At 43.1% G+C, this 143,131-nt stretch overlaps 9 protein-coding genes across 10 annotated transcripts; 5 read left to right on the forward strand and 4 right to left on the reverse strand.

Moving 5' to 3' along the window:
• Window positions 1–15,406: 15,406 nt before the first annotated feature.
• LOC306794256 (inositol monophosphatase 1-like) lies at window positions 15,407–19,443 on the reverse strand. Its single transcript, XM_079292290.1, has 9 exons — window positions 19,306–19,443; window positions 18,340–18,436; window positions 18,062–18,201; window positions 17,869–17,973; window positions 16,958–17,003; window positions 16,761–16,869; window positions 16,318–16,426; window positions 15,997–16,148; window positions 15,407–15,885 (listed from the first exon to the last, which is right to left on the reverse strand). The coding sequence occupies exons 2-9, from the start codon at window positions 18,400–18,402 to the stop codon at window positions 15,758–15,760; spliced, it is 852 nt and encodes a 283-aa protein (XP_079148416.1). The 5' UTR covers window positions 18,403–18,436; window positions 19,306–19,443; the 3' UTR covers window positions 15,407–15,757.
• A 4,796-nt stretch (window positions 19,444–24,239) lies between these two features.
• On the reverse strand, window positions 24,240–29,547 carry LOC306794257 (inositol monophosphatase 1-like). Its single transcript, XM_079292291.1, has 9 exons — window positions 29,526–29,547; window positions 29,125–29,249; window positions 28,266–28,399; window positions 27,724–27,828; window positions 27,187–27,232; window positions 26,873–26,981; window positions 26,597–26,705; window positions 25,724–25,875; window positions 24,240–24,760 (listed from the first exon to the last, which is right to left on the reverse strand). The coding sequence occupies exons 2-9, from the start codon at window positions 29,185–29,187 to the stop codon at window positions 24,642–24,644; spliced, it is 837 nt and encodes a 278-aa protein (XP_079148417.1). The 5' UTR covers window positions 29,188–29,249; window positions 29,526–29,547; the 3' UTR covers window positions 24,240–24,641.
• A 2,184-nt stretch (window positions 29,548–31,731) lies between these two features.
• On the forward strand, window positions 31,732–35,731 carry LOC306793870 (ADP-ribosyl cyclase/cyclic ADP-ribose hydrolase 1-like). Its single transcript, XM_079291665.1, has 10 exons — window positions 31,732–31,844; window positions 32,159–32,268; window positions 32,377–32,500; window positions 33,399–33,522; window positions 33,633–33,768; window positions 34,663–34,745; window positions 34,886–34,959; window positions 35,045–35,137; window positions 35,343–35,429; window positions 35,593–35,731. Exons 2-10 carry the CDS (start codon window positions 32,217–32,219, stop codon window positions 35,690–35,692), a joined length of 873 nt encoding a protein of 290 aa, XP_079147791.1. The 5' UTR covers window positions 31,732–31,844; window positions 32,159–32,216; the 3' UTR covers window positions 35,693–35,731.
• A 1,272-nt stretch (window positions 35,732–37,003) lies between these two features.
• LOC306793872 (ADP-ribosyl cyclase/cyclic ADP-ribose hydrolase 1-like) lies at window positions 37,004–41,775 on the forward strand. Its single transcript, XM_079291667.1, has 8 exons — window positions 37,004–37,235; window positions 38,286–38,412; window positions 38,519–38,654; window positions 39,653–39,735; window positions 40,508–40,581; window positions 40,729–40,815; window positions 40,990–41,073; window positions 41,159–41,775. Exons 1-8 carry the CDS (start codon window positions 37,057–37,059, stop codon window positions 41,214–41,216), a joined length of 828 nt encoding a protein of 275 aa, XP_079147793.1. The 5' UTR covers window positions 37,004–37,056; the 3' UTR covers window positions 41,217–41,775.
• A 3,668-nt stretch (window positions 41,776–45,443) lies between these two features.
• On the forward strand, window positions 45,444–48,218 carry LOC306794345 (TNFAIP3-interacting protein 3-like; the record flags this gene model as incomplete). Its single annotated transcript, XM_079292378.1, has 9 exons — window positions 45,444–45,529; window positions 45,758–45,839; window positions 46,124–46,198; window positions 46,294–46,359; window positions 46,464–46,562; window positions 46,653–46,766; window positions 46,855–46,932; window positions 47,191–47,316; window positions 47,420–48,218. The coding sequence occupies 9 exons, from the start codon at window positions 45,444–45,446 to the stop codon at window positions 47,564–47,566; spliced, it is 873 nt and encodes a 290-aa protein (XP_079148504.1). The 3' UTR covers window positions 47,567–48,218.
• Window positions 48,219–51,268: 3,050 nt separating this feature from the next.
• Window positions 51,269–70,820, reverse strand: LOC306793861 (F-box/LRR-repeat protein 7-like; the record flags this gene model as incomplete). Its single annotated transcript, XM_079291654.1, has 4 exons — window positions 70,551–70,820; window positions 66,879–66,968; window positions 52,914–53,531; window positions 51,269–52,005 (listed from the first exon to the last, which is right to left on the reverse strand). The coding sequence occupies exons 1-4, from the start codon at window positions 70,585–70,587 to the stop codon at window positions 51,269–51,271; spliced, it is 1,482 nt and encodes a 493-aa protein (XP_079147780.1). The 5' UTR covers window positions 70,588–70,820.
• Window positions 70,821–72,706: 1,886 nt separating this feature from the next.
• Window positions 72,707–77,678, reverse strand: med1l (mediator complex subunit 1-like). Its single transcript, XM_079292379.1, has 16 exons — window positions 77,552–77,678; window positions 77,314–77,399; window positions 76,211–76,286; window positions 76,066–76,120; window positions 75,815–75,941; window positions 75,709–75,737; window positions 75,494–75,565; window positions 74,958–75,028; window positions 74,818–74,880; window positions 74,582–74,702; window positions 74,349–74,467; window positions 73,987–74,108; window positions 73,722–73,920; window positions 73,513–73,608; window positions 73,246–73,348; window positions 72,707–73,045 (listed from the first exon to the last, which is right to left on the reverse strand). Exons 2-16 carry the CDS (start codon window positions 77,395–77,397, stop codon window positions 72,715–72,717), a joined length of 1,668 nt encoding a protein of 555 aa, XP_079148505.1. The 5' UTR covers window positions 77,398–77,399; window positions 77,552–77,678; the 3' UTR covers window positions 72,707–72,714.
• Window positions 77,679–77,866: 188 nt separating this feature from the next.
• On the forward strand, window positions 77,867–83,341 carry ralaa (v-ral simian leukemia viral oncogene homolog Aa (ras related)). Its single transcript, XM_079291658.1, has 5 exons — window positions 77,867–77,982; window positions 79,538–79,749; window positions 79,848–80,056; window positions 80,204–80,378; window positions 80,463–83,341. The coding sequence occupies exons 2-5, from the start codon at window positions 79,636–79,638 to the stop codon at window positions 80,583–80,585; spliced, it is 621 nt and encodes a 206-aa protein (XP_079147784.1). The 5' UTR covers window positions 77,867–77,982; window positions 79,538–79,635; the 3' UTR covers window positions 80,586–83,341.
• Window positions 83,342–84,153: 812 nt separating this feature from the next.
• cdk13 (cyclin dependent kinase 13) lies at window positions 84,154–92,036 on the forward strand. Of its 2 annotated transcripts, none has more exons than XM_079292014.1 (14): window positions 84,154–86,236; window positions 86,466–87,029; window positions 87,131–87,292; window positions 87,399–87,538; window positions 87,648–87,818; window positions 87,899–88,088; window positions 88,176–88,232; window positions 88,322–88,423; window positions 88,510–88,587; window positions 89,054–89,170; window positions 89,251–89,382; window positions 89,464–89,660; window positions 90,062–90,556; window positions 90,667–92,036. In XM_079292014.1, exons 1-14 carry the CDS (start codon window positions 85,092–85,094, stop codon window positions 91,320–91,322), a joined length of 4,206 nt encoding a protein of 1,401 aa, XP_079148140.1. In that variant the 5' UTR covers window positions 84,154–85,091; the 3' UTR covers window positions 91,323–92,036. The 2 variants fall into 2 exon arrangements, with proteins under 2 accessions (XP_079148140.1, XP_079148141.1); XM_079292015.1 differs by having other exon boundaries at window positions 87,134–87,292.
• Window positions 92,037–143,131: the final 51,095 nt, after the last annotated feature.

Consider the following 143,131-nt stretch of genomic DNA (forward strand, 5'->3'; position numbering starts at 1 on the left):
TACTGACATATATAGCCCATTTCTCATCCGCAAATATATAGTATATGTCAACTAAATCCATCAAATTAGCATTTGTCCAGTAGCATTAGGAAGGGGATTTGCAAAAGAAATATTTTGCTGATTTCGTCCTTTTTTTAATGGCAGATGTGCAAAAATTGTAATGAGATGTAATCAGCATGTTGTATAAGTGGATACCGTTTGTTGGATTCGGCCTATATGAACCAAATGGTAACGTATAGCTCGTACATGAGGAAGAAGGAAACTGGAGAATAACAAACACATGGTCCCTTGATTATTGTGAGTGGCAGCAGATTTTTGTTGTAGAGTCGACACACACACACACACCGTGGAATAAATGGACAAAAACAACACAGTGGAAGAAATTATTATATTATTTTTCCTGAGCTCAAACTGTGCAAATGTGTGGTCGAACAAACAAAAGCAAATGTGTTGCAAATACAGCAGGATGTTGTGCAGTAACTGCTTAGAAAACAACAAAAACTAATCAAAACAAATGCCATGCATTAGTTACAAGTGCCTGGGCCTTGGCGGGCACGCAGGATGTTACAGCCCAACGACTTCTTCATTTAAATTATGACCGGGCAGAACAACAACAACCCAAGACGGGACCTCAACCAAGACAAATCAGGCCAAAGTCCAAGGCTAAACAATTCACAGAATTTCACAACACACTGCTTCAGCGCTTCTCTAACTGCGGTCGCCACGTCGCTGCAGACGCGACGGTTTGATTCTGCTAACATTAGCAATGATCACGGAGAGCTCAATGCTTGAGTCCATGAGATGGACTTTTATTGGGAGCAATTATGAATGCTGCATGAAAAGAAGGTGAAAGTGGGACGCAAGAAATAGCCATGAAAAAAAAGGGGAGACTTGAAGTAAAGCAGGAACATTCCGCACAAATCTAAGGGTAAGCGATTTAGTGCCTTTCAGCCCTTCCTGCTTTGATCACTTTAGAAATGAAGCTGATTAACAGTGGTGGTAGGAGGCACGTGGTGCAGCATTTCCCTCTCCCTGCGCAGCCTATTCTTTGATGTTGTTGTTGTACGTTGCACCGCCCCGTCATTTGAATATCACACAGAGAGGGGGCTCCTCCTCGGCCACTCGCTGCGCCCTTGTTGCCGTGATTAAAGCAGGTGTCGCGCGGGGTTGTGTTTGTTAATGACAGTTTGCATTTAAATAGCTGTCACTCGTCTGTCAAGGGGAGGGGGAGGAGGGCAAAATGTTTGTTTCCGGGCCCTCCGACGTGCTCGGAGCGCATCTCGTTTACATACGCTTAACCTAGCTTTTTGCAAATGAGCTGGCAAACTTCTGCAGGAGTGTGTACCTGTGAAGACGCTCCACTGATGCCGGCAAGCGAGAAAAGTCCAAACTTTCAAAAAGGGAGGGAAAGTGAAAGCTAACCCAGTTGAAAGTGTTGACTTGTTTGTATTTGTTTACAGCATGAAGACCTGAATATATTTTATTTAGCGCACGTTTGTGTTGCACAACACAGTGAATACAGCAAATCTAAAACGAGGGGGCAAGAGAAGAGCTTCATATTTGGAAAAGATGGCAAGATTTGGATTTATCCATCAGTAAAAGCTACACGAGGAAGCGATTGCACCAATTAAGAACTTAATCCGAAGTCAAACCGCAGTATTGTCCTGCTAAAGGCTGTATTATTCAGATAGTAAGATGTTCCTACAAATGCAGGTTCACAACAGACATTTAGAGCAACAAACACTTAATTTCCTGCATTCTGGTGAATTTTATGCAGTCCAATATTTACTTTGAGCTCTTTTTTGGTCTCCACCAACTGTTAAATACCTGCTTAATTCTCCATTATGTTCATGTTGCTCGTGTTGTCATGTTATTATTTCAAACAATTTAAAGCTAAGCATATCTGGTTTTGTTCGTCATTAAAGATGTTGTGTAGAGAATCTTTATATTTGCCACTGTCACACATCTCAGGATTTCACAATAAGTTGGGAAGCCCAAAAGTGTGAGATTTAATGTGCTGGGCTATGTGTCATGTTTCCTATAGTTTTCCTGCATTTTAATACACCATCTGAAAACAGAACCGGGCCCACAGAGACTGCATCATGGCACAGCGTAGCATCCTTTCACAGGAAAGTGACAACCAGGAGGCAAACATGACATTTCCTCAACACTAAAACAGGTGATATTCCTGGGTTGTATATAAAGTGTATTTTACAGGACACAGGGAGGCTCAGATTTCTTTTTTTAAAGAATCCAAAATGTCAACAAAAGATTAAAAAAACAATGCCTTGCTGAGGCATGAACTCTAATCAAGGCACGAATGGTGTCAGACCCGCATGTCAAGAGCAATTGTCTCGTCCTTGAAGAGCAAATTCCTCTTTTCAATAATGGCCCCGCAATTTCACTTCTGGCTGTTTAGCTGCCCTTGATGGGTCAGCGACACACAACCAGTCATTCATTCATTCATGAGCCGCTTTCATCACAACAAAGTTGGTAAAGCAAAAAGGGGGTGGGGGAGGGAATTGCCTTCTGGAAGTAATTAGCCATAATCATGCTGTTCCGTAGCTATTGGTGGCATTAGCTTACCTTTCGCTCTCAATCACTGTTTGTTTATAAGCACCCAAGGGTCTTGGAATTTTTAAATACAAGCACAGGACTGAAACTTCAGAGGTGGCTTCATGGATATGTATGCAACATTGTTCAAGCAACAGAACAGAGGGTCCTGGAAGGGCTTTTGTGCACTTTTAACAACATGCTCGCTAAAAACTTTTTTTGTGTTAATGACAATAATAATAACCTTTTCACGTGTGCTTCATAGCATGTCAGTTAAATAAAAAATCCTGGAGAAATCTGCACCTCAAACCTCCATCAATTGCATTACAAATCTGTATCCAGCATAAATCTAATTCCATTTATTAGCACTGAGAGACCAGGTTGCTCATTACACTCACCTATTGATTGCCTCAACCTGAGAGAGGGGAGATTAGCAGTCAACTTTCAACACCCCAATCGATAATCATCTCCCTAATTGGGTATTAGCACGAAGAAAGTGGACTCACTTGTGACACAAACAAGGAAAGAAACAGCGAAAGATTTTGCATTTTGAGGCAGCTGCGGGTTTTGGCTGTTATTCATCCGAAGCTTGCTCTCGTACTTTTCATTTGAAATTAGGGTGCTATTCGTGTCGAGGATGTGCAGTTCTTGCTGTCTGTGAAATATCATAATCCAGGACTTACTGAATAATGGTACAAATCCCACAGGACGGGGGCTCGTGTTCTCATTAATTTGCATACTTTCTTCTCGAGAGAGTTCTGGTCAGGAAATGTTTGGTAGACATTTCCTGGATATACTGGCCAATTCTGGAACAAAAACAGAGATGGAGTTACAAGGCCGTCCATGCCGTGAGCCGGAGCCGATGGAAGGGGAGCCGCAGCACCCCTTCCCCACCCCTTCCCCACCCCTTCCCCTCTATCGGCCCATCCGGTTCCCGGAGGACCGCTGGTAAACACTGCATGTCAACCCGGAGGCCAATTAGCCTGCAAGAGCAGCGTAGTGAGAGGCCTGCTGGAGAGGGGAGGGGGACTTAATTCAAAGTGCAGACTCTGTGAGAGTTCAGCTATCCTAATCGCTAAAAGAGCTCCAGTCCCAGGAGCACCATTCAGGCTTTCAAGAAAAATAAAGGAGTTTATTGTTTGCAAAAAAAACAACAGCCCCAAAACGGGTGAAATAATGCTCCATGGTGATTTTATATAATCATGTGGTGTTCTAAAATAACAAGCAAGAGAGAGGTAGGCAGGTCCACCTACAAACTGATCGTCTGGCCACAAGTTAGCGCACATTGTGGTTTTGCAATTTCGGCCATGTTTTGAGAGATGGAATTTTATCTCCAGTTTGGTTCAGCGTCCATCGCGACAACGGTTGAGGTCCGTTAACTGTAATGGCGTGGAAAGTGTGAGAAGCGGAGGTTAAAGGGAGAGCATGTGCGTTACAAAAACTGTTAATTAGAATCACACAGTATCCAAGCAACAGCACCAGGGCACCAAGTTAAATTAGCTGTTTAGTGGGGCACCATCCTGCTTGTGCTGGCTCTCCAGTTCACCTCTGCCCTGGACACTTACTCCGTACCCATCATGTTTTACTGCCAAATACTGAAAGCGTGAGAGCAAGATGTGTTGCGTGGGCGATGAACGTGGTTGTGTGTGAACAGCTCTGAAAGATATGACAACAGTTTGTTATTTAATTATTTGTTTCTCAATAAGTTTATCCCCCCCCCCCCCCCCCTTATCAGAAGACGTGCGGCTGGAAAAACACATCAGAGCCAAAAATAAAAAAAAAACACAATGTTCAGGAAAATACAGGATTTAAGAGAAAGAATTTGACACATGCAATTATTTGAACTTGCACAGCAGAGATCAGATCAGGAACCAGAATGTAGCTTCGAGCAGATAGCGGATCAGAAATTTCTCAATTCTGTGAGATCCATATCAATTCTTATTCAAGAGCTACTTAAAACCTTACCCAGGGGTGTCAAACATACGGCCCGCGGGCCGGATCCGGCCCGCCACGTCATTTTATGTGGCCCGCGAATCCGCCAGAGAAAAAAAAAAAAAAAAAAAAATTTTTTTTTATTTTTTACAAAAATTTAAAGTTAGATGTGAAAAGTGATGAGATGGCATGTTGTCTGTGTGCCGACATTAAAACTATCACAACAGGTGGACAGGAGATGCAACAGCCCATAAAGAGGATTTCCAACAAGTTTCTCAACATGCGTACTTCTCTGTACTGAAACGTCATCAGTCTCAGCCCAAGTACTGTTCCAATTCAAAGTTCACATCGAGCCAAGCACGGTCCTAATGCCCGGATGTGGCTCGCTCTGCCCATTTTACCCGGGATGCATCGGAGGTGACTTGTCTGTACTTGGGAGAGCCAAATATCCCAGAATGCATTTTGCACCAGCAACAGGAAACAATGGCGGAGGAGAAATCACACAACTGGAAGTACGTGTTGTGGAAGTCACAGATATCCCGGGAAACTAAACTAACTATGTTAGGAGTACCGTAGTTACATTTACAACCGGCCCTTTGAGGGCGACCGTGATGCTGATGTGGCCCCAGAGTGAAAATGAGTTTGACACCCCTGCCTTACACGCATAAAAAACGACCCTACTTAAGACACTTAAAATTGTGAATAAGTAATAATCGTATATATGCTATGTAAGTGCTTTGTTTTATAGTAACTGTGTACATTGTAAGTACACTATATAGTCATATACGTACACAATCACATTTGCATATTTGCACTTTAAGGCATTTTATATTTTACATTTGTATATATTTAAAAATTGCACAGCCCACCATCTGTACACTGGTCCAATGCACACATTTTAATACGTATATTACGTAGATGACATACATTTATTTATTTTATTTGACCATATCTCAGTTAATAAAGTAATCCTCCTTTTTGCCCTTACTCTAAATAGTATTATTTATTGCACACCAACCTCCACCCTGCATTTAACTGCACGTATTGCGCGAGCATGTGACAAATAAAACCTGTGAATCATGAATCATTTGTGCTTCGACAGGAACAGACTCACGAGTTGCAAAGAAGGGAAACCTTAGTGGCACTAGAACACGATATTTAACACAAACGTGTGCTTCCAACTTCGCCGCAACAGTTCGGGAACGGACCTTTCTTGTTGCAACGAGACGGCCGGAATGCACCGACGTGGGCCCATAAAGAAGTTGTTTTCCCCCAATTATGTGTAGCAGAACTCAACTGGCCTGCACAGAGCCCTGACCGCAACCCCATCAAACACGTCTGTGATGAACTGGAACGCGGCACCTTATCGCCCACCTTCAACCTCCGCGGACAACCTCACTAATGCTCTTACCGCTGAATGGGAGTATATCCCTGCAGCCAGGTTACGAAATAGTGATAGTGAAGGCTGTTATAGCAGCAGATTACTGCAAATGGATTTGGAATAAGATGTTCCACAATCGTAAATGGGCGAATGTTGTCCGCATAATGTTGGCCTTAGGACAGGATGAACTGGTGGGGTGCACACGTTATTGACGTATATTGGAACTGTTATTCTGGTCTTTAGTTCATTTGTCGTTTTGCTCCTTTCTAGCCCTGCGTTATATCCTGTAATTATGTCGTTCCCCTCTCTCATTCTATAGCGTGCTCATCCGAATCGAGGATCTAAAGGACAGAAGGCATACGGATTGCAAAGCCCTCTGTGAGCAAGTTTTGAGTCCGAGCTGTAAAAGTAAAGTCAACTGCACTGGAATTGATTTGACGACCCACTGTGTCAAGTGAGAACTCGGAGGCTCCGGCTCTTATTCTCACCTCCAGCACTGTCCTGATGTGTTGCTCGATGTCATTATACCAAAAGTTTCGGGCAGCTCTTCAAACACACTCAAACGCTGCTGAGAGGATCCATCCAGTGTAACATTTTCCTTTTTTGTTATCTCCCGTGTCACGACAGTTGATTGTGGACTTTCTGCTCGACACAGGCCATAAACCTTCACAGACACGGGCAGCCTAACAAGACTCAAGCATGTCTGCTCCGAGACGCCGAAACAGTGGCTCCTCTCTCTCCCTCTCTGTCTGTCTGCTTCAGAAAATGAGAGGAGCTTCTCAAAAGAAATGCGACCATAACAGCAGCCTGGTTGTCCCCAAGGATACTGAGCTAGCACGGCCTGCCAGTCTATCACACAGGAGCACAGCGCTTTTGTGACAAACTGGCAGACTAACATCTTTCATTCCTGTAGCTCCTCTGTGCTCTTCTTTTTCTTCAAAGACAATCCTCACAATAACCTCGGCGGTGAGAGCACCACTGCACAGCGCTCCCCGTTGCTTCTCCGTTGATTCGGTGCAAGCGCGCTGGTGGATATCAGCGCTCGAACACTCCACATTCATTTAGGAAATGAGTGGAGAATACAGCAGAGAGCTGTCAAGGCATCACAAAAGGTCAGAGTACAGATATGTTTTTTTTTTTAATCGTGCATGCGTGCAACACTGAGGAACCACAAATATCCCCTCCGACTCCCACAGCGTTTGCTTGCAGCAGAGAAAAAGTCATGCTTTGTCAAAGTTTTCCAGAGGATGGACTCTCTCACGCAAGCTCCATTTTAACAGGGCCATCCTTAAACCCTTCAGAGGCCGTATCCATTACAGCATCCATGAGGTGGGTAAGAGGCAGAGAGCATGGAGGGGCTGCTTCGCTGCACACCACACACAACCTCTCTTTGCACTCTTAACAGGCAATTGTTAAATTCACACTCGTATCAGTCTTCTTCACAATTTAGAGCCCTGTCAGGTATCTCCTTGTGGACAAAACGTCCCCGCAGTCGCTGATGTCTCGGAATGAAATAGCAAAGTAATTCTGCAGTCTGATGGCGTCGCTTTCCATTTTTCTTGTTCTTTTTACACAGCGGCCTTAAAGATTCATGAGGGGACTTGCGTTCAAACAAGCTTAATATCCATCCTGTTTCATACTAGTAACAACACAGCCTGGCAGAGGGAAGTGAATCATAGTGCCCCAGTGACTTGGAAGTGCCCAGATATGCAAATGCAAGAGTTGGTGCGATAGATTATTCAAATGCTTCGACGCTTTGCCTTTGGGGTAGCCCCCGCTGCCCGGCCGTGGTCACTCCCCGTGCCTAATGACACCCTTCTCTCCGGATTCGGGAGGAGAGTGCTGACTGTTTCCAGTCACACGGGTGACACGGTCTAGCCGGAGGCCTTGCCGGCCACCCACACAAGATCTGAATGGATGAGTGGCTGCTTGACATCCGTTTTTGAGAATTTCACAAGACGTCTAGCTTTTTTGGAGATAAAGAAAATCGAGCTCAAACTCATTTTGGAATTTTATAAGACGCTTCAGGTTTGCCACCAAGTGCTGTGTTGTTTGTCATAAGCCAAACAGAGGATGTGGTTTAAATAATGAAGCTCAAATCCATTTGCAGCCCTTACTAATGCATCATCATGTTTATTACTCCCAGAAACGTCTCGGGATGTTGACGGGAGGTTACAAACTCTTGATTGTATTAAACGTAAGGGTCTAAGCGCTTGACAAGTTGAGAAATTAGCTTATCCGCTTTCTCCACGAGAGTAAGACTGAACCGGCAGCGGGTTAGCCTAGCTTAGCGCAAAGACTGGAAACGGGGAAACAGCTAGCTTTGCTCCGACCGAAAGAAAAAGAAAACTCTTTCCGGTAGCGTTTAAGCTCACAAAGCAATACATGTTATCTCTTTTGTTTAATCAGTACATAAAACTCAGTGTAGAAGCGACAACTCGCCAATTCAGGGTGAAATATGTGCCGGATTATTGCTTGACTGGGACCACAAACCAGCCTCAGGGTCTGTCAATGTCTAGGTGGTTTGCTCAAGTTGCCATTTCCAACTACTCAGAGTCTCACGCTGGACTTTTCAGTCATTTATACATTTATTTTAGCTATTTCAAGAATTTAATCCAAAAGGTTTAGCTTACCGTTTCAGCCGTTTAGTCCTATCCATTATCTTTCTATGCATGTCCACTATCTTTCTATGCATGTCCACTATCTGTACCTCACTTTAATTAACTACAGTAACAGTTAACAGTAGACCTATTTTTCATGCAGTCCTAATGTCATGTCATGTTCAAGCATGACAGCCGACTCAAAATGTGGATATCTTCTTTATCAAATTGTAATTTCTTTTTTTTTTATTAAATAAGATGTATCAGGCTTGGCTACACAGACAAAACTTACAGTTGCAACAATGTCGTTCCATATCGGCAGATGTCTCCTTTAACTCTCCAATTAAGAGTTTGAAACTTTCATGAGATCTACCACTCCTGTCAATTCAAAGTGCCAAAGTGCAAGGTGAGGCTGCTACATGCTGCATGGCTATTTGTCAAATGAGTGACTAACAGGAAAAAACTTCCCCCTCTGCAGTTTGATCCATCTGCCACCGGTCTGAGGCTGTAACTGCTAATTACTAACGCCGACACGAGCACCAGGCGAGGATATTGATTCCTCGTCCTCACGTCGCAAACATGTTGAATGACACCGAGAAACCAGTGGCGATAGACCGTAGCATTGCAGGGCGTCGCGCTGGAGGAGGGTAATCTACTGGGACTGTGTGTATACACATGCACACGCTGCTGCACTCAACACTCCAAAACGACTTAGGACTGTAACACATGAGGACAGGTGGCAAGTGGTTATTGCGAAGGAAATGTGCACACTCAGACGAAAAGTACAGCGTCAGCAGATGTAATTAAATCTCCGGTATTAAAAAAAAAGCAAAGATAAAGTGTGTGTTTAGCAGATCGATAATGATGGACAGAGAAGACAGAGGAGATTAATCGAGAAAATAGAGCACTTAGGCAAACAATTACCATGTGAGGGAAACCTCAAAGCGACAAAGAATCCGTTAAAATAAATGTAAGAAAGGCTCCCAGCGCTATTACTTAGGATTATCACTATTGATTTTGTCTATATCGCTGTGTGAGTGTGCTGTTAATATCTCCATTGATTTCCCACTTTTGAGCAGCTTTTGATCGACACCACTCGCACGCTGCATCTCACAAAACTCTCACTTCAAGATTCCATCACAGTGTCCGGACCGTTCCCTCATTTCCTTCAAGGATTGTTCAGAGCGTCGACGTCGACCCGCTCCAGATGGAAAGCAGAAGTTCAGCAACATGCTTTTGCTGAAATGTGTCTCAACTTGGGTTGTTCTTTTTCTTCCCATGAGCGTGATACAGTAGCGCATCAAAAACAACCGGGACTGGGAGCCCCCGAGTCAATATGGCTGACAGCCAGGACAAGCTAATTCCTTTGGCTTTGGTTCAGATGTTTTGCATGACATGACTTTAACTGACAAAACGCAGTGAGGAAAAGAAAATAGAAGCAGAACAGATAGAAGCAGGAATGGAAGTAGAGCTTATTGTGTGTAATAATCCCTTCAAATCACCAGAAGGGTACTTTGTATTCCTGGCTGCTATTGTATCGTGCACTTACAGCAACCGCAGGCCTCTTATTATCTAATGATGACAGCTAATGCTAACTAGCACAAATGAACAGGTTCCTGCCTTTTTTTCCGTTTTGATTACGGTTATTGTTGTTTACCGTGGTTTTTATTTGCCGGACCCACAGGATTCGCAGACTCCATCTTCGGCAGCCTGCTTTGTGCCTGGCTCTATTGAAGCAGAAACGATGGACTCTTAGTGGATATCTGGAGGGCTCTTGTGCTTCTGATGGCCCCGTGTTCAATTCCATTACACTTACTGACACACTTAGACGTTAACTGTATGAAATCGGGCATTCAGGCGGCAATGCTATCTCGGACCGTTTCTTCGCTCTCTTAAAACTCCCAGCACTATTGATTCCAGAGTATAACATATACTCGAGATATGTCAGAAGTCGAGAGCCTGACATCACTGCTGCACTTACTTTCTGTTCTTGTCGTGCGAATCAGAGCCGGCCTGGAGTCGCCTCCACATTTCAGCTCTCCTAAGTTTTAACAGCAACTTCTTGGTCTTGCTCCACCCACTGTTTCTAAATCCCCCCCCCCCCATCTATAGACACATCTGCACATTTCCCTTTGTGAAGGCACTTAAACGGAAAATGATGGAGGATCTGTCAACCCGGTGCCTCTTCTCTTGTCACGATGATGCATGCAGTGGCAGCACCGGTGCATAAAGAGCAGAGTTGAAACGCTCGGTCGCTCAATCAATTAGTTGATCGGCAAATTACTATTCGTCAGCTACATCAACACAATTGATTTAAGATATATGACGAGCAACAACGCCATACTTTTGATTGACGCCGCCTCTCAAATGTTAGCGTTTGCTACTTACAATCATCTTAAATTATAATAAAATCAATATCTTTGGGTTTTGGACTGTTGGTTAGACAAGACAAGAGGATATAACAAAATACACAAAATATCCAACATGCAACATAATATACTTCTATTGACGACATCGTCACTACAGCTTGTGTTATGGTGCTGGCAACACATGGCGAAGGACCATAGTCTGGTTTTATCTTTAACAAACAGTCTGCACTGATTGGTAACACAATGAGTTTATCAGCAACCAACCAAAACCAATCTTTCCCCAACATTAACCCAAAGGTGTCTGTTGTCTAATTAACTACAGACAGGATATCAAGTGCAGGCCTTATACACCACAACCTCCCCCGTGTAAAGATTCATCAATATTGACGGACATCATCATTTGCAGCCCTAACATAGAGGCACATTCCAGCTTTATCCATAGAAAGCTCCGCTGCTCTGCTCTCCTCACTTTGGCCTCTGCCACAGAAGCGTTCAGGCCGATGCAGCATCCTCAAAAACTCTAGGAACCGAGTCCGCTTAAATGTATTAATATTAGAGTAGTCCCACACCATCACCTCTCCGCACCTCTGTTCCAACTTAAACTGCTACAGCTCTGCAGGCATGTGCAGGATTTTGATTGAATCCGACAGGACCTGAAAATCAGCTGATGACACGAGTCTCGCCGACTAACGGCAGCTTCAGCCGGGCAATCAAAGCACCAATAAATTACCCACTCAGCTTAATTTGGTGGAGATTGTGCCTGTTACAGTATTTGGCCAAGGACAATTGACTATTGATTTTTAGCCGGACTCGGTTGACGACTGAGAGAAAAGTTCCAACGAGTGAGAAAATGATTGGAATAATAAAGCGAACATGACAATGGGAGTTGAACGTAACCGCCATGAAGCGATTTATCGATCGACGTTAACCGTGGTTTATGGTCCCATTTCATTAAGTCTGTCAGTGTCTAGTTTCTATTCGATGTGTTCAGACTTTTTGTGCGTGTGGGCATTTGTAAACATCTTGGATTGGTGTTAGACGGGTGGCTGGGGTCAGGCGCCCATTTACACACTGCTCTTTAGTTGCTTTAACACCTGCTGTTTTTATTTGTGTGCTAAGCAGCTCTCAATTAGCCGTTGGGAACCTGTAGCTCTGCAAACTCACCAGATGTAAATGCTGGTTAGACCATGTTAATGGTCTTGAATAGCCGTTAAAGGGTTCAATGTATCACGCTTCCATATTTAAACTGACTTACTCTGTACATGGTACTAATTTAGGCTGGCTGGCACTTTAACATTCTTTTTCTATTGGTTAGGTGCAAAGACTACAGTTTTACATTATGCAAATGTAGCATTTTACTTCAACCCTTCCATCTATTATTTAGTGTTTAAGACAGTGGAGCAACAACTACTTTGGACATTAGAAAATAACGATTTACAATTTGAAATATTGTGCTATTTCACATAATCAGACATACCTATTCTCCCTAACTTTCTGTCATAACATGACTGCTCAATCCCTCCTCCCCCAATAACACACGCAACAATAAACGTGCTCTCTGACAATCTGACAGTTAACGTCAGCTGTTTTTCTCAGGAGACCCACTCCACGTGAAAGTGCGATTATTGTGACACGCGGTGGCTTTTTATCCAAACGACAGACTTTCAAATGTGCGCTGTAGAAGTTACTCCGCATTGTTTGTTGTCACTTACTGTCCTCTCTTTAAAGAGGTGGTTAACGTCTGTCAGCTGTCGCGCAAACGACGACAACAGCGCTTAACAGCCAATCAAGTTGCAGCTGGGTTTACAGGCAATCTGCGTTTGAGCATGCGCACTGGTGTTTTCCTGACCTTAAATTGTAGATAGTGATGAATAGCAGCAGTAACAGAGGATTTTTATGTCATGCATTAATCCAGAATATTAATTTTTTAATTATTCAGTACCACTTAGCCCACACTTTTTCTGCTTCCACCAGGTGGAGCTGTGTCCACACATAGGCTTTATTAATATATTTGTCAGCGATTGTCACTTCTTCAATGAGGCATCCATAACTGGTGGGAATGAACACTTAATTAATGCTCGATAACAATCATGTTTAATGTTAAACCGATTGTTAAAATGTGTTATACAAGATGTGTTAACTGCGTCTTAATATGTTTAAAAACTCACGAAGAGATGTTGAGCTTGAGGTTTCATTCTTGTCCTCAGAAATTGTAACTAAAATGTGGTGTATTGCAAATCATGTCTTCATTCCACATTGCTTCTAAATATGCAATCGGTTGCAATGATGAACGCAATATCCTACATATGTAAATTACTTCTAAGAGAATATAATTTAGTGGGACAAATAAAACCATCGGATTCATTTGAAGAAGCCATTTGGTGTTGTGAAATTACAAGTCTCATCTAATTTCCCTTTGCATGCCATACTCCTAGAAAGACTAAAAATCTGGGTGGGACTCTCTGGCACAGCACTTAACTGGTTTGAATCCTACTTGAAGGGCCGAGAATACTTTGTGTCTGTGGCTCATTACACATCGGAGCTGACTAAAATGACATGTGGTGTTCCCCAAGGTTCAATACTGGGGCCTCTTCTGTTCAACATCTACATGCTTCCACTAGCTCAGATTATGGAAAACAACAAAGTGTGTTATCATAATTATGCAGACGACACACAAATCTATATAACTATGTCACCAGGGGACTATAATCCCATACAAGGGCTGGGTAACTGCATTCAACAAATCAACAACTGGATGTGCCAGAAAAGCAGCGTTCAGTTTTTCTGCTCCACATATCTGGAACAAAGTCCCAGAAAGCTGCAGGTCTGCTGAGACCCTCAGCTCATTTAAATCAAGATTGAAGACTTTTCTGTTTTCTGCTGCCTTTAATTGAACCACATTCAATTAATATATTCATCAATTTCCTGCATTTCTGCATTTTACTACTGCATTTTATTTCTTGCACTGTTTTTTAATGTTTTAATGAATGTTCTTAATTGTTTTTAAATCTCCTTTTCTGTTGCCTTATGTTTTGATGCTTTTAATGGTTTTATGTGAAGCACTTTGAATTACCTTGTTGTTGAAATGTGCTATACAAATAAACTTGCCTTGCCTTGCCTTGCCTTGCATCCCTTCACAATAAAATGATTCAGAGGTTGTAAGATACTTGAATTACTCTAATTGTTACACGTTATATTACTTATTTAACGAGTAAACAAATTCACTTCATGAGATTGCATCCATTTAGCCGACACAATGCATCAAATATTAGTCAACTCAACTCCGCTATTTAATCATCAATCGTTCAAATGTGCTTGGATTGAAAAAAATGTCCAGGATGAGGAAAACACTGTTAGTTTCGAGTTAATGTGCTGAATGGACTTTTATGGCCGTGTGTGTGTGTGTGTGGTCCTCTGACCTCCGTGGCATTTACTGCTGTATTGTCCTACAAGGCAAATTCCAGCCATTTGGTACCCAAGTTCAGGCAAATGTTAAGATGTACTGTATTTGCAACTATAGTATCTGGCCCCCGCTCTACTGCAACACATCATTTCACCCCATTCCCCTTACATGACAGTAAAAAAAAAGAGCTCCATATTTCACATCTGATGCTCAAAGTACTGCGGAATTATATGTTTTGCCGTTTGAAAGGCAGACAAACAACATCACTATTAGAACATCACACACATCACGCACCAGATGTATAGTAGCATAATTATACAAAGAAATTGTCGTTATTTATGTTTCAAAGGCCCCAGTTCAAACACTCCTCACCCCCCCCCCCCCCCCCCCCCCCCCAACCTCCTGCTGTTATTGCTGCTGCTGTTGTTGTTCCTGCTGTTTGTGTTGCTGCTGCTGCAGCTCCATTCGCCTTCACTGTTAGTTTTTCGCTCTCTGCTTGCTCATCCACCTTTGCATTCTCCATGTACGACCGATCTCATGGCCATCTGTTCATTTGCAGATCGGGGGAAAAAAACAAGAGCAGAAAAGAGAAAAGGGGCCTCATCTCTTGGGTGGGGTCGTCTTTTTTCCTCACTGTTTGGCTCGAAGAGGTGTTAATGAAGCACGAGGGGACTTCAGAGCAGGCTGTCGTACAGTCCACAACATATACTGATAATAATTCAAATAAATATTAAGTCCCACCACCAATGTGAAATGACAGCATCTAAGGATCCCATCTAATTGCTGATGCATTACTGGCCTCTAGTGGTGATGGGTAATATGAGTGTAATAAATAGAGTAAACAGAAATAATGCTATAGTAGAGGCTTTCGGGCAATACGGAGATGTGCACTGTGAGTTATTTATATGACACTTGACAGGTCCAGTGTTTATAAAGTCACTTCAGCATTGACTTAACTCAGCGCTAAAGACTGTTGCCTCTAATGAGAGTAATCACCCCGGCAGAAATCATCTCATTCCCATCAGATAATTACACATTGGCGTCACCGCAGACTGAGGGAGGAAAGATGCATTCAGTGATTGGAAACCCGGTCAAAATAACCATCAGACTCAGAGCAGCTCCTCCTGCAATCTATCCAGTTCCAAATTGGGCAAAAATGAAAACAATGCAGGTCTGCAAACATGCACAGTTTATTTCTGATGTATTTCAAATGCGCATATACTTGGGAAGCTGCAGACAAGAGCTATTTGTGCAAATTACAATGAGCTGGTGTACAAGTGACAGCTGTTTCACTTCAATATGTTTGATCACAGAACATAAGAAATCACATGTAACCTTGAGGTCACTTGACTTGCTGACTGAATTGAAATGATTTCCTTTCGTGTAAAAAAAAAAAAACAGTGCAGCCAATGAAACACACCCAGTATGCAAATAAAAAAAAAATCCCTTTATTCAGGACGTACATCGATAGACTGTGCTTGTTCCTCTTGCACTCATTTTAAAAAGCATTTGGATATTCTCATTTCTTCTGCCCCGGAGCGTCGTCCCTCTCCACCGGGAATATTTCAATTTCCTTGATGATCCTCTGAGCGATAACGTCGTTGTTTGCTGACATCATCCTACGAGACATCAAATCGAAGGGTCCCCCTGAACAGTCAAACAAAGTCTTTATTAAGAGGGCTTTCACCGAAAAGCAAATCCTGCTTTTCGTACTTAAGTTTGTAGTTTATTGTGGTCACATTTGAAAGCATTACGCACCATCAACATCCATCACTATTCCTCCGGCTTCCCTGACGATAACCACTCCAGCAGCAATGTCCCAGAGGTGGATCCCGATCTCAAAGAAGGCCTCCACCGCCCCCGAAGCCACCAGACACATGTTAGTAGCAGCTGTCCCGGACCCCCGGAGCCTGTCAGGACAACACCAGTTTGAGTTGAGTGAGTAAGTAAGCTACACTGCCCTATAAGGCGGCGAACAGTATGCTAAATGGGGGGGAAAACTGTGTAACACAAAGAGAAGTTTGCAGTTCCATTCCAATATAATGATGGAGAAACAAAAGGCATGTGAAGACCACTCACCCATGCACGGGGATGCAGAGGATCTTCTGCATGGTGGAGAAGATCTTGGTTACTTTTTCTACCCTCCTGTCAGTTCCGTGCTCCGAGATGATGATGGACTTGTGGATATCTGCAACGACAGCACGGCGAAGCAGTTATTGTTATGTATAATTACAGGTCTGACAGTGACTGTAAAGGTGCACACACACACACAAACCAGTCTAAAGTCCTCCAGATTGAATGTGTATAACCTTTTTTTTAATGATTCCTTTTGAATATTTTACGATGTTCTGATGGTCCTTGATGTGAAAGTGCTGATTGTGTATGGGGACGTTTCCAGATGGTTCATTTTAAAAGCACAGCAAAGGATGGCACACGTTTATCTTCGATGCAGAGCTCCATTTGTGTTGTTTCCGACTTTCTGTCATTCTCAAATATGCGAGACAGAAATACGAGAGTGGTACCTTTGACATCGGACACCTGAATCTGCTCATCGTCGCAGAAAGCTCCCTTCCCCTTTCTTGCTTTGTACATTTTGTCTTCCAAGCAGCTGTACACCACACCAAACTCCAGCTGAAAACAAAGGGTCATTCTTTCAGCTTTTCACAGACCAAGTATGGACAAAATACTTTCATGATGACCGTTGCTAGATGGGACTTACCTCCTTATTGACAGCAAACGCAATAGACACAGCCACGAACGGGAATCTGTAGAGAAGTATGTGCATCAGATCAGAGAGTGCGATTGCACAACAGGAAAACGCTTCTTGTGTCTATTAATAGGGATTCTAATAGGAGGAGGTTTTGGGAAATAAGGCTATTCGTTTCCTTTCAGAGATGAGAACATCGATCCTAGCCTACTGTTAAAGAATTCATTTCTGTTCTAGAAAGATGAAAGTGGAGCAAGTTAGCCTGGCTAGCAGTCTCCCCCCTACTCCCGTCTTTATGTTTGTTTGTTTGCTTGTTTGCCAGCAGGATGACGGAAGAAGAACTGGCCCGATTCTCATGAAACTTGGTGGAAGGGTGTAGCATTTTCACTTTCATTAACGTTGCCCGACAGGGCTTGGCAGAGGTCTGCGCTCTCAGACTGCCCCTCTGATTAAACACTGTGAATATTTGCTGCTATGTAATAAACCTTATAGGTGATTTCAGGACCAACTACACTTCTAATGCTTCTTGTAATCGTACAGCGGTTGAGCTCAAACTGCTCCCATACTGGCGCTTTGTCTGAACCCTTGGTGTCAGCTTAGCAAACATGTGGTTAACGTTGAGGATTCAAACCAAACACACTTTAGGGCAACAAAACCACTTGGTTGGTTTCGGAAAAACATTATGGTTGAGCTAAAAACAACTAAAACATAAACAACATAACATAACGCTCTGATTTTGGCGGTGAAGATGAGCCGCTCCACAGTCAGACATAAAGGGCTCATTCTAAGCTCATGAAAACACAACAACTCTTAGTGGTCATAAGTATATAAGTAGAAGTGGTACAGGTGGTCATACGCTTTTGAAAACGTAGTTATGAATATTTACAAATTGTCAACACGCACACACACATCTGGCGTCTTACCCATGAACAAAGTTGGTGGTGCCGTCGACCGGGTCTATGATCCACGTAGGTTTATCGGTTAAGATCACCGGCTCCCCCGTTGAGACGGACTCTTCTCCAATGAAACTGCAGCACAGACAAATATCAAGATGTGGAACAAACGGTGCAAAGATTAATTTACAGGTGTGTGTGTGTGTGTGGGTGTATGACTCACCAGTGTGTGACATCTCCAAATCCTTCTTTCAGAGAGCCGATGATGATTTTCTCCACCCTCTCGTCAGTCTTGGTGACCAGGTCTACAGTGGAGCTCTTTGTCTGGACCTTTATTTCTTCCTCCCCGGCTTTCCTAATTACCTAAACAAAGGGCCAATCATTGGCACAATTTAGGGATCATGTGGATCCAGTAGGGCGTAGTTCAATATCTTCCTAAATATTCAAGCCAATGTTGCAAACAGCAGAGAAGAACTACAGTCACAGATGGCTCGTACGTACCGCTCCAGCCGCTCTCGCAACTTGAACAGCGAAGTCATATTCGTTCTGCCACGGGTCCGCCATTGAGAGTGTACGGGGGTGCTTTAGTGAGGAGAGCCTGTAAAGTGAACACAGCTTGTAAAAGTGCAGCTATGACTCATAAATGCATAGAAGTGTCATTTATCCTTCATTAGAAACTCAATCAACTTGAATAAATACAAAGGTGTTAGAGGCTGTAAAAAAAAGAAAGAAGTTATTAGCAAGTTGTAAAATGTGTCAACGCCCGTCTCTGAGGACCCACAATGCAATACTTCTCATCCTGCATGCTTAGCACACAACTCTTACAATAGAGTGAGTTATGCAACACTTCTTAGTATCTTACAGTCCTGCATTGTATTAAATCACCACCAGGGGGCGCATGTTTTAGATTTTAAAATGTAAAGAAGCGTTGGTTCGGTTTAAAAGAAATGGGGTGGGACGAAAAAGGTTCTCCGGTGAACGAACAGAAAGGAAACGCATGTGAATGCCGAGTCCTGCATTATATATTTAAAAGGCAATGCTTTATTTAGAAATTTGCCATGTCATGCGTTAAAGATTAGTGGCAGTCTCAATGGTGGAAGTAAAAGTCCTAACACTGCTAAGTATAAAGTATAAAGTAGTCATTGTGCAGTAAAATGTTCCCTGTCAGTGTTTTATATATGATGTTTCAGACAAGTAGAAAGTTAGATATTGGTCCTTAAGATGTAGTGGGGTAGAAGTGTAGAGTTGCATAAAATGAGAAATATTTTACTTAAGAACAAATCTGAGATACTTGTACTTTAGAGTACTTGAGTATTTCCCATCTACGCATCTTTTTACTGCTACTCCACTGCATCTCAGAGGCAAATATTGTACTTTTTACTGCACTACATTTCAGATTACACACACACACACACACACACACACACACAGATATCATCCATTCACTGTTACAAAAGGACAGCTTACCTTGTGAAAACAGATGGACAAGCTGCCAGAGGAAGCTCCAGGATGCTAGTGCACCTTCTTTTGAGAAACTTAGCCTCAAGTTCCTTTTTTTGGAGCGATTAAGCAACTTTTTTTAACTGGCATGACAGTATGGGAAAAGTACTAGCACCGCCCTCCTGTGTTTCTTCATAGCAACCCAAAGGAAGAAGCAGACAATGAATGCAGACCTGCAACAACATGAGGGCATCAATGTAAGCAAGCGGAACATTTTGTCTTGGGAATTTCAGGACGGCACACCCTGCTGTGTGCTTTTGTGTGTCACATACACTGTTAGCCCGAACTAGTTGACTTTACTAGAAAACCGCGTGGAAGCCCGTTGCCTCAAACCATTTCAGTTTTTACAAATGGAGGAATTAAACAGATCTAGTTGTGTTAACATAGAACCTTAATGAATGCAGCAGACAAATTTAAGTCCACATTAGTAATCTTTACTAAAAATCATTCGTTCACTTGAATTATTTCTTTTCTTTAGTGTAAGTTTAATGAAATAACAATTTTAAGTTCAACATACATAAGCATATATAAACAAATCACTAATATAACATTATTTATTGCTACTTAAGACCATTAGTTTATTTAAGTAATGTCTTTACTTTTAATTGTTTCAATTGTTAACAATCATTCCACATGATTCAGCTTTTTGATATCTTTTAAACTTTTTGAACTGCAGCAATTTAACTTTTATGATTTTTCAGCCCTTTTCTGACTTTATAATGGGTGTGTATTGCACAGCTTAGAGTGCGTGATGTCACCGCTAGAGTGAAGAGCAGCTTGAGATTCCTGTGGAAAAAACATTTGTGTTTTGCCACTGTGTCCACAATCTTCACTCTTCATGCATAATTTCTGGATGTAGAAGTAGCTAATATTGTCCTTGTCGTAGAAAAATTACTGTGGAATCCCACATATTTCCACATTTGACACAGAAGCCGTTAATTGAGAGGAAAACCAACTTTCTGCTCCATAGAGACCAATGTTAAATTTTGCTTCAAAAACATCTTCCACAGAACACGGTACCCCATTTCTAGACCCTTTCAAAAGAAAAGCCCCATGGATTAACTGTTTAAACAAACTCAAAATTAGGCTTTTTTGTTAAAAAAATGAATGCTCTTACTAATACTGTGACAACTACTACTGCTGCTGCTAATATAGTATTACTACTACTGCTACTACTACTACTGCTACATCTTCTACTGCCATTACTATTACTACTACTACTACTACTACTACTACTACTACTACTGTGATATTAAACACTACGACCAATACTACAGCTATTACTATGACTACTGATACTACGTCTTCTACTACTTCTTCTAATTACTAATACTTCTACTACTAATAATACTTCTACTACAACTACAACTTCTACTACTACTACAAATATCACTACTACTAGTACTTATTCTAATGTTACTAATACTTCTACTAATAATACTTCTACTACAACTTATACTACTACAAATATCACCACTGATGAATTTTTTTAAGCCACAGAAACTGTTCAAATATCAAAATGTTCAGCTCTTTCAGGAGAGTTGTGATATGACTTTTCATATTTGTAATCTTTAAACTTTTTGAATTATTAATTATTGTTTTTGAATTGGATATCGATTTTCAGGAATGTTTTCAGCATTCCAACGCATTTTCAGCAGGAAATGCTTTTTCTAGTTTGTTATATTTCCTGACACTTTCACAGCTATTGCGCTTTCCCTTTCATGTCCTTCACAGTATTCCACTTGTGAATAAATACTTTGAAAGATCCCCTGGTGGTCCAGCGTATGTGTGTGTGCACGCATGCCCGTTTCTCATTGTGCAACATCCTCATGAACTGAATGAAAGTATTTACTGCGGATACACAGATTAAGATGCGTCCGCATCTCCAAAATACACGTCAAAATATTCATCAGTACTGTTCGCACATAAAAGTGAGCCGTCATCACAACTCACGGTGAGGTTACTTGGATGCTAATTTATTCTCCTCCTCTGGGAGACAATAAGGAGTTACTGCAAACAGCAAAGCTATGATGGTGATTCAAAGCAGCGTTCTCACAATACAGGATAATTAGCTACCACAGACACAGTAAATGTGCAATTTTAAACCTCTTTCATTCAAATGCACGATGCCCTCAAGTCCCCAGGGAGTGTAGAATACTACTCTCTAAAATCTTCAAGCTACTTCCCTTAAAAACAACCAAAACGTTACATTGCAGGAAGTCATACCTTGCTGCAAGACGGATTGTTCAATTACTGGTAAACACTGCAAGTCTCAATAGAATGACGTCGGGCCTCTTTCCTTGCTTACAACCTGGAATGTGAGGACAGTGGCGATATGTGGCACTGACCGTGGTGATCGGGGTGTAACGATGATTTAATATCAGCGATGCAAAGTGAAAACATCGGCACATGCAGTTATCTTGAAGCCGCACGTCGGGGACACTTCATTTCCATCAAAGCACACCTCCGTCCTACAGAGCCCAGTAATATTTCAGTTGCCTTTTTTGTGAGTTGATATAAATGTAACGGATTGTGTTAAATGGACATTAAAGTCTCATATCGATCACATCGTGGCAGACTTTGTGACATCAGCTCTTTAATTAACATCATACTTTGATGAAACTTGTGATTTACGCCTCAACATGGTGAACCATAAGTGACTCTTTGTGTTTGTGTGTTTGTAAGTGTTTGTGTTACTGAAGACACAATCACAGACACACACAAAAAAGATGTACCAGGTTCTGCATTTTCCCCATTTGTGTTAAAAACAAGAAGAAGAAGAAGCAGCAGCAGCAGTCTGTGGGTTTTTTCCGGGGCTTGTTCAGACATGATGTTCTTCACGGCCACACCTTGCATAACTCAAGTCTCTATGGTGACATACCTGCTTTGACTGTTTGCTCTACTGTGTCAGCAAAGACAGGATGAGTGCTGATGCAAACGTTGAATTGTTACATTTGATCTACTTGAAGCAACTTATTGATCTGATATGGATAATCATATGATAACAGCTCGTGGTAACAGTCACCCTTCTTTAAAAGCTGCCAGATTCACTAGAAATACGGACTCATGAGCTTTAAAATGAGCAGACATCCGGTGAACAGATCAGTGTGTGTGGTGACGTCTCTGTCTGACCGGGAGCAGCAGGACAGCAGTTGTCGTCCTGTTGTCCCCGTTGTGCACTAAATATAAGGGCGCTCTCTAAAATGTTGGGAGACAGACTGAGGGAAGTGACAAGACAGGCAAAACAAATACATCAGTGCTGCCGTCTCCCTGGCAGGTCTGTTATGAATAATTTATCGGGGATGACGGATGTTTGGGATGTTTGGTTCCCTGGAATCACAGCTGTAAAGGAGGCCTGCCATGATGCTGAAGTTGCTGAAGGCCAATGGTACAACAAGATGAAAAGTCAGGGGATCACCAAAGTCAAATTCATCCTCTGGGGACCACGAATGACAACTTTTATGTGAATCTAGCCAGAAATTGTCAACCAGCTGCTTGCTCTGGAGGATAACTCAGGGGACCACCAAAGTCTGGAGGCTTCATCCTCTGAGGACCGTAAATAAATGTGAATGCAACTTTCATGACAAACCATCCTAAAAGGTGTTCAGATACTTCAGTTCGGACCAAAGTTGTGAACCACACGCTCAACCTACAGTGGTATAAGCACAACGCTAACGCGGCGTAAATACGACAGAAAAAAAGACACATTGAAACAAAAGTGAGAAACTCACAGAAGGCTAACATTGTTCTAAAACATCTCCGGGGAAACATTTCTGGGCTGTAGCAAGAAAACAGTTTCGCCAGCTTTTCAAAGAACAATGGTTGGTACTTCCGAACGGCAACCAGGACATAAAAATCAAAAAAAGACCGGGAACCGGCAACACGAGCAGGTGTTGCTGTAAAAAGGTGGAGTCGACAGAGGAGGACTTTGCTTTCAGCCGGCTGAGTCTGGAAATCATTCCCAGCCCTGGCGATTACGTCTCAACCCCCCGCTGCAGACTAACATGGACCATTGATTTCTTTGGAGGGGGCCCCCAGCGGTACAGGACCTGGGTTTGCTCGAGTAAAGTGGTTTAAAACCATTTGTTAGTCATCAGCGAACACAAGCTGGGAAAAAAACCCCAGAGACGACAGTCCGTGGAGAGCAAAACTCTGGGCTATTTCACAGAGCACATCAGCCTGGGGGGGGGGGGGCTCTGCATGTGCAGTATGCGCAGCACTGACTGAAAGGACAGCAGAGACTTTTACATGGTATGATGGCTGTAAATGCTTTTATCTCTCTACTGAATCACCACGGACGCAGTCAGACTGTTTTTTTTCCCTCGTGTTTTATGGAGTCTGTCTTCTATTCATTTGGTTTTCTGTTTGCCACAAGAGACCCTTTCTTTCTTCATATTTTCTACTTTATAGATTTTATAAAAAGGAGAAAAGACAGTTTATCAGTTTTCTAGGTCAGAGCAAATAAGGACGTGTGTTGATGTTGTGAACACACGGCTGATACAGGCCACCGTCAGAGCGTCGGGTGTTTCGGAGCCTTGCTGGTGAGCCAACAGAGGAATTTTCCAATGCAGCGCTAGATGATGTCAGAGTTCAGAAGAGATGGGCTGGTGTAGCGGCTTTTGTTTTGTCACGGATTGGAGCATGGGAGCAGTCTTGGCAGCTTTTATGACGAATGTCATATTTACAAATTTTCGATTGACAGCAAACTCCCACTTTTAGTCAAAGATATTCTGCACAAACGTTCGCACTCGGGTTTTACTTCTTCTGCCAATGGAAGTCTTCATTTTTACGAGTATAGCCGGCATGTGGATGCATGCTGACACCTGTCTCTGCGCGGCTTTAACGACACGCATTTATCCATCTGTCATGTGTCAGAAAGAGGCCGGGCATGGCAGGAGGTATTTATAGTGCTCTTTATTCCCTCCCTTCATTACAACCACTCAAGAGTATTTCACTCCAGACTCGAAGAAGTTATAAATTAAAGTAAAAGTAATTACATGCAGTCTGGTTAAGTCCAGAACACAGACGGGCCTGCCCTTTAACCAAATGTGACTTCAAATAAAATGAACCAAATACAATAACCTCAGATAAAATCCTACATGAAAAAGCAATAACTGGTCAAAACACATTTACAAAGACAAGTGTGTATCAGGAAACAGGCATAATTCCTGCACCACACACCATACCGTTAAAGTCTCCAGGCAAAGACGGAATCGTGACTTGTCAAAAACAAAACAGTTGGGTGATTTACAAAAAAAACAAAGAAAACTATTCAGTCGGGTGGAAGAGACGATGGAACTTTACTAGCCATCTGTGTCGTCCCTCCCGACGTGGAACTCTGTTATCTCTTTGGCGATGCGTTCTGCTATCGCTCTGCTGCTGGCGATGATCAGCCTCCGAGACATCAGATCAAACGGTCCACCTGGACGAGGCACAGAAGAAGAAGTCACATTGTGCTGGTACACGAATGTAGAAGTTAACATTCAAAAGGTTTGTTGCGTAAACCTGAATAAACCAGCTTATTCTTCTGCCTGGTAGATATTTTCGCTTCTTGTTTTTTATAGATTTGCACTGTTCAAAATGTCATTGTGAGCAGTGAAACCCCAGCAGGGAGGATGAAGCATCTAATGCTGGCTTCACCTCACTGCTGCTGGCCTACACTGACTGACCAGGTGATTTAAGGGCAAATAAACTGTTGAAGTCAACTCTCTTGAGTAATAAGATTTAATTTAACACCAGTCAAAGACAGAATGGAACAATACAAGTCATTATAGCAAACAGTTGAGCACGTTTATGCCAGCGGACATCTCCTCCTCCATAGATCTGGCTTATTGCACCATCCAATCGATGGGACAGAGATAACGTATTCGTTGTGAGATGCCCGTGGTGTGGAAGAACAATTGCTAAGTACTCAGCGAGTCACAAGAGGGGACACGGTTATCTATCAGATGGGGAAGGCGTGGGAGACGGATTTCCAAGATCACGATCCTGCTCATTATAAAACTCTCCACTCGGCAGGATCAGAGAGAGCCGATCGGTGAGGAACAACCTTCACTTATTGTCCAAAGAGGAGAGGATGCGCTGGAGGGAAACTCGTCACTTGAATATCTCAGCTGTTGCCGAAATGTAACACCAAATTTTCTCAAATCCAACTGCTTCCTGTTTCAAGTGCAAAGCCGCCAGCAGTCATTTGTGAGCAGCGAGAGGGATGATAACCAATAACAACCAGAATTTGTAACAATAAATAATTCATAAACGTTTAATAACTTCCGTTGTGCCCCCCCCCCCCCCCTGCTGCTCGCTTCCTGCAGTTCATCCAGTGACTCAGCAGCCTCGAAAACAATAAGAAGAATAAGTTCAGCAACGAGAGCTCAAGTCCTCTCACCTGAGATGTCCATGATAACTCCTCCGGCCTCGGTAACGAGCGCCGCCCCTCCGGCCATGTCCCAGCAGTGGATGCCCATGTGGTAGTAAGCGTCGGCCGAGCCGCACGCCACCAGACACATGTTGACAGCTGCGCTGCCCGGGGAGCGGACGCTGTGGATGGAAATGAGATGTCTGCTCTGCATTCGACTCACTCTTAAGAAACTGCTGGTGGCACGCTGAAAGTTTAGTGAGCGTATGTGAATGTTTTAGCTTATAGTCCTGAAGATGCTCATGGACTCAAACCACATTTGGGATACTATTTATGGTTGCTTTATGGTGTTTGGTATTTAAGTTTCATCATTGCTTCTCTCAATTTGGTCGTTTTATAGTTTGTATTTTTGCACCTTAACCATCAGGCTACCAGGGCCTCCCCCTCTCTCGTGCTTTCCTCACAAAAAGGGTTCACAGGAAGCAACACATGTATGTAATCCATGCTCACGATTTATATCTCATCGATATCAGCCACTCTGTTTACAATTCACTCTTACAGACACAGCTGTGGAGCTGCAATATATGACTGCAAAAAACCCCAAAGCTGCTTCACATTAAAAGCCTGCTCTGCTGGTAAAACATGGGGGAAGGGGGGGGGGGGGTGCTTTATTGTGAAACAGCCACAGGAAACACAATGTTTACGGTTATTGTTGACCACAATCATTCATTTAAAAAGTGTCTGGAAAGCATTTTTATCAGTGTCCATGAGATGATTTGTATGTATTTATTATGGAACCAGAGAGCTGAAGGCGACAGGCTGCACCACCTCAGTCACCAGATCAAACAGCACTGAAATGTTGAGGATTACAACACTTGCACAAGTACTTCTTGACTTATTTACCCGTGCACGGGGATGTTGAGGATGCTCTTCACGTTGGCCAACATTGTTTTGAAACGCTCGGGATCATTGTGGAAGTTCATTTCCGTCAGCACCATGGATTGGCTGATATCTTGGAAGACACACAGAAAACAGCAGTTAATACCCGAAAACACAAACACTGCCCCTGAGGTGTCTCTGTGCACAGATGTTGGCGCTAGCAGAGAATCAGGCCGGGACATTGCCTCCACCTGGTGGATTTGTTGAAAACAGCAACACTGAAGGAATCTCAATGTTTACCTTCCTGTCCAGACACTTTGATGGGGTCTCCGTTGCAGAATGCCCCCTTCCCTTTCCGCGCCGTGTACATTTTGTCCTCGATGCAGCTGTAGACGATCCCGAACTCTATCTGAGACCGAGAAGCAGCACAGAGAACAGCTGTGATGAGAGGAGGAGGGCTAAGAATAGAACAGCAGCCAGAGAAACTACCGGTACTGTACTACTCATCACTCTCTGGGTTATTGGGGTAATTACGATCTTCAGGATTCGTTGAATTAAGATGCTACAGTGTCAAAAAAACAAACAACACTTGACTCACAAACAACAACGCATACCTCTTTCTTCACAGTGAAGCCGATTGACACGGCCACAAAAGGGAACCTGCACAAAAGGAATTTATAACATAAGAAAAGCATTCCTTTAATGAACTCCCTTTAGGTTTAAGATCAGAGGATTCAATTTCTATTCTCAGTTCAGTTTCATCTACATTGTCTAATTATCCCTGACGGAGAGGACAATCCGAGAGGGAACCCAATTAAAAGATAAAAATAGATACGGAGCGACGAAGATAAAATAAATCCAAACGGCCTATCGGGCCTCTCAATGGTTTGTATAAAGGGGATAATGTACAGAGAGGCGGTCATTACTGCTAAATGAACTCAGGGGTCAGAGGGTGAGCCGGACCCCGAACGAGAATCAATAGTTTCATACAATATATTCATTTTAATAAGATTTTAAAGAAAAACACGAGTCTTCTCACTGGGTACGGAGATCAGAACCGCTTCAACAACGACTGTAATATACAGCAGCGGCCTGCTACGAAGAAATGACAGACAATGTAGCATTCAACACACACCCGTAATGAACAGTACCTGTGAACAAAGTTGGTGGTGCCATCAATGGGGTCGATGATCCAGGTGGGACCGTCCGTCAGAACACTGGGAGCACCTGCTGCTACCGACTCCTCCCCTATGAAGCTTCACCATCAGAGACATAAACTGTTGATGCCGTCCACCCGCTGTGTTTACTTTGAGTATTATGTCATGTGAGGTACAGTTACCTTCGTGTCCAAAGTACTTTTTCTTCGATGTCAGAATATAAATACTATTTAAATTGATTGTGTCTAATCTGGGTTTTGTTGTCAGTTTTTTTTCCAAATTCATGGCTACATCCCTGTCCAGATTGGTGATAAAAGCAATAGTGTGTACAATCTTCATGACACAGCCAAAGTATGGAATACTATAATCCACATTACAAACAAAATAAGCAAAGTAACGTTTGATAAATGCAGCATTAAACACAAGGAAACAGTTGAAAGCATGAAAATAAGGAGCGAACCCTGAGAGACTGAATACAAACACACGGTCACATGTCCTGCAGTACGTTCAAGCAGCTCAGCTCTCGAGTCACATACCTGTGAGCGGGGTACTTCTCCTTGATGGAGGCTATAATGAACCGTTCCACTCTCTGGTCCGTCTCGGTCACCAGGTCAACCGGCGAGCTCTTCTGCATGACGGCGATGTCCTTCGTGAGCGCCTCGCGGATCATCTGGCAGAAGCACAACAATGACAAACTCAGCTGAGGGGACTTCTTGGATGACTGACTACATCTGCTGCTGCGATTAGACCCCGACGCGTCCCGTGTGATGGCGACAGTGACGGGTCAGAGACGATGAGGCGCAAGCTCCAAAAGCCTTCATTGTGTTTTATTGTCACTTTACAAAAAAGGTAGAGAGAGATGGCAATACTCTTAAATATAACGTAGCTGGATTAACTTTCTGTACTCGCGTTGAGAACACAAAAAGAAACTTGCTGTTAACCTTTATTTAAGATTTAAGAAATGTTTTCTCTTTGCTGCAAGAAAAAGTCTTGTTCAGTCTACATTATATCTACAATGTATTTTGTATCACAAACTCATTGTGATTTAAGGATACTAGTTGAATGGGCCTAACTGAATGTACATTTGTACCTCCTCAACTTTAAATACATGTTTTGGTAAAATCTCTTGAAATGCTTTAGCTTGTTTCGAACAACTTGCCTGACCCAAAATTCAAAATGCATAATTTTCAGTCAAAACTTTGCCTTCATTTGCATTTCAAACAACTGTTTTAAAGAGTCAAACTCTCCCTTTATGCATTTTCTTGGATCTCATTTCTATGATCATATCATGCACCTGCAAGTCACTTCTGCTGTGATACAGACACAAGTGGATGCAAAACTTAAATAAACTAGTTTCCAGACCATAGCATTAAAAAATCAGGCGTATTTACTCACCTTCCCTGCCTTTTTGGTGACTTCCACACAGTGATCCATACACTCCTGCCACGGATCACTCATGTTGATTTCAGGGATTTAACGTGATATTCCCAGATGATGACAGATTGTAACGTTATCGGGTCCTGTTGAGAAGCAACCCGACACAGTTACAGAAACAGACAACCGACGAGCTACTGGCTGAAAAGATGAAGAAGCAAGTAAATCCGCACGAGCGTTGTCAAGTTAGCTCTCTATGCTAGTTAGCTTTTAAACAGATAAACTGGCACTTTGCGCAATAACAGGGACAGCTTCGAACCTAACATTAACGATTTAGCTGGACAGCTTTGTAACGTCTTAATTAACGTTGTTATAAACTACAGTACTGAGTGATTCAATGGGCTAAAGCTAACTCAACCCACCTCCAGACTCACTTCTTCTATGACTTTAGCTAGCTAATGAGTGGGCGGGACTGTTGGTAAGGCTCACCATCTCATTGGTCAATAAATACCACCGGAAGTAGAATCGCTGTTTTCATTGGCTAGACGGCTGTCATTTGTTCCTGGCTTCCTGTATGGACAGGAAGCCATTGTTTTTTACTTGTTGACGGAAGCATGAATGAGAGGCAGCATTAATGGATCTAATATCACATATAACGGCTGTCTTGTGTAGGAATCTTTATTGCTGCAGTGTGTTGTCGATGAAAGAAATCCATGTTAAAACCTATTTCCCGAAAGATTAATATGCACATTCTTCGATGTGCAATAATAAGACTTTGCATATAACTCCAGAGCTACAAAGGCACGCTTTGTCACTTTAGTCAAGTAAAATCAGGAAAATAAAAAATAGGAATTGGTTGCTTTTCTGCATTTTTTGGTTTGTGGCTGCCGGTGTCATCAAACACGTTTAGGAATCATCATGAAGGACTTGTTCATGTATGTTTGGACTAACGTTACATCTCTTGGGGGTTTGTCATTGAAGACATGAATAATGTATCAAAAGAGTGATATACGCCTTGAATCAGATGTTCGCTTGCTTTTCATATTCGTTTTATGTCAAACTCTGGCAGTCTTGTGAAGAGACTGTCCTCCTGCGCGGAGCGCTAAAAATGCAATTAGCTTTTAAACAAAAGGGCACAATGATCCAAACTGTTTTACAGATTTACCCTCAGGCAGACTTTATCACACGAAGAGGTGGCAGAAATTCAAAACCATCACAAGCGGTTAATGAGAAGTTTTAGGCATCCCTTAAATCCCTTAAATACATATATTAACAAAACAAAAGTAACACCAAAACAGGTCACTTTCTACTCAAAGAAAGTACTCAAAACTGTTTCTGTATAGTTCCTGCTAAAGCTGGTGTCTGCAGGATTACATTTGGACATGATGGACAAATTACTCCTGGAAATCATTTTCATTTATAGTTTAAACCTTTATTTAAGCATCGACAATCATTGAGGTTCCCGTCATTTGCAATGATGATAAGAAATACACAGAGAAGATAACAAAGACAACAAATGAAGGGACAGCAGGTGTGTGAATGTTCATCCTCTTATTTTAGAGTGCTATGCCAACATTTTTTCAAAGTTAATGGACAATGTTTCTCTGATGTTGAACTTTTAAGATGTTGGCCATATCTGCACAGAGAACTCACCAGTGCCTTTGTTGCAAATGTTTATTTTCCTCCCAAAAAATCACTGAATTGTATGAGGTCATTGGCAGAGACGTCACAAAACAACCAGATGGTACTTTTATTAGCTGCTGATTTTATGAAGCAAACATCAGATCTGGTTTTCTTAAATTCCACAACGAGACGAATCAATGCACCGGACCTTGTTCACACAATTATTCCTGGTAGCTACAAAGCCCTCCCCCACCCCAACTCTGGACAATCAGACCACTGCCTACTTACGCCCAGCTAATTCAAAGGGCCAAACCGTGAATAAATACAGTTAAAGCGTGGAAAGATCTGACTACAGCTGCGGGGGCAACAAGGGAGAATGTCAGACAGTAAAATTACCCAAAAAGGGACTCTGGTGCTCAAGAACAATACCGCTATTGTCCACAGGGACCGCCAGAATCGACACAAAATAAAAGTTCCTTGTGGTAGCTTTAATTATTTTTTTTTTTAAATAGCTTTAAGCATTGCAAGTAAAGTACCAACTATGAAGAATGAAGGAACATGACTCGTGTGATTGATGCATTATCCTGTATGAACACTTTCCTGTCGTCAGTGTACGTTTTTCCCGTAAAACCTAAAAAATGAATAAAAAGAAGTAGGCTACTTTACAAAATAACATTTACTTTTTTCAACAACTCCTGACTCATTTTGAATCACACTGTCCACATTTCCCTATAATTGATTTGATACTGATAATGATAATGATAATGTAGGGTATTCAATAATGAAGACAACCACATATTCTTCCTCCAGCCTGTCACACCATGACCCAGAGAACAGCGTACACTCTGTGTGGACACATTCTAATTGGTACCATGATGGGAGTCATGTGGATCTACTCTGTGCGACAGGAAGCTGGAAAAACAAACCTCTCGTCTGTCCTCGTAGCATGTCTCAGTGGGCTGTGTTTGTCGACATTAGAAGACAAGTCTCTCGGTCATGTCAACCATTGTCCCTGAGGGGAGGGGACGCATCCGATCGCACCACGACGGGACTCACGACAGAAATCTGACCTGAGCATCAAGCCATTTATTGCAAGTTCACCTTCTGCGTGGAACCAGGTGAGCATTTACTTCTCACGGCAGTTTATGATTGCATGCGCTAACTACTATCATTTAAAACTAAAAATGTGTATCTTTTGTGTATCTCCTTGTTGTTCCCGGGACGTTTATTGTTTTCTAAAAGGTCAGCCATCATTATGTGTCAATCTCCTGGAAAAGCTGCCAGGTTTGAAAGAAAAGAAAAAAACGTGGGAGGAGGTTTTTGTAAATGCCACGAGAAAATATCAGTCAATCAAGCACACATGTTTGCTCGTGAGAAAGTAGCTGCTGGCCTGGAGTCAAATCAAAAACTGATTACTGCTTTTGATCTACAGTAAGGTGGATTAAAGCGTGTACCGGCAAGAGGCGGAGGCAGTCCAGGGTCTCACTATCATGAGCTCCACTCAAACATCTGTTGACTTTGTAATGATCAGCGTGACAGTATGTAAGTAACTTTCCCACATTTCTTTGTCTTTCCTCTCCTTTGATGTGCCCCTCCCACATGTGATAGATAAAGTGTTCATTCCTCCATCTTTGTGTTCACTTTTCAAAGGGTTTATTATGTTCCCGCTCTGCCCCGGTCAACCGACCGCACAGCTGGGGACTACCCCCAACATTAAGCACATTGTGGTTGGAAGGTGCTACAATTACATCACAGTAGTTAACCCCAGCTTGAGGTAAGGTATACTGCCCGAGGACTTATACTCACGTTATAACTTTCACAATCTCGAGTGAGACTCCTGTTTAATTACCTTTGACTTTGTCACCTGTGACTTGATTTCCTCCCAAAGCAGAAGGATCTTGGCTGGCAAAAAGTCAATAAACCATCAGGCTGGCGTCGCAGCCCATGAAGGGCAGTGGCACTTGTCCTGATATAATGCTGAATGAGTTGTTTTCTTCTCCTCGATTCTGTAGGAAGAAACAGAAATGGTTATGATGGAATGAGGGCATGTTGTTATAGGCTTTGAATGAAAAGACGTTTTATGTTATGGGGAATTCTGGCTGCAAAACTCTCATATGTCATTGCATGTGTAGATACAGTCAGTTATCACTTTTGTTGGATCCCAAAAGGGCGTGAGACTTGATTTACATCTTAAAATGTCATTCAATTCCATTTAGAACATATTATGGCTTGTTTAGGTCTTGAAACCCAAACATTAGCTCTTGGGACTGGTGATTTGCTTAACGACGAGTTTCCTGAGTAATTGTTTGGTCTATAAAATGTCCATCTTAATTTTCCTAGAGCCCAAGGTGACGTCTCTTAAAATGTCTTGTTTTGTCCAACCGACAACTGTCCAAATAAACAAATTCATCTCAGTTTTCAATCGTACACCAGGTGAAACAAGTGGATTTTGGCATGTTTAATGATAAATAGATGAATTGCTTGGCCTACAAAATGTAAAGAAAGAATCAGAATCCAAGATGATATCTTCAAATGTCTTGTTTCTCCAACCAGCACTGAAAAACAACAACTTTTCTTTTGATTAAGCAAGTGTAACAATTAATTGATTGACAAAATAGTCGCAGATCAATTGTCTGTCAATCGACCAACTGACTGACTGTCTTTGTGTGCAGGTTCGACTGCGAGGACATCTGGAGACAGTTTGAGGAGTCGGTTGTCCGTCAGTCCTCCTTCAACGTGACGGTGGATTATCATCAGATGTTTTATGCGACTCCACAAACGTGGCCTTGTGACAGGGTGAGAAGAGCTCTGAAGTTAGATATATGTTGATCGTTATTCACCAGTACCTCATTCGATGGAGGGCCTTTGAGTTCAGCTGCTTTACATTTCCCTTCCCTTGTGTCTAGTGTCTCTTCTGGAGTAAAACCAGGAGGCTGGTGCACAGCTACACCGCTGTTGAACGTCACTTCTGGACCCTGGAGGACACGCTGGTTGGCTACATGTTCAACGAGCTCGTCTGGTGTGGACAAGAGGAAGACTCTGGTAGATCGTTTCTAGTTTTAACAACGACGAGACAACTCAAACTAAATAAAAGAGGGAATTGCCTTTTCAAAAAGCAACGATTAGAGAAACATCTGGCTGTAGCAGAACAGCAATTGTCTTCTTTCCCGTCCGATTAATCATGACACAAACCATCAGATCCATTGAAGAGACCTCCATGTTGGTAAAACACTAAAGTAACTCAATCATGATGTAACGTTTACCATGAATTCATTTGTTGGAGTTGAGGTACAACCCACAATTTGACTATGACAAAACTAAAAAGCTCCCAAAAAACAAAGTTACTGGCTGAAGCTAACAATTCAGATATAACTCTCTGGAGTTGGTAGACCAAAAATAAAAGAGTGAGTATTATGTGAATATTTGAGTTACATTTGTCAGGTGGACAAAAACACAACACCAAATGAATGATGTTGTTCTGTAACTGCTAAGTGATATGTCACATGTTGTGTTCACAACTTGTTTCTGCTGCCCCCACGTGGCTATAAAGTCAGTTAATGCATCTTGAAATTGTTGAAAATGATCCACATGTATACCGAGTTATCAATGATATACCAATTTTTCCTCAGCCACTCTTTTAAAGTCTTGAAAACAGAAAGCTTATTCAATTGTGCTTTTATCCAGATGTTTTTACAATCAAGAAATGTAGAACAGATCACTTGGCAGCACCGGGATCCAACTTAAATATCACGGTTCAGGCAGCTGCAGATGTGCTGCTAAATGTTTCCATGTGCCTGTGGGATTTGATTTTATTTGTATGTCAATTATCAACTCAACACCTCAACTTGTTTGTCTCACCATTCATTCATGTCTCATTTGAATATTATCAAGTCGATGACACTTTTTCTGACTGATAGCTGTGAATTTGACACACAGGTTTTGATTTCAGTTCGTGTCCGGCGTGGGCGGCATGTAGACATCACCCGGTGTATTCCTTGTGGAGGCAAGCCTCAGGAAATGTGAGTTTACTGTCCAAACTGCTGAAATGTTTCAGTTCGGTGCACGCAGCTGTGTCGTTTATCATTCATATGCAACATACTGCTCCAAAAACAGCAGTGGAATAATTGCTCTCACGTGAATTTCTTCACCCGTTTGTTAGTTTGCAGAAATGGCATGTGGCAACATCACTGTGTTACTGAACGGGTCTATTGCCAACGCCTTCAATAGGAAAAGGTAACGAAGAAGCAACTGTTTTAGCAAAGGTGTGTGTTGAGTATGTATGAAATATATATTTCTTTCTTCTTTTTTAAACTCACAGCATGTTTGGAAGTGTTGAACTGGACGGTCTGGACCCACACAGGGTGGATTATGTCAACATAAAGGTGGTGACCGATCTCGAGGGACCTTTTATGTGAGCATATGTTGTGTTACAGTAAACAAAGAGCGCAAAGTTACTTTCACATAAATCATTACCACTTTCCAATAAGTCACCCTTTAATGACTTTAATTATTATCAACCATTTGTATTGCCATTAGTTCCAGCTTTATCATTTTTGACTGAACAAAATGTGGTTCATATTTAAATCCACAAGTCCTTTTTTTCCCCTCTTTAATAGAGAGTCATGTAGTCAAGGATCCGTTGTAGACCTGATCCAGATCCTCCGGTCCAGAGGTTTCCGCTGGACTTGCACAGACAACGATGAGTAAGTGACGTTCATCAAATTAAAGGACAAAAGTTGTTTTTCCTCTAGAGCGACACACAGATAGATATAGACAGACGGGCAGATAAAGTGTGATACAGATACAGATGTTTACGGGTTAATAATGAACTTCCTGATGAGTAATGCCAATGATATTTGTCCACAGGACCCTGATGATCCTTCAGTGTATGCAGAACCCCAAACAGTCCTCCTGCCAGAAATGTGCAAACAGCTTCTCCCGCAGAAGCAGCCTCACGTTTAACTGACTCACCCACAGATGTTTTCTGATCATATTTAAAGGTGGACAAAATTAAACAAGAGGCTCAAACGATTTCCTAAATTAAAGTGTCTTGGTTTACACCTCGTTCTTTTCATTGATTCTATTTCATAGCAGATTAGGTCAGAAAACCTCCTGAAGTGCAACATTGATCTGTTTTCTGCAGCCACGAGATCCTGCTGTGCTTATTGACTTTTACTCTAAAACATCAGCTGACATGATGATGGTCTTACGGTGTGTTACCTCATTTTAGTCCTGTCTATGTCGAAATCCACTTTCAGTTTTGTGCATGTGATGTATTTTACTTTATTTGAAATCAGTGTGTTTAATTAAATCTGAGCACATTTGTTGGATGAACTGAGGTTCATTTTGCTGTATCAGCTCATTTTTCACATCAGTGTTGGAAGAAGATACCGAGTATGGCAAGAAAGCTTGTCGGCGACCCTTCTCCCACCCTGGACACAAAGAGACACAGACACATGAGGCCAAGCCTCACCGAAACAGGTTCATCAACAAAGCCCCAGGACAATTACTTACAGTGACACACCTTTGCACACAACAACCAGTTTATTTAGTGTTGCTGACACTCAACGGTCTGTCCATTTCACAACATGTTCACTCACGTTCTGGAAGCTCCTGCGTGACCTTTGAGTTCTTTCGGCAGCTGATTATTTCATGACAGGAACTTCACCCACACACTGTACCACCTCCTTTTGAATATCTCTGTTATTAATCTGCCAGCATGCGTTATATAAAAGGTGAAAAGAAGAAGAGCAAACAAGTTGGCAAACCACAAAGGCAGAGGAGACGCAGATAGTGAACCATCCAAACTAGTTGATGCTTGCACCACATAGAAGCTGTGGCTGCCATTGATGAAAATTACAGTAGTTCAATAAAAACAAACACATGGCAGATTTATTGTAGGCTGATTCCATATATTTAAATATTACATGTTTGTATACATATCATGCATTTCACTAATTTAGGTCAGCAAAAATAAAGACTTATTCCTGCATGAGAAGACTTTCGTAAAAGTAACACCAAACTAGAAATACTCTTGCACAAGTAAAGTAGTGTTCACCAGCAATGACACATCATATATTGTTGGTGATATTTTCTACCAACAATCTGAATCTGCAAAGTAACTTTATATAAATGTAGTGGAGTAAAAAGTACAATGTTTGGCTCCAAGCCTACGAGCCAACGCACGTGCGCGCGCTCAGGGAGTGCGCTGCTGCGCTCCTCCACAAATAGAAGCACGCGAGCGAGCGTTATATCATTGACAACAACCAACGGGGTCGACCGCCAGACTGCAGCTGCGATTAAAGACTTTTTTTGAAAGCGCTTTTTAAAATGGAGCGTGGAGAGACTCGTGCTCCGGAGAAGACGCGCAGGAGACGCTGTATTATTTTAAGTGTCGTCGCTGTCCTGCTGCTTATTGTTCTCCTCGCCGTCGTGTTGGGACTGACGGTCCGGCAGAATACGCGCACACTTAAGACAACATTCATTGAGAGGTGTGAGCAGTTCAAGGGGTAAGCGTTTTAAAAGTTGATGTACAGATGTCACGAATTGAACCACACAGCTTGGAGACTGAGAATAAGTACATTTTGAATACTATTTAAGATAAATGTTGACAGTAAGTCAGCAAACTCAGATTCTAACTAACAATGCACGAACTAATGCAGTCTAACACGAGGTTATTTTGGAGGAGAATGTCGTTTGTGGTGCTGTTGAACTGAGAATGCATTACACTGACAGGTGTTTCTATTATTTGTCCACCCCATTCATATCAATGAGGGTAAAGTGAATCACAGAAACAGCTGTCTGGATGGATGCATAACCTTATTTATCCCTGATATAGGGTTATATAAGTGTCCTGGTAGTCTACATGTGCAAAGAGCAGGGTGTTGATTCTACTTTCAAACAAATATTGTGAAATAGTGATAAGTTAGGGTGTGTGCTTGCAATCTTGAGCAATATTAACATGTGAGTCAGAGAATGAAGAGTGAAAGATCATTATAAGTGCTTTCTGGGAGGTGAGACACTCAATGTAATGTTGGAGTTCAGTCCAGATGTTTGGTCAGTTTGTTACTCTGATCAATGATTATTGAACTGGCCTCCTCTCTGAACGCTGTTTGTGTCGGTCCGCTGTGTTTCTCATACTGTATAAAAATTGGACACGTTCAACATTGGCCCAGTTTTCACATCGTTTCTTTACAATGACAATCATTTTATTCATAAAGCACTTTTTTTTAAACAAAGCTTCACAAAACAAACTCCAACTAGTGTAGAGTGAAATAAAACATCACATGAGAGAGGGAGGAAATGCCCTGTTTCTGTTATTCAAATTCATTTATATTCGCAAATAAACTGTACTTCAAAACATATGAATTCCCCCAGCATGCTGATCCACAAGCACATTAATATTCGCCACCATTACGCATCAAAACTAAGCTGAAACTGCTTCTCGACCACGCCCATGTGTTCTGACTTGAAATCGTTTATTTTCCCAACGCCAACAAATATAATAAATAAACTGTGATTCATACACAGCATCTACCAGACTCTCCATTATTTTGCAGATACGACTGTGAAAAGCTGTGGGGTGTGTTTGAGCGAGCCTACGTAGGGCTGGACCCGTGTGAGGTCCCCATGGAAGCCTATGACCCTTTGATGGCCGCGGCCCCCTTCAAGCCTGAATGCAACAGAGTAAACAGCGCTCATCACAAGACTGTCTGTCGTGCACATGATCCACTCTAACGCAGCACAATACGTTCAGCATCTGTGCTTTTTTTTGTGTCGGGGGGGTGTTTAGAAGATATTCTGGAGCAAAACGAAGGATGTGGTCCATGACTTCACTGAGAAGAGAGATTGTTTTTACACCGTGGAGGAAACTCTGTTGGGATCGGCGCTGAATGGGCTCACCTGGTGTGGAAAGGAGGGCAGCAGTGGTAAGACTCTTCATCCACACCTCACAGCAAAGTGTATATCATCATCTACCAAATAGATTAAGAGATAAAGGACACTGAAAGATAGCAGCAAGGTCTTCCATGCCCTTTGGCTTGCAACAGATCCCAAATTAGCTCAAGCTCTCAGAAAAGAAAAAGAACAACGTTTACATTTCTCTTGGAGGTCTAATGCTATTTAATCCTGCTGGTATTGAGAACATCCTCATCTTTGCAGTCATAGCACCAAAAATATCATCAAAAATCATCAGCAGTTAACAAAAAAGGGCCATAAGCATCGAAGAAGCTTCTTCATCTGTTCTTTTTAAAGACAATTTATTTATGCAATTTTTGTTAGACACAATATTGATACATAATAATAATAATAATAATAATAATAATAATAATAATAATAATAATAATCACAAATCCAGTCCCCCCACCCAAGACAAACATAATACATTTGGTGGATTAAACACAAAATGTACACACATTTGTACACAGAAATGTAACTACACAGATGCATACGTACGTTAAACATATCTCGTAGTCAACTCACAACAGCTGTCAATTTCCACAATGAGGCAATTTGAGGAACTGCAACTTGTTTCTTTTGGCAAGACGGGTGTCAGGTGTGTCGCCCAGTAAGGCTAGTTTAGGTGAACAACACAATAATCTCTTTAAGAATCTCCAACATTGAATTGATTTAATTTCCAGAACATGTGAATAAGATCAGCTGTCTCAGTTTTGCATCTTGGGCAAAGATCTGAAATGTATTCCATGATATGCATCACAGTTGTTTTATGGTGCTGATAGCATCTCTAGTTGACTTTTGCTCATTTATACATTTTTCCTTTTTTATGCGCAAAGTTTTGATTGTTTGTCGATGTCGTGTTTGTTTCTCCCACTTATTTTCTGTCTCAGTGTGTGATGTCCTGAGGTTTCTGTTTTGTTTTGTTGAAATGCAAAAAAAACGTGTCGACTCTGCGTTTTTGTCGTTCTAGAAACGTTCACTACCGGCTGCCCGGGATGGACCGACTGTGCGAACAACACTGTTCGCTCCTTTTGGAACAGAGTCTCAGCCGCTGTAAGTCATCAACAAGAATTCTCTCGTTTTCTGGCAACGATACGACAGTTGTGGGATCAAGCCGTGGTTCGAATAACACGTGTGGAGCACGAGGTGAAACACCTCCTGTGCTGAAGCGATCGCGGTGGAGCGGAGGGAAGAAAAAGGTCAGTCGGCCCGGTCCTCCGTCAATGAGGCTTTGTGTCCGTCTCCATGGAGCCACATTGCGGAGCTCTCTCCTGAGCGAGCAGTGGCAACCCACGCACTCAGAGCAGCCCTGCTCTGGCTTGTCTGGGTTTTAATCAGTGACAACACGAGCAACGCAGAAACACCTTTTTTTTCACACGTTCACCAAAACAAACAAACACAAATACAAAGATTCAATCCAACATAAACCATGGACACGCAGAGACACAAAACGAACCATAGGCAGCATGGAAAACAAAGGGTTTTGCATAAAATTGAAGCATGAGAGAATAAAAACACGAATAGTTGAAATGTCTTCAACATTAGCTGCTGCTGGCATCTTCAAGAAAGTACAACAGATATGCAGTTAGTGTGATGAAGCAAACCCAACCTTGCATCAGGAAGTCTAAAGTGCAGCAAGACAAATTGTAAAATCTTCAAATTTTTGCTGCGTTTATAACCGATAACTACAATCAAAACACATCAAAAGATGCTGTGGAATACAACGGGAAAGAGGGTTGCGACCAAAAACAAAGTTAAAACAGAGTTAATGTTGGACAGAAACAAAACCCAGAATAAATCACAGTGATGCTCCGTAACTGTGTAGTTTGCAGATGGAGCCTGTGGTGACGTGACAGCAATGCTGAACGGATCCATCGCCACACCGTTCCATCCTGCAAGGTGAGCTTCTCTGCACCTCTTGTGTTGTCAGCCCAAAAAAAAACAATTGGCATTTCTTTGCATTCTCATCAGACTGATTTTGTGGATCACATAGAACATATAGTACACGTGGGTTTTGCTGAGTAACTTGTGCTCTTTCATTGTCAGCGTGTTTGCGAGCATCGAGGTGAAGCGGTTCGACTTCCCCAGGGTGAAACGCCTGAATGTTGTTCTGGTCACGCAGGAGAACTTTGTGTAAGCTCGTCCTCCTCGTACTCAAGACTTCTGCAACATGACCCTCCTCTTTGCTTGTTCATCTTTCAGTGTGATGAGTGCACAAGTGTTCCGTCTGTTCTTCCGCAGTGGCTCAGATACAAACTCGTACTGAGACAGTCGATCCTGAAGTCATGTTTTCTGTTTCCTCCTCAGGACAAACTGCACAAATGCATCTTTAAAGGACTTGCAGAAAGAGCTGGATAAAGGAATGACGTACGACTGCAAGGAAGTGTCCGAGTACGTTCAGCATGTTTGTGTGAGAGGACGCCACCACTACCTGAATGTCAACGTGTACATTATCTCTCTCTCTCTCTCTCTGCAGAGCTCAGATCCAGGAGTGCAGCTCTAATCCAGAGAAGCCCTGTGGAGCCTGTTGGTGAACTCAACATCAGATCATACAAGACACGATAATAAGCAGCTGTGAAGTTCATCTCTGTAAAGTCTTTCTATATTGGATAATGTGCTGTTATTATGCAGACCCTTGTTTTTGTACCGGTGGGCCAGTAATATGAAATGTTTTGTATAAATGTCACTCACACATTTTTATAATATGACAGCGCCGTGTCCCGTCGGGGGAAACACCGGTGCTGCTTTCTAACTCCACTGACAAGCTGCTCACCTGGTGGCAGAATCTGAAATGTTTTTATATAAAATGTTAAAATACGAGGCTTTGAAATTGTCTTTGGATTGTGAAGGGTGATATGATTGTTTGTGTGAAATCATATTTCATGTCACTGCAGCTGTTTTCACAGATACCTTTAAGAAAAGGACCTTCATGGCATGTTGTAGGAAGGTGCACGGATATCAGTTTGTACAACACAAGAGAACATAATAAAACCCTTTAATACAGTTATTCCTTATGGCGTGATAGAGATCTATGACTCTCAACCATCACACATGTCAGACATTTAAAAACAGACTGGCACATTGAAGGAGCCTCACATCTATCTTCATGCTGGTTTCCTTCAGACGTAACGCTTACACTTATGGTCACACGGTGCAATATTTTTTTTAAATTAAAATGTTCTAGGCCTGATTCTCATTTCTATATCAAAAATATAATCGTGGTTTCTGGTGTTTGAAGGCACAACTTGAAATATATTTGTGATAAAATACTGAAGCAGTAGGAGCTCTTCTCTCGAACCACACAAACACAAACTTTCAGACATGTATGTGTACACTTTGAACCTCAGTTGAGTTTCCATTATTTTCCTTTTCTTTTTGATTCACGTGAATCTGGGGCCGAAGGTCAGACGACGATGTATGCAAACAAACCCACCCACTGAACCGCTGAAGAGAATATAAAGTGCTCATAAAAATACCACCTGCTTTTGAATTCAGATTTGTAGATGCAGGCCACAAGATGTCGTATCTGTGATGTGTGTGAACCGGAGGCGTGTGTGTGTGACACAGAGTGTGAATCTTTTAGAGTGAGATTGTTGTGGCAGGAAGAAGAAGGAGCTCAGTAATAACCTCTTTCCTTTCTAGGGACTTGCTGCTGTGTCACACGTACCGTAAACGGGCTGCTGTCGGTGCTGGGAACACACTGCACAGGTGTTACATGAAGAAAGGCCCCTTCTGTAAAAACCACAGCATGGGGTGCTGCGACAAGTACTGTAATCACCGTCACACTTTCAGTCACCGCACCAACACTACGCTACTAGTGTGTGTGGCACTTCTGAGACGATAATTAAGTGCTAATGTGGCGATTCCACACAACTATCTGGACTTTCAATTAAAGGGAATTTAAACGATTTATTTGTCTTTTTTTGGGCGGGGGGGGGGGGGGGGTCTCGGTCTCTATTCCCTCTGGTCTTGGTCTTGTCTCGGTTTACATTCCCTCTGGTCTTGGTCATGACTTGGTCTCTATTCCCTCTGGTCTTGGTCTTGTCTCGGTTTACATTCCCTCTGGTCTTGGTCATGACTTGGTCTCTATTCCCTCTGGTCTTGGTCTTGTCTCGGTTTACATTCCCTCTGGTCTTGGTCGTGACTTGGTCTCTATTCCCTCTGGTCTTGGTCTTGTCTCGGTCTCTATTCCCTCTGGTCTTGGTCGTGACTTGGTCTCTATTCCCTCTGGTCTTGGTCTTGTCTCGGTCTCTATTCCCTCTGGTCTTGGTCGTGACTTGGTCTCGGTTTAGGTGGTCTTGCAGCTGCATAATATCAATAGGCTCCAAATAAAACTGCCTCCAACCAAAAGTAGTCTATAAGTCTAATAATCTATTTAAGTCACATATGTATTTTTAGTGAAACCTAATCTTCTAGAAAGACACCTGTTAAATGAACACGTATTTGGCGTTGTACTTTAAAGTTACATTCATGATTTGCAACTAAAGTCATCAGCGCTGGCGTTGGCCTTGGTTTTCTCTGACATGTAGCTGAGAGTAGAAAACATCCTTATTCGGCAGGACTTTTCTTTCTCTCTTGTTGAAGTGGGATATCCCACAATACTCTGCTGAAACCTCCCCAACATCTGCTAAAATCAATAGAAGTGGAAGCTCCAACTTCAACGTCAAAAATGTGAAAAATGTAAAAAGTAACTGTTGGTGTCAAAAGTGTCACATGGGAATTTTGCAGCGTATTTTCACGTTGCATCGCGTTGTCTTCTTATTTTTAAAACAGGTCTAAAGAAAGACAAAGCAGGGCTCGCGGCTTTGTGTGGAGAAATATGCAAAACGGGCTTCAGAAACACATGTTTCTAGAAGAATAACTGAGCAGCCATGGGTCGACTCCCTTGCACCGAGTATCGATGACTGGAGGAGGAGCGGCGGCGTGTTTCCCCTCTCCTCCTTCCCTGAAACGATCCGCTCTGACTCAACACATTGAGTAACACGATCAGCCTGCGAGATGTGTGATTTTCCCACAGACCCCCCCACCACGTTCGTTTTCTTGTGTGTGTGTGTGTGTGTGTGTGTGTGTGTGTGTGTGTGTGTGTGAGTGTGGGACAGTTTCATTTTGACATGTGTCTTTGAAACGCTTTCCGGCTTCTAAGTGTGAGCAGTTCAACAATCCAGGAAGAAAACACGCTGACGAGTTCGCGAAGCAACCTGCAGGCTGCACACTGTAAAAAATGACGAATTGAGGGCTATGGTGGTATTTTGTTTTCTTAAAGTGCAAACAAGAGACATAGTAAAAAACAAGATCAAACAAGTATTATAGTAAGTAAATAAGTAATAAACTGTCAAATAAAATGTAAAAAATCACAATAGTTAAAATATAAATAAAAATCTATAATCATGAAGGAAAGAAAAGTAAAATATTTCAAAGAAAGTATTTAGAAACACCAGTCAGCCTTATTGCCATACTAAAAATAAATACAACTGTGTGTCATTTCTTGCAGTGCGGGGTCAAATGTTTCTCTTAGTCATCGATCCATACCATAAAGGCATTAATTACCGCTCGTGCTGCAGATCAACCACTTGTACTTTCCTTTCCTTCGTTAAAGTCCGTCCGCGGCTCTGCCCCGGAGGTGACTGGGCACTTCTGGTTTTTCCACGTCACTCGGGATCTTCAATATAACTTGCGGAGCAATTTGTTGCTTCAAATCGCAGCTGTTGTGGGATCTGAGCAAGTCGAGGACTCAAGAAAGTAATAAGATGGTGAGATTTATGTTTTTATTTTATTATAAATTGTGTGTCTGTATATTTTAGATAGAATTTTTTTGTTTTATAATTTAGAGAAATCCTCCTCGAACTCAGTTCAATATTTATCAATGATATCTACTCATGTTTAATCTTTAGCTTGCATGTCTGACCGTTTATTGTGTGAAATGATGTTGGTGTGAAGACATGTCAGAGCTCCACGTGCAGCCCGAGTTTATCGTTGATCGCGTGACAGTGTGAAGATGCTTCACATCCTCTGTGTGGGTTTTGAGTCAGCTGTCACGTTGTGCCATTTTGTGCGAGATACACACTTCAGTACAGCATCTCCAAATATATCTCGACAATTTTAGACGTGCAACAAATTATTGTTTTTGAAGAATCTCTATTTGTATTGATTAATCATTTAATCTATCTGAGATGCAAAGAGCTGAAAGTGACATATTCAAAGTGCTATAATACAATAATATAATAAGTATCATCTGAGGAAGTTAAACCAGCGAATGTTTTCCCTGTTTACATGGTAAAAAATGTAAAAGGTTAATTATCCAACATTCAGTTGATTCATCTTCCATTAATCCACTTGTTGATATTCAGCACAATATATTATACATTTTCTTTATTGTGGAGGCATTTTGATTCAGTGTTTATTAGATAGATGGATTATAAATGACAGTTAATGAAGTGGAATTACAAGAAACAAAGGTCCAGACAATAATTTGATACACTGTGGTTTCCCTATAGACCACCACAGTATTACTTAATCTACAGAGAGAATTTAGCATCATTATAATGTTATAAATAAGGATTTTAAAACAGCTTTTAAGTTCAATGTATGTATTGACAGTCCCTGTCAATTAATGCAAAAAAATCATATATTTAATTTATTTGAATTAAATGTATTCATGGGTTATTGATTTTCATTTATTTAAATATGTATTAATTAAAAATGGCTGTTATGTATAATGTATGTCCTCGTCTGTGTTTTGACAGTCACAACATGAACGCACAATGGACAGACCACCTGTGGAGAGATCACAGACCACAGACAACAGACAGACACACAGACTGTATCCATCACTGCCGAACACAGACAGGTGAGGCACATCACCTCATCCACCTCAGATATTGTTACTGCATTTAAAAAGTACTGTGATTTACTGGCAGCGGTGGGAGAAGTACTCAGATCCTGAAGTAAAAGTAATATGGTGGGAAAATTACATTAGAAAGTCCTGACTTCAAAAATATGTGTTTTCATGCAGTTTAATAAAATGCAAAATAAATGCCAAATGTTAATTTTTGTTCATGTGATCAAATGTTTTCAGGTGTGAGGTTTGTGTGGCGGACCCCTCCACAGGAGAAAAGCTTCACACAGCAGCAGTCTATCATCCCGACAGTGTCACTCAGGTAATATTAACATGCAGTTGCAACATTGGAAGATACGTCCGAGAGGATAATATCCACCCTCATGTTATCACCGTCCGATTCCCTGACCGCAAAAAGAAGAAAAAAACATGTTCTTTGTGCCTTTATGACTGGAAACACTTCACAGCAAAACTTCCAAAAATATGTAAACGGAAGTTCTTTTAGAACAGTTATATTGCATAATTGCATGTGCAGTCACAGATGGACTTATCGTGTGCCACATTTTAATAGTTCCTCTTTTTTTTGTTTTGTTCTATTTGCTTCAGTCGGAAGCATCAGCCGCCAGCCGTGACGTCCGAATGAAAGCACAGATCATCCTCTTGGAGGAGCAAAGGCAAGAGGTGAGTACATTTCAGAAGCGACATTTATATTCCTGCCAAAAAACACACACCTGTGCTTTTCAGTACTGAAAAAGAATCCTGTTCTTTTTCCTCAGCTTCTTTCTATTAATGAGAAATGGGCGAAAGAGTACCGCACCATGGTACGGTACTACAAAGAGAGGGTAAATTCACAAAAGCTTGTTTTATTCAGCACACGTCAGCTTTTTGATGACTTTATGTCGTTTCAGTGCTTTAATGCCTTCTGTCCTTTTACCTAAACGCTCAGGTCCAGGAATTAAAAGCATCACAGCAACGTGAGACGTGTGAAGAGGGAGAAAACAACGTCACATCATCCAAGCAAGTCAAAGATAAAGAGAACGCTTTGGTAAATGCAAATTCTCATTCCAGATTCAATGCAAGGTATTTAAAAAATAATCGTGGAATAATTTGATCCCTCGCGTGAAAATCCTCACAGACTGGAGACGAGCTACTAAAAGCCGAAAAAGAGGCGGGAGAGCTGCGAGCACGAAACAGCACTTTGACACGAAAAGCTCAGCGTCAGCGCGACGAGATCAGACGATTGAACAAGGTGAGGCCTGCAACGGTACACATCAGAGAGAAGGCCTTTTAAATGTCAACGACAGTGGTGTTACAGCTGCTTTGACATGTTTGTGCAGGCTCTAGAGGAGGCGCTTCAGACGACTCAACCTCTCAGTGTGAGCAGTGAAACACTACAGGATGTCTGGAAACATCAGGTGAGCGTCCTTTATATTTCAGTACGCTTTCTTGCCGACGGTTTGGTGAGAAGATTGATGCCAATCTCACGGTTGTTTTTACCTTCAGAGAGAGCCAGGCTAGTTGTTTTCAGTCTTTGTGCTAAGCTAAGCTAACCCGCTGCACGGACTCTCTGCAAGAAACCAAATAAGGTTGTTTCCCAAAACATTCAGGCTACTCCTTTCAGGCGGTCGCCTATTTCAATCCTTGTTTCATGTCTCCTCCTCGTGCTTTTTTAGGCCGAAGTCTACAAGGAGGACTTTCTGACGGAGCGCAGGGACAGGGAGAAGCTGAAGGACAAGTATCTGGAGCAAGAGAAGAAGTTTAGGAAAGTTCACAGTGAGCTACGCGTCCTCCAATCTCAGGTACAACACCAACACCGTCTGTGTGCTTGTTTTCTGCCATGTTCACGAGTAAATATCAAACGAAGGCTTCAACGACTTTAACGAAGCGTCTCCGTCTTTGCAGGTGACGTGGACTCCGCCACCGCCGCCTGTGCTCAAAAGCGGCGGCAGCAGCACAAATCAAGCCACATGTCCACACTGGGAGCTCCGCCAGATTGACCCGCACCGCGTGCAGCTGCAAAGACGCAACACGCTCAACAGCAAGCCGTGACCGATCGACGACGTCCTCGCTCTGTTGTGTGATAATATGTGTTGAAGGTCTACGATCACAGCTCATCATTAGCGGGGTGAGACTTTGCGAGTATATCAAGGAAGTGAGCTCTGTTCTGTTTCAGTCCTCGGGCCGACTTCAGGTACAGTTCCTGTCGTGGTCGTAACGAGGCCAATCCACCAGTCCGGGCCCACTGGGAGTCCTGGGAAGCAAACCCATATAAATACACTTGAACAGCCTGTGAAATAGAAGTGTGACCCTGTAGTATAAACACTTCCCAAGAGGAGAAAAGCAGAATAGAGGGAAATAAAACACTCTACCCATTGCGTGCAAAGCTTGCTCAGTTCCTCCTCTCCACACAGGTCCTGAGGGAGATATCAGTTATTGCACTGCCCAAACACTGTTGACTTACAAAAGTGCAACATGAATGAAGGATCTTCCTGTTTCAAGTACCTGTAACCGCAGCGTGCCCGGTGCAAAAAGAGGATCCAAGAGACAACAGAGGGTCATCACCGTGCTCAGCTTTGACATAAGTTAGTCTTGTCCCGCCGGGCGCCGGAGGAGAATGCTGACACTCGTAGACGTACGCAGGCCGCAGCGCACCTGCATCTGTCTGGAAGAATCAAAACGCAAGTCATGTTGTGTGACGATGAGGAGGGCTGCGATTCATTCGGACTCCCAATGAAGCACCTCTGTGTTATGCACTTTAAGAACTGGAAGAACGAGGACCGAGCATCTCAGTGAAAGCGTCCCGCGCCTTCTCTGGAGAGTCGTCCTGCAGCAGGTGTTCATTCGGTATGACCTCATTCACAGCTGAGGCCTGCCAGAGGAAAGATAGAGGTGGTCGGAGAAGACGAAGAAAGATATAGGAACATTTATTTTCACAGTATATTTCAAAAGGTTTTCTTTTTCCCTGTTTCTTGTTTATTTATCGTGACAATAAATCGTTGAATGTGTGTCGGTTGGATGTCACTTATACGGGAGGGAAAGAACATCAGATCACTGATGTCACACCTTCCCGCTTCATACCTTGATCCCATCCAGGAGCTCCTCGGAGCTAATCTTAAGATACAGTGTGTCAAGTAAACAATGAGGGACTGCAGGCACAAATACATCTGTAGTCTGTATTCCAAATCCTGAGGGAAACTTGTCCCTCCACACTCACCGATATAGAGACGGCTCCTGCAGATTGTGGGTCTCCATTAAAGGCCGCTATGTTGTCACGAACCCACTGAAGGCGACTTGCTCCAGGAAGCCCCAGTTCTCCAGTGCTCATTTAAAAACAACTGGTCACTTGGTTAGGTGGTATTTATCTCACACTATCACGTGACGTTATCAGCAGCAGCACTAAGAAACCCTGGACCTCTGGAGACCTCTACTGGCAGACAGAAGCAGGTGCAACAACTGACTTCTCTCGACTACACAATTCTCACAAGACTTCAGACTGTTCCAGTCTCAAACCGTAATAATCCCAAAATACTGAGTCGATACTGAATGACGACCACAAGCACACACCGGTAATGTGCCGGAGGTGAACATTCATACTGGAAGGCCCCTCCCAAAGAGAGTGAAACTGGAACTTCTGGGTTCTAATTTAAGAAGTAAGAAAAACCTCATTTAAAATCCGTCACACAGCATGTTGTGTGGTTCGCTCTATGCGTCGAGATAAGGACTGTAATCGTTTGGATGATCTAATACTGTTGTCCAGTCAACATTTCAGGGTTTACTTTGGCACACTTCAAAGAACACAATTTCCCATGAGCCCCAAAAGAGTTGAGTCCACTGGTATGTCGAGGGGTCGTGGCTCTAATAACAGCAGGACGGAGAGAAGCTAACGCTGCAGGCGTCGTTGGACAGCAGAGAACAGCAAGAAGTACCTGCGGCGGTGAATTATCATGGGAGCTGTAGCCTAGTTTCATTTAGTTAAAGTCAGATGTTTCAACTTCAGCTGCTGAAGTGGATCTCAATTTGTCTCAGAACACACTTGAGAGGATTGCTTTGAGTTACAGAAGCTATAAGGAAAAGTAGCTCGCCCACATGTGAAGTCATGGCTTAAAATGTTGAACTGATGACGGCACTAGAGTAAATATGTAGGGCGCCAAAGTTATTACAGTTCCTCTATAGGGGTACTTGACATTGTGGATTTCCTGAAACACTGTCGCTTTAGACTCTTGAAAGTTCGTACATCCTCCTGGACATGCTCCGGATACTCCTCTCCAACAATGCCCTCTTTTCCCATGCAGCGAACCCGCAAGGGCGCTGTTGGGGTCTGACCATATGGCTGCAACATGTGCTGTGAACAAAGAGTCAGGCCTTCCCTTTTGCAAGCAAAGGTTTCATCCTGATTGTGGTTTGATGAGAGCAAACCTCCTCTGAAGGAATTTCACATTAGGGTGTGAATTCCCTCCCCCCCAAAAAAACTATGGTTCCTGAAGTCACCTGAATGCACCGCTGCAATCTCATTGGCCGAGAGCCAAGACAGCACCAGGACCCCTGTGGTTCAGCCACTGTTCTACAAAACTGCCTGCAGCTCACACCTCGAGGCTTTTCCCCTTCGACCTCCGTCGAGCTAGGGAGCACACAAACGCTTTTTCCACCGATTCCCTTCGGGGTAACAGGAGGCACATCAACGTTGTTCCTCCTTTTAACCAAAATCCTAGGTTTAATGAGACGTCACCACGTCCCAGCTACATCACACGTCACTGAGCTGTTCCCTCGCTCCCCCCCCCTTTTCACTCACACACCACACACCACACACACACACACACACACACACACTATCTTATAACTCAGTCCTAAAGTGCAAAGTATGTACAAATATGGACAGAGAGGCAGGTGTAACAAGCAGGTTTAATTCAGCCAATGGCCTGAAAGCAGGAGGCCCTGCCCTTTGATCGCACACTAAAACATCCATATATGGTGTTCCTGGATCGTCCTCAGTTACTTTAACGACTCACAACTGCAACGACGATTTGAGTAAAGCACTCACAGTTGTGGTCGGCTTTTGAAGAAGTTTATTGGCACAGTTATAGCAGCAATGTGTTCTTTGTTTATTCATCTCAACAACAAGTTTGTTTCTATTTGGCTTTTGAAAAAAGAAAAAAAAAAGAATCTCCGGCTAATAGTTTTAATTTACAGAAAATGAAAAGAAATGATGACACTTTGAGCTCAGTTGAAGTGATTGTCAGCACAATTGCATAAAGTGCACATATGCAACATGAAGAAAGTGAAACTGAGAATATGTTCTGCTTTAGTTGCTGCGTCGTAGCGACATTCTGAGTGGTTCAGTCTAAAGATACTCACTGTTTATAAATAGATGCAGGATTGTATGATTGTGATTATGTTTCAGGGCCGTAAGGTGTTGAAATATGAAATATATAACAATGCTGTACCGACTGTACCCGCTGCTCAGTGTTGTAGCGTGTTGTTTACGTTGTAAAGAGTGAAGACGTAATATACTGACATACGCTACTTCTCTGCCTTTGTTTTACAGATAAATATGTTAAATACAGTCTATGGAAGTATTTTCAGCATCAACAGCCACCAGGCGGATTCAAAGACACATTCTGGCCAGTATTGCACACCAGGTTTTCAACCAGCTGACACATCGGCCGCTGAACTCTGCCAACTCCTCCATAGCAGGAATATTAGAACATCCACTTGTCAGAGGCCCAGACCCCCCCCCCCCCCCCCCGCCTGGTCTCAGTAGAAAGCGGGGTTTGTGTGCTCGATGACGCAGCGTCGGCAGTGGCGTCTTACAAACCGCAGAGCCTCTGGCGACACCTCGCAGTCCTGCACGTTGAGGAGCTGCAGCTCGCAGCAGTTGGCCGCCAGAGCTTTGAGGCCTCTGCCCGTCAAGCTCTCGCAGGCCCTGAGACTCACTCGCCTCAGGCCTTGGCAGTACATGGCCAGCTGCTCCAGCCCGCCGTCCGACACCAGCGGGCACTTGCCCACGTCCAGGGACTTGAGTCTGGGGCAGCTCCTGGCCAAGTGGCTCAGGCCGTGGTCCGTCAGCCCCTCGCAACCTCTGGCGTTCAAGTAGCGCAGTCTCGGGCAGTAGCGGGCCACGTAGCGAACGCCCACGTCGGTTATGCGCGTGCAGTGGGCCACGCTCAGGTAGCGCAGGCGGCCCTCCAGGCGGGCGACCTCCCGCAGGCCGAAATCCCCCACCAGGCGGCAGTCGCTGAGGCTAAGCTCCCTTATCGAGGGGCAGTGGAGAGCCAGTTGGCGCAAGGCCTCGTCCGTCAGTCGGATGCAGCGGCGCAAATACAGATGTGTCAGGCGGGGGCAGTGGGAGGCGATAGTTCGCAAGCCCTCATCCTCGAGGGAAAAGCAATCGGTCATGTCCAGGTAGTGGATGGAGATCTGCTGGCCGTGAAGAGGGGACAGCTGGAGCGAGGCCTCCTGGGTGAGGCTGATGCACGTGACTTTGGAGCAGCCTGGAGGAGGACGAGGAAGCAGAGGTTGTCAGCTCATAAACAGAGGATTTCTTCAAAGCGGATTGTTTTTGTTGAATTAAAGGATACGTTCAGAAAATGAAAAGTCCATCTTAAAACAGCCTTTTTCAAACTGAAAAGACCGTTACCCACCTGATTCCTCTAATTCAGATGGCTAAATGCTGATATTTGTATTGTTTCTTCAATACAAGTATCAGCAATTTCTTCTATTTCATTAAAAGTAGACAGGAAGGGATCTCATAGTGGCCAGTTTTGAACAGGAGGAATGTTTACAGAAAGCAAAAACTGTTTTAACGTACATACGGTCATGTGAGCGTTGTTTTAAGACGGACTTGAAAAAATGTCGACGTTCCCTTTAACACAATTCACTTTTGAATATGTATTCTGAGTCGCCACTTGAGGGCGCCAGACTAAAACCTGCTGCGTTTGGCAGCGCAAACAACTCCAAGGAAACCAAATTGTGGAGAAAAATAATCGAAGGCTCATAAATAGTCACAAGTAGGCGATTTATTTTTATTTTTTTTACAACAACGGGGCTAACTTCCTGGTGCTAATGGTGCAGACGTTGCTCTGCCACCGTCCAAGTCAATGTTAGTTGTGTCACTTAATGAAAGCAGCAGACCGCTCTCCTCACTCACGTCGAGGTGAGTTCTGCTTTCGGCAAAAGAAAGCCTTTCTTCTCCCACATGGGAGCTTAAGGCTGGCAGAGCTTCTCCTGCTCCTCTAATGGCTTCACCAGCGTTAGTAGAAACGGCTGAGAGGGGCCGAGGAGTGGAGATTTGTTTCGAGGTAAAGCCACAAATGTGCGTGATGTCGGGTAGCGGTAATAAAACCAAGACACCATTGCCGAACCATTATGGCAAGATGTTCTCGTACATTTCTTTTTTTACCTGAGAGGTTCAGGTGTTCCAGGCTCGGGCAGCGGGACACCACCTCGAACACGGCCTCGTTGGAGACGTTATAACAGCCGGCGACCTCCAGGCGGCGCAGCTCCGGGCAGCACTGGGCCACCACATGCAGTCCCCGGTCGGTGAGCCTTTTGCAGCCGTTCACCACCACCGTCTCCAGGGTCAGACACACGTTCGGGGTGTCCTGGCACAGCCGGTGGGTCAGCACCCTGATGGCGCGGTCGGCGTGAAGCAGCTCCCCGGTCAGCCGGACGGTGCCCCACAGCCTCGGGTCCCACGCCAGGTTGTACCAGCGGCGGCACACGCGCGCACAACGGCACAGCTGATTGGTGGGGAGGTGGGAGAAGATCTGCAGCAGGGCGTGGTCGGGGAGGAGGTCAACGAGGGCGTGGTGGTGGCTTTTGGACTGGCGCGAGCGCGTGTGTGTGCCGGGCTGGGAGTGGACCACGGCGACGGTCTCGGCGCGGGCCGACGAGGAGGAAGAGGAGTTGGTGTCATGGCCGTTACTGGAGAGGGCAGGTGAGGAGAGGGAGGTGGACTTGGATGGTAGGATAAGACCGGGGCTGGGGGTGCTCAGAGTCCGGGTGCTGGAGTCTAAACCTGAGAAAGAAGAGGACAAGATATGTGAGGAAAGAGAGGGGCAGAGTCGCTACTTGAAGACAATGAGAAGTTCATTTTGCCTAAAAAACTCTTAACATGCTTTATGTGTCTGTGAGTCAACAATAACCAAGTTTAAGACCTGGTCTAATGTCGGATTGTTGAAGAAAAAGCATCAAAATTGCACTTTTTCTTGTTTTCACGAATAGAATGAAAGTTCCACACATCTGAAACAGTGTTTGAAGGAGTCTGCTTGTTCGTCCTGGATTGAGAACGCTGGTTTTGAGCTTGACCTAATGTGATCTGGATGGAGACAGGGCAATGAAATAACCCTCATGAATAAAATAAAGCTTTCACAAATCTGAAAGTGGGGTTTTTAAACAGCGATTAAACACTTTTTTTTCACAACAGTATCGGCCCTTAAGTTTTATCTTAATCTCCGAATTGCAAGCCAACTTCAACCCATCCGTCAATGTGCAGTAGACTGTACCAACTCCTCTCAAAAGGTGCAATCCACCTTCAAAAGCACAAAGAAACTTGATGTGACGAGTTGGGTCACATTGCAAAAACAAACGATCCTACGATTCCCATAATGCAACCTACAGCATCCTCTCACTAGACCCTCCCTGCCTGGTAAATAGCAACAGAGTGTGAACTCCATGCACCCAGTTTGAAATGCAGGCTTAGTCTCTAAGCCCTAACGGAGATAACACTTGGGTTATTTTCTCATGACTCGTTAAAAGCTGCGTACAGAGACATTTAACAGCTGTTTCCACATGCTGAGTTGTTCCCCTTTAAAAGAGTACGCCACAGATTTAGCATTGCTTTTCAGTTAGACAGTTAGAAGAAAAAAAAGGATCAAAACCGATGCAGCGGAACCAGAGATATACGGTATTATCTTTCATTGTCCACATCAAAACCTGGCTCCTTCATCACCCACAATGCAATTTGACCACCTTGATTCGTGTGTGTTATGCTAGAAGCTACTAATGTAGCCTGAAGAAGAAATTAGCAACCACAGAGGTTTAAGAACGTCACTTCTCTCGAACTACAGATCCACAAATTTGTTTTATTTTCAAACTTGTCGTCTTCAGTCCCAACTGACGCTGACTCAAGTGACATCACTTGAGTCATTCAATCGGATTTCATGAAGTTCCCTCTGTAGCCAACACAAAGCATTATACAACTTTTATTCAACACATATGTCTAATTAGTTGTACACAGACTTTTAAAGTTCCTCTTTAAAACACAACATGTATTCTCCCTTCTTCGACTATGGTGATTTTCTTGCTTTATCACTCTTCAAAAACAGCTAAAAAGCTGAGGAAATAGGTCAAAAAGTGCATCACGGTGGTGCCATATAGCCACGCCAGCTTTTATCATCAACGAAGAGGAGTTTCCATGGATCTGGATATCGTGTTTTTGGATGTTTGGGGAAAAAATGTGTCACAGGGCCTCTCCATCAGATGAACTCGGTGGCTTCAAAGCGACCAGCTGAGGGGCTGACAATGTACGGTTATCCCTTTGTAAACACTGAGGCACTCCTGACAGATGTGCGCTCATCGCCGCCGCGTCTGAAGACGCAGCTGTGAGAATCTGGGGGCTGCAACCCATCACCGTGGCGTGAGCCCTCCGCTTCATAAGCCAGGGCGTCGGGATCGTGCTCCCGGGGTCGACCCCATCACACCGGGACACTGAGTGCTCTTCTCTGATGATATCTGCGTCTCCCCATCACCCCTCCAGCTCGTCTTGTCCAATCCGGAGGAGCTCAGTGGGATTGATAGTCATCACTAAAAGCATTTCAAGTAGTCACGAGTGTGATGTCACTTACAGCCGTCCAACTACGAGTCTGCAGGCTTTATGGGCGAAGAAAAACGAGATGTTATCATGGTTTAAAATAAAGATTATTTTGTGTGTTTGAGACGTATAGTTATTTGATGGTAAAGGCGAGTTTTGTTCAGACTATCACTCCAAAAGTCATGAGTTTTTGTCAAAGGCCTTTAAGGAAATATATCGTATCATTCTAGGAACCTTTTTAGGAACTTAATGAGTTTACATAACGACATTTCTTGAGTAAATCTTACAATATGGACAGAAAGAGTTTTGAGGTGTTTTCCCAAAAGGCAATATTCAGTATCAACTTTGGTCAAAAGTTTTCATTTATAATCCTAGAATTCAAAATGCAGTGGACACAATAAAAAGAACACCAAATGGCCCTTTTCACAGACTCTCTCAGAACTCTGACGCTCCAGGTACCCCTCTCAGCTTTGGATGAGTCAGTTTCCTGTGTATTTTCAAAATAAACTTCAAAAGTAGGTTTACTTGGTTCGGTTTAGGCCACAAAACGACTTGCTCCTCATACAGACGCTAAAGCGTGCCTCTGTGCATTGATGTGGTGAGTCAACGCTATGCTAGCTTTAAGCTGGTAGTTTGCAGTGTCGTATTTGAATAAACGATACTCAGGTGTACTTTAACTACCTGCCATTCCCCGATGATTCCCGTACATTTACACAGATATTATCTTATCAGTCATGTAGATTGAACCATGATTAAGCCGCGTTGGTAAATGGACTCTTCAGGACGTATGTCAGCATCTTCATGAAGAATGGACTGCATCCTGCCTGTCATGTGGATTTGCGTGCAGGGACGGACAGCTGGGCAGTGACACGTCCTTGCGACCGTCCTGCAGATCTGTATTCCAGACCTCGGTGCGGTCCACCTCCCTCCTCGCCTCTGATGACATCCGCAGACTCGCCCCCCCCCCTCTCGGGAACATGTCGACCGATTCACGGCTACTTTACAAACTCCTCTCTCGCGTGCCTTAAAATTCAATCTCGCATGCAGATTCGAGAAAAAACGACGAGTGCCGCAGTCCAAAATGCACAGCGTGTTACAATCTGCACTGAGTTCAGGTTTAATACATCACATTCTTGGGTGGTCTGCCTATGATTAGCTCAACTTTTGATGTCTGGGATTATTTCCTTGAGGTCATCTGTCTTATTTTAGCTGTGTATATCTATCTTAATACAAAGGATTTAATGGTTTGAGATCCTTATAAACACCTCGTCTATTTCGAATTTCACACACCTGTCCAAATAAGTCATGACAGTAGTGGTGCTGGTGCACTGCAAGTATTGCAAGATTCCTGAGTTAATACCTAGCGATTGTGGAATTATCCAACAGCGGCTGGAAACCACACACTATGCAGCACAGAGAGACATGAAATCAGTATATTTTTGCCAACGATTCGCCTGCAATTAAATCTTTTCAGAATGATATAAGCTCATATATTTACGCTTAAAAAGCTGAATTCAAGTATCAACCCCGAGGCAAAGATCTACAAAAGTCTCGACATGCAGGAGAAGATCGGATTGCATTGCTTGAGTCTTGATGAATGCGTGTCTTTGTTGTCCAAGTCCATGCTGTTGCGATGGATTCTGCACGCAAGGAGATGAACTCATCTGCCACTGGCTAAGGAGCAACTTCCAAATTGCGTAATTACATGTGTCACTGATCAGAAGAGAGCTCCAAGTGGAGAAACAGTGCAACTAATTAGACTGCATCCGCCCCCTTCCCTTCTCTCAGAGTCACACTTCCACACAGCTGGTGGGGGAAGTTCAATGAAGACATCTCTGCAGATTAACGCGGTTGCACTGGATTTTGGAGAGATAGCACCTGGGTCTCTTTAAGAAGGCCCAGGTGTTATCTAGCTGAGTAAGGCATATGTCTATCCAATCGCCATTGACTGTCGATGCTGTAAATGATCTTGTGATTGAAATATTTACTTTTCTTTCACACTTCACACGCCCAGGAGTTCTCTCTCGGTCGGATGTTTCCCCTTTCAAAAACCGGAGCACGTAACCGTTTAGTGCCGATAAATCAATTCTCTTTCAGTCAAATCCCTGCTGCCTGGTTGTCTTCTATTAGCGGATACTTATTGTTTTACCCCTCTCGTGTTGATTTGAATTTGATCTCCTGGCTTTTGAGTAGAAAATGAGCGTCTCTGATTTCCTCACGTGCACCACGTGGCCTGTCACGGTCTTGGTTGGGGGGGGGGGGGCACAGTGGAGCTTGTGGAGTTTGCGAAGCAGGAACATGTCACAGGGCTAATGACATTGAGGTAATGGATTGGTCTGTTCTGCCAGATGCAGCGGTAATAACCCTGCGAGCTCCAGACAGGGTCTTAGCAGAGCTTCACAGCACTGCGAGATCCTGAAAAAGACTCCCTATGGCTTTGGTTTATGACCAGACTGCGTCAAACTCTGGATTGACCCTGCCTGTGCACTTGTCTCCGTCTCTGCTAAAGTCTGCAGACTCTTTTGCCAATTTATCTTCCCTCTCTCTATTCTCTCTCGCCCCTCTTTTCTTCCAGAGGCCCTTGAATCTGTTTTTGTGAAGAAATCATCAGGTTTTTGTCATTAAAGCGACATCACTCCGAACATGCAGCTGCATCCTCCTCATCACGCAAGCATCTTGTCCTTTCAATGATCACTTCCATTGATTTACATTAAACCTCTGGTATCAAAGCCCGATCCAGATGTGTCTCAGAAGTAAGTTGATGTTAATGGGATCCTGCTGCGGATCAGCTTAGATTTGGGTATTAGTGGCAGTGATTTCAGCCAAGTATGCCTTTCTGTGGCTATGCGCACATTCAAAATGCATGAGTTTCTCTTTCATTTCACCACTGTTCCGTTGTTCTTTGTCCAGGGTAAAGACCAGATGTTCCACTGTTTCTTCTCTGATTTCCTGAACCGAACTGAGTCTCCCACCATCTGCACTTACAGTTCCCTTGAAGAGCATTTTAACAGCTGCATGGTGTCTGTTCTGTTAATGATAGGTTTGCAGTGATACACAGATATCAAACAAAGACACCACACTGGTTAACTTCTATGGATTCCAAAGTTTTGTTCTTAGAGTTTGGAGCTGCGGGTTTATGAACCAAACAAATACAACTCAAGGTTCCACTGGCTAGCTTTTTCTGGAGCTTTTAATTGTTTCAGATGGTTTGTTCACTGAGTTTGCTTAGCGGTCATGGAGATAGATCTGTTGTCCAAAGCACTTTTAGGACTTCTCATGTCTGTCGGCTTAAGCATGAACTTAATTCTTGGCCTTGGAAATTGTAGTAGTCTTACGATAAGAAACATCTGGGTCTGTCTTGGGTTTTATTGAATACATGGAAGTTGATATTACCGTACAGTGTGGCGGCTGGGCTATCAGTAAAGCCTTCACTACAGGAAGGTCTGACGTCACTGTGCAACCTGAGAGACAATAGGGCCTGCTGGTTCCTGTACAATGTGCACACTTGGACAGGAAACAGACTCCTTAGCTCCACACAACCCCCATAACTCCGCTACTTCTGGACTGCAGCTATTCTCACACTCGCTCAGTCTCTGGATTCCTGTTTTTTTTTTTTAAAGCTTGCGCCGCAGCAGATTCGGCTTTGCATGAGCCAGGAACTATTACGCTCTTTCCCCGCAACACGACTAATTCCCTCAGGGGAGTTTTCCGCCTCTTAAAGCCCTTCTGTCAGTTCAAAAGACACAAACGTCTCCACACGCTGGCCTCGTCACTTTATAAATCCTCCGCTGAGGAGGACAGCAGACGCACGGGTGTCTTGAAGCCAAATTTGAAAGGCGTGATCTACAATGTCAAAAATGAGCATTTTGTGTGTGTCCATTCATCACAGCACACATTTTCCAGAATAGAGACGGCAGTTCAGACTCCAACAGCCATTTGGCATCATGCTAACCTGGTCTGGCCTTTGGCAAATCATTGAAATTCAACATTACGTCATTTTTCTTTTTTAACAGGTTGTTAAATCAGGATGTCAAAGATGACATTTCTGTTTCTTTGCAGGGAAACATGTGCATGAAATGCCTCTCTGTACAGTTCATCCTTTTTGGCAGGAATGTGAGCGGAGGTTTGGAGTGCAGAGTGACATTCATGTCAAATGACTCAGGAGGGGTAACGTTGGCTACACGCAGCAAACAGCAAGACGAACTGCACATCAGACAGGAATGGAAACGCGAGCGCTGGGCCTGAACGGTTGATTTGGTTGTGATGAGGAGCAAATGTAATGATCTCATGTGGTCGAAGCAACAGAACAAGGGAAGAGCTGGAACTTTTTGATTAAGCTCTTGATGAAAAGGGGTTCACTTCAACTCCAGAAAGAGGTTGTTTTGTCTCAAAGAAAAAAGCCTTGAGGGAAAGTAAAACAACTCAAAAAAGTGCTGTAAGAAACCTATGTATCAGCTCAGTGATTGGTCTTTACTGTCTATTCTGATAATTATATACAGAACAAAGATGCCATTGTGCAGGATAGGCCTACAGCTTATCACAGACTGACAGCCATCGAATGAGATGTTTACAGTGCAAAACTAAGAAAATATTGAAAGAAAAAAGCTGTTTTAACTGGCGCTTGCATGTTCCTGACGGGATGACGTTTGAGCTAATAGCATGCTACAGTTGTTCATCAACTGGCACAGAGAGTAGACACCAGCTTCTTCAACCATATTGTTCATTTAGGCCACTTTTAAGCCGTAGAAGTCGCTCAGAAGATGACGAGAGTTTGTATTTCATGAGTAAGCCACTAAAATGTCCAGGTTTTGCGATGGCTAAGAGCTAACACTGATGGCTCTGTCCTTGACCACCAATGTTTTGTCAGCTAAATTAAAAATCTTTTTGCTTCATATGAAAGAACCATGTGTTATTCGCACCCAGAAAACGTGATTCAAATTTTTAAAAAGAAGTAATTTGGTTGTTCTGGTTCAATCTATCCAACCAAGACTCCCTTCAAGAACACTGAAGTTTTCCCCTCATTTTTGTACCATTGCAGCTTCAGCCACAACTGACACTTTGCTGCTTACGTAATGAAACAAACCACAGAGTGAAAAGAGGGGAAGGGAAGGCCAATGTGTCCGTTCGGCTGGTCCACAACTGTGCTCATGTTGCCACATGAAAAGCCCAAAGACCCAGGTGTATCGCAGTGCAGTGAGCCAACATCTTACAGGAAGCAAGCCTGCGTTTGGGTGCCAGGTGGCGTCTTCCCCAACTCCTGTCAAACACGCTGCTGTAGTAGAGCTGAAAAATGTGACCCCGTTGAAGAAGAAATGGCATTCAAAACAACAGGGCCAACGCTTCCTCCCTGAGACGGAGAGCGAGAAGACCGAGCGGTAATCAGACAAGAGTTATGAGATCTGCCTCTCCTTCCCCCCCTCCCCCTCCTCCTCCTCCTCCTCCTCCTCCTCCTCCTCCTCCTCCTCTGCTGAACTGCTTTCACTTGCTTTCTTTTTCGCTGCCTTGTTCCGTGCTTTTTCGCTCAGATTTCCTGGCTCTATAAGAGCGGTAGAAGGGGAAGGGGGAGGAGCGAGGACAGTGTGATGGAGAAAATCGAGGGGGAAAAAAAGCATTCTTTGCTTCTCTGTGTTCTCTCTTTACGTAGGCAATTTCCAATGAGGATTAGAGGTAAATCTGTTCAATATCTCTCATTGCAATGGCTACAGGCTTGTTGGAAAAGTCTTACAATAACTGCAGGCTGCTGCTTTGTGTCCTAAGAGAGAATATTGAAAAGGGACTTGTCCTCCACAGATACTGCCGGCATTTAATGAGCACAACCTTCTCGAGGCTGCGAATTCCTCCGCATAAAATGAGAACAATCTACAACACCGCTTCCTCTAAATCCTCCATAAAATAGTCAATCACCTGCCAAACATCTCCCCCCAAAGAAACAGATGCTTCTTTATCCAAACAAACCTCTCTTCCCCCCGGTGTGTGATAACGTCCAACACTGCACAGCAACAGAACAAATGCAGCATTAGGTTTCACCAAAAAGACAAATTTGTCACACCAGCTCGAAGTTGGCCCAGAAACCTTTGGCTCAAAAGATATACCGCGGTAATGGCCGCTGATGAATGACAAAACAGCACAACTTACATTTACAACATAAGTGGAGGATAACAACCTAAATCTCCGTCCCAGCGGCAATGACACACGCAAGCGCCTCGCTGCAGCCTCCTTCGTTCTTGGCGCGGCAAGAATCAACAGTGAAACGCGATACGTCTGCTCGAGTAAACACGAGCCAACGGGTCGTCGGCGAGCGAGATGAGTTTGCAGATGAAGTGTGAGGGATTTGTTGCCTTTGGGAGGGCATGCTGGAGACGGCAGCTTTGAGGGCGGGCTGTTTAGACTGCACAGCTGACAATCGACCATCAATATTAGGAGTGTGTAATGCCGTAATTATTACATTAGAGATCCTGATTCCATCATCCAGCTGAATAAAAAGGTTGTTGTTCGTCAGAGTAACTCATAAAACCTGAGTGGGTGCGGCGAGCATTTCATTTGCTGTACGTAAGTTACAGTGAGGATATTTTAACGTGTTTTGAATCCTCTATATGACCTCAGAGACCACCAGCGAGGAGATTGGCTGTTTCTATGTCGTTATTCTTAACGCTAGTCATCGGTGACACCGGGTCTGATTCCACACAAAATCCTGCGAGTCCACCAGAAACTCCCGTCAGCTCAGACTCCAGGGGGGCCTCCTGCAGCGACCAGCCGCCCACAGCCGGGTTGTTGGGCCCCCTGGAGAGAAGGGGGGCACAGGAGAACCAGAACCAGCACCGAGTGGGGCAGACTGTCAAGATTGTACTCCTGCGGCAGTAAAATAAGAGGTTTTCTAAAGGGGCCGCTTCGGTCCTCAGAAACTGCCAAAAGCGACACAAAATGTAACTTTAAAATGATTATTTTGCTGAATTGTGATTGGTAAACTATCGTAGTGATGCTTTCAAAAAAACATTCAGTGTTTGTTGCAAATGGGGGGAAAAAACAGGTAACAAGTTTCAAAAAGCTCAACCCAGAGGACAGGAAGCGACGGCAAGAAGCAGAGCGAGCGGTAGAGGGCTGGTTAAATATCTGCAGGGCTGATGAGGCAAAGTGGGAACAGGTGTGTAGGTGGGCGGGGCCGGTCAGGGGACTGGGACTGAGGGGAAAGGGGGGTGCAGTGCAGTGCAGTGCAGGAGGGAGTGGCTGGATGAGGGCAGGTGGAACAAGTCAGAGGACATCTAGTGGACAGGTAAGGAACGAGTTTCAGGAAGGTGGGAAAGTGGCCGAAGAGACAGAATGTCTCAATGGGTGCACATTGTATTTTTGCCAAAATTGCAGGAAAATTGAACCCCGACTAATCATTGCTTGCAGTCTTTCACGACCTACTGGACATATAAAGGTAAAAGTGTTTTTTAAATGCACTTATTTTAACTTTCTCATCATTTATTTACGATTTTGCATGGTTTTTCAGTATGTTGTCCGACTTCATACTCAGGTCTTCATTGAAAATGACACTTTAAATCCAATCCAATCGGCACTGGTCGCTGCAGGAGGCCCCCCTGGATCACAATCGGCAGGATTTCGATTAACATGTTAACATCCATGCACCGGCGACATGTTACACCTTGTAGATGTTTTATAAACTGAGGAAAAACATCTCTAGCAATTTTAATCTTTCGGCCAGGAACAAATTGGGGTAAAAAGGAACTTGTTTGGCCTTAATTGGCCTGATACTTTGTGTTCTGATGCCGACATTAACTACTAGTTCAATAAGGCTGTAAAAACGTTATGTAGGAAACACAGATCTGTAAAGAAGAAGAGTCTGAAGGTTACTCTGCTTTTGGAGAATTGCACATAAATCATGAGTGTTCACGGCGTAATCTCACAGTGTTTTCTGGTGTGGAAGGACAGACTCAGCTTTTCCCCGTCACTGTTATCAGTGTTTCTGTGGTCCTTGGCAGACAGAGAGGAAGTCGGCATGTTCATTGTTCCCACCCTGTTCCTCGGCTACCTTCCTGGGGCCATTACAAACGGGTGAAGGAGCTGACCTGAACCCAAAGCATCCCCCCCCCCCCTGATGTAGGAGGACGAAGACGGCGTTCGAGAGTCTCAACACACAGGCCCAACATCTCCGGGTGTTCAGCCCATGTCTGAGCCACATTCCTACGGTATACCCGGAGTTCGGCTGCGCCAAAGCAAACCCTCGAGGCCCAGACATGGGCCACAGCGTAACCCCCGCTGGGAGATACTCAGTTTCATCCCACAGGAAGGATTTACTGTGCCTTTCAGTCTGCGGCTAATAAGCAACTGGGTCAGGCCACCACGAGCCCGTCTAAATAATCAAAGAAAACACTTTGCAAAAGCCAGATGACTGCCCGCCTCGGTTTGTTTTCAGGAGCAGAGTGAGTGAAAGTTCCAACTGTTGACTTTGGGGGAACACATGTTACAGCCAATGGCCTACTTTCCATCTGCATGCTGATATCAGGGCTGAACAATGATTTAATATTGTGGTTCATTGAGTTTTGAGATGATTGTGGCATCGTTCAGTTTCCTCTGGTGACGGAAATTGTTATTTGTAGGAAAATGAAACATTTCTCGTTATCATACGGCTTTAATCCTTTAAATGAGATTATGTGTCTCTTGAAAGAGGAGATTACTTTTCTTGCACATGAAAAGGTACAACCTTACTTGGTCTGGTATAACCTGCAGCTTTTGGTGGTATGATGCCAGTTAACTTGAACTCTTCTCTACTTGGGCTGCTGTCACACTTTTACATTTGCCTTTATCTCATAATTGTCATTTGTAGCAACCGTGGTGGCTGTTCAGCAAAAGTTGTACAGCGTCTTTAAGTGAAATTGAATGGTTCAGTTGTTCCAAAATATAATTTCAACTGCAGTTAAACATCAGTTGGGCTTCTTTAAGTGCGATTTTAGACCGATTTTAGACAACATTGAGGAACTAAACTGTTTTCTAAAATACGGTTTTATTGGTTTCTACCATATTGCAATCTGACAGAGAAAATTATTTCATTTATTTCGGTTCAAATTACAAACTTAACTGAATGAATAAGAATGCTGCGTTGTAACTAACTAACTGACCCTAACTGACCCTAACTGACCTAACTGACCTAACTAAACTCACCCACCGACTTCATTAACGCAGCAGTGACATGACTGCTGCATCCGGATATGAAGACTCCCAGCGTGTGGTGGGGAAACAGCCCAGACTGCTTCCTGATTCGTTTAGTGGACCACAGGACGAGGTGGACAAGGACTGTGTAACCTGCCACTGTGTGAGTGTGTGAATGTGGTGTATGCATGTGTGTGTGTGTGTGTGTGTCTTTTTAAGGATGGGGGATTTGACTGTGGCCGTGGTGGTTCCAGAACATGTAATTACTCCCACTTAGCATGGAGGGAAAAAGAAATATAACAATTTCAGTCATAACACTGGCGGGAAATTATGATCGGGAAGCCACTGGCCATGGCCGATACTCTGTGTATATATATATATATATACATATATATATATATATGTTTCTATCTACACAGGTTGTTCTCCAAGTAGACACATTCGGAACAATTATCAATTTCCACCCGAAATACTCGGGGTGCACACCTCCAGCAGCACCTCAACGGTCAGATCCAAGTGAGTCGGCATGTCCAGCGAAATCAAACGCGGCATCTGCTTCGTCCGAATGCTCACCCACAGGAGGGCGGTAAGCCTCGCTCGATGTTCAGTGAGGTTAATCAGTGAATTAACCTCACTGAAACAAACCAATTAACACACATCTCACGTGAAACCAAAAGCACGCCCGGTGTGTGTCGTGAGGAGTGAGACCCCCGCTGCTTCGTTCCCCCAGAGAAGCACCGTGGAAATCTTCAGCTGAGTGACGGTTACAAAACACAGGCCGGAGCTGCTGTTTGTTTTCTTGCGGGCAGCTGCGACGCCACGAGAATGCCACATTCATCATGCCAGAGCAAGTTTAAGATTGGTGATGACAACGCACGAGAGGCACAGGGAGAGCGCAGTGGCGTATCAGCGTGCAAAGGAGTCGGCGAGTCACTGGTCAGCTCAGAGAAAGAGACGACCGGCCTTAATGCATCTGCGGTAGGGTTCGATAAGGTGCTGTGATCAAAATCAATGACGACTCGGTGGGTTTTGAGATTTCATGTTCTCTGTCTGATTCATGCTCTTGAAACTTTTCCTGCCCAGTTGAAGTTGAACACACTTCCCAAATCCTGTACAGAACTGTGAGGTTTGCTGTAAATGAGCTATAGGATGCTATTATTACATGAATCAATCTTAGTCTGCAATACTGGAATGCTTAAAGGTGCACTGATCAATATTTTTACACAAACAAAGGATCAAATTACAATGTGTAAAGAGGAAGGAGTCGCTCTTAGAAATGAACCGACGGTTAATTATCATCCAACTCATCTCAGCTCCACGGGACACTTTGGTGTCTTTCAGCTCATTGTTTTGGTTATAAAGGCCGCAACTTTATGGTTTTCATTCACTTTTTCACGGCTCTCATGCCTCCAGCTCCTAACCCTAACCCTAGTCTACACTACCTGTTTAGTACCAATTTAGTGGAGTTTTCTTGTAAACAATCCAACGAAAAAACAAGGACGGGGACCCACTCGTAACAAAATCTGAGCTCCGGTACGTTTTTTTCTGACGTAAAATTCTTTTGATTGAGGGAAAAATGATTGTGGTGAAGCTCGGGAACAGGTTTTGCTTGGCAAACCAAGTTGATCATTAAAATAAATGCTTTCATTGAAGGACTGTTTGGTTGGCACCATGTGGTCTACGAATGAATGAAATATCATCATAAACTACCATTTCTACGAAGGTTCTACAAAGACATAATATGGCACCTGGCATTGCGGTACATTTTCAGCTTTGACTGAGATATTTTGTTCTGATCTTTTCAACTAAATTTTAAAAAGTTCTGCTTTGACCGACAGCTTGTTAAAAAATGTATCCGACCTGCGGACAGGGGGCTTCAGAAGGCATCTGTCAGCTGCAAAGTATTTACACCGAGCACACAGTTTACATTGGTAACACACACACTCCCGACAAAGAGCAGCGGTTCGCTGCAGTCGGTGTGCCAGGAGTTGGAAGATTGTCTGTGCACGGAGTATCAACAGAAGGTGAAGCTCTCTTCTCCCTTTTTTACTCCCCACACCTCCAGCTGAATCCCTCTCCCCAGCACTCGTACCTCCCTCCCTGGCAGCGCTTTGAGCCCGATACGGCCACAGTTTAGATAAGCATTCTTCCACAATGAGAAGCCAGAAGTGTTTTCTTTTTCTTCTTTTTTTCTGCTCAAACAAAGCCCAAGAAATGCCTTTGGTTTCTGATGGGAGCTGTGAGTTTGTTTTCAGTTTAGGGTTATCCCAGGAACACGCAGGTTTCTCTCCAAAAATAGGCAGCACAGAAAGTGGATGAGGAGGACAGAGAGGGGTGGGAGGAGGAGGAGGAGGAGGAGGAGGAGGAGGAGGGAGTTTGGTTAATGAGCACCAGATGCCTTACCTTCGCTGGTAGCCACATTCTTTGGAGCTTTGGTCGGTGTGTGATCTGTGCTCGAACTTATGTCAGAAGAGATGCTTGAGCTCCCTTTACCTGCAGGGGAAACGGGAAGAAAAACAAAACTTCTGGGACACAGTATATCAACTGTGAGATGACAAACTGCAGTTATGATTTATCAGGGTTTCTTTTACCGTACAGCCTTTGAAAATCTTTTCAGTTGAGAGAAAACACTTTTTATGCTTAATTCCTGTCTGTCAGAGAGAAGGTGTTTCATGATGTATGTAATACGGTAAGGAGGTATGAAGTTCAACGGAATATAAAGCCCATCGCGCTCTGCTTTCATGACTTTTATGCTCCTCACTTTTGGATAAATGGTCAGGCTTGGCACGTGCAGAAAGTCTCTGCTGGTTAGTTTGAGTGTAGTGTCGGACGAAGAATGAAGCCTCAAATGCACAACTCTTCCTTTGTGAGCTGCCCTTGTGTCGTTAGATTTAGATTCCTACACAGTAACACAAGTGTGCTACATTTCAAAGAGCTATATTTTTGAATGTGTGCCTCTGCTGTCGGAGTGCAACAGGCCGCACCGCCAAGCTGACTGCAGGCTGCATGTGGAGCAGTTGTTTATGGCATTTCATTCCTCTGTCAGATCATAAATGCAGCTTTGTGGCTTTCCTGAGACTATGCGCCTTTCACCCAGCACGAAACAGTCACACACATGCACATCAAGTGCAGACACCTAAAAAGACCAGACAGTTCCCGAAATAGGCAGTAAATATTAAAAAAAGGCAACCGGTGACTCCATATTCAGCCAGACGCAAGACACATACGAAATCATTTGAAGCCAACGCAGCTCAAATGGAATGACATTTTGCGGTGACATCACAGAGCCTGCACATCTGCTACGACTCCTTCCGTCCCCAGAAATGGCTCCGAAATTCACAAGGTCCACTTTTCTAATACGTAAGCAGAGCAGAGAGCACACGGCTGGAAACACGAGTCGTCCTAATATTTAGCTGGTCACGTGACTCGCTTCCTCTGCACGTGCGGATCTGTGCGAGGACGATTGTTTTCTGTCTTTTGCGGGAAAAGCAACTTTGAGAAAAGCTCCTGCTTCCTGTCTTCTGCTGATATAACGTGTTGGTAGAGGGTTGCTGCATAGTTGTGACCAGAGTGTAATTAATTGTGGAATCGCACTTGAAAACAGATGTGCAGGCGAACTGCAGAGTTCACTTGTGTCTAAGATGCTGGCCTCAGACACTATAACGATGCTGATGCCGTCAATACTGTGAAATGACTATACTTTGAATAAACGTTCAACGAAGTGAATCTTAATGACACAAGAGGTTTCCATGAAACCAATCCCAGATCTGATACATTTCATGATCAGCATTCGCAATGTACTTACATTCTGTGATTTCCTCATCATAAATTACTTTTCATTGTCAGTGGCGGAGTCCGCCAATCTCGACCGTATGCTGCCTGCATCGCAGTTAGAAAAAAGCTAATTACCGACTGACTTTTGAATTCAAACAGTTACACCTGCAACGATTTGTCGATTAGTTGATTTATTAGAAATGAATCGTCAATTGTTTTGAGTGGTTAAATGCTAATGATGACAATATGTGCTGATTCTCTCACCCCTCTACGGTTGTAAGATAAATATCTTTGGTTTTTGGACCGTTGATCAGACAAAACAAGACATTTGAAGCTGTGACTTTGGGTTCCGACGGACATTTGTTCACTATTTTCTGACTTTTTTAAAGACAAAACCATGAATGAATTAATCGGCGGAATAATGGATGCCGACAATACTTATCAGCTGCAGCTCTAGAACCAACATGAGTTTGTTTTGTACTTTAAGGTGCAATGTTTTTTTTAATTTACCAATAGAAGTAGACCCATCAGACAGCTGGTACATGTCTGTGAGTGTTGAGCTATTAAACAGTCATGCTGTGATACCATAAGAATGTGCATTGTCCAAAACTTCTGAAAAACCCTCATCTGATGAGCACTTCATGTTTTCTTGCTGTAGGCCTACTTCAACACGTTTCCATGTATCCCTGCCCTTAAATCAGATCATTAAGCTGCATTAATGGTGGATCATAGAAGGGAAGTCTCCAGCATCAGACTCATCGAATAAATCTGTGCGAACTCACAAAAGAAGAGGGATTTAAATGGGTGTAGTAGTAGCAGTGATACTGGGTTTGGAGTGTAATGCCTGTTTTCATGTTGCAATGAAAGGGAGAATTAAGACCTTGTGAATCACTGGAGGAGAATAAACACATATTTCCCAGCTGACTAATGCCTGCTAACCTAATGAGAGGAATAAAACTAAAAGGAAGTCTCCGATATGTGCTCGGATCCGTTCATGTACCTGACATGGCTGGATCCCTGGGTGGAGCTGGTCCACTTGTTATGTTTAACATCATGACTTCCAATATTTTCTCTGCAGTTATTGACTTGGGAAGAGAGCTCACTGGAATGTTAAATACAAACATCTCTGCTCTGGGGAGAGAGGAGGTACACGAAGGCTGATATCTTATCCTGACTGAAGGAAGTCTAACTAGGCCTATAGTCTGAGCTGAGCTCATTAATAATAATGAATCTTTGGAGCTTTTATCAATATATTGGTGTATGAGAGTCGGTTGATATGTATTTTGGGTGTAAAAATATCAAAACAAGTGATTTAAGCTGCATTCCAGTTGGGTGAAACGTGTTCTTGAATATATCTGACAGCTGAGTGAGATTTGTATTTTTATTCAGACCAGAATCTCTTAACAAGCAGCTGCATGAGAGCTAATACATGCCAACAATACTTATTTTGTTACAATATTACGCTACTGTTGTAAATACTTTTACATGGACCCGTAAGCAACCATGTAAGGAGGATTTGTTTCCATATAAAAGCTCTGAAACATTTTTCATTAAGACATTTTGCCTTCTGCATGTTTTTGCCCATATGGATCATATGGCAGTGACCAATATGCACAACATGGCTGCCAAATCAAATGACAGATGGGTTTTTAAGGGACTGTGGATCTGTGGAGTTGGCTCTTATCAAGATAAGACTGACAAAGTGCCCACATGCTTAAAAACACTGTTGTCCTTTGACCCGCCTCCACTAAACCTGCAGGAAAGCACTCTTTAAAAAATACCCATAAATTAAGCTCCTTGGTGTTGTCTGATGAACTGGCTTCCTTGCCAAGTCAGCTCTTTTTGACTGATTATGTGAGAAGAGATTTGATTTAAACATCAAACAACATATCTGTACGTTTCATTACAGCACAGACAGTGGCTGGAAGTGTGCTTTGTTTCAACTTCAAATTGTATACTGTACTGTTTAAAATATGACCACCAGATGTCACTCTGTGTGTACGAAGAACATCAACGTTGCACATCTTTAACACAGAAACACTTACACTGTGTGAATAAGGGAGCCATGGAGATGTATGAAGGGAATACTGTGAGTTCTGAAGCTCGCTCACTGATGTGTAGGGAAGCTACAGACCCAAGAAACTGCACATTGTTTTTTGTTGTTTTTTAGTTTACGAGATAAACTGGAGCAGATCGCGGTCACATGTTGGCCTTTGTTGCGCATAGTTTGATTTTAAAAAAGCTGACTTATGCGTGGAATTCAAATAAAAAGTGGTTTACAGTGATAATTAGAGCACTTACCCTCGCTTCCATACTGTTTTCCATTGTTCGCACCCATTTTAAAGAATACATAATCTACGCGCAGCACTCGGTGTATCAAAAGGAGTTAAAGTCCAGAGTAAAAAGGGAAGTCTTTCCATAAAGATAGACAGTCGGAGAGTTTCGTGTAGGGCCGCTAGCTCTGACTCCAAATAGTTAATCCAGATGTTGAGCATAGGACGCCTCAGCATTACGCAAACCTGGAGTCCAGACTCGCGCTTTCCAGCGGTGCAGACTTTCTATATCTGAACATCCACAGACAAAGAGCGGCGAAGGCTACTCTCTCTCTCTCACACACACACACACACACACGCACACACACACAGAGAAGAAAAAAAATCCCGATTTGAGGAGTTGGGAGAAAAGTTTTTTTGTGAAGTGGGCTAAATGGTAAGCAGCTGTTTATCAGGCTGAGTGCGGGCAATCACAGCGGCCAGACAGCTCTGTGAGGACTCGCAGCTCTCCTCCTCTGGATCTGGATTTAAAGAGGCCGCAGACCAGAGAGGGCGATGTGGATATTTAAAGAAAGATAAGCCAACGACGGACTGTGACTCAGAGAGCCCAGGAAGAAGTATTTCACTTCCGTAAAAGTCCTGAAATCATAGACTTGAGTAAAAGTACAAACGTTTAGTGGAGAAAGAAGTACAATAAGTGCCTCTGAAGTGTGTTTAAATTGCGTATAAATTAGCATAAAATGGAAACACTCAAGTAAAGTACCTCAAAATTGCACTTAAGCACAGTACTTGAATAAATAGTTTCTTTCTACCACTGGAATAACACAATCACAGTTTATATCTGGAAGCAGTCCCATTAAGTTATTTCCCCTTATTACATAATTCATATTTAAGCATTATGTCATCACAGGTGTGACTTTAAGAGATTCAGGCAATCAGAGTAGAGGACACATAATCTCGAAATATTCTGAGGATATAGGCCTGCTGACGGAAGAGAATGGCTCAACCACACATGTGGGAATGTGTCTATGAATAGCAGTGGTGCAGGTCATCGGATATCTAGAAGTAAAGCTGCAGGACAAAACCAGTTGTCTGCAGTCGACAGGTGATTTAATATTCTGGATACACGCTGAAATTCCTTTCGAAATGTACACGGCCCGACAGCTCTAGCGAGGATAACGTGATATTTATGGTCGATATTAGGTCGTATTCTCTAATTACACCGATTAGTGTAGCTCCTCTGGTTTTATCTGTTTTCATAAAATGTCATGGGTACAATGTAAAATGCCTGGAAAAAGGGTAGAGAAGTGTCTAGAAGTACATCCGAATGTTCATGTGCAGTTCGACACACAAGTCAAGTGTTTAAAATATGACCGCCATATATCACCCTATATAAGAAACATGCCACACGTTTTGTCAAACATCACTTCCAGCTCCATATCAGAACAAATCCCCAAACTTTGAAGATGTTTTGAAAGTAGTACGGCATAAACTCCACAAAGAGAGAGAAAACACGTAGAAAATGAAGATAAAGAGGTCATAGTTCAAGTTTGAAGCGAGCTCGCTAATGTCAGGACAAACTCTATTTCTGCATGATGGATCTTTATGGAGCATGTTTTGCTTCCCTGCGTTACATGGTAGAATACGATGGTATCGGGTATATTGGTAGCTGTACTGGTTGGCACCCAGCGAAAGTAAGATGTTTCCAACCGAGTTTCATTCCCACAAAGGTAGTTTACGCCGACACTTCGACGACTGCCATTTCTTTATTGTTTAAAAAAGAGGGTGAACAACAAGAGTGTGGTGTGTAATATTTTCATCCTGATCACAATCAAGCCCTACCCTTGATATTATTGATGCATCCAGCAGAGCCACTTCTTATTTCAACATGCTGAACTCTTTACAGGCAGCAATCTCTGCCACACTGGAATGCATCATAAGAGCCGCTTCAGCTGTCTGCAGGAGATGGACGTGATCGTTCACTGAATTAACAAAACTGCTGCAGCTGCACAACATCTGCAGCCGACAGAAAATGATCAAATACAAGCCACACGTGTTTCATGATGTTATGCACGAAGAAACTTTTTCTTTTCCAAAACATTTATTCAATAATAAAAAAAAAAAACTCATTTTAAAAGAGGCTTAAATTATGCCATCGCATACAGTTTCAGATCGGCTCTGACAGTTGGCCGCTATTGGTCGTCCGGTGTGAAAACATCCACTCGAGTGACCAAGTAAGGGTTGACAACAGGACTTGTGTTTATTCCAGGAGGGAGCTCAGAGTCGTCTACAGGCGCGGCACAGCAGGCCGAAGCAGAGGCGCCGCCGCCGTCCTCCGGCACGGCTGCACTCTGGGAGAACGCGGTCGAGGCGCCGTTGGCGTCGGTCACGGTGGCGCGCGAGGGAGCCGAGTGGTCACTTTCGGCCTCTGTGGTGGCCGGCCGGCTGGGAGAGAGCGGAGCGGAGGCCGTCTCCTCCAGCTTCCTGTACAACGTCTTCAGGGTCACGGGAACGGACATGAACCTGAGACAGTGTGAGAAGAGATCAGGCTGGGGCCAGAATGCAAAGACTGGTTTCAAACTGCTGAACTCATGTTGAAGTCAGTCAATGTTATGCTGCTGCAAATCATAACAATCTCAATCAGATTGTCCCCACGATGAAGGCCTGGAGCAATCATCCTCTTTAACTATCAATAAAAAGGACGACAGGTTGTGAAGCCATACCTCTTCATGACAGTGGAAAGGTATTCACCTAAAGAGGGATCCCCTAATCCTGATCCAAACAAAGTGCAGGTGATCTGATTAGAATCACACACGTTCACCAGCACTGTGGCCAGAAAGGAAAAAAGAGAAGAAGAAAGCACCAATAAGTCACAAAAGTCAGTTTTCTATGTCATGATTTGCAGTTATCTTGAAATTATAAAACACTACGGGACAAAGGGATACAAATCCCAAACCAATCAGATAAATAAGAGATTCTGAAAAGCTCACAAACAGCGAGCGAGTCCGTGTCAGGGGGGTGGAAGGTCACAGAAAAGCTGGTCTCAGACTCCGGAAGGACTTCGAAGTGCAGGTCACAAACCAAACCTGGTGGCAGAATCCATCAACAAACCATCACATCGCGTTTCTCTGCCAACTTTGCACGGATGGCCTTGTCCATTCGCACCGATTTCATGATTTTAAAAACACGTCCCCTATACCTGCTCCGTCACACTGAGGAGCGATGCAGCTCCTCAGCAGCGTGTTGATGGCACACTGGTGTCGGAGCAGCTCCAGTAGGGCCGGGACGTGGGCCGGGTGGGTGAAGGGAATACTGTCCGCCACAGCCGCTCTCTGGGAAGGCACCTCCCATGCAGCTCCGGGGACGACGTAACGGTGCGTCACGCCACCAGGAAGAGGCTGCACGGAAAAACTGTCGATGCCTTTCAGGTCATACAGTACGCCTAAAGCTTGATACATACATACCACTGTAAAAACAGAATCCCGCTGATCTGGTATCTCCCCGGGGCTGTTTGAACTCGATGAACGTCTCGTCAGAAGCTTGGGTAAGGGCGCCCACTGCAGGTCAACATCTGGTATGGCCACAGCTAGGAAATATCACAGAGGGGGAACGACTGAGCATGAGAGGGGATGATGCTTGCGGGCCATTTGTTCAAATAATAACAATAAACTTAAAATATGAAGTGTTTTTTAAAACAAAAGTTACAAAGAGCTTTCCATGGACGAACGAAGATTAGAACATTTCAGGACTTCTGGCAAAGAAAACAAATAAGACGTGGCAAAAAGCGATTTTAAATAATTGTACGAAGTGTAATATTTAAACTGACCTGTAATTTGGCTGAGCTTGTTTACAAAAGACGACATCATTGGTACTGCTGGCTGAAGTTTGAGGAGGAAGCAGGCAGGCAGCGTCTCACACGGCGCCTCAGTCAGGAACACAGGACGACTACCACACGACACAATTTCACCACCAATGAATGACATTCACAATCACTGCGGGATGCAAGACGACAAGATTAAAGTCTCCTGTTGCGTAAGAGATTAAACAGCAACATGTCACCCCTGGGGATCCAGCTGTGGCGGCTGGGGGAGCACAGACGCCATCTGAAGCTCGTGAGTCACATCGCTGACACCTACGGTCACCTGGGCGGCGTGGACGAGCGCCTCTGTAGGGGCCGCTTCTTCAGAAAGAAAAGCTTTTCAAAAAGGAAAAGGTACAAATGTTAAAGGCCCTTTAAAGCCTCATGCATTCAAACGTTAACAGGTTTATAAAACACATTTGTTTCGACATCTTACGTATATCCGAGGTCTTCATTCCAGCAGTCGGAGTGGTATGGAACTGGATCGTCAGGGGGGTATCTAAAGGGATGAATTCAATATTAACTGAAGAAAAGATTCACGCATAATTTATGTTTTTGTTTCTTCTTGTTATGTACCTTCTTTTCCAGCGATCAGACACCCAATTCTGCCATTGTTGATCATGTCCATTTGGGGGTCCTTTGGCACACTGAAAACAAATTATAGCTGCGCTGATAGGCTGATACGGTTGCAACTAATAATTATTTTCATTATTAATCTGAAGATTATTTTCTCAATAAGTCACTTATGAAATGTCAAAAAGTAGCAAACAAAGCTCAGTGATGTCCTAAAATGACCATTTCATCCACAGCAGTCGAAATCTTATATCTTTAGTTTAGATTTATTAGAGTCTGATATCAAAAAGATCACTCTACAAGTCAATTAAAAGTCTATTCGTCGCAGCTCTTTAGTGTTTTTGGGGCATTTCTGTTTTCATGTCGCTTACCTTGGCAGTTGTGATATTTTCTCCAAGTCCTTCCCGAGAAATTGCATCGATGAAAACAATTTAAATTTAATTTCACTGAAACATAAAAAAAACACAAACAGTGAAATGAGTGCATGAGGCCCACAGTTGTTGTAAAGGTGAAATCATACGCTTTGAGAGCAGCTATACTCGTCTCCGGGGATGTTGTACTGGGCGAACAGGCCCGCCAACTTCATGGAGAACTCAGCAAAATGTTTTGCCCTGCGCCATAAAAAACAAAACAGTAGTATCAGCATGCAAAACAATGTATCTTTAAGTAATCATTCAAACAGCACGGCCCTCTTCATCTGGCAAGCAAAAAAAAAACGACAACGTTTGAAATTCATCGTCGCTCAAACGCTTACCTCAGCAGCTGGAGAAAGGACTCGCTGGGCTGCAAGACAATTTCATTTTCTCATCACGCAGAGTGTAAAAAGCAGAGCAGTGCGAATGGCAACGTAGTCCACTTACAACAGGGCATCCTCCATGAGGGGCCACCTTCACCTCCTCCACCCCGCCACCCGCCAGCAACACCACCTCCAGGTAGAACAGGTCTGCGGTCAGGTAGCATGTGGCCTCAGTGATGTGAAAGCCCATTCTAGGGAGGACAGAGAGGGGATGTGGGAGATCTGTGTCACCTCATTATATTACAAGTGAAAAGAAGCTCGAAAGTGATGAAGATCTTGAAGTCAAATGTCACAAGTTTAAAGTCAACTCTCTACCTTTGTTGTTTGGCAATCACCTCCAGACGGGACCTCATGGTATTCATGGAGGACACTGAAACAAACCGAGAGCAACTTCCTCACACGTTAAGCGACACACATGCACTAAAATACATACTGAATCATTGGTATGCTGCGCGTTTACCATTAAACACTTCCTGGAGCCGTTCCAGTGATCTAACCAGTGGCTCACAGGGTTTGGATTGATCTTTGGGTTTGTCCTATCGGGAGACAAAGGGACGAAACAAAAAGACAATGGACCGGTTGTGAGGCAAAGTCCTCCTTGTGTAAACAGTCTTCGGTCCTGCCAGCCCATCCCATGACACCCTTTGATTGTGTGCACTTTGGGATCCATGTGTTTTTGAAAACCAGGGAGGCTGCAGAAATGCGAAAATACATTCTGCATTGCCAGTGCTTTGTATTTTTGAGATGCCTGGTCCTATAAAAGTCCTATTCAGCATCACTGCTGGCAGGAAACTGCATGACTAGCCCCAGCTGCCTTATCCCCCTCGGACCACACATCACTTCAGACCACCAACTAATCACGTATCTTTACGAGACTCCAGAGACTGACCTCTGCCAAGCTCCACTTTGCATTAATCCAAAGTATTATCTGTCCTGCCGCTCCACCCATGACACATCTAAAGAAAACGAACACACCCTCTCACAGCCTCGAGCATACACGTTTTTATCGCAGTGCTAAATACACATGACACTTTGCAGCCTTTGCGTGTTGGGCCCTAATCCTGTAGCCCGATCATGTACATCTAGTGGAGCATCTTACAAAGAACAAATGGTGATTGTCTTGCCAAAAACATGCCAGTGTCAAACGTATTAGAAACAAAGCCATGGCCAGAAGGCAACGTACAAAAAAACAACTTTGTTTCGGTTCAAAAAAGGCTCTCTACTCATACTATATGCCATGTGGTTGAGTCCAAGTTACCGTCAATGCACAAACTGACCCAACAACAAAGACGTTGTGTGTTGCGGGATGATCTCATTCCCAGTGCATCACCACACCAGTTCCTGATCTGCTGCACAACATCATATTAAGAGAAGACATCCAGTAACAAGTCTAATATCTTTTATTTAAGCAACCGTCGCCTTTCACTGCACAGAACTAATGTAAGGACATACCTTCAAAGAGGGATTGTATGTGATGTCCATGAATTGCACTGTGGCATTTAAAAAAAGGGGGATTTGAAACTAACATGCTGATGGAAACAGAGGAAGTGTTTGTGGTTTTACCATGCATCTTCGAACAAGCTGAAAGGTTTCATTCCAGGTTTTCTCTGCAAATTTCAAGTGCAGCTTGGAGATTCTGGCCTCCATGACTAAAGCATACAAAAAGGAGAAAAACAACAGTCGTTAAAACTACAACATCCACACCCTTACATTTGTAATAACCTTTTCTTCCATTTTACAAGTAGCCTACAGTTGGATTTTGAATGATAAAACGTTTGTCATTTGTTTAAACCAACATTACCTTGCTCCTGAAAGTCACTCTTGCTGACTTGACAATAGTCTCCACCTCAACAAACGTGCCAACAGTTATGCGGATTATCCAATTAATCAATTGTCTTGCATGTTCAACCGACTGCCCTGAATCGGTGTAATGTGCAACCACCATGCAAACTGATTTAGGAATTGCATCATTACTTAAAAATCGTTGTGCGATGTTTGTATTAGTGAGAAATTGAGGTTACATTCAAGCAGAGTGTTTTCTGGTTCTCTCTCATGCAGGCGGGCGTTGTCAGACGGAGCCAAGCCCACAGGACGTGCAGTCAGTCCGCTGCTAAGTCTCTGGAGTTAGCTATAGGGAGCTAGCCATGAGCTAACAAGCAGCTAGCTCAGTCTCCTCATATTGCCACAAGAACTCAAACGACGTACCAAGGTGAACACCCATCTAATATCCCGGTAGGTGATAATATTCCCATTCATTTTGCGTATGTAACGTCACGTTTGTTCTCTTTTTTATTTTGTACGTTGCGTCATTTAGTTGCGATTAGCTGCTCGTTATCGCTTGCTAGCCTTTTTTTTTTTTTTTAGCTGTGGCTCGCGAGGATCGACCGAACATCTGTTGCTGGATAACCGATTTTAAGGATGTGTGTGTGTTTTTTGAATGCGTCGTCTGTTATCTGCGACCCTTCACGTGAATCGCCCTCACATGTTAATTAACGACCAGGTGTCCTTCACCAGCTTTGGGGTTGGTTAGTTAGCTTGTTAGCCACATCGCTACCTGCAGCTTGACATGCCCCCAGCTAACTAGCTAATAAGTTGACATGATTGTAAGAGTATTGCGTGTTGTTACTCGTGATTTCAGTCGTCTGTTGGTGTAATAATAAGGTGACACTGTCCCTTGCTCTCAGTACAGCTGATCTTATTGTGTCGTTGACGTGCCTGTGTAATTACCGTTATTGATCCAATTCCATGATCCTCATACACAGTTACTCACTTGTTTAAGGTCACTTAAAATGCTAAACATGGTTGGGTATGAGTCACCAGTCATACCATTTGTTAAGAGATATATTTCCTTACGTTGGCATGGTGAGTGGATTTAAATGGTTAGAGTAAGAGGACACTAAATCGTAATATTGACTTTTAGTGCATACACCCCTTTTGTTCATTTGTATAATGACCTGCTGGCTGCACTCCCATCGCTACCCTGATCCCCAGAGAGGTCTTGTGTGGACCTGTGATAGGGAAAGAGCATTCACACACACTTCATGGCTTTCACATTCTCTTCTTGGACTGTCTAGTAAATGGCTTTGGCATATGTCAGATTTCATGTCAAAAGGTTTTGGAAAATGCTGCCAGATGTTACCCAGAAGCTTAAAAAAAAGATATTTCTTTGCTAAATGGCCTACTGTGTGTCATGATGTATGGTAGTTAAGTCTACTTATCCATATTTCATCAGTGGGTGGTGGTTTCTGACTTCCAGCAAGTGAACGTTGGCTGTAAAATAGCATTGCATTCACACGGCGGCTTCTTATTTTTGCTGCTCTATATTTGACCGTGAATGCACTTTTCTGGCAGACCTTTTTTAAACTTCATGCAGACATCATCTTCTGCATATTGTGTGGCCTAAATATTATTTCTTCCTGTAATGACATCTATTTCTGTGACTTTTTCTCTGAAGAAAATAAAGAAGTAAAGGAACAGTGTCCACTCAAAGCTACACTAAGGGACATATAATCTGTCTGCAGGAACATAGCTGCAGGGAGGGGCAATAATGAAAAGCACAGATTATACAGCGTCAATCTAGTGCCGCTGCTCATTATCACATTTCATCTTGCCGTAGTCTTTACCAGGGACAGAGAACAATCCCCTGCACTAATGTTACACAGCAGTTTCTCCTGGTTTTGTTTTATTGCTGCGAGACACAGCGATGACTCCGCAATCTAACTGCAGGAATGGATTCTAGAGCCTCGTAGATGATGATGATGATGAAACATCTTTTTTTTCTCCCCAGGAATTACCATTCGGCAGCTGGATTTTAAGGTCTTCATTTCACAATCCTGCCCTTCACCTTGAACCGTCTACCTTCTCACACTCTCAGCACACAGAGCCATGGCAGCTGCAAAGCCGAAAGGGCAGAACTCTCTAGCCCTTCACAAAGTGATAATGGTGGGCAGTGGAGGGGTGGGGAAGTCGGCCCTCACGCTCCAGTTCATGTATGATGAGGTGAGCAACAGTCAAGTAAACTCCACATGTTGTCGAAGTAGGAAAGACCAAATTGACCCCAGTTGTAAATGTTATTTATTTTTTTCTCCCCCTTGTAGTTTGTAGAAGACTATGAGCCCACCAAAGCAGACAGCTACAGGAAGAAAGTGGTGCTGGACGGAGAGGAGGTGCAGATCGACATCCTCGACACAGCTGGACAGGAGGACTACGCCGCCATCCGAGATAACTACTTCCGCAGCGGCGAGGGCTTCCTCTGTGTGTTCTCCATCACAGAACTGGAATCATTTGCAGCAACAGTTGACTTCAGGTCCAGTAGCGTACAATGTCTGGCATCCATTAGAATGTATCTTCTCCCCCTGCGAAAATGCAGAAAGAACATCATTAACCTCATTCACTTGCGCAAGCAGTCGTGTTTTTATTCATGGCTGAATGACATTTCTTTTTGTTGTTGCAGAGAGCAGATTCTGCGAGTGAAGGAGGACGAGAATGTGCCCTTTCTCTTAGTTGGTAACAAGTCTGATTTGGACGACCGACGGCAGGTCAGCGCCGACGAGGCGAAGGCCCGCGCCGAGCAGTGGGGCGTGTGCTATGTGGAGACTTCCGCTAAAACCCGCGCCAACGTCGACAAGGTGCGTTCGACCGCCGTACGTTTACGTCGCCGACATCGGAGCAAACGGGGAGACGTGAACCTGTACTTTTTGTGTTGTCAACAGGTGTTCTTTGACCTGATGCGAGAGATCCGGGCGAGGAAAATGGAGGACAGCAAAGAGAAGAACGGGAAGAAGAAAAGCAAAAGTTTGGCCAAGAGAATCCGAGAGCGATGCTGTATTTTATAGTGGTGGAAGAGAGCTGCTTATGTACATATGCATTTATTTTGTGCCCATACCTGACCATGACTTTCCGTTCCTGGCTAACAGGACATCTGACCCGTGTGTCGGAGAATAGTAAGGTGGCACCCCATACGCCACTCATAGCTCTAACTTTTGATCTGCTGACACTCCAAATACTTTATGTACTCTGACCACATCACAGAGTGTAACAACTGGATGTTGTTTGATTTAGGCCTATGCTTGACAGGCGGCTACGCCCCCCCAAATGTTACCAAACCTTTCATTGTGAAGTTTGACGTGTTTAATATGTTCAGACGACTGTGCAGTTCAAAAGAAAGACACAAATGAGAGTCAGCGCTGAGGTTTAAATGGGGACGTTGGGTAGGAAATGTAAGTGAAGAGACTCGGTGTAGTGTCAACCCAGAATTCATCAAGTGCCACCAAGGAAATGTAGTTTGCACCGGTGAATCTATGAAGCATTTGAATTAAGAGGCCGCTACTAAGAGCCGACATTTGATGCCATTCCCATTTGTTGTTTCTTCTAAGTGGTAAGGTTGTGAACACTTATTCTTCCTTTTCTTGTGCTCCTATCATATCGACGAGTTAAGTTATAAGTGCACTAGTGTTTCCTTTTTCTATCCCCTTCGCGTCACTTTGTTGAGTCCTCTCAAATGCACAAACATTGCTCGTTACCCCGAAATCTGTGAGGGATTTTGCAACACTTGAACTTTTTTCAATTAGAATATTTCAGAAGTTTTACCTCGCTTGACCGACGACTTTCATCGCCGCATTTTATTTATTTATTTTTCCTGCGCTAAAGGAATCCCTGGTGCTCCTGATAAAAGGCGATTCCATAACACTACATCCTTTACCTGCTGTTGTTAAACACATGCCGTTAAATGAATTGCTTACAGTCGTGTAAAGATTTATTTTGCCAATTTAACTTTTCCTGGCTCAGATTGTTTTTTAAATCACCAACCGTGTAGTCCCGTCTGTTTTTTTTTTTTACTTTAATGTATTTCTTAACAAGGAATTCCGTGTGAATTAATTAACGGATCGATGAATTTGAAGGCACACAATATGAAAAATGAATGCAGGCTCGATAGAAGTCCAAAAAAAAAAGGTTGCTCCCATACACCAAAGAAGTATGCTAGCTAGTACAAACAAGTGCCCACTTATTACTGGAAGTGAACGAGAACTCGCTACAGTGAGCTTCAAAGGGAAGTGCTGCACTGTTTGTGTGAAATCTATCTTTGTCCAACTGAAGGCAAACGTTGAGGAACTTTAACGGCCTGGGAATGAAATGCAAGGTTACGGGCGATTTCGTAATTCATGTACAGTGCATCACTGTTGCCTCTCTGGCCATTGTGAATGACCCCCCATACCCATCCTGTTTGCCTGTAATCTTAGCCTGCCAGTGATGTGCAGAGGTTAAAGGCCATTGGCATTCTACTTTGTTTACCTTTTGTTCGACGTCTTAATGTAATACTTGTTCATTTCTTCGTGCTCCTCATGTCGTAGTCATTTTACAGGAAAGTGAGGATTAAAGCAGTGGAAAGAAACAACAATTGGCAAAATGAGAATGCTCTACTTGACCAAAACACACTGACGTCTGCCCCTCCGCTCCCTTTAGTTTCCGTTCATGACGGAGCCGCTTTTTGTCTTAAGTTATTTTAAATAAGTTATTTATATTGTTCACGTTTCACTCTGATCCAGTTTAAAGAGTAAATGTGTGCGTGTGCGTCTCACCATTTACATGAAGTGGATTTCCGACACTGGAGTCTATGCAAAAACATGATTGTTTTTGCAAAGAGGAAGAGAACATGAAACCTGGAGACTATTCAAGCCAGTGTCAGCACGTTGCACTAGAAGCATTTAAGCTTTGAGATCTGACCACAGAACAGCTGCTTTTATATTTGAAAACACTGAACATTGTCTCATTGATTCTCTGAGGGAATACATTAACACTAAATAACTCCTGGCTTTGATTACAGGCTTTTCTGTCATACATTTCATTGTATGTATTGTAAAAAAGAGTGATGCAAAAGAATGTCCGTGGTATTTCGTGTTAACTTAAAAGCACAGTAGAGAGATTTAAGAGTTTTAAAGATATGTGACTCGAACCCTAAATGTTGGGAACTCGTGGCATCAGAATGTTTAGAAAGTAATTTTATTCAATATGTTTTAAGGGCTAACCTCCAGTACACCATGCTATGATTTCAACACACCTGAAAAGTTAAAGTGACTGATGCAGAAACTGACACACACGCAGTAAGAATCCCAGTGCGTTGAGGCGTACCTTCCTCAGCTTACGGCCATTACATTAACCGCTGTGTGTCGCAGAAGCTACCACCATAGTGCTCGTTCACTCATAACACACGCTTATAACCGTAGTTCTTTAAAAGCAAACATTCGTCATTCCTTTTCTTCGTCTCCATGTCAATATGGCCGAAATGTTTTCTAAAACTAAAACAGATATTTGTGTGAAAGCTTTGAGCAAACTGTCCTACGGGGTATTTGAATATCTTGTTTTGCCTTTTTATATATTAAAAAACCCTCGGGAATAAAGAGTAGATATCTATGTCTTTGTTTGGATGGTTGTATGTATGCCATCGATTCAATGTCTCCTTCATGTTTACTTGTTTTGAACATAAACACTAATGTAGCCTGTTTGTGAATGTAGGAGGTGAAGCTTACATTTCAATTCATTTTGTCTGTGAGTTACTTGGAAATGGCAAATAAAGTGGATATTACTAATAACGTAATAACGTTCTCCAGATACGTGTTCAGATATTCTTTGTGTGCAGATTTATGACTTGAGTTATTACAGTGTTTACACCGTCACACTGATTCTTTGGCATAACTGAACGCACCATATGGTCCATATAGCACACGGTCATGGAGGAGGACAATGGGGAGTATTGATTTACTAATACTGCTAGTACAGACATGCGTAACAGTTGGTGTGGGCCTTTGATGTTTCATAACAGTGGAACTTAGAAATAGCATTTAGAGCATGATGCAGACCACTGGCAACATATTTTAATTAAAGTGAAGTCGGTATAAAATCGGTAACGTGCCCTGATTTAAAATGAATGAGGGAAAATTGTTTCGGCAAATAACTAGGGGAGATGTGTGAATGGTCTTGGGATTTTAATATATTTGTTGCATTTTTCTTTTTGCAATATCAGTAATACTTTTACGAATTAAATCTCAATGTTCATTTAAGACTAATGTATGCTCGTTCGTTTTCTCTTGTTTTGTTCATATTTTCACATGTATTTTATCTCATTTGATGTTTAAGAGAGAATACAATTCAATATTTCCCAAAATAAATGTCTGGAAAGCAAGTTTTCCCCATGATCTCGTATGTGGTTCAGGAAATAAGATAAAACAATACTCCACCTTTTGTGTAAATTGATGCTTTGATTTGGAAATGTTTATTTTTTTAATAAAGCTATACGTTTTGAAAGTAGGGGTTTCCCTTGGCGGTGACGTAACCGCTTATCTAGATTACGCATACGGGTATCATTGGTTCACACCGACGCACAAGGCCTGTAGTTTGAAAGCTGTCTGGGGCCCTGGCGAAGTGTCCTGCTAGCCACATTGCGAACAAAGTTACAATGTTTTTGAAATAAATTCAAGGAATAGTGGAGCCATTTTATCCCGGAAACACGTCTGCTACTTTTGGGACCATGCGGTGGTGAGAGTGAGCAACAGCCCGGGGAGATACGTGGAAGCAGGCGGTGTTTTCTTTTTTTTTTTACTAGCATTGTTATATTGCATCTTGACTGAGTTGCATTGAACTCCACACGCAAGGAGAAAAAGAAAGCTAGCTGGCTAAGGTGCTTGCCGGCTAGCGGCGGCTATCCAGCCAACTCGCGTGCTATTCACTTCCTTGTTACACACTGGAGTGTGATGGAAGGCGAGCTGAAGTTTGTGGAAGGGACACGGAGTTGTTTTACTTTGACTTTAACCCGATCTGGTTAATGGATTTACATGCTTGTATGAGCTGCAACATTACAGAAGAACTGGATTTTAAATTTAGAGGGGCTTTGGGCCTTGTGCTTTGACCATGAAATGGAATGCGACTGTCTAGCTTGGACACAGTTAGCTATTGGTAGCTAGCTGGCGGCTAAACCGACTAGCATTAGCTAGCGAAACTGAGATATTTCAGTACCAACTGGCTCTATAACTAAACGGCATATTGTGGATTTTATGTGGGGGAATCGACAGGCACCAAATGTCATGAAATAACTACCATCGGGGGTAACTCACTTTTCTTTAATCTGATACGAACTAGCTTTGCAATGCTAATGTTAAGCTTTTTATTTAGCTAGGTTAGCTAGCTAGCTTGCTGTTTTAATTGTGAATTAGCTGTTAGCCTGTCGACGTTACACCGCTAAGCCCAATGTGTTGTTCCACGACACAAGGAACATAGTTGTAGTATAGGATATAATATATAGATTATTCTCATACGTGGCTCTTTTGGGGGTTTTATTTTGTAGATTAATGCCTAATTCAGAGGTGCTTCGCGAGGCTCGCGGACGGAGCCCCTCTGCTCAGAGGAATGCTAACAGACAGGACAGGCGTAGCAAACCGGGGAGCGCTTCTGCTCAGCGAGACAGACACCGGGAGAAGAGGCGACCGTCGGCTTCACGGAAAAAGAAACGCAGACAGACCAAGGGGAAAGATCTGTGGTGCCCCGGTACAACGGGAGACCCCAACATTCACCGAAAGGGCACTTTTGATAAAGACGCCGAACTTCGGACATTGGTAGAGTACGATGACGTGAGCTCCCAGTCAGAGAGGTTTTCTGGCAGCCCCTCTCCGAAACTTGACCCCCACGCTGCTGACAGGCTGTCAGTGGACCGACTCAGCGATGGTGACTCTAATGGACCTGCTTCCCCAGACAGAAGTCACCCGAGAGACCGGGAGGCGGTGTGCGTCGGTAAAGACGAACAAACACGAGGACCATCCGAGAGGAGCAAGCCAGAGAAGGACTTGCCAAGCAGGAAAAAAGACCGCCAGAGCCGCGAGAGAGACTCCTCCAAAGTCAGGAGTGGAGGTAGCCTGGGTGGCTCTAAGAATCGCAGAGACGCTACAAGGAGCAGTGACAGAAATGGTAAAAGGACATCTTCATCCCAGTCCTCGCAAACTGCAGATAAGCAGGATTCAAAAAGGCCGAAGAGTAAAACCAGATCTGATAAAGAGCCACCATCTGCATACAGAGATGCTCCACAATCCTACAGGGATGAGCGGGAAGACCCCAGGGCATACAAGAGAAGTCCTGGTTTGAAAGCAGAAAGTCCCTATGGGACGTCTTATTCATATAGCTACCAGTCCCCTGGTGGTTATAACCAGCCAATATCTAGAAGAAGTCCAACTTACGGGAGCAAAAGACTCTCTCCCAGCTCCGCATATTACAGCCGGGATGGAGATGGGTACGGGCCGTACGGTGTGCCCAAGTCACCCACTTCCTACTCCAGCAACAAAAGGAAGCGATCTCCAGCGAGCCCAGCAAACTGGCGCAGGTCCCCAAGTTATGGCCGACACAGTCCGTTTGAACAAGGAGAGTTCGGTGCAAGTCCTTATGGGAACCGCAGGAGATCCAGGAGTCCATACAGAAAGTCCCTGAGCCCAAGTCCAGATGTCAGGTCAGTTCTTACATTTTAGGCCTATGTAGAAATATGGCGAGTTTGACCAGTCTGACATTTATTCTTAGTGTTTTCTGTCAATATTTGACTTTCCAAAAACCTTTGACCGGACTGTCCTGCATGTGCCATTGGTGTTATATAACTTGCTTTATATGTTATGTCTTCATATTTAGATATCCACTAGATTTTCTATCTTATGGAAGATCTAAAAATGTGTCTTTCTTTCCAGGCGATCTGCTCGGTCACGTAGCAGAAGTCCATATTCATCAAAGCATTCACGCTCTCGTAGTCGTCACCGCCACTCTCGCTCCCGCAGTCGCCCCTCTAGCCTCTCGCCGAGCACGATCACCTTCAAAACCAGTCTTGCTGCTGAACTCAGCAAGCAGAAAAAGGTTAAAGCTGCAGAAGCAGCGGCCAAGGCCAAGAACTGCAGCAACACATCTACTCCAACCAAGGGCTCCTCATCTGCTCATCAACCCAGCCCGAAGCCCAATCACACGTCGAGAAAGGGCCGCCCTCCCTCCCCACCGCAGCCGGAGAAAGGTCCCAGAACTCCCACATCGAGCCTGCCCCAGTCCCCCTCCGACAGGTCGGCCAAGAGGACCGCCGAGCACCCGACCAGCAGGGACCGAGATGGAAAGGGGAAAGATGACTCTGTGCATCGGGACAAAAGGAAAGCGCCAGCGGCTGGACCGAGCAAAGAGAAGGAACGAGCCACTGGTCCACTCATCTCCGCTCTAACATCCCTACCATTGCCCCTCACGGTTCTTGAGCACATGAATAAAGGAGAAAGGTATGTGTGTGTGTGTTGTTGTGCCAGTTGACCTATAATTCTTATTCATAGTTGATTGTCAAGGCTTACTCTGTTCTCTATGCATCTCTTTTTCCTGCTAGCAGCTTGAAGGACAGCTTGCTCTCAGGGAAGAAAAAGTCAGAGAGAAAGGCCCGTCCTCTTCTTTCCGACTTGCCTCTCCCCCCTGAACTTCCTGGCGGCACGTCTTCCCCGCGCAGCCCACCCGACGACAAGAAGTCCCAAACTCTTCGCCGAAGACCTAAGTATGTTACGACGCATTTAGTGCCATGTCATCTTTTCTTACGTTGCCGTTTGCTGTGTACGCTCACTTTACTCCCACTAAAATATCTATTTTCTTGTGTTTTCCAGAATCTGTGGCCCAAGATACGGCGAGATCAAGGAAACTGAGATAGATTGGGGCAAACGCTGTGTGGATAAGTTTGAGATTATTGGAATCACAGGGGAAGGCACCTACGGTCAAGTGTACAAAGCTAAAGACAAAGACACCGGTGAGTGTCTATTCTGTTACTCCACATCAACATTGTCAACACGGATGCATTCTCAGTGTTATATTGAGGTTGCTGATGATGCTGATCTCCTATTTCTTCCGTTTCACAGCTGAAATGGTGGCTTTGAAGAAAGTTCGGCTGGACAACGAAAAGGAGGGCTTCCCAATCACAGCCATCAGAGAGATTAAGATTTTGCGACAACTCAACCACAAGAGCATCATAAACATGAAGGAGATCGTCACGGACAAGGAGGACGCTCTCGATTTCAAGAATGATAAAGGTTATGTTGTTTAACGGCTCTATGGTCCTGCCACAGGATGTGGATTTGTTCTGATGACTAAATCTTTATTCTCCTCTCAGGTGCTTTCTATCTCGTCTTCGAATACATGGACCACGACCTGATGGGTTTGCTGGAGTCCGGCCTGGTGCACTTCAACGAGAGCCACATCAAGTCGTTCATGCGACAGCTGCTGGAGGGCCTCGATTACTGCCACAAGAAGAACTTCCTGCACCGAGACATCAAGTGCTCCAATATTCTGCTCAATAACAAGTGAGTCCTCAGTATTTCTATAATCGGTATGAACAGTCACACATTCTTTTCTGGACTACATCAATTCCTTTTTCCCTTCCTATTCAGAGGTCAAATAAAGCTGGCAGACTTCGGTCTCGCTCGGCTGTATAACTCTGAAGAGAGGTGAGTCTCCGATGTACACCACACCTGTCGCGCCTTCCCTCTTGTGTGCGATAATCCTAACAATGCTCGTCTTTTGTTCTCCTCGTCAGTCGTCCGTACACCAATAAAGTGATCACACTGTGGTACCGTCCCCCAGAGCTGCTCCTGGGAGAAGAGAGGTACACGCGGGCCATTGACGTGTGGAGCTGCGGGTAAGAACTGAACCGCGTACTTGTTGTCGTCACTTGATTGTCTCCCCCGTTGGTATTGTTTTATATCTTGTTTCTGTCTCTCACAGATGCATTCTTGGAGAACTGTTTACAAAGAAACCAATTTTTCAAGCAAACCAGGAGCTTGCTCAGTTGGAGCTCATCAGGTAAGTTTAGTCGAAATCATGTTGATGTTTGAATTCAGATCCAGTTGTGAGCTCCTGACCGGTTCCCACTCAGCGCCGCACCCACTGAGAATGGGCTTCAGCCACCTGAAACAGGAAGAGAAAGCGGTACTGATCGCCTCAATCGACCATGAAGCTACGCAACCACAAGATGTGTTTTTCTTTGCGGGCACCACTGGTTTTGTTATGACCGGCCTTGTTAGAGGAAAGGTGACGGTTGTGATTAGTGTAGTGGAGGCTGACCGCCTCTGCTGGAGAAACTTTCTTCTGCTGTGAGTTATGCACGCTGTAAAATGTTTAATTGTTCTTTTGTGAGGGAGGAGAGAAAATACACGCTTGCATATTCATGTGTGAATGAAAGCAACAAGTCAGGCCAGTTTTCTGGGTGAGCCTATTGGGTCCACACATCGCTGCGTTCTGGTAAAACAAGTTCATTTCTGTCTTTCAGCCGGATATGTGGAAGCCCCTGTCCTGCTGTCTGGCCGGATGTAATAAAACTTCCGTTCTTCAACACCATGAAACCAAAGAAACAGTACAGGAGACGGTTACGAGAGGAGTTTGCTTTGTAAGTCCATGTATATGACGTCTAATTGAAGATGTGGCTCTAGCAGTGCATTGTACTCAACTGCCTCTGTTGTCGTCCAGCATCCCTCCGTCTGCCCTGGACCTGTTTGACCACATGTTGAACTTGGACCCCAGCAAGCGCTGTACGGCCGAACAAGCGCTGGGCAGCGAGTTCCTCAAGGACGTGGACCCAGACAAGATGCCCCCGCCAGAGTACGTCGTCCTTACTTCCTGTCGCGCGCAACGTGTTCATCACGGGGGTTTACAGTGTTAACGGTTTTCCTATCCCTCCAGTCTTCCGCTGTGGCAGGACTGTCACGAGCTGTGGAGTAAGAAACGTCGGCGGCAGAAGCAGATGCCAGAGGAAGCGGCGGCCCCCAAGGCGCCCCGCAAAGAGCTGGGCCTCGACGACAGCCGCAGTAACACTCCTCAGGGCTTCCCTGCTCCCGGAGGGGGTAAAGCTCCCAATGCGGCTGCTCCTACACTGCTGGGTCAGTTTAACTGCTGTTTGCGTTTCTACTTATTATTCGCTTGTCAGCCACCGGTGAACAGCTCTTGCACTTAGTCATGAAAGGTGCTGTGCTGATGACGCATCATTTGAGGATGATGCAATGCATCCAAAACAAGTACAGCTGGAGTTTACTCAGAATGTATCGATCACTTTTAAAGGTCAATAGCTTTGCTTACTTCGGCAGTAGCCCCTTCAATACTGTTGAACCATGACTCGTCTAACTTGTTTTCAGTTTTACATTCAGAATGATTTTTGGCATTAAAACCCATTGAATGAATCTTAGCTACAGTAGAAAGCTCCAGAAAAAGCTCGTAAATAAGACGAGAGGTTATATCATCCCAGATGTGTTCCCAAGGTTAAGAATCTATTGTCTTCTCACAGACCCAAAAGGGCCGAGCTCCCAGTTGACCCAGGAGCAGCTAGCGGTCCTCCTGAACTTCCTCGGCCAGTCCAAGAGTTCGGCCAACACGGCCCAGTTCGTCCAGTCCATGAGCACGAAGGTGAATCAGGAAACATTACAGCAGCTCTCCAAAGCCCTCGGGCCCTCTGACCCAGCTGAGCCTCCTCCTCAACCCGCGCCGGCGAAGCCTCCCCAGCCCGCCGCCCCGTCAGGCGTGCCCCGTACGCCCCCGATGCCCAAGCCTCCCTCACCCCCCATGTCTGCGCCGTCGGGTATTCCAGAAGGAGAGGCCGCAGCTGCCACGCAGACGGCCATGACGATGCTGCTGGCTCAGCTCCTCCAGGCTCAGCAGGCTCCGAGGCAGGAACCGAGTGACGGAGGAGACGGGGCGGAGAGTACCAACCCAGGAGCAGCAGCAGGAGGGCCTCCACCTCCAGAAGTTAAACAGCCTCCAGAGCCCGGCCCTGTCTCTCCAGGTAACCCAGAGAAATTCATATTACAGCAGCACGGAAGTCTTAAAAGTTAGAAAATAAAACTAGAAACACATTCCAGCGCATAGTATAATGTTGTCATTTCTGTCTTTCAGTGTCTGTCGGTGGCGTGTCCATCCTGCCTCCAAACCAGAGACCACCTGAGCCTCCAGAGCCACCTCCACACGCTGACCTGGACTACCGGCAGCCTCCACCTGAACCCAAGACTGGCCACGCTCCACCGATTGCGTCCACAGGTGGAGGTGTTGGAGGGAGACCCCCAGAGCCAGACTACCCACCCCTCCCCACTGCAGAGGGGCCCGGGTACGGCGGAGATTACATCCATCTGCCTCCGCCCCCCTTCACCCCTGCAGGGTTTGGGGACGGTTACATGGGTCACATGTTGGGTGGGGGCCTGCCGCCTCACGCTCTGAGGGAAGTGTTCAGTGGACACGGACCGGCTGCCGGCGTTCCGGCCCACCCAGACCCCTTCCCGCCAGGCGCTGGAGCCACCGGACCCAGCAGCATGGTGTTCACCGGGGACCAGGACCACCGGTTTAAGTACAATCACAGCCCGTTACACGTGGAGGGACAGCCTAACCCCAGTGCTATGCACCTGTACAACCACGCCTTGGCTCGACAGGACGGTGGACCTCCTCCCCCACCAGGACAACCCTGGGGCTCCCCTTCCCAAGTGGGGGCTCCGCCGCTACCCCTCGGCTTCGTCCCACATGTGAACTCAACCATCAGGGGACGAGGCCTGCCTTTCTGAAAGACTGGAAATAGTGAATGGCAGTTTGTGACGATAGACAAGAAGGTTAGAGGACTCCGTTTTGCGCACGAAGCCTCTCAGGTCAGACCAGAGGGATCTGGAGATGCACACTCTGTTTGTAAAAACTTAAATCTGTGTCCGGCTTTGTTTTCCTCCTCAGTCTGGAATGTGGAGTACGGTGCAGAAGGACAGCCGAATAACACCGGAGGAGCTTTTCTCGCTCATACCATTTTCTTATGTTTTTGTAATCTATTCTGCTGTCCTTTAAATTAAGCTTTTACCTTTTCTGTGTACATTTATCAGGCCAGGTACATTTTAAATCTCCTACCGTAGCCTCTCTGTAACTGCTCCCGGGCAGACTAGTATTAATGTTTTGCACTACTGACTGAAGTAGGCGGAAACTATTTTAGCTCTGACACGAAATGGATGCTGTGCTTTATCTGCACAATTAGGAATCTGAGCAGTAATGTCGTGTCCTCTTTTATTACGGCCTTTATTATGTTGAAGCAATGACGGCTCAGCCGATTGGCTGATGGCGTACGTATCTGCACAGGAGCTATTTGAGGAAGGACTGTTAGTTCCAGGCGGACTGGCGAGAACCTGACTTCATGGAGAAAGGCTGTTCTCATCTGAAAGTCCACATGCCTTTTTGCCAACAGGTGTTGTAAAATCACACACAAATCACGTTAATAAAAACAGTTTTTTCTTTTTGTACTGAAATGATTTTGTCCCAATCAATGAATGATTGTATTTCATTACTAAAAAGGTTCTTGACGTTCTGTTATAAATGACCAGTCGTAGAGGAGCTGGCTTCACAGATTGCACCACTGGATGGCAGTGTCATGTCAAATATCAGCGCTGTTACCTGCAGTGTGCACTCATTGCAACAGATGAACGTGGTGCAGATTGACATTCAGTGCTGCAACTGGCCAACGTACTCTGTCGTAAGTCTCTCGCAGCCAATGGACCTGAGCTGGCAGCCACTTTTTCACTGTAGCTTAGTCGTGACAAGCTCCTTGAGTAAATCAATATAATGCAGATAGTCCTGGCTGTATCTGTAACATGAAAGCTTTCAGCTTGCTATGAAGAAACTGCTGCGACATGGCTAAGGCGATAGCAGCACACATGACATTTCAGACAACTTCTACGCAACCCGGAGTGCAGATACGGAGCAGCTCATCGGTCAGGATGAAAGAAAGTGTTCCAATAGCCGCCGGCTCCAGCGGACTCAATTTTCAAGCACTTTCCCTCGATTCTTTGAACTTAATGGAAAACAGTTTCTCAGAGATCACAAACCAGACCTGAACGCTCCCTCTTAATGCCAACTTTCATAGGAATGTTTCTGAATGTCAGGAGACTTTTTTTGGTATTTTCACCTTCATCAAATAAGGTGTTTCTTTATTCTGCTTCAAAAAAATAAAGAAACATTCATTGCACATCACATTCAAATGAGATGTTTCCAATAGTGTCTCGCTAGAGAGAATATTAAGAGGTTGATGAAGCGTCAAATTAAGGATTCATTTATGAAATTGGGATAGCAATCCAGTTGGAACAATCAGTCTACATACCTTGATATGGCGGTACTAGCCGGCTAGTACAGATTATTATCAAAGGAAAGAAAAAGAATCTCAGAGATGGAAATGTTTGTCTTCCCTATCAGGTTCAATTTAATGACTATTTAAAAGCCCCACAACATCAATTACATTACACTCAAGTGCAAGGACTTATACTGAAACATTCAAATATTAGGAATTGACATTTAAATGAACATTAAAGGCCGCTTTACTGTTCTTAAATGCTATACCAAACTACTTAAAGCGGTAGATTTAATAAAAAATGTCATTCACGAGCCACACTGGAGCCACAAATGGCAGCTGCATCGTCCGCTGAATGATATTCTACATGCAACTGAACAGAGACACACACATGTCTGTCCTTTTGTTTTTTGTCCATCATATCCACATCTGAATTTGCCACACGTCACATTGCCGGTGATGAAAAAGTGATTATCTCTGAGGGGTTCCGTTCTGCAAAGCTAATTCGGAACGTGGATGGGGAGCTGGTGTGTGATTAATACGCCGTGGATGATGGATCGCTGGAAATCTACGTCAACTTCAGTAGAGACTGGCAGCGTGGCATCTTTTTGCGTGGGTGACTGAAGAAGCAGTGCGCACAGTTGATGAGCTGAAGGTGCTTCAGACCGTGGACTTTTATTCTGCTTCTTTATCTGAGGATTAAGAAAATGCCAGACAGGATTAAAATAACAAATGCAGATGGGATCAATATCTTTGAGGTGGATGGTAAATGTGGCGCACACAGCAACCGTGCTGGCAGGAGAGAAAACAGAACAGAAACCTTCAGACACACACACACACACACACACACACACACACACACACACACACACTTGAATCACTCAACTCGTGAAGGTCTTAAATTGTCTTGATTCAATCACGAAGCATGTGCCTAACCTTAAACCTCTTAGAAAAACGTGAGGATCAGCAAAAATGCCACACACGCTTAACTTTAACTCACATGGTTTTGCAGTGCGTGCGCACACACACACACACACACACACACACACACACACACACACACACACACACACACACACACACACACACACACACACACACACACACACACACACACACACACACACACACACACACACACACACACACACACACACACACACACACACAGCCCAGTTGAGGCACCGTGTGGTGCTACAGGACTGGAAAGCAGTTTTGGAAACAAAAAAGAAAATCAGAAGCACCTCAATCCATCAACTTGATTTCATAAAACTTGCAAAACCGAAAGTTATGACCAAAATACGCGTTTCATCCTTGAACCAAAGTCCATAAATATGGACACGTGCCAGTTGATGGTGATGTGGGGGGGAAAATGGACTGCAGCCAAAATTCATCATGATCCACAAGCTGATCACATCTGGCTCATCAGAGACCGACCTGCAGTCCGGCTTGTTAACGCATTACTTTCCCAAGGTGGCTTGAGGACAGGAAGAGGCGCTACCTGTTGACAGTGGGACGGGTGAGGGACATAATTAGGAGTTAAGGATGATTTATCGGGGAAGTAATGTGCCGACTTTGAATGAACCTTTGAGATTTTTGCAGGAACTGAACCACAATGTGACCCACAGTGCATCACTGTGCCTTGGGCCTTCCTGCTCCTTGAAGAGGTGAGTCAGCTGAACTAATGGCTGTTTAATAGCCAGCGGTCAAACCGTGCTGTGTGTGTGTGTGTGTCTAAAGTGAGTGAAAGGGAAAATGCACACAGCTGACATTTTTAGATAATGTTTTGTTTACATTTTTTGCTTTTTCTTTCTGAGCGACTTCCTCCTGGGGCTGTGTTCAAAGTAGTTTTTAATTAAAATGTGAAATCTAAAAGTGATGGCAGTGAGACAATAGTGGTGCCTTCTTACACACACACACACACACACACACACACACACACACACACACACACACACACACACACACAGCAAAAACCCTTCATGGTGTCAGTAATTACGCCCGCCGCATATTATTTAAGATCAGGTTAGAATAGCCACCATTAGCGTGACCACATTAACGGGTGTTAATCCCTCTTAATGGGCGTTTGTTTATTTAAAGATGCATAAACTGCCATTTCAGAGACAGTGATTTACTGAGTGTTGTCCGAATGAGGAGAGTGAAGCCTTCAGAGGCGATCAATCACGCTGGAGTGTGAAAGGGCAGCTTTTACATCCCGCTGCTGCGTGTCGGGTCCGTGTGCGTTCGCCAGCGAGGTGATGCCGCCCGGAAAGGTCACGCTGCGCCGACCTTTATTGCGCCGTTGTCAGTTTGTCACACGCGGCAGCAGAGACGGCCAATCGCGTGACAGAAATGTCACATATTTGATCTCGACGCGTGTAAATCTGGCCATCGATAGGCCAGGTGTGCTGTGAAACAGGCGATTTCCTATAATTGCTCCCAAATTGAAAAAAAAAACACAGAAATGTTTTTACTTAACACACACACGTCATGTTCGTCTCTGCGCTTCCTCTCTTCCCCCCCGACATCCAGGTTAGCTCCAACCATGTAGACAAAGGGCACTCCAATCATTTACAGCAGATATGACCCGTGAATGTCACGCTCAGCTTCACTTCACACTTCACCTTTGACGTCTAAGGTCAGGCTCCAATAAGTCATGATGAGAAGGGAACCCAGGCCCTGCCAATCAGCACCGACCCTCTTCACCCCGCAGACTTGTTGTAGCAGCAAGGACGTGCACAGGCCGGGGATAAAGTTGCCGGGGCAACAGCCCGTTTGTACTCCTCGTCGTTGCCCTTTGTCAGTTTAGAGCAACAACCCTTTGCTAACATTCGCCACAATATGATATCGGTCAGACCAGACCAAGTAAGGCTACAGCAGCTAAAGCTCCGAGGGGAACTGGATTGTGCAAAAGGTGCCATTTACTGCTCATGAATTGAACTCTTTATTAAGAGGAATATTGTGCTGTTTGTTTTTACAGTGTACGACTGCATATTCCTGCTTTGATTACAGCGGTTCGGATGTTCTGAATAAAGTGGCAGCCCTGCTGTTCGTCATCAGCTCCAGGAAAGAGCCGGACTCGTATCTTGTCTTTCCTGACGAGTTTAATAACAGTGCGTTTGTACCTTTTCTGCATGCTTTTCATTTCCCTCTACTTGTACACTTCACTCATCCTGCAGCAGTGATTGGTTGTAATATTGGTGATCAGCTGCTGTGTTTGTTGCACGATGCTACGGATCATCTGTGTGTTCTTCAATCACAAGTTTTGTTTTTTAAAAGGATTGCGGTAAATAATGTTTGCAGAGCGGACAGCGTGACGCTCGCTTTAGGTCACGTTGTAAAACCTCACATCCCCAAGGTGAAACAAAGATAGATGATCTGTGACAAAGGGTACAACTGCTTCTTTTTATAAAGCAACTTCCCACACATTACGGCCTGTCCAAACCGCAGCAAAAACAATCTCCGGAGCCATTAACGGAAATTGCGAAAGCAAACACAAACTGCTTTGGAGAGAAACATGAAATCAAGCGTGAAATGTGCGAGTTGCAATCCAGAGAATTATTGAGGCTCAAATTGAAATGGCGTGGGGGGGATACAAAACAGGCAACCACTTTGACGTGCGTAAAAGGTCGATAAGTCAATAAGACATCTTGTTTATGATTCACTGCTCGCTCTGTGGATTAACCCTTGTCCAAATGCTGCACACTCTGCACTCTGCCAGTCTGTTTGCAGTACTGTGAAACCCCTGGAAGGCGTAGCAGATACTCAAAACAGTGAGTACAGTACATCTTGTTCCGCCGCTTGTTTCCTCCAACCGATTTCTGTGGAAAACACACCGTTCCCATGTTTTAAAGTGATTTTTCAAAGTGAATATGCTGCAGATGAACCGCTGACATCTTCCACAAGCAAACAACCTGTCAGAGAGAAACATAAAAGCTCACACCCAGGAGGCACATCCACCGGGAGGGAAAACTCCCCCTCACAGACTCTTGAACCCGTCACGATGAAGAAGAAAAACTGTTTGCAGCCGGCTGTTTAAAGCATTATGAAATACACAAGACGGTGGTGATGATTGACAATGTCTGGGGAATATCCCGTCATGCTGCACGGAGGAATTAAATGCATACTGGAGGATGATTTTTGGGATAATATACATTTTATGCATAAAGTCAACAGGTAATACATAACCTAAATACATAACATAATAGTATTTGAGAAATCTTTGGAGCATATTTATAGTTTTAAAGGCGTCAGACTGTGCAGTTATGAGACTGTTCGACACAATAGTGTATTTGGAGCTTCTGATCGTGGGAGTTAATTCTTCTCCATCACACCAGTGACAAGCGAGACGACGCATGTGGAGCTCAAGTCTTCCACTTGCAGAAAATTAATACCAACAAGTTGGTCCAGAGTGTTCATAAATTATCACTTACACAATTAAGAGGAACTCCAATGATGTTGCACTTACAAGAGAAGCATCATTTGTTGAAAGAATGGTTAAAGTCATTGCAGCAAAGGCTGACATATTTGGACTTCAAGGCCCAAAATACATTGATCCTACACTTCCCATCATGCAACCCTATTCCGTCTATTGTTAGACCAACAGCCAGAAAAAGTTGCAATTACAAATCCATCTGCTGCTTCAGCGCCATGAACAGCGCCATGGATTCATCAATACACAGCACAGTCAGGCTGCTGATATTTCCACAGAGGCTAACTTGCACAAACCTCAGTCGGATTCAGGATCGATGTGTCAGGGAGACATTCAACTGAACAACCCCTCTGCCCCTGCAGTCTGCCTGCTGCCGGAGGATGGAGGCGGGGGTGGCAGGTTAACAAGGGGGACGACATCGCCTACTGCCCACGTCTCTAAAGGCCCACACCCCCACCCTTGGACTCATGATATTGTACCGTTCTAACACACTCTGCAGTATTCACCGGGACTTGTAAAAGTGAGTTTGACAGGTAAAATCAGGGGCACAATCCCCAGATATCCCAATCGAAATGAGTCTCATCGCTCTTCCTGAGAGACAAGGATGAATCTGAAGACTTATCAAATTCAGGCTCACCTACGGTTCTTATAGTAGACACATTTAACTCTTCACGATAGGATCGGTGTTGGGTCGACACCCTCCCTTTTTTCCGGACAAAGCAAAACAATCCACATTCACACACTAGCTGGTAAAGTCTTTAGACAGAAAACAATATAAAAAAATGAGTCTTTGGATTCTATTAGGGAAGCTCCAACCTCATAATGTTTGCCTGTGAATCATGCAGCAGTAATAGGTGAATGACTGCCCTGAGGGTGGCTTTTGAATGTGGAGGCAGAATAACTGGAGAAAGAAGATGAAAAGTGGCCCCTATTGCAGTGTCCGTGTTCTTTTCAACCGTGTCCTTTAAGTCGCAAGATGTTGTTGAAGTTGTGGTGCACGTTGGCAGACTATTGACTCACGAACGCTCTCTTCTAAAATCACAAACATCCTCCTCAAGTAAACGAGTGCTTTTCCTCTGCGTGGAAGGGTTTCGTTAGCATCTCCATCCTGTGTTTTGTTGGCTCATGATCAGCATCCCCGGACAAGTCGTCATTCTAACAGCCTTTGATTTGAAAGTACAAACAACACGATAGATCAGCGAGGCTCAGCGAATGTCCAGTGACACTCAGCTAGAGACCTGTCACTTTAAATCTTGAGGCAATTTAAACACAAGTTCATGTTTAAAGGGAGAAACTTGATGGTAGAAATCTGAATCAGATGTTACAACAATATATCGCATCAATAAAAAAACGTTTTTGTGAAATACTACGATGAAGTTGTGTGTTGATGGCGAGACTTGTGGGTGATACACCGGCTTCAGGCAAAGATGACCATTGAACGTTTTGTTTTATGTTGATTTAAAGAACCGTTCGCTTGCTAGCCTTGTAATGTCAACAGAATATCTATAAATGGCGTCCGATGTTTGGATTTGAATGCGAGTCAGATTTAACATAGATACTGAGGAGTCTCGACGCCTTAAGTATTGGTGGGGTGACTATAACGAGCGCTGGGAAACCCGTAGTCCTGCTCACGAGTCATTTATGACCCTGTGTGGTTTTCTGCTGTAATAGCACTTTGTGTGGCGTGCTGAGACGAGGACAAACTGTATATTTAGCATCCGGCCAGCAGAGTCTCGCTGTGTGATTAATGAGCGAGCAGACAGACAACCAGGGTGCATTCTAATCACCCACAAGGACAAGGAGTGAGAGAGAGACACAGGGTGTGAACAAAAAAGCCTCCTTACTAATGGCCCCAACAGCCTGCAATCTACAAGACACAGACGTGAATCAGCAGGAAAAGCCCACCCTAATGATCACAACGCTCCCGTCGGTCTAGCTTTCTTAAAATGAACAGACAGGCAAGAATAAGCCATAACGTGGTGTGTGTGAACTTATTATGAGACGATGTCTCGACCTGTTCAGTTACACGACAAATCTAACGCCATTGTAGATTTTCTACATTTCTTACTTTTCACAAAACATGGAAGTCAATGTTTTTTATCTAACCATTGACATACAGTGATGGCACCTCTTCAGTTCATACTGTTGAGTTTGGAAATGGTACTTTGAACCCCCCAAGACGGAAACGTATCTGAAAGGAAGACTTTTTTCCAGGACATTCATCGAATTAGCAAACGGTGTCGTCACAAACCACTAATGAAGATCGTGAAATGAATTTGAAGGCCTAAAAAAGTTTTTATTTTCCACTATAACACAGACGCAGCATTCTTTACATTGTACATAATGTAACTTCTACATGTTTATTTAAGCTTGCATTAACCATTTAAAAAAACAACAAAAACAAACTGAAAGCTGATAAAAGTCTGCTGAGAGCTGAAGGCAACAGCAGGTTGACAGTTCACATCGTAATTGTTTCCATTGCTGAGAAAAATAATTCAATGAAACTGTTTATTTTTCAGCCTGCTCTTACAAATTATCTTGTCATTCATTCGCCGATTGGTACGTTCTTGTGCGTGCAATAAACACGCTTTTCTTGCTTTTTGCATGTCATTGGTGCACCATGTCGTCTGTACTGACTTGAATGTGCTACTATCTGAACAAGTGATTTAGGATAAATGAGAGGGACCACTTATGGTGGAAGTGAGACGGCCAAACAAACAAACACAGGACTGGCAACCAAGAGAGTTGTAGTGATCGATAGATACCAAACATCTTGTTGACAGACATTTCCTTTAGTATGAATAAAGTTCAATCCTACTTAATCTATTTATCTCGTCTTTCATCCGTTTATCTTTAAATTGACTGATATTTACATCCTACTTCTACAGTATTTTCAGTTTTTCCATGATAGTCCGAGTTGCTTTTCAGGCTCATTTACTCTGAGTGACTTCAACATGGCAGAGTAAACAACAACAACTGCCATCAATCACATTTTGCAGAGCTGCAAGCAGCGAGCCGATATCAGGCCATACATACTCTGTTTCAAATGAACGTGCACATTTGGGAGCACAGCCAGAGCCAAAGGCGTCTGTCTTACTTCCAGTTTCTGCCTCCCTGATTTCCCTCATATTTTGGCTCTGGGATAAATATTCAACTGCCAGTCACAACCCAGTGAAGCCAGCCGACGAGTCGAAAGCAAGATGTTTTCATTAGATGTGATCTGCAGGATAAATGTAAAATGAAGCGTGATGGTATAAAATTGGTGCCCTCTTACTTACTGTGAGGAAGTGCTGGGGAAGTGCAAAGCATTCTGGTTAAAAAAAGCCTTTATAATGAGGTACACTACAGCGTCTGATTTGCTGAACAACCTTTTTAGTGCCAAACACTTATTTCTCTGCCTATAGGACCCTATGGTGGTATCCTTGGTGAAATGACCATATATGGGAAGATGGGCACAGTCCTTTCTCACAGTCTTGAGAAATGTTTACATTATGAAGCGCATTGGTCACCATCTGTTTTTGTTGCAAACTTAAGACTAATTGAATGGCAAAGTTTAGTTTTCTTGTATCAGTTATATTAGAAAGAATAACTTTGTTTATCTCCTTGTTAAAAAAAGTTAACAAGGAATAAAAACCTTTTCTAGCCCAGAAGAGACTGTTTTCAGTTTCCGAATCGCTCTCATCACTCCCATTTCCTCCAAATGAAAATCCTGTGTGGGATGTGTTGCCAAAAGTCACCATAGATTTCGGTGATGTATCCACTGTCACTTTGTGCATTAACGCTGTGACCTTTTCTTCCTATTTCAGAAGCAATGTGGCCCAAGCTGGTAAGAAAGATGGATACGTGGAGGATGAAATCTGTCACGAGGAGAGAAATTGAGCTGGCGGTCTCTCCGCCGTGGCGGCAGCACATCTAACCCACTGCAAATAACTCCGAAATGTGAAACTACCACACGCTATCAGACAAAAGTGTAATATACTGAAGTTGGAAATGGACTGGAAGTGATCTGGAGGAGAAGCAGAAAGAGGTGGGAAACATGAAGAAATGAGTCGGGAGAGGAGGAAAGCGTGAAAGGAACACGGCTCTCTCGCAGCGGAGGAGAGATCGACTTCTTTCTTCATTTGTGTTCTTTTGTCTGAGCCGTTACATAATAGATCAGCTCAAAATGTGGGTTGATTACGCCATGACTGCCAGTGGTATCCCCCCTTTTGAATGCGTTTAATATTTGATTCGGTTTGTCATTCGTGCTCTCGATTCTTTTTGCGACGCAATTTGGCTCCACTGTCACTTCATCTGGTCCTCACCGTCATTAGCTGAATGCAATATTGAAGGCTTGTAAGAAAGCTCGGCACAATTACTCAGGTTTAAAATGTGGTTCTAATGTTTTTCTCTTCTTCCGTACGTATATGGGTCATTTTTCTGCAGAACAAGTACACTTACTTTTATTAATCAAAGGGAAATTTCTGATGCTTCTTCATTTTGAATACTTTTATTGTTGTAAAAGTATTTTTACTTTTTTCTTTCATAGTGTTTAAAAATGTGGGTTTTGCTGCTGGGCATGCATCTCTTTATCTTGCGCGGCAGCTGGGTTTAGGTGTGAGACGACGCGGAGAGACGACCGCTCGTTCAAAACAATGTCGGCTAGCATAGTTAGCGTAGAAGCTGCAATAGCATCAGTTATCGAGTATTTATTCATTGAAAGAAGAGCAAAAAACAAAGATTTTTTTCTCCTGACTGACTTTGGCAACGATCTCCATACCTGAGGCTGTGCATTGTTGTCCCCCCCCATCCCATCCCTCCAACTCCAGGTATTTACTGCCTTCAGCACCAGACACTCAGTAGCTGAGTCAAGCGCCATTGAGCCCACGAGAGAAGAGTATTCATGTAGGGAGCACCGCTCGGCCTTTTCCAGTTCAGTTTAATAGTAAAATCAATCATTTTACATTCATGAAAATGTGTGTATGAAGTGGTACGGTCAAACTGGAAAGAGTGGAGTTTCATGAACTGAAAGTTTGATGTATAACCTGGGAACATCCAAGCACGGATGAAAAAGTCGAAAGAAAAACAGATAAATCCTGAACATTTTGCCAGCAACTCTGGACTTTGAAGGCACCAGGACCCTGTGGATGCACACACATCAGAGATATGGAATATTTACTCGATTGTGATAAATAATTAATGTGTTTGGATCATTTCATGCTGGGAGGACGACTGAACTCGTTTTTTTGCAGCAGCTTCCCGTGTTTCTTTTTTTCTCCGGTGGATTTCTACACCGAGCTGGCAGGACTTGGATATGTAAATCTCCAAGGACTTGGATGTGTAAGAGATGCAAGCACATGCCGTGCTCGTCTCTTGGCACCTGAATTCCTCTGCGGGAGCATATGTACGTGGGAACGGATGCATGGCTTCAGCCCGCTGAGAGGTGAACTGCATGCTGGGACGGCGGAGGGCTGAGAGAGAGTCTTCCCCGGCTCGCGTAGCCATGGCAGCGTCAGTGAGAGAGGTAAGGGGTGCCGTCTCTTCAGATGACCTCCATTTGCTGCGGTGCAAAGTGCGGATGACAGTCGTCGTCATGGTATCCGGCGGGAAAATTTCCCAGCCAGTTAACAGCAGGGGGGGGAGGGGTGGGTCGGGCGACCGTTCGACAACATGAGCTGCAACGAGAGGCTGAGGAGTAGCTGTGAACCATCCACCGAAACACACACTGCATCAGGCTGCTTAAACAAGATATGACACATGCCTCGTTCCCTCATGCCAGCCCACCACGAGTGATCAGGAGACTCTCGCAGCGCTGTGCTAACTGAAGCACACATTTTAAAAACAGCCATAGCGTCCTTTGTCCCAGTCTACCTTCACATTTTCTGGACGTGAAACTTGTGAACTACTTCCACCAGTTTTGCTCCAGAAATAAACCCGGACAATGTTACCAAAAAAGTATTTGGGAACGCATGAGCTGTGACATGGAATTTTAAATGTGATCTTATAAACCGCAATTCATATTTAATGGGGAAATAGAACATGAATTTTTCACTGGGCAGAGAGACGAAGATCTGCGTGGTTTGTATTCCTTTCACTGCATTTCACATTTAGATGTCAATGGCTCTGTGGCATGCAGGTACACACACACACACACACACAGTCGTGATTTCATGACTTTTGGGGACATTACATTGACTTACATTCATTTCCTAGAGACGTACCCGAACCATAATCGGTATGACCGCCTAATCCGAATCCTTACCCAAACCGTACAACACTTGAAGTGACTGTGTGAACAATGTATGTCCCCACAATATGGGTAAAACATGCCCACCCACACAGGTCTCTATATCTGGTGACTATGTGGCTCATAGCTGTTTAAAGAGAGTTTCTTTCCATTAAAAGGAATAATTTGACATGTTGGAAAATATGCTTATTTGCTGTCTTGCTTTCAAAATATATCAAACTATTTCTTCAACGCCCCACATCACAATGTAGTGGCCATATGGATCCTATTCTAACCATACCTTCCCTTTTTTCCCCCTCCATGTGGTGATGCATCTTTAAGAAGTGTAGGTTACTGAGGACAGAGCATTTGTTTTCAGATACAGGCCCATGAAGAGATTGTCTTCTATGAAGACGCTGCGCCGAAGTGGTTTCATGAAAACAAATATTCATTCCAAGGCTGCTTATCACCCAGCAAATGTGGAGAAATATTAATATGTAACATCCTGCAGGGCTCTTCAGGACACTTGCCATTGCTCCGGAGAGGGAGAGAGCCTGGTGTTATCGAGGCTTGGCAGTGTGACTTGGTGATGGTATCGGCCTCGCTGACTGGATTCCATTAGGCAATGCCCACATCTGTCTACTGAACATATTGGCTCACATCACAGGGGAAAACGCAGCGAGTGATAGGCCTGCAGTCATGACACATGAGCTATCATCCACCATCCAGGAAGGCGTATCAGCACATACGTTCGTTTACTGCAGACCTGATGCTGAGCTGCAAAGATTTCAGGGAGTCTCTCTCTCATACAAATCATACTAAACTGAAAAACGCAGCACTTAAAGATGGAAATATTATTTTTCCCCCTTTTTACACCCTGACTACTTCTGCAAGTGCCCAGATTTCTCAACACTAATAGGAAGAGTCTTTTTTTTGCCCCCCCCCCTGCCTTTGTAAACACAAAGCTGCTGATTTAAGCAGAAGATTTGCATTGAAAAAATTAAAAAAACCAAACACGGGTATAATGAGACAGCAGATCAAGGATAAGTAATGAGAGGCAGTTCCCTGTTAAATGCAGTGGTCCTTGGAGGTCATAGATGCCGGTTTGACGGCGCTAAACTGTGAATCTGCATCACGCTGTTTTAATGAGCCCAAAACTCAGTCATCAACTATTAAATGGAAATCAATGGGTTCACCTGCAAAGGTTTGGCAGCATCAATGCTGTGAATGCTTGGTGTTGGTCGGAGGGGCCGTTGTGCACAAATTAGTTGCCACGCTTTCGTCAGTCTGCCCCAGGGCAGCTGTGGCTACAGACGTAGCTTACCACCACCGGTATGACTGGGCGAATGGTGTGCATGGAACCTTGTAAAAGCGTCTTTGAGTACTTAGAAAAGCGCTATATAAAATAAAGAATTATTATTATTATTATTATTATTATCAACGCTGTTAGCCTGTCTTCTTTCTTCAAAATGCACCGTCTTGCTTAGAGTTAAGACGAAAAGGTCGATACCACTTTCATATCGTTACGTCGAATACGATGCTAGCCAGGAGACCATTATCTGGTTAGCTTAGCTACCCTGGTTGTAAGATCTGTAAACCAGTAATCCTCAAATTAACTGAAAACCAACAAATTGTGGTCTTGGTTTGCCGCTCCTAGCCAAAAAATAGTCCTTCATGAAACCCACTGTATACCACATTTTGTTGTGTTGACAGTTACCTTTTTGTACAGATTCAACTACAAACACAGAACGTGTTAATTAGTGAGCTTTAAATGTGCTAGTAGGCTGCTTTCATTTGCTTTGGAAAGAGCCAAGCTAGCTCTTTCCCCCCCCCGTTTCCAGTCTTTATGCTATGCTAAGCTAACTGTCTGACCGCTATCTTCATATTTTCCTGCAGACATGAGTGGTGTCGATCATCTCATCTCACTCTCAGCAAGAAAAAGAACATGTGTATTTTATTTTATCCGTTGGAATAATAACACATGAAAATGAATTTAAAAAAAAGAAAGAAAAGCATTACACTTCTTGCACTTTCCACAGATTTTAGTTTCTTAAAATGAGATAAAACTGTATTCATCACAAAGTAAATTATTGTGCTGCCGTCGCAGTGCAAATTAGGAAAGGGTGTTAGATAATGAAGTGCAACGAAAACAAAATCGAAACTAAAGATTATCAATGAGGTGCAAATCCACAATATACACATGCCAGAAAGTTACGGTAAAGATCTTAAAATAAACTACAATGGCTGCACAATGCAGGGCTGAGATGTAGCACAGTGTCCAACGTAATTTATCTGCTGTGGAAGGCAGCTATGCTACGTGTCATCACTTGAACAGCCACCTCTATCCTCCGTGCTTCTCTCTTAAAGTCTGCTTTGTTGTGAATGTGGCTGTTCATTCATTTTCTTCCGTGGCAGCTTACGGGCCCGGGCTTGAGTTCACAGTCCTCCCATAGCTCAGACAAACACATTGTGTAGCCTTTAAGGATTATCTACGGAGGCAACGAGCTTCGGCGACGCAGCCAAACAAAAATCCTAATCACGCCGAATGCGCTGTGCTCTTTTGGCAACATGGTGTTTCCAAAATGTTCCGACGTGAGCAACTGGGCTCAATGAAGTGTTGTGACAACAGATGTGAATCTTTATAATGTAATAGAGCATAAATAGAGCATGAAACCACATCGAAACATTAGAACAGCTCCAGAATCCAAAGACAAGCCTCCGTCTCACAGCCTGGGTCCGTTGTGGCTTTTACAAATTCAGGCCTCTTAATTGCACAGTGAACTGCTCCAACTGTTTGAAGCTTCACCAGTTAAAATATTGAATAGAGGGAGTGCGGAAGTGTGTAGTTCTGTAATAACAGCAATACAGTGAAAGAGGTGCACGTTTGATACTAAAAGCAGTGCTATCTTGGCAAGCAAAAGTTCTCAAAAATATATGCACGTACACTTTTAAAACTCTTTATCTAAACATATTTAATATAAACTTTATAAATGGTTGATGATCATTAATTTTGAATTTGTCTCAAAAGCTTGAAAAAGAAGGCAAGATGGACAATTTAACCAGTATTTGTTAGAGATTTATCTTTTTTTGTTGTCGACATAAATAGGTCTGAAAATTAAATTGACGTCATTTATGTGAAAACAGCCGTCTGGTTCTAGCATTTATTAATTTGTGCTGCATCCATTCATACACTCGAGCATTCATGAATGAAATGCAACTTCCAATACATAAAGTAAAACCCAAACAAACTCTTGAGTTTTAACTAATAGCGGCAGTGTTAAGCAATGCATAATGTGGAGGTCACCATATTGTTAGTAATGTAACACGATACACATTTCTGCACCAATGAAAGAGGAGAGGAAGACTAAGTTTGTTAAAAAAAGAACATAAAAACCCTTTTGGCAAATGCTTTATGGCGGTATGAAAGGCATTCAACGTGTTTGCGAGGCTGGATGCACACGGTGCTCCGTGAGAAACTCTGAACACAAACAAAAGCCTGTTTACTTGGAATGATTAAGTGCTTTAAATGTAATGCAACTTGAGAATAGCTCCACTGAATACATTAAAAAGTAGATTTTTACAGCTGCTCTCTAGCTCCCAGCGTGAGCCGTCTGTACCCGGGTGATCTCTCTTCTTATCTCTCATTAGGACGGTCTCACTCCTGTCCTCGCGACAGCCAGGCAGCCCAGCAGCCAGTGACAGGTCTGGGAGAGCAAGGCGGGGCGATAGCCGGATACTGTCGAGGAGGTATGCTCGTCAAGGGGAACAGGAGGCTGGTGTCGGACACGCTATCCAACGGATACACATGTGATGTGTCTTGCATTTCAAGTTGCCTTGTAGACTGTCGGTAAACATGGTGTCTGATCAACAGCCTGTTTAAAAAAAGAAATTACTACGAGTTTCAAGAGGTAAATCTGCCACTGTTAACAACGTTAAGTGGTCCATTTGTGTCCAGAAAGAACGGAAAGGTTGACGGGGTTAGCAGGAGTAAGGAATAGGAGCGGGCCTCAACGAGGTAGCCATCTGGAAAAATACATGTTCAGGAATATAGTAATTTATGGTCGTTTAGTTTATGGTAAATGCATAAAAAAAACATTCTGTTTCAGAGTAAAAAGCAAGCCGGTGTAGAAATGCTATTATGTTTACAAAGTGTGTGCAGAATCCGATTAATTCCTAAAGTCTCGTAAGATGCAGTGATGCGACTTTGAGCAACAACAAAAAAATCAATAATACATAAATGTGATTCACCATTGAGTGACCGGTGAAGTTTCCCTTTCAGAAGTTGCTTGTTTTGTAGATGCTGAGGGGAGAAACGGTCCAGTCATCCAGGAAATAAGAGAGCAGCCAAGTGATTTAGAGGAGAGTCTCAGTCAGGCATCCAGTGCACCTGAGACGGAGATCATTCTGGGTGTTCAGCAGCCCGTTGATGGATAGACGGACTTCTTTTATTGCTTTTTCTGGCCTTTGATCATCCCATTGTGGACGCACTTTCATGTTTTATCTGCACTGCAGATATTATTTGCTATATATATTACATTGTGTACCAAGAGACCTGTGGTTGCAGGAAGTAACCAGGAGAGTTTGTTCTTTTCTCTTTTGGTTTTGTGTGTTTGTTTGAGAGGGAGAGATCATGCCTCTGGTTGATTAAACCTCTGCAACTCAAACTACCTCATGGCCTTGGTGTTTATTGGCAGGCACTTCAGAAAAATGCACTCACATGTGCACTGCACACACACATTTTAACAAACCCTACCGACACCGTCAATTCTATCGAGCTTTGCTTCGTAATGAGCGTCTAACAGTAATTTAAGGCCATTGCACTGACACCCATATTGATCTCGGTGGACAGGGCATGAAGAATACCCACAAATCAGCGCAGAAGTGTTCAATTGCTTCCCTCATCAGATAAATCGGCAAGGCCACACGTCCATGTCTTCTCCATCTCAACAATGTTCTATTTCATGTCATATTTTAATACTGTGCCTCAAACTGTGCGGTTTCCACGAACGATATGTTTGGCCATATTCCACAAAACGGGTCCTTCCTGTCACCTGTGTGGCATGATTGACATCGCAGGGCACTGAGCTCAATACACAATTACTGACAACCGACTGACCAACAAACGCAAAAGGAGAAGAGGACGACTAGCATGAATCGAGGCAAAAAACGTAGAGTTGGAATTGATCCCAAAAAAAAACGCCTCTGAGACACACGTCATTTTAGTTTTTATGGAATTTATGTAAACGACACCTCTCCACCTATCTTTTTAAAAAAAAGATGCAAAATGTTTCTTTTTAACTCACAACTCTTTCCTCAAACCTTTTGCCTCTCTTGCTCCTGCTCTGTGAGGCATCACATTTGTAAATACCAGTATGCAGTGTGAGATTCTATCAGGTTACATAAATTCTGTACATTCACACTTTGCAAACATCTTACCTCCTGCTACCATCTGGCACTGCCAGCGTTCAGGGTGCTTTGTGCAGATTTATAGGTAGTCACGAGTGGTGACCCAAGAGAACGTCAACTAAATTACCAGAAAAGGTGGCTGCAGGTGAACCACCACGTATAATGAACACTGCAGTGGAACGAGTTTTTAAAGAGCGTGGGGAGGTTTTAGGCCAATGTGCAAATTAAGATATTTTTTCATCGTTCTTGAATGGACTCCATGTGTAATCCGCCACTATGCCATGCTGTTTTACCGCCTCCGTCACTCTGCCCTGATCAGAATACTGAGGAAGCCTTTTAACAGAATACAATGGTAGAACTCTCCTCTAAAAAAATAATAATAGTTTCACTGAAGTTCTGCCCCCTAGTGCACCAAATTAGACGACCCCCTCCATTGGGTCCCCCGCAAAACACCCACCAAGTGTGGATAAACAGATCGAGATATGCAAAGAACACAGAAAGACAGATTCCTTGCTTTGTAGTTATACCAAAATACCTTTAAATATGAATCTATGATACATCAAGTGTTCTCCATAATCACAACAAACGGAAACAATGTCAGAGATTAATTCTCTTCATTGGTATAAATGATACGACGGCATAAAAAAAACACGTACAACCGTGCACCCCTTCGTGTAATGTCGTGAATCTAAATTCTGTGACACATTACTGCGTCTGGTGGCATAAAATCCTCCAACACAGAGCCTCTCCGCAGGAGTTCCCTCGTCACCTGGAGCAAAGCTCATTTCACTGGAAAATTGGCTCCACCACTCAGCAGCCCACTCCTTCATTCTCTCCGCCTGCCTCTCTAAATTCAGCAGTTATTGTAGTGCCTTAAGCACTAATCCAATTAGCTATATGAAGCAAATGGAGCTATCTCTCATTTTAGCTTGTCACATGTGCGAGGGGGAGGGGAAGCAACGTGTTTTACGGGGATTGGGACTCGAGGGAATAGATGATACCCAGCGTGGACATTTTTTTACAAGCCAGCAGACGGGAGAGTTTTGACATTAAAACGAACCATCATCATGAAATGACTTGGCAGTTGTATTAAGAGAGTGGAACTGCCGTAAAAACAGGGAAATCACAAACATGACTCCACCACCTCACCCGACCCCCTCCACCTGCAAATACATTTACTCATGGCTCAAATTTTCTGATCGCCCTACAAGGCTTCACAATTCGGTGATTCAACTTGAACATTTCACTCCGCTGACTTGTTTGACCCTCACGTCTGTGGCCTCAGGTGGACGCTCAGATTCCTGGCCCGGCGCGATCTATTAGACACTGTAAACATATCTTCAGCGACAAAAACACTTGCCCCAGGTCGCCCTCGGCAGTCAGACATCCACGCAGAAGCCACATCTCTCAGAATGCTTCACTTAATGCCAGATGGTGTCAGTGCTCACAATGCCCGAACACAGTGTGGGTGGTGAATTCAGAATGTACCTGCAGCGATGATTTAGAAATGAACAAAATGGATGGGCCGACTACCACTTTGCAGTTTGGAGGCCCACTGAAAAAACGCGATTTGAGGTCAGTAAAAGCATCAGAATGTGATTGGGTTTATTGCGGCATAAATCAGCTTCTCTGCTGTGAACTTGTTGCCACGTCTTTTGGATGAAGGTAATCAAGTGTTGGGTAATGAGATTGGAGAGAATCATATCTTACTGAAACACGTTTTATATGAATGCATTTGTTTCGGGCTTTTATTGTGGAAGGTGAGAACGGAGGTATTGGATCTGAATTTTCTTGCCTTTGTCAAGGTTGAATGGACTAATGAAGTTTGCTGTGTTGGATCGGACTTCTGAGCCTCTGTGTCGTCACATGACTAAACAACTTAATTGGTTGATGCATTTATTTGCAGAAAAAAAAAAAGTCTGTTTGTGTGAACGTCTTCATGACAAAAACATCAAAAAAACATTGACGTGCAGATTTACTTTGAAGAATAAATTAAATTACTTTTGAGCCAATGCAAGATTTTCTCGTCTTTTTGTAAACCCACATTGAAAAACAAAGTTAGCAAACGGCCAATCAGATCAGCGGTGACTGCACATTTCAGACACCATGGAGCTTGGTGACATAGTTCTTTACATTCTTTGGTACACTCATCGAAACTGGTCGTGTGCATCTTTGAGATTTAACAATTCCAATACAGTTTGCAACTGGCCAATGGCCAGGCAGGAGGCTGCAGTCCATCAAGACCAAAGCTCACGCTGCAAGAACAGCTGCAGCTGGTCTTGTTAATTAACAAGACCCGGGATCCCCACTGACACCGACTCATCCCACCCCATGGACACTGCACATTAACGCCATGTCTTCACATCTAACTCAATGTACTACATTAATACATTTCTTTTTAAAGTATCACTGTAAACTTTGGCACATTCCATCCTCTTTGATTCAAATACTCCACACCTCTTCTTATTTTGAATTTTTCTATTCATGATTCTTTGCTTCTGCAGTATGTTTTTTATTGCATCAGTCCTCTTTCTCTTGTTTTGTTTATTGATACCAATATAGCAAGGCAAATTCTTTGTTTGTGAAAACCTACCTGGCAATAGACAAAATAAAATATTTTGCACGTCAAGAGTTGCTCCGTGAAAATGTCCTTTACCTCCATGAGCGATCTACCGATTGCAGTGATTCCACTGAAGGGAAAAATTGAGTTGATTGGATTCCAACATTTGCAGATATAAATGCTGGTAAAACCTGTCACTAACAGTGGCGCTGTGCTGAAAACCACTTCTCATGTTTATGATAGCAAACGCATCATTTATGCCAAAAAATGTGCCAAATGAAGCAACGCATCACCTCGACTTTGATGCTCAAATTTGCATACACTATGCTTACTGAACTTCAAAATAAAAACACAGATGTGGCTTTGAAAAACGTTTGAATTTCAGTTCATATCACATGGCCACATCGACTTTCTTATAGGAACACCATGAACAGAGGACATTAGTAAAAGCGTCCGCCTAAGGCTCCCTTGTCTTCTATGGAAAAGTGACATTGACCTCTTTCCCATCGCAACACGTAAAAAGCACCTCAACTCTGCAGGGCCTGACAATGAGCACCATTGTGGGGGACAAAAGGGATGCATGTCTATGTCAAAACCTTCCCTAATGCAGGTTGCCTGCTGCACAAAACCCTCTCTATTCTCTGGTATTTTTGCATGAAGGGCTGGTGAGACATTTGCAGCTTTGTGCTTTTCCGACTGTCGCCAAAATCCCCATTTGCACTGGCAGACCTTGCCTCCAGTGCTGCCTGCCTCTTTGACAGCCCAGTGCCATGTCATGATGACAGTTCTGCCTTTTGCCCTCTGAGCTTTTGGGAGCGTATATAGCTTGTGGTGGAGTGGAACATGATGAAATGGACGCACAGGGAACAAATACCTTCTGGTGATTCAGTCTGTTTCAACATCGGTACATGACTGTAAGGTCCTCCTGAGAGGTCAGCTGAGGCTGCCTCCTGATGCCATTTTCTTTTTAAAAGTTACAATACACTATGGAAGCTGATGTTCCGTTCATAAGATAGGTCTGGTTGTCTGTCTTCTACGACAGGTAAAAAGAACGTTCAAATGTACTCAGGAGAACATCACCTGTTCCCCAGAATGAGCATCAATAGGACCAGCAGAAATAAACACAGAACACAAAAAGGAGAAATTGTCATAAGTGACTTATCAAAAGCCGTCAGCGATCAAACCTCCATCAGGCGCTGCTTTCGCAGATGGCAGCAGATGTTACTGCTGCGTTCCTTCATCAGAATTGATGCAATTTTCTTGCAGATCACAAATTCAACATTGTCAGACTGCAAAACAAACGCTTTGGCTTCAAAGAAAGTGTTTGAATGCGTCCCGTTTTATTCTATTGTGTCAAGGAGAAGATGGGGCTCAACAGCTGTGTGCAGGCAAACGCCAATCCGCATGTCTCTGGAGGGAGAGGGAATGAAACAGAGGACTAATTGAGACCAAGTCCACCCCCTGCCATGTGCGAGCTGCCACTCTCTTGGCTGAGGACACTTACTGCCTGTAATTACAGTGCTGGGGAGCAACGGTCTCTCAAGCTAATGTGCAATCGCAGGTTTGGAACCTGACATTAAAGATAATCGAACCATATGTGGTTCACACAAGCATCCTTTGTAAATATAACCGTGTTGCTGCTGCCTCCCTCCAATCACTCTTTTTGTGCCCCTGCTGAAAAAAACGACACTTTCACACCACAAAAATAACATTCGACCAAATCTGCAAAACACCACATATTTTTCTAAGCAGAAACATCCAGAATGTGTCACTTTTTTTTTTACTTTGCACCAGCGTGAAGGATACTGTATACACAAATACATGGCTCTCAATATTTGATATCTGCAGCAGAAGGTATACTGTTACTGTTCACATCAGCAGGCGCTGAATAATTTAGAGTGAGGTGAACGGTGGTGCGACAATCATTTTAACAGATGGCTAAAATCAGGCTGGGATAATAAGTGCCCCTGTCATGCAAAGTCACTTTTACACCATTCCTTTTTTTTTGTCTTCAACTGAATTATTTCCCTTATTCAAAATGAAACAGGATTAGAAACCACATGCCAAATACTTACCGGACTAACAGCCTGACAATGTTTATGCGGTTTCGTGTGCAGCAAGGCACAGCATGGTGGGGAGATATGGATCCCTTGAGCTGGTGCTTTGTATAGAGCTTGGTATTCTGGGATTTCCACTGATGCTTGTCCCCTGTAAAAGGCGAGCTTACTAACTTTACACTCTAACATGAACAATCTATGACAAAGCCCACGTCAGTCTAAATGTCTAAAAATGTTTTTCCTCCAACTGCCGCTTTTGATATAGTCTTCTAATGTCACAGAAAAAGAAAACCATGTATTCTTCTTATTTTTATTCATAACTGTAATTGCTTATTCATCTTGATTGGAAAAAGTGATGACAAACTATTTTGGCACATTAAATGTCACTGAGTTTTACCCAGAATCGCAAGTGAGGCGATTCTGGCCTAGTGGCCACTGTCAGTACTGCAGACACATGATGCACTGGTCCATAACAACTTATTTCCCCACATACAATCATTAGAAATGGAGCAGATGTAAATCATTTACTATATTTATCCGAGCATCAAACACTAAAATAACAATTTTATCCCTTGTGTCCAATAAAATTGGAAATTTGAGTAGAGCCGTATCAGCCAGTCAATTATATCATGCCATTCGTGCAAGAAGTTAAAACACAAAAAAAAGGAATAGGATGCCATCTTGGAACATCTGTGAATTTTACAAAGAGATTCAGATCTAATCATCTAAAGTGTATTGCTGAAAATACAATAGGACCTACAATTGAGCCTTGAGGTACACCAAAAAAAGTAAAAGGAAACATGGACGCTCGGGAAAGATTTGTCAGGTTAAGACATCACCAACCCAATGCTTAAGACTTAATAGCTATTACAATTTAATAGTCAGTGGCTACAACCCATCAAAAGTACTGCACCCATTTTCAACAAGAGATCAAACTTGACAACAATCCTGCAAAATATTTCAAAGAATCTCCACTAAAACTCCCTTTTAAAAGCTTTGGCTCAAAGGAAACTAAAAAGGTCTAATTATTCAGGATGTTTAAATTTCTTTGTTTAGTTGTCAGTTTGACTTTATTGATGAAGTCTCAGCCAGATGCAAGTAAAAGAAAACAACTTTAATTTCACAGATGTTGTAAACGATTAAGATTAACACTGATTGAACTCTGCTTTCCCACACAGAAACAGCTGGGTGATTGTGAATTAGGCTGTGGACAGTTGTTTCCTGCAAGTTTTTTTGCATACTAGAGGGAAATGGTTTCAAAGGGCTCGTGGATAAATTAATCGTCTCAATGAGCAGCTGAACTTCGGCTACATTAAAAGCAACACTGGCAGATGGGAACTCATAATGACCGGTTGAGCTTTAAGACAAGGGCTGCTTAGAGTTTCACTCTTTTCCCGTACAGAAACAGGTAAACCAACAGAGGATTGTTTGTATACAGAGGAAAGTTATATTTTCAAAAAAGGTTCATTCATCAGTGCTGAGCTACTGATTACAAGAGATAACGGTAATGGGCCATGGCACAAAGATATAAAAGGAAGTGGTAGCAGAAGAGCAGATACTGTAAAGTGCAACCTTCATCCTGTAGCATGAGCACTGGGTTGACTGCTGGCACGAGCCGCATCCGATTCGGCAGCCAAATTGGTGCGAAAACAAAACAGTTTGAGGCCGTTGGGCTCTCCGTGGTTCAAAACACTGCAGGCTCCGGGGGATTACACGCCGAGCTCTGCTGGCCCCAAGTTCTCGGAAATATGGTTAACGATAGCGACAAGTCATCACTCATGTAAGCAGGAAAATAATAAAATTTGTCAGAGAATTTCAAAACAACTCGAGCATTTTTTATCTGGTCCCCCCAAAGTTAGGCAACTAAAACTAATTGGTTTAGGTCTGAGGGAAAACAATTGTGCGGGGGGTCTCACAGCAGTTTGTGAAATACTCACAAAATGCATCTATTGTTTTTTTGCTGAGCGACACGAGTTGTCCATTTTCTTTTTACGGCTGTGAATTGGTTTTATTTTTCCTATGAATTGTGGGAGAAACATTGTCCATCGCTCTGAAATAAATCAAGTTCTGCGTGCGTCTTTGACCACACTTAACGCTGTCACTTTCCCAATATGAACACACACAACTAGTTCTTAGAACTAACATGGTGCGTGGAACTGGGCCACAGTTTAGGCAGGACAAAGCGGTTGTGCCTTCTGGAAGACAAACAATGAAGGAGCGCAGTGAGACTTTTTAAATAGGCCAAACAGCAGGTGCACGTAATCATAAATAATGAGCTTCAATTACCAGAACTACCACTCCTGCTAGGAGGGCAGGACCCAGAGCCTGCTGACACAACCCACCGCGTAATCATCCCTCCACCGGCATGTTTTATCAATCTTTTTCTATCACGCGTGTGCCACATGTATAAGGTTGTTACTTCAGTTCGTTTTTTACTTTGACCCGATGAAGCATTTACTGTGAGTGATGGTTAATAGTAATAAGACAGAAAAAATGATGCATTCTTTACGGTGTGACCACAAAAATGTCTGAACAATACATATATACATATCTCACTGAACCACACACACACACATCATTTCAGCTGGAATATTTTTAAACTGCAAGCTTTTAAATTAGAGCCGGTCCATCCCAGCTGTGATGACTAAGAAACTAAAATGCCCACAAGCTTATAGATATGGCACATTGTATCAGTGTCTGGTGTTGAATGATCATTTTGCTTAACATGAGTAATTATCACGTTCGACACGACTAATTTAATTGAACATAATTTAGCGCGGTCCTCCTCAGGCATCAAACTCTGTCTGTGTTCACTTACATTTATTTCAAGCTTAATTCGCCAATGTTTTAAGAAATGAGATTGTTCTGAATCTGAACATTTGTGGTTCTTAAAAACACATTTTTTCACAGCAGATCTTTTGAGCTGACATTGCAGTAGATGCACAAGGGGAACTAATAACGTTAACGATGGGTCAGCCCTGGAATTTTTTCTATTACAACCTAATCAGATAACAAATACGACTATGCCCTGGGCAGCAGGTGCCATCATCTCTTTGACCTTTGTTTAATAGATGTAGTAAATTTAAAGACTCTGGATGCCTTTATTTTTTAAATTAACCTCCAAAAATGAAGTGGACTTGTTCAGTAAAAGTGTTCTGCCATGAAAAGAAATGTTTATACATTACAATGTGAGAGATATTGGTAGAGATTGACCTTTTTTGATGCAGGAAGATTGAAGTTGAGAAGTTATCACATTAGAGTCTCACAAAGTCAGAAAAGTTGACTCTTCTTAGGTTATAATAGACCGTAGCCATGTTCAACATCACTCACTGTTTAATATGTAATGCACCATTGTAATTCATAGTGGAATTTAAGTACTATAGTGCTCCCAACAAATCCGTAAAGCAAAGGAAAAAATACTTTCATAGAGTTCCACAACTTTAAATATCGGACAAAACAGACTGTGTGCAAAGCCCTTTAAATTGTGTTTTTAAATTTGTTTTTATACAATGTTAATGTTTGGTTTGGTGGTAAAATCATTGAGCCCTAAGTGGTGAATGAGACACTTTTCCCGTGGCAAACATTTTGAGAAGTCAGAACAGCTGAGCCATCGTTAAGGTGATTAGTTACACCTGTGCTCTCCTTGCAATGATCGTCAAAACACTGTGAAACGGTCTGTTTGTGGAGCTTCCCAGGATTTAGTCACTAAAGAAACCAGACGTATTTAACATAATCTACAACATAGATTTGTGAAATAACTACATATTTGGGCTTTATACTTATCTATGGCAGCAATAAAACGACTTAATGTCACACAACAGCCTTCTCCAGATATCTTAAACGTGGTTACATGAAGAATTTTTGCAGCGGTGGGATCAAGTTAACAGTAAACCGCCTCGGTATCTCATTTTAAACGAGCAGTGTGTTGCATTTCCACAATACAATTTATTCTAAAGCTTTATCACAACATATCTGTCCCCACTATGCTTATTCGTCTTTGAAAGTAGCTGCAGAAAGAGATGAAAATGTGGGTTGAAAGAGGTGAAATGAATGTCGGGCCTGCGACGTGATATCAGCCATCTTAGTCCAAATGTCAGCCAGGCTTTTTCTCTTTCTTTCTGATAAAGAAACGGAGTTGTCACAATGCTTCTTACTACTGCTGCCATGGTGACAGGAAGGTATAGAAGAGGCGACTCAGGGGCAAGTGATAACGCTCGTAAATAGATGTTTACCGCTGCACGCTTTGCTATTGTATTGTCTAAGCCTACGTGGCTTTTAAAATGTTTCTCTATTTGTTGAAAAAAACCCCACAAGATTACAGAAGAGACTCCAATCTGAGTAATTTGGCAAAACACATTTGCAGCCAGTTTGTTTAGTCTCGTGTCATGTTCAAAAGCTTTACATTGTATGTTGCACCTCACATCTCTCTTCAAAAGCAACCTGGTTTTTCATGTTGACTAAATTGCTTTTTAGAGTTTATCCAATGGGATTTGAGAGGATTTCACGACATCCAGGAATGGCAAGATGTCTAAACCCACAGTAGAGCATTTAATCCTTTCAGTGGACACAAAGAAAACAAAAGAAAACCATGCCTTAATGCTCAGGTTTATTGAAAAGAAAATGTATTAGGAAAACCCCCACTGCTTCTTGATTCAAAGGTTTGGTACAGATATAAAGAGGATAGAAGCCTCTTTCACTCAAAATGTCTCTCTTCCCCTCTTTATGTTCAGTGATTAAAACAATGTTCAACGACAGACATGCATTTCTAGAATAAATGTGAATGATGCAACATTTGCAAATACTCCTCAGCACTGCAATAACTGATGCAAATATTACACTGTACTAGAATAATTTGCCATTTCATACTTATACTACTTATATATTCACAAGACATCCGAAAGATTGCAAAAATCTTAAGGCTTTCAGGCATCAAAGCTGGAAAAGCTTTACCTAAAGCTCCTCAATCTTAGTGCGTCCCATGATTTGCACGAGGATGAATCCCACTTTTATGAATTGTATCATCAAAGTTCTTGCTTTAACATTAAAGTCTTTCAAAAAAATCTTCTGTAGGATGGAGATTGCATCAAGATTACCTTCTAAAACGTTGACAGTTTAATTAACTTTGCCAGACAAGAGGCAAGTTAAACACCGACGACACTATCACACATGCTTTTTGCTGCAGTGGGCGGGTTGTTGTTTGAAATATTCAGACACCAACGCCTGACACTCTAATCACCACACTGTTTCCAGTTGAGCAATTGTGTGCGTTAAGAGCGGCCGAAACAACAAAGGCGTCATTTCAACACGTGTGCTCTCTGCTCTCACTCACTCCTTCCTACACTGTTGTTGACTATTGTTGGTAATAACTAACATGCACCAGTAATCATGCCAGTCAGTGCCGAACAACACATGTTTTACAATGGCTCCCTGTGAGGTTTTGACAGGAATTAAAAACAGTGGCCTCATTCCTTCCACTTCACTAACTTACCCCTCCTGACAATTTACCTTTGCTTGAACCTACAACTTCAGCTCGGCAAATAAAAGCTGCAAACATGTTAACGTGAGGGGGGAGAGCGTCGATTTCACACACAGAAAGAAGTCTGCAGACACATGTTCTTTAATGATTGTTGAAAGAGAGTGTGTGTGTGTGTGTGTGTGTGTGTGTGTGTGTGTGTGTGTGTGTGTGTGTGTGTGTGTGTGTGTGTGTGTGTGTGTGTGTCAGCTGGATGAGGCAGATACTGCAGATGTGCTACGTGTGATATTTGTGGTTTGAATGTAGCCTGGGACCGTTGTCACATGCTGTCTGCATCTTTTCTCCACCCTTTTTGTTTTGCTGTTGAAGTGCTGTATTACACAGGAAACAGATTTTGTCACCTACCCTTCGTGGTATCTCCATGGAGATGATTTTGGTTTAATTGGTCCAGGATTTCAAATATGTCTCTGAAATTGCTGGCCCTATTTTTGGTCCTCCACAGCGTTGATATTTAAAAAGATTGCAACAGAAACTACGTCCCAGTTGGAACTGCTTTCTATCAAAAAAACCTTTTGAGCGTGTTTGTCACTAGATCTTCACAAGCAAGCAGAAACCCACATCTGACTAACATGTTCTCTGTGGTTATGGTCTGGTAAATGTAATGTTCAGTGTTGGTATGAGACATCGTATGTTAACTTGACCTCCGGTGAAATGTCCCCACCTATTCTTGCAATCTTTCTAATGTCCAGCAGGGGGCGACTCCTCGGGTTTAAAAAAAAAGAAGTCTGATTGTATAGACGTCTGTGAGAAAATGACTAAGTCTCTCTTGATTCAGTAAACATGAGTTTATGGTCTATGGTTTATTGGATTGTCCTTCACTCCACATTTGGTGTCAATTCTGGTTGCAAAAAAGCCAACATGGCGACGGCCAAAATGCTGAACTCCAGGCTTCTAAACGGCAGTCTACAAACCAAAGGATGCCGTCACGGTGACTACGTCCACTTCTAATGTGCACTCTATGGTCGGTACCGATGTTCGGCCCAGATTATCTGGTAATGTGAGGGGTCTCCTCCCAGGCACCGCAGCATGTTCATTTCCCCTCTCAGCTCGTGTACCCGGATGCTGCCGTTGTTCTCAGATGCCTACAGACAGTTGAGTCCTTCAGTCCGCTGTAATACATTTTGGAACGGAAGCTGCGCTCTAAATCACGAGGCACAAATTCAATGAGTGAGTAAATGCAGAATCTTTTATTCCTGTCTTGTATTGATGCACTGCCATACAGCCCATTGATCTGTTACATTGAGATCACATTAACAAACAGCAAAAGTGCATTAAACACAGCTCGCTCTGCAGCAACCTTTGTCCAGAAGTTATTTTAAATGCATTTAGTGTCGTGAGGAAAAAAAGGGGAGAAAAGAAAAATAGGCCTTTTGTCCACACAGCGTTTTCTCTTCTGAATGGCAATTATCCTCAAAGGCTCTTTTCATCTTAAACAATAACGTGACTTTGAAGAACCGCACATTTAAAAAGAAAAAGGGTTGGTCAAGTTCCAAACGTGGTTGCGGAAAATGTCAAAGGTCACCCGTCCTTGTAATTGATTTGTTCGTCGGTGTTAGCAGGCCGCGTCCGCCACATCGGAGATCAAAGGTGCGCGACTCCTGCCTCTGCGAGGACATTGTAAGAACACAGCATCCAGCCGACGAATCCAATTAAGCGCGTTTGTTGAGGTTGTGATGCGGCCGAGCCCCAACACGGCGAGGACGGTTGGTGCCGTCGCTCTGCAGCCGCAGCAGGAGGAGCCGGAGCCGGAGCCCGATTAGACCGGCGCGTCCCCGGTCCACGCACGGCCAGCCAGAAACCCAGCTTCTGAGCATATTTACAGCCAGCAACCAGCAGCTCAATTACTCAGCATGCGGAAGAGATGTAATGAACTTTCTCCCGTTATTAATGACCCACGCCTGGGCTTATTTATGAAAGGACACTTGTGTGTATTAGGCAGAAGATGAAGGAGCGTGCGATTGAAGATGTTCGCCTTTATAGTGATTCAGGCTTAATTAAAAAGTTGTTTGTGAAGTCCAAACAAATAGATTGCCTCTTTACACTTCCTCCTACTTGCGTAAAAGAAATTTCCATTTCAATTTAAAAAAAACGCTTTATTGCCTAATTTCAATAATTCATGAAATATATTACTTTCCTTCGAGTTTACTTTTGCCGGAAGCAAACATTTAATCCGTAGACACCGCGTGTCAGCTTCTACTTTAGCTTGAAACCGAGGTGTCCTTGTGTGAAACCTGTGGATGTTGAAAGCTAGCATGTTGAAAACTGCATTAATGAATAGAGTGGTGCCATGAAAGCAAAGTTTTCCTCAAGGCTAGAATCCCTGTGTGACTCTGAACATGTTATTTCATCTCACGGAATAGTCTTGGTTGCGTTTGAATAACTTAGAGCCCACACATTAGCGGCTGCTTATAATTCCTGTCGGCAAAATGAACCTGTTCTCCCTTTTTAATGTAAGGTGAAAGCATTCTCATGAAGTTGAAGTGATGGTTCTCGCAGGACTTGTAGAGCTGGTTGGGACTCACTTTGTCTCTTTTAGAGGGTCACTAAACATCCCAGTGGAAATGCTAATTATGGACCAACATAGCTTTAGATATTGCAGCAACACCATCCACACACACACACACACACAGGCTGCTCATGAGAAATCTGCTGAATCGGGAGATACGGTGCTGTAAGCTGAGGGCGGTGAATAAGGCTTATTTATCAACACTTATTGAGCTGAGGCCTGAACTGGATACATTGCTTAGTGTCTGAATGGTGGCCCAGTAACCAGCCTGCTTGTTTAACATGTATGTACCAGCTTCACATACATGACGGTGTTTGTTAGGGGAGTATTTGTTCAGCAAACAGCCTGCATGGTCTCTGCATCGATGGTTCGGTGACTGTATGTCTGCAAGGGTTTCAGAGTTTTGTCAAATCTACACAGAACTCTACTGATATTTTTCTTGATTAAAAACCTCTGCCAAGGCTGCACAAAGGAGGTGTAGACATAATGGGGTGCTCAACTGTTGAACACATGAATATCAAACAAGACAACCCATAATTCAGAAAACAACAACACATAATGGCGTGCTCAACTGTTGAACACATGAATATCAAACAAGACAACCCATAATTCAGAAAACAAGCAAGTGTCACACCGTTCGCCCAAAGAGAGGACCTTGACATTAAAGTGATTTTAACTCTACCTCCACATTTTTTTCTGATGAATTGGCAGTCAAACCAACAATAGAAGTAGCTTTTTTATCATTTATTTTTTTAAAGAAATGATTTTTTCTAAAATACAAAGCGACAAAATCTAATTCAACACCTTGACCTCAAGTTCATGTTTTCTTTAAATGAGTCCAGGTTCATGCAAAAATTGTGGAAATTGCCCTTTTAACGTCTTTATTTTGAAAATAAAATAAATTGCTGGACGTAGGAGACTGAGGAATAACTGTTCATAAGATATATGAACCGTTGTGTGAGGATACGTTGGTGCTGCACTGACTGAAATAGCACATAATAATCTCAGGAAAGGTTGTTGTTGTTGTTTTCCCCCTCAAATTCAATAAATTAAACCTTTCCAATCCTCTCAGGCGCTATATACATGTCCCGCTGTGCACTCAGTCATATACAAATTGGAGCGGGTACACAGCTTGATGTGTGATTACCAGCACACGCGGGAGATTGCGGCAATCAACAATCTTGAGGAGACTCGCTGCAGCTGACCCACCAGGTGACCGCTTTGGTCGGTGCGTCAGACGGCCCAGTTAATAGCAAACGCTCACTCCTGCACCAACGATGTGGTGCTCCACGGAGAGAGAACCTCGACGGGGTGAAGAATCAAACCCCGCAAAGCCAATTTCTCTCTGCTCATTAAATCACCCGCCGCACAATCAGCAGCAGGGTGTTGGAAAGTAAACATCCTGCTGATGGCGTGATGGATGGTGTTAGCAGGCTCCTGGGGAAGAGGTTCTCTTCTGAAGAAACGCATGTTGGCTCTTTCTTCACTGTCATGGGAGAAAACCTCTCGGTGAAGGTGGTTTGGGAAGGTTTTTGTTGTTTTTTGAAGAGCAAAATACCATCAAAACCCATAGAAATATCTCCAACAAGCATGACGAGATTACATTCATCACAATCACGTCAATGTTTTCATGAACAAAAGTTGTAGGTTGTAAACCAGCCTTAATAGAAATGTTTGATTCATTAGTGAGCATGTATGAGGAATGCATATTTTGCATAATAGGGACTCATTTGATTAAAAATAAGAATGCATACTTCTCTCAATCCATTTTACCACCACTTAGTATTTCTCTAAATGTTTCTAATAAAGTCGCCTCAAGTTGTGCTGATTCCCTTTCACCTTTTTAAGCATGAAATATATTTCGGTGCTGGTTCCATTACGGATCCTTCCTCGAGCCGGAAACTCAATTAAGATGCCATTCTCACATCAATTTTCTCTCCGAATGCTTCCTCAAAGAACAAAACGCCACAGGCAACTAATCTCGGCCGTAATAGCAATACATCTGTTTTCATGATTAATATGCATAAAAAAAAAATCACATATTTTCATTTCCCATGTTAGAGATTAGGTTCTGATAGGTCAAATATCTAATAGGTTTCGTACAGGCAATCAAGTTGAAGGCTTCATTTCTTTTTCTTGGCAATTTGTATGAGAGGAGAAATTGAGCAACTCCCATACATATTAAGAAGACGAGATTGGACACAGCAACTGATTTTAATGGAACCAACAGAAGTAACTTGATGACAAATGGCCTCAATACCTCGTGGGCACGTTACTGCTTTGTTTCAATGAAGAATCAGCGTTGATTCTGATAACTTTGGATGTACAAATAACTCTAATCTGCACCACTTGTTAAAAATAACAGCCAACTCATTAGTTTATAGACTTGGATAACATCAGGATTATTGTACAATGAGGGAAAGTAAACTGCCAAAACACAAGGATTATCTCATTAATTACACTGCCAATGAAATGTCATTACTGTAGAGTTGTTTGATTAGAAATGTGTAGAGGAGATATGATGAAGAAGAGCTTAGAAGTATCATCTAATCCTATTTAATGTTTTACATTTTGTTTCATTTCATCGGCACTGGGTTCATATGGGAAGAGAATTAAACATATAAGTGAATTAACTGCAATAAAAATAGGTATGAAATCACATCATGATATAAGTGGACTTGTATGAAAAGACCTTTTTAATTGTGCTTCAAATTCAATGGAGTTTGGTTACAATGGGCTGAGTGGTATTTCAATTCTCTTCTCATTCCCAACTCCTCACATGTGGAGGCTTAGTTTGGACCCCTTTGCCGTCCCTGTGTTAATGCACTGGCTACCTCTTGGCGTCAACTATTTTTAGGCAACAAAACGACTGATTATGTTCTTCATGTCATGACTTTTGGTTTCACTCGGGGAAACAAACGACGGCCCCCTGTGTCAAAGGCCTGTGTTTGGTTGATCCGTCCATCCATCTCGTCCTCCTTTCGCAGTCTTTTTCCGCTCTTTATATTACGTTACCTAACTTCGACTTTCTGTGGATGGTTTTACATTGAAAGCAGTTACTTGGAAGCCTGTTGCGCCTCATGCAGATAATAAAGGTAGCCTTGTGCGTAGGTGTCAGACGCCAACACACCAGGAAAGAGACCATGCTGGGCATTTCAAAGAGCCCATATCTCTTACCTGTCTCAAAAAAAAGCCTGATGCTGAATCCCTCTGCAATCCTTTATGAATATTTACTTAAAAGGTTCACTGTGGTACAGGGTATTTTTTTTTTTTTACATTTGTAGCCAATTTGCATATATATATGGTTAGATGAGGATCTCAATAGATTAAGAGAAGTTCAGTGATGGATGCTGATTCAGGTAACAGGCTTGAAGCTATATTTCATGAAAGTGGACAGACTCTACTCGCACTAACCATAATATATTAATCCACAACTACAGAGCATGAATATCATTTGTGAGTAGTTTGAGGTTAGACTCATGATTATAGTAATTACTATAACCTAGAACATAATTGATGATGACTTATTATAAGGGGATAGATTATGCAGTTACTTCCATTAGCAGCAAATGATTTAAAGGGTTACCCATAAACTAATAATACATTATAATTTGACAACTTTTGCTGATGACTTGATAATGTGCTTGCTCAGGGACACTTGGTGGAGAGAACTGGTGACCGACAAAGATCCTCGACACCTCTGACTTTCTGTTGTTGGATCTAAAATGTAAAACGTTCACCTTGCTTCCCCCCCTTTACTGTAATTCCTCGGCTGTGACTCCTTGTTGATTTGTCGTGCTATGACCCGCTCCGCTTTCCTCAGCTTCAAAACCTCATTATGGACCTCAGCTTCCTCTGTTTCTCTCGATGGGCTCAGCACACGGCATGAATCTCCAGGACGGACAAAGCCCCTGGCACAGATCGAAGCGAGCGAGCAGCGGAGCCGGGCGACGCAGCAGACGATGGCTAAGCCTCGCTGCCGAATGAACAAAATAGTTTCATTTAGTTCCGGTTCACGGGAACGACGCGAACACAATGACACATTCAGAATCAACCGCTCGGTGTGTTGCATCGCACATTGTTTTTAATTTGCAGTCATGCATCAGGCTGTTGCCATTGATGGCGGGTTTGCATTCATGCCTCCAAATCAATGTCGAGCACAATGTAAATACCACATTCTACATGCTGACCTGCAGTGTTTTCATCTGTAACAAATGTCACAAATTCATCTCGACCACCCAGTAATGTTGTCCATTAAAGCAGACCCTTAAATAATACCTGGGCGTAGTTATATATCATTTTGGGAGTAGAAATAGAAGTAGTAGTAACATATCTAACACTGTATTACAATGCTTTTTAAATTTTTTTACTTCCGTTTTCCAATGGAAACCCATTCTTTTTTTGGTTAGATGCCCGAATCAAGGAAACAAATGTCACTAAATACCCCTCTCGTTAAATATGAAGCTTTAACGTGTCTTAAAAAAAGATTAAATGAGACGGCAAACGGTCTTCACAGCCTCGCTGTGTAGACTCGTGGTGTAGTTCATTTAAATAAAACTGTAAGCTTTTAACTTCTGCTTGCATTCACGCTTATTTCGATTGGGATCAAGGCAAAAATACGTCAACCCTGCACCACTCCATTGTGAGCATGTTGACGTTAGCATTTAGCTCAAAGCGCCACTCGCAGAGCTGCTAGCGTGCCTGCAAACTGTTTTTATTTCTATTATATGTGCTGTATATCTATTTCCTTTGAGGATGAAATCACATTAATAAAGGGAGCTTTGTAATAAAAGGATTGTGCGTGCCTTATATTTTACCCTGACAGATTCACCCTGGAGCGACATATTAACAAATTTACCACAAAACTGAGCGCCAAAACCCGATAAATATTTGAAAAAACACGTCTCATCAGAAGGAATTCAGAGATCTCTTGTGCTTTTGAATACTCCAGAGGGTCTTGAGGATGTGGTGGTGTGGATTTCATTGTTGTTCAGCGCAAAACAGTAACGATTGCTCTTCTCCTGCTGCACAGATGGTCCATATCCTCCCCAAGTTCATTTTTTCAAGTGTTAATTATGCAGGCAAAGGTTTGCTGAGCACACAAGCTCTCCCCGATATGGTTACACATGGTCACACTTGGGAGCTGCCCTGTACAACCACGGTCTTGCCCAGTAGAGCAGCTCAGTAGACCAGCTGTCTTAAGGGCACTTTGACTGAAACGCTCTCAACCTCCAGCAGATTGGTCGGCGAACTGGTCGGATTTGACCCCCTGACATTACAGACACAAGCCCGCATCTCTTTAGGCTACAACTGTCCCAAATGTGCAGCTGTGTTTTTCACGAAAAGGCTGGAAGAGGAGTTATTATTAGTGAGACCTTATTCACCTCCTCCCGCTCTTCACCATGTTGTCCCGAGCTGACCAAAAAGACATCGCATACAGTGTGACAGAGTGCTCATTAAACTCCAACAAGCGCAGCCAGAGGGCGAAAAACAAAACACGGGAAGAATTCACACACGCATTTCTCGCTCCTCCGCTGCTATTTTAATGTAATGTATGCAAGATGTGGCCCCATTACAAACATTCATCTCTCACATGAGCAGAATTCTCAGATTAGCGGGGGGGGGGGGGGGGGGGGTGTAGTAGTGGTATAAAGGGCTGCACGACTATGGCCAAAAATATCATCACGATTATTATGATTGGGACCAAGATCATTCATTGAATTTAGGGACAACATATTTTTCTTGCACTTTATTGCATATTATAAAGCGAGCACCGCGTTCAAGTTGTGCTACATTACAGCTAATTACACAATATACACAAAATATGACTACAAATCTGATTCTTTTTCACCTGAATTCAATGCATTTTTGAATCATTATTCTACTCTGGACTGCAGCAGCAACATTCAGTAACATTTTTCACAGGCTGCCGCCGTGACAGCCCCCCAAAAGCGAGGCTAAAACATGTTGATCGCCCCCTGCTGGCTGGTTTGTCAGTTTTGGAAGCGCTTGATTTGATACGCAGCAGTTTTCAACGAGCGGAGCGTGCATATTAATCGTGATTGCGATTAATATTTGATTAATTGTGCAGCTCTAGTGGTAAAGAAATGTAAAGCTTGCTTGTATTTGAAAACAAAACTGTAAACTATTCATCAATTATACATGTGTTCGAAAATAAACCTAAGAAATCCAACCAGAAGACGAATGCCTCTGCAGAAAATGCATGGGTTGTAATTTTGTATTGTACAATTATTTAAAAATGAAAAAAGGCATCATCCACATTCCTATCACTAGCTTCGCTTCTTTACATTCCGCATAAGAAAACAATCTCACCACGTGGTCCATTTAGTGGTTGCTCTGGAGCTTTCAGCAATATCACGTAACCTTCATCTCCAGACGGGGGCTGTCACTTCTTCCCTTTCTTCCCGTCAGCTTGTCACCTTGCATTTGATGGCTGTATACATGATTAGGTGCTAAAAGACTGAGGCTAAAGCTCACATGTCCTCACCGGCTGATGATCCATGTAGAAATCATGGAAATACAGAAGCAAGAAGTTAGATAACGATGTGCTGCTTGACCGCCAAAATAATGCGTCTTCATACTGTGGGCAGTAAGCAAGTTATCTGGAAGTTTGAGCAGAAGAACGTCTCATTTATTTCTTACACTTTTTGTTTTGTATTTGGTTTTTGACTAAGTAATAGTGTCTCTCGTATTCAGCCTCACGCACACGGTTCCACAGCCAGCCTAGTCAGCTGTGACTGTGACTTGAGGACTAAAGTTCACTGAGACCATTCAAATTGAGTTTCATGAGCTCTGATACTCAAAAAGATTGGAAAGAAGACTGGAGATTAGGAATAAGGAGATGAGGGTTGGATAATCCCAAAGTGTTTTAGAGACTGACGCATCAATTCAGCAGAAGTTATTCTTGGTGAACATATTTTCCTGTTTTTTGTTTGGTTCGTGCTACTCAGTGAATCTGCTGCTTTCTTTAGAGACGAAACCTGAGTCACATGAAACCGGACTCCAGTATTGGTCTGGTAATGGAATATAATTGGAGAATAAATGGAGCCAGTCTGTGGGACATGGAGAGGAGGTGAAAGACAGGTTAGTGAAGTCAGGTAAAGCTGCAGTTGGAGAGACAACCTTCACAAGAGGGGTGAAAAGACAGAAATTACAAAAAAGGTAAGGTGCAATAGATAGAATGTGTTTATTACAAGCCATATGTCAACACAGAGAAAAAGGTACAATTTGGTGAATATCAGCATGTAGTATCCTTGCTGTATTTTACAGATTTTTCCCTCCATCATATGCCGTGTATAATACAAAACATGACAAAGTAAACGTCTTTAGTCAAGAAACCAGCAGCCATTAAACCCGCAGCTCCCAGCAGAGACTTTATCTTGAGAAAACGTGCACACTGTTATTTCCAGATGTTGTAGAATCATGAAAAGAGATTCCAGACTCCAAATTCATAGCACAGCTTCAAACTGAGATTTGTTTTTCATTAGTTAGCTGAGCAGCTTTTTATCTCACCATGTAGAATTCACACTTTGCCCTTGAGACTTTTTGAAAAATCACCTCTATTTCTTCGCCACAGGAACACTGGGCTGGAGAAAAATGATCCAGTGATCTCAATATATTCTCTTTTGAGTAAACATGGTTCCAGGTGAGATGTTCTGCATGATATGAGGGGCTTTTAGTAACTGGCAAAATGTTTGTAGTCCCATGAGTCAAGCAGATAACATGAATATTTTTGGAGAAATGTTCTTGTTGGTGTGTAGATTGATGATGTGCAAAACTTTGAGGAAACAAACTTTTTCCAGAAAACACCTTTTTTTGTTGCTATAAAGCCACTACAATTACACATGCAGAACATTAAAACCAGACTAGGAGTCGTGGAAACAGCTCAATGTTATATGTATATTATAATACAATTATCATAATATATTATGTTATTGTGTTGTTATTATTTAGTCTTTCTGAAGCTATTGCCAAGATGCTGCTCCGATGATCCCGCAAATTTGGATAGTGCTTCGTCTACATGGTTATTTATTCACGCGCACTAAGGAGATTCATCTAAAGAACAATCTAAGAATTAACTCGAGTGCATTAGGTGAGTTTAAGCATCTGCAGTCCATCCGGAAAGGAAAACTTAATGTGTGCATTGGCTGCTCTGGTATTCTATACCTTTTACATGAAGGACTTCAAGGTGGGTAATCAGAGTTGAAAGACAGAGCCCTGATATATAGACTGGGGAGCAGACGGCAACTAACTCACCCTGAAAGAATCTTCATTCTGTCAATCAGCCGACCCACCGCCTTCAGAGAGCCTCTGCTGGCAACAGTGTAATGCTTAGCGTCCCACTCCAGACCTGTAATAAGATCTCTTGGCAATCCGATTGAATTATTCTGATGGTTTTCAGTAGGTTTGTGCCTCGGGCCTTGACACCCCTCACTGATAAAGCCTGGCTGTGAAAGAAAATAAGCTTATGTGACGGATGTACAAATACAATCTGAGGACGGTCTATTTAGACAGGATGGTGGGGGGGCCTCAAGGGATGGCCAAACCAGTAGGTCCTCCCATATTAGGATGAACCTTGAAATGTGTTCTTTTCACCTGTTATTTTCTATACAGTACATTTCTTATGGGGTTTTTAAAACCAGTGTTACTGTATTATTGGTTATCTCTGCTGCCAGGTGTTCAGCCGTTTGAACTGCCTTTTAATTTTAGCATCTAACTAGCAATGGTAATGAGTCTCTGAGGACCAGAGTGAAAGACATAAAAGTTAGTGTTGCTTGATAAACACTGAATAGGAGCCATCTGCCTGCTGCCTCTGGATGCTTTTTTGGAGGCTGGAAATTGTAAGGAGCTTTAAAAAATGCAAATGAACAGAGGCTCACAAACAAACTTAATCAACAACTAATAACGCAGCTGTTTCAGAGACTGAGTGTGCAAGCCAGAAATAGCTTTTTGCCTCTTTAATTGGATACAATTAATTATTTAGCTGAGCATTAGCTGACTCAAGGCACTCATTGTGACTAATCTTTATCAAGCTTATGCACTGATGGATGTGGAAATGGTCGTATATGAATGGAAAGACGGAATATGTAGATGTGTATTTAGATGGGATGCATTTCCATGTTCAGCCATTGGTACGTCTTCTAGTTTATAAACTAATTCCATTTGATTTATGGCTGAGGCGACGTGGTGTTCCTTACTATATTAATAACTCTGAGCTAATTGAAATAGCTGTGAATCATCATTTGCTTGCCAAGCAGCAATGGTGTCAGAGACGTCTCACTGCAGCTATAGCAAACATAGCAGAATGTACCCATGATCATTGTATACCTTATATTTAACAATATTATTTTAGCCTGCACAGCATCTACAGGCCGTGGAATTTCGTCGCAGTATTCATGGTCCCCAGATGATGATGATTCTTGGTAATTTTCTTGACGTGTCGATAACCACCATCATGTCCAAGTTTCCTCTTGAGCAACACGTTGGTCCACGACAAAGTATCTCAACCATCAATGGCCAAATATCTACAAAAAGGTCACCAGTGGATGAACCCTGATGTTTTGGTGGGGCAGATATGTGGAAACCCCATATTTGGGTGAGCTGACGCTTTTACGATCACAACAATGAAACATTGAAGAAATAAACACAAATAGGTTATTAACAACTTGTGATGACCTTTTCATTTTGAACTTGACATCAATTATTTTATCCATTACTGAATAATTACTACAGCGTGCCATGTGGTATCACCCAGCCTGTCTCCATTCATCCCCTTTCCATTTGCTTCCCTTTATAAAAGATTGAATGTGTCAGCAATTTCATTCACCTTCAACATCAGTCGCTCCATTTTCAACTACTTTGGATTTGGTTTCAGTCAGAGAAACTTCAGAGGCACAAATCCGGTGTTTGATCATATGCAGCCGGGGGCCGTTACTTTGGTGATATAATGGGATTGGATCACGGGATCGGACACGTTCCTACAGAACACAGTTCATTCAGGGATTGGTGGCTGTAATATCTGTGCATTCATTGCTTACCTGTGATGCTATAATTGATTAGGCGCTGTGAAGTTTGAAAAGAACAAAACTTCCATTTTGGCGAGATTCATCAGAAGATTTAAACATTTCCACACGGCTATCAGTCACTAACGAGCAAACTGGAGACTGTAATTGCTTTTCAAATTGCCTCTTTGAGCAGTGGCTGACCCAATTAGTTTTGGGATTGTGTTTGTTACCGTATCACCGTCTAACTGTTGCGACTCATCTGTATGAATATTTCAAACTCATATTGGCAGTCAATTACATCTGTATTTGTAACGTGTCAGCCAGCATGATTAGTTAATTATGTTTGCACTCTAACGATGGCACTGCAGAGTGTCTCTCAGCTGTTTTTCCAGCCCTCAAGTTACACTTCTGGTACACTACCGCCCTTTTGGTTTCTTCCAATGTTTAAGCATGGAGGGAAAACCAATAGAAATGATGATTTACGTACATGTCAACATGTGGACTGTGGCTTGCGGCAAGATGTCAACAATTCATTGGTGGAGAATAAGTCAAAGAAATGGATGCTCGTGGATAAAACACGACAAAACCATTCAACCAGTCTGTCAATGAATGTACGACACAGAAGATGTAAAATATTCAGATAATTTGCAGTCGAGTAAGAGTATTCCATATCTGTAGGATTCCAGAAAAAAGTAGAAAAAGATTCGTCTGAAGATTGAGGATCTAATCTGAATTGATTGTTGGTCATAATTAAGACCAGTTGGTCAATGTAAGCCTAAAAGCCTCTGGCTTTTAGGCTTACATTGAAGTTACATTGATACCCAAAATGACCTAATAAGCAATAATCATCAGTCCCGCAGTGGGCATAATGTTCCAATTAGGTTAACAGTGTTAGCTGATGAAAAGATAGAGGCCTCGCTGCATGACTCAGAAATGAAATGTTTCCAATCAGCAGCCATCAACACATACTCTCTACCCTCTAATCAGTTTGTGTTTTACAAAGTTTAGTCAGATAGTTCCTGATGCTGTCTACAAACAGAATCAAGGCTCAGTTTTTACACTCTTTGACATGAACATTGTAAGTCGGTTTAGACAAAGTATTTTACAGTATATTACAGGTATAACTATTTCCCTAAATGGATATGTGGCATCTTTGAAATTAACATTTCATTTCACAACACAAAGATGTTTTTCAAACCTCTCTGTTTCGGGACAGATGAGACCTCAGACCACCAGGAGGACAGTGGGTACAGCTGATCCCTGCAGAACCAGCTTGGAGCTGACCCAGATGAAACGCTCCACTGTAATCAGGCCCCGGAGGTAATCTAGGCAGGACATTATCTGCTTCGCTGCTTCTCTGCAGCATCTGGACGCCTCTGCCACCTGCTCAGGAAAGGCCTCACGCCTCTCCTCTGCCTCTTTTTTTCACATTGTTTGCTTTCACTCCTTGCTCTGATTTGCTAAACATTAAATTTAGCCGTGTCAGATGTGCTCGCAAGAATCATGGATCAATTTTGTTGGTTAGTTTTGGGCTTTTCTTTTCCCCCCTCGATTTATCCTACATACCAGGTGCCATTTCTTGGATGACAAATAGATTTTTTTTTCCCAACAATATCTTTTTGCCATGACATTGTTGAGGTGATGTATCAGTGTCATTGTAGATTTAGTGATTTATTAAAGGCTGGAGCAAGAATACATGCAGAGTAAAGTATGTTTTACTTCAATAATTACTTTCTACTTATGCAACAAAAACATGAAAAACAAGCATTTGCCACAGAAATGAGTGACGGAAAAAACAAATAATTGCTTCGAAGAACATAAAAAAAGTTTGTTTCATTAATAAAGTGTTCTGCCAAAGCATATTTTTTTTTACATATATATATATATATATATATATATATATATATATACATACATATATTAACATCCGGTTTAGCAAATAAGTACTCTGCCAGCGAAGTTAAAGGCTATCGCTAATTGGCATCATTGGTCGTGACCCTTGAGTAATCGGTGCTTTCTTCTGAATCAATCCTTGTTTGTCTGGTGCTACTTTTAGCTCACAGTTTCTAACCTGTTTGTGAAAGTATTGGCACAAAGATAGCCTTAAGTTCCACATAGCTTCCTAGCAACCGGTCAAATAGTAACTTAGGAGGCAATTTGGCCTTAACCACTGTTTTGGAAGAAGGAACTAAGGGGCCAACCAGCTTTAAAAGTGACATTTTGTTTATACTTTATAAATACTTAGTATCATAGGTACTCAAATGTAAGTACTTGTACTTGGTCTGTAAAAAAGTGGTTTCATAACGTCATTTGTTGGCTCTATATTTATCCATCTCTGATCAATACCAGATACCAAAAATATGTGCCGATTTACGAAAAGAGAAAGCCAAGCGACGACGTGCAGCTGTGATGTCACTATTGCTTCTTGTCGGCTTCAGGTTGCAGACACAGCGTCGGCATTCACAGAGACGGGGAGCAGTCACTGTCAGCCCGCAAATCTGTCAAAACAACAACCGTCTTCAAAACAAGTCAGCCACACTTATGGATGACTCCGGTAAGAAATAACAGCCCTGATTGTTATTTCCTGAAATATTCATAGCCGGTGCAGCTCGAGCAGTGAGTTCGGCAGTGCTTCCTGACAGATCCTCAGTATTTCCACGTCTGTCAACACGACAGTGTGTGAAAAGAGACTGCTGCTGTCATCCGCATCAATGACAGCCCGCTCTCCCGTGAGACCCGTTGCAAAGCCTTTCACGCTAATAAAGATTTTCCGAGACAAATATGATAAACTGAGGAGTGTAGGTACAGTACGCGGGGAAATGCTTGTGCACTCAGACAAATCATTCCCCAAAATGACATTCAGACTGATCTTGCAGGGGATGCTGCTGTAATACACTGTGAAATTGATTCCATGAAGGGAATCATGATCTAATCTTGTCTACAAAAACAAGGTGGCTTGTTCCACGGATAAAACACCTCGGCAGAAACAAACCACATGATGTGCCATCCCATTCCTGCTGCTGTTACAAAGCCCTTTCTTTTTTGATATCACAGAAACCAGTCTGAAAGATTTGCCGGCACTGTTTTTAAATGACCAAAGTTTGACTGGGTTCTTTTTTTTTTCCTATTCCGCAGCGTAATATAGCTATTATCATAATCTCCTTTGAAATGTGGACAGAACTGCTCTTTGTTTCTTTGTGAGTGACTTATTATGAGCAACAAAACTCCAAATAAAGCTCCAGCTTCACTCATTAAAAACACGGCCTTTGGTTGTAATCGCAACATGCTGCTCATGGTTTGAAAAGCAGCGAGTGACTAAAGCTTGCATCGTGAACGTCTAATCAAATCGGTCAGTGACGTGCCCGTAGAGTATGTTCTCCCACTGAGCTGTGATCACACAACTCACTCACTCACTGCCATCTAGCACACGGTGAGGAGCATTCAAGAGTCCAAATATAGCTGCAAACAATCTTTTGATGGTTTGTGGACTCGAAGCTGGGGAAATATTCATCACTGTTACAGGAGACCCGGCCGACCCAGCTGTCGGGAGGCGATGGCGTTTGACTGATCTCTGTGCACCGTTGGCTCTGCTGCCAGCTGTCCAACAGCCTCATAGTTCTTCATTTGTCACGTTGGGACAGAGGGGAAAGGGGGGGCGTTGGTGGTCGGTTTCAACTTAGGTCAGACAGGTCGATACCTGCTGCCTAACTACATTAATTCAGAAACATTAGTGGAGATTTACTTCTTACTAGTTTTAGTCACCATTCCAATGTGACATGAAAACAAATCAATGTTGGGATATTGCTACAACAGCACAGGAAATCGAGGTCTAGCCAGTATATTGAGACCCAGTCTGAGTTCACCTGGGTTCAAATGACAATATGTTCAGTCTAATCGGGTGAGGCAGGGTTACGTTGCATTGCTGTAGGTTTTGGGTCAGTATGTGTGTAAGTAGGTCTACTACCTCAGGGGATCCAAGCAGACTGGCTCGCGCCTCAGATCACCTGTTGTGTTGCAATCGTCACAGCTGAAAAGGTGATTTGTGGGTGTGAAGTATGTAGTGCAGGAAGAACAACACAAAGAGCGTTGTTTGTTAATCGATGTCCAAAATGTTGTACCAAATAATGCCAGCATGAAGATGAGCTGTCAGAGGCTCAGACATGTTTAACACAAACCTCCTGTTCTGAAAACAAAAGGCACGCCTTACATTTGACACACACTCTGGAACATTGGACATTTGCAGTGACTTCCTGATTCAACTTTGACGTACTCACACGTAGTAAAACGAGCTTTGGCTGACACTTTTTATGCATTGAAAACCCTTCAAACAGAAGGAGAATGTAAAGCGTGTTGTAACCAAAGAAAAGATGGAAACATGGAGCGATGATGTTGCTAAATGAGTAGAAGGTAAATATTTTTTGCAGTACCAATATTCTCAAAAGAATGTAAAGTAACTCAGTGGATTTACAGTGGACATCATCTCAGTGATAGTCTGTCCCACAATGTTTAAATTAAAATGAACTAAACACTTAAAAATCACGATGGCTCTCGGACAACAATGGCTCATTTCAACTGAATATTAGACATTAAGACAAACGGTTCCACATAATTGGCAGTAAAAAGCCCTCCAGACAGGCCCTATTCTTCAGCTGTGGGTTTAATTGTCCAGAATATGATTGCTAAGTGAGAGATCCCCTCACTTATGAAATGAACAGCTTTGAAAAGTGGGACAGTGGAGTACTCGGTGCTTATTAAAGTGGAATGGGTCAAAGGTAAGCTGTTTATCTGTAGCGGGAGAGCAGAGAGAGTTTTTCCTCCACAATCCAACCTCTCGGTAAGATATGACTGAAACTGGTGAGCCCCATTATAATACAAAATGGGAGTTTGAAGCCAAAATAATTAGACATTTGTATGTTCAGGGGAGAAACAGGAACAGGGCAAGTGATACACTCACAGACACAGACCCACACATTTCTTGCGTAAACGGTCTATACCGGTACTTCCTCATGTTTTATGCGAGTAAAGGTAGTGTATGTTTTAATCTACAACACTAAATCTTTACCTGTAGTTCATACCTCAAATATACTAAAAATGAAAGGCACCCATAAAATACTCCTACATTCTATTGGTAATTGTCTGTGGCGACATTCACGGGAATTCCCGACATGTTTGGATCTCTGGGAACTGAGATCCAAAAACACACCTGCAATTCCGGCTTATCGCCATAGGGGCCTCCGACGAGAACAAAACGGAGGTCTTCAACACTGTAACTTAAAGTACACATGAACCTGGAATCCGCGTGTCCATCACCACAAAGGATCCTATTTGACTTTCCATTCGGCACTGTTTTCATGATGCTGGCGCAACATTGTTAACGCACTACCACACCATCAAGTTATCTGCTGTTAAGAAGTTGCTGTAATTTTATGAAAGCGGGCAACCATGTGCATGTTTAATGTGATTGTTCAATTTGCCTTTGAGGAGCATTTGAGTTCACCAGAGGGTCCTTTGCACCAACCAGAGGGGCACTAACGGTGACCAAAGGGGCATTAGGCCGCCCACATGCCACTATGGCGAGACATGTGGGCGAAAATGAGGTTTCTAAAAATGGGACACTTTGGCACTCGGAGCAATGAGGGCACAGGCGGTCAGGTTTTTGCTTGGCAGTGAAATTTCCATATTTTCACACTGAGAGACTTTCTCAAACCCCTGGAGGTAATCACAGATCCAAATGCTCCGGCATTAGCACAGAACAACACTTCCTGTTTGACTTACGGAGATGAGGACTCAATGTGGCAAATACTTTTCGAATAAAATTCCTTGTAATATGTAATTTGCATTCTCTCACCCTCATGCCCGGACAATGATTCAAGGCAGCCACTAATCTCTTTCAAATATTAACCACATGTTAGGAGAGATAACTGTTCGGCAGGGTGGTCATTGTGGAATATGTATTGCTCAGGGCACATTTTGCCCAGTGGGTTGTCCCAGAGTCATCCATCTTAGAAGAATGCTGCCTCTGAAGTTGTTAGCAGACCCTTCAGTGTCATAACTTTAATGGGTGCAAGGATTTGGTGTCCTCTTGCCCGGTCCTATTTGGGTGCAAGGCATCAACAGTGAGGCAGGCAGTGCAAGCCAGACAGCGAGAGTGTTCCTCCCCCCATAGTGATGCAGAAAGAGGAACCAAACCAGACCAATCTGTCCCCACTTTTCTCCACATGTATGATAAAAATGCCTCAATGCCACTGTGGCCGAACAACTAAAGAATCAAGCATCCAAATACAATACAACTCATTAAACCCAGTCAATCCATTCATGAAATTATATTTTATAACTTTATACTTCTTCTCCGCTACATTTATTTGAGTTAGTTACTTGTTATTTACTTTTCAGGCATTTACCCCCAGGAAAAATAATTAACAATTGAGTTAGTGTGGTTGATGATGTGGCATTAGGAGCAGGAGCACCTCGTTGTCACAAATTAGCTTTTAATTCATGGCGGTTTTGCTGCAGCGGTATCACTCTGCATGGATATGACTTTGCATGCCGCTGACATGAGTAAGATAAAAAGACAGAGGTGACGCGATTATCTAAGCAGCCGCTCACAGAAAGAAACCCGATTATCTGAGTGAACAGGGAAATGAACCCACTATCTCCTCATATACCAATATTCCGAGTTCCATACGAGTCACATAAACATCATATTCCGTTTGGATGTTCAGAATCAGGCCTTATTCCGAATGTAGCATTCTTTGATTAAGAGATGTGGGATATGTTGTTCAGTTTTTAGGAGCTTATTGCACATATTGGGTGTTTTGCAACAGTTTGCAACAAACAGCCTCTTGCCTGTTTAAGTTCAACTCTGTGCGTTGTACACAAACCAACCTGCTAACAGTTTGCAGGGCTGATGTAGAGACGCTTGCCCAAAAGAAAATCCCACATTTCTGGTTGGTCGGAGAAACGCGCTTAATTTTATACATCGTAAGAAAGAAACTCTTATTTGTTTTAGGTTAATCAGAGTCGGCACAGCTGCATGTAAAGGGCAATATTAGTGGAATATTCATTTTCATGAGCAACGTCAACAGCTTCGTGTATTGTCTTTTTCGGAAAAAGGGCAAAAAAACATTGATTGGAAAGTACTAAAAGGTGAATAAGGACAGATTTAAATAAGGGAAATGAGGAAGTGAAGTATATTATGATAGATAATACACATATTATTATAGATATATCTAGTTGAAATGGAAGTCTAACCACAATTTACAATCCCCTGTCAAAGGTCACCTCCTCCTCCAGCTTTCCAATCTCAGGTGAGTTTCACTCTTTATTTCAGTGCAGCTCTATAATCTCAGCTGCCGCCAGTTTAGGAAGCTGAGCAGGAAACTGCATTGCAGCTCACATCAATTTTATTTATTTTTTGGCATGTGGCTCTCTGCAAGCATCAAATGACACTTCCACACTTTCAGATCTCAACAGCCTGGTCCCCACTGTTCAGATGTTTTTGCCGTCTGACCGTTTAGTGTCGAGAGAAGAAAGCGGAGGCAGAGTGGATGGGAAAGATGTGACCGATTTAAACCTCAGCCAGGTTCACACCCAGCGTGTTGAATAACCAGGCAGAATGTTGATGCAAACATGTTGCTCTAGAGATAGCAATGATGGTTGTCCACTACTTTGGTCCAGACTGAAGTATTTCAACTCTTGAGTGGATGACGTTTTGCACAAATATTCAAGGGTGCGAGCAGATTACGCCTCCTGACTTTGGTGAACCCTCTTACCTTTAAACTAGCGCCACCAGCAGGTCCACATCTTCCCTCTTCTGGTGAAATACCTCAATGTTTACAACATGGATTTGCAGAAGTTTTGATCCAGACATTCATGGTCCTGAGAGGATATATCTTCATGACTTTGGTACTTTGGTACTCTCCTCGATAAATGTGACTCTGCAGAATCATCTAATGGGGATTTTATTCCTCAGGAGAATGGAATGAGTAAGTTGCACTGAAATGTGATCTGCCATATTGGACAGCAATGCATTCTTCAAGCATTTACATAAAGAATTAAAGTGCATTTTTCTTCATCAAGACAATTAACCAGATTTCCATTATAGGGTTTTTATGCCAGGTGTATAAATGGTCTTAAATATATCTTCCCCACAATCATAGCTTACAACTTCTTGGGTGTGTCTCACAGAAAAAGTTTGGTCAGAGAAAAGCATCAGACAGGCCCTGAGGGCAGTCAGCCAGGGGCAAATGAGGGAGTGTCTCAGTGTCTGCAGTTCCAATTGAGCTGGAATCACTTTCCGATCGAATGACTTTCGAGACAGCCTTTTTGTGGAGGCTTCCGAATATCCATGAGACGGCAGAGCTGCCCGTCAAAATCATGCCGGAGAGAGAAATCAAAGTCAACTCTTGGCCTAAGCTTGTCCCTCATTAGGCTGAATAGCATCGTGCACTGACCGAGGATGTGCTCCCAGCAGCATATTCAAGACCGCGGTCTGGAGGAAAATGAATATCTCGGGTACGCCCGTCAACTGAGACAAGAAAATAACCTTGAAGGACTTACAAGAGCTAATAATAAGATGTGGATGAGGAGTGTATATATGTTTTAAAAAGCATTGGTCGCTGTGTTACGCAATGTAGAGTAAGGGTTACCGCCAGACAACTGATGACAACGCTGGCTTTGATCAGCCTTTTTCAATTGAACATTTTGACTTGTCTCAGTAGGAAAAGCGCAGGTGTAAATCATGAAATAATGTGAGTTTCCTGCTGTGAAAGGCTCAGGACATTTATCTTCATGTTTCTGTCCAAGAGGTCAACGTGTTTTACAAAAAGATAGAAATAGCATTCCATGAAATATTCTGCAGACATTCATGGTCCCCAGATGATAAGTCCTACTTACTTTGCTGACTTTACTTTTCCTCTTCAACTACCATGACGTTGACATTTTTGGTTTTAAGTGGAATATCTCGACAGCTATCTCAATCTTTAGATCCATGGTTCCCAGACGATTCATCTAATTAAGTGACTTTTCATCTGGTGCCGACATGAGGTTCTAATGTGTGGTTTTGGGTCAAATGTCCAACATGGTCATCTTTATACCTACTGAACATCAGCATGTTGGTATTGTTCCGATTGTGATTGACTGTTGACTCTTATTTTACAAAAACAATCGCCGTGTTTCCTTTCAGCTGTCAAGTGAATTTTGAGCATTTATTTTTTTAAATGTCGTAAAAAAGACATACAGCAACAGCGTAGTTTGGTCAGACGTTGGTCCACTGACTTAGCGCTTTTATTTAAATATCCTGCTGCTAATCCTTAATCAAACACTTCCAAATGTTGTAGCTAGAGACGAAGAAGAGGCCACTGAAGTTCAAATACTGCTGCTGTAAATTTTTCAGGTTGAAGCTATTTTCTAAAAAAACATCGGAAGATTCAGAATTACAGTTCGTCTACATTTCTGTCTCTCAAACTGGAAGGAGTAGTCTGCCCTGACTGTTGTAGTATCTTAGCAGATAGATACAGCAGGATGGAGGAGCAGCGTCGATCGTTCATGAAGTTCACAACAGCACGAGCCCATCGCCATTCAGGAGCAGTTTCATATACCTCTCATTGTGTCACTTTTAAGAAATCCATCATAACCTTCACCAGAACACGTACAACTCAATAATAATGAGTCAGAGGGGACTGAGATTAAGCTGCAGAACATCGTTTCTGGAAAGAGTCATGAAACAGCAATAGAGAGCTGAGGAAAGTGCTTAGTGGTGGGCACTTTCATCCACTTTTAAGCAGTGGTTTGTCAGTGATTGGCACCTTGTACCCTGCTGGTTTTCATTCTGGCTCTACCATCAGGGATTCACACACGGAAATGCTATAGAGTTTGTATAAAAGGGAAACAGCAGGGTTTAAAAGTATGGCCATCATACTTAAATAACCACAAAGAAAAAACTCAAGCGGTTGTTAAAGAAATGTAAGTAAAGGTGCAAGAAGTTTGGATTGGATAAACATGACGGTAAGCAACTTTAATAAGATCAAATAAATGTTGGCCTTTATTGATAAATACATTAGAAATAAGACTATATATATATAATAGCTATTTAAAAGAAATATTGCCTACTTAAGCGAGATTAAACAACATCTAAGGAAGTTGTGCAAGATCGGAGGCCAACAAAAGGTCACATACAAAAACAAACATTTCAACATTTCGACATTTGCACCTAAAATCTCAGACTACCGTGAGTGAGTGGTTCTAGCGGTGATCAGATCTGTAATGTTGGCGAACGAGCGACAAATGAACAGATGTACAAACTAACACAACGCAGCCAGGAATAATAAACTGCAAAAGCTGCTTTGATTACAGGAACAAATGAGCACGCTACAAACAAACAGGACAACAGAGAGCTTTCCATGAAGTTGCATCATTTGGTGATGAAAGCTGAAATTCATTGACGTTTTCAAACGTCGTATTTTATCTGAACTGATGTGTGAGATGTCTTTTTAAGGTTCCACCTCATTTGATAAATGAAAGGGAATGAGCTATTAAACCGTCAGAAAGCTCCACAGACAGAGGACAGTGCGTCTGTATTAGTGTTTTATAGTCTCCTAACATTTGCAGTTACTCAGACATAAATAGAAGGACATGTCCTTCTGTGGGGGCCGCTCATCCCCTCGGGGAGCAGCCAGGTAAGAGTGTAGAACATGACAGCCAATCACATGATGACAGGCCTGGACATAAATCTCTTGAAGCCCTTCACCAACTTATATTCATACCTGACCTATAAAACAAGCGGTAGCCTCTACGGAGGACTTGCTCAGGATTTTACTTTGAAAGATTGCATCGACTTTTTTCATCTTAGCCCACTAATTCATATCTGATAATCAAAAGGTGATCTGCATCATTAAACACCACAGACAGACCTTTTATAAATAATAATATGGTATCAGAAAGGCCCGGTAATACTTTCCTGAGCTGCCGTTTGAATGTTTTATGCTCCTGCACCCGTGTGCCTGAGCGTTTTGTGTGGGATACAATGCACCTTGATTTGGACCCGCGCTTTTCAAAACATTTGCCAGGTGGTGTTTGATTTATTTGATAAGCGTGGTTCAGTAGTTTCATATAAGTTTAGCCCAACACAACCTCAGGAGGAGCTCCTGTGCCTAGAATGAATAAGTAAGTACTTGTCCGGAAAGACCTTATAATTGCACTTTATACATGTTTTATAACACTAAATAAACCCTCCTTTGTTAGGTACGACTAATTTATCACACCTCATCATTTGTAATTTCACGGAAACACTTTTAGTGGTTTGATTCAGTGTGTATGTATTGTGTTTGCATTTTATCATCATTTAACTGCTATATTTTGACAGTAGTGATGCCATTTTGACAGTATTTTGATTGCCTCGTTGCATAAATTATGAAAAGCCCTGAGATTGAACTGCAGAGGCTCCGTTTGATTTGAGAACCACACGTTGCTGCAAATGCTTGTTCACAGTAGGAAAATGGATGTCAGCCATTTTCAGCCTTAAAAGATTTACGTCGCTGTTATCTGCTTCAA

This window comes from Melanostigma gelatinosum (genome assembly GCF_949748355.1).
Source record: "Melanostigma gelatinosum genome assembly, chromosome: 20".
Classification (NCBI taxonomy): domain Eukaryota; kingdom Metazoa; phylum Chordata; class Actinopteri; order Perciformes; family Zoarcidae; genus Melanostigma; species Melanostigma gelatinosum.

Bases quoted from the DNA above. Each gene is read 5' to 3' on its own strand.
- cdk13 (XM_079292014.1), top strand. From the start codon at position 85,092: ATGCCTAATTCAGAGGTGCTTCGCGAGGCTCGCGGACGGAGCCCCTCT. The intron at 87,539-87,647 runs GTGAGTGTCTAT...TCCGTTTCACAG, and splicing joins AGCTAAAGACAAAGACACCG to CTGAAATGGTGGCTTTGAAG. The intron at 88,089-88,175 runs GTGAGTCCTCAG...CTTCCTATTCAG, and splicing joins AATATTCTGCTCAATAACAA to AGGTCAAATAAAGCTGGCAG.
- LOC306793872 (XM_079291667.1), top strand. From the start codon at position 37,057: ATGGAGCGTGGAGAGACTCGTGCTCCGGAGAAGACGCGCAGGAGACGC. The intron at 37,236-38,285 runs GTAAGCGTTTTA...ATTATTTTGCAG, and splicing joins AGGTGTGAGCAGTTCAAGGG to ATACGACTGTGAAAAGCTGT. The intron at 40,582-40,728 runs GTGAGCTTCTCT...TTTCATTGTCAG, and splicing joins ACACCGTTCCATCCTGCAAG to CGTGTTTGCGAGCATCGAGG.
- med1l (XM_079292379.1), bottom strand. From the start codon at position 77,397: ATGGAGGCCAGAATCTCCAAGCTGCACTTGAAATTTGCAGAGAAAACC. The intron at 74,703-74,817 runs GTAAGATGTCGA...TTCTTTCTGAAG, and splicing joins AATGAAGACCTCGGATATAC to AAGCGGCCCCTACAGAGGCG. The intron at 74,468-74,581 runs GTGACATGTTGC...GTCGTGTGGTAG, and splicing joins CCACAGCTGGATCCCCAGGG to TCGTCCTGTGTTCCTGACTG.
- ralaa (XM_079291658.1), top strand. From the start codon at position 79,636: ATGGCAGCTGCAAAGCCGAAAGGGCAGAACTCTCTAGCCCTTCACAAA. The intron at 80,057-80,203 runs GTCCAGTAGCGT...TTGTTGTTGCAG, and splicing joins GCAGCAACAGTTGACTTCAG to AGAGCAGATTCTGCGAGTGA. The intron at 80,379-80,462 runs GTGCGTTCGACC...TGTTGTCAACAG, and splicing joins CCCGCGCCAACGTCGACAAG to GTGTTCTTTGACCTGATGCG.
- LOC306793870 (XM_079291665.1), top strand. From the start codon at position 32,217: ATGAGCTCCACTCAAACATCTGTTGACTTTGTAATGATCAGCGTGACA. The intron at 32,269-32,376 runs GTAAGTAACTTT...CACTTTTCAAAG, and splicing joins AATGATCAGCGTGACAGTAT to GGTTTATTATGTTCCCGCTC. The intron at 33,769-34,662 runs GTAGATCGTTTC...TTTGACACACAG, and splicing joins TGGACAAGAGGAAGACTCTG to GTTTTGATTTCAGTTCGTGT.
- LOC306794256 (XM_079292290.1), bottom strand. From the start codon at position 18,402: ATGGCGGACCCGTGGCAGAACGAATATGACTTCGCTGTTCAAGTTGCG. The intron at 17,974-18,061 runs GTGAGTCATACA...TCTGTGCTGCAG, and splicing joins TTTGGAGATGTCACACACTG to TTTCATTGGAGAAGAGTCCG. The intron at 15,886-15,996 runs GTGCGTAATGCT...TTGACTGTTCAG, and splicing joins AATAGTGATGGATGTTGATG to GGGGACCCTTCGATTTGATG.
- LOC306794257 (XM_079292291.1), bottom strand. From the start codon at position 29,187: ATGAGTGATCCGTGGCAGGAGTGTATGGATCACTGTGTGGAAGTCACC. The intron at 26,982-27,186 runs GTATGCGTTGTT...TCTCGGTCTCAG, and splicing joins GCTTCACTGTGAAGAAAGAG to ATAGAGTTCGGGATCGTCTA. The intron at 25,876-26,596 runs GTAAATAAGTCA...TTCCATCCACAG, and splicing joins CTCAACATCCCCGTGCACGG to CGTCCGCTCCCCGGGCAGCG.